At 42.1% G+C, this 144,179-nt stretch overlaps 1 protein-coding gene across 1 annotated transcript; it reads left to right on the top strand.

Moving 5' to 3' along the window:
- The first annotated feature begins 25,271 nt into the window (after positions 1–25,271).
- Positions 25,272–143,643, top strand: chst8 (carbohydrate (N-acetylgalactosamine 4-0) sulfotransferase 8). The gene is made up of 3 exons (XM_071897389.1): positions 25,272–25,431; positions 140,017–140,054; positions 142,486–143,643. The coding sequence occupies exons 1-3, from the start codon at positions 25,272–25,274 to the stop codon at positions 143,641–143,643; spliced, it is 1,356 nt and encodes a 451-aa protein (XP_071753490.1).
- The last annotated feature ends 536 nt before the right edge of the window (positions 143,644–144,179 follow it).

Here is a 144,179-nt window from a genome sequence, read left to right as displayed (position 1 = left end):
ATGCTTTATTATCTTGCCCAGTTTTGGACCTCTGACTTTGGTTGAATGACCACGAAGCACTGACTTCATAATATGTTGGCTTAGATGAGGAGGGGAAGTGCGATAGTGTGATATGTGTCTTCTTCCCACATGTCTGCGGCCTGTCTGAGCCGGTTCACAGAAGCTGCACTGTAGTCTTGCCAGAGGCCTCTCAGGTCAAGTATCTGTAAATATGCAATATAGTACTGCTGACAGTCTCACTGAATGCCATTTTACATTCAACATCACCAACCGAGTTTCTCTTTGAGAGCAGGTTTGAAACAGCGTGCCCAGTGGTGAGTAAGGTACACTTTGTTTGAAGCACAGCAGAACATCATTGCTGCAGGACAGTGGCAGGCACGACTGCTGCAAACCCTTAGTGGGAAGCTGAGGAGCTGAAGTCGAGCTTGGAGGAGGTTATTTAAATTTCCTGTCTTTTGCAGCTTTTGGCTGAGGGAAAATCGTACTTAAAAATCTTCAAGGTGGCGCTTTTTTTTTGTAATTAATTAGGTAGTGTTGTTTTTTTTACACCAGGAGGTGAACTAGGCTCTATTTCATTTTTACAATTACTGTAAGTGCAAAACTGAAAATGCTGTAACCCTGAGTCTATTCAACAAGTATCCTGGCTGATGCTCAGCCAATGAGACTGAAATTATACTGTTTCAGCTCAGGTCAAGTGTGTGTGTGTGTGTGTGTGTGTGTGTGTGTGTGTGTGTGTGTGTGTGTGTGTGTGCACGGGCGGGTGTTTGTGTGTATGACAAAGAGTGTGTGTGTGTTTTACTCATATCTGCGTGTGTGTGTGTGCGTGTGTGACACAGATCTGACCTTTCTCCAACAAATACAAATTGCTAGCTATTCACTTCATATGGGTAAATGATAGTGTTGCAGAACACGCTTGCTTGACCGCTTGCCTCCAGAGCCTTTTACTTACAGGTTTGCAGCCTGATTTTCCGAAATTTCATGAAATGAGAAATGTCTTAAAATGCAAAGACGTGTTCCATGCATGAAAACTGAGAGAGAAATATGTTTTTCCAGTGCGAAAGGATTACATGAAGGACACACGACTAGAAACAGGTAGTTGTCTGACGAAATAGCGCCATGCAATGTAAGGGTGTTGTGTTCAGGCCTGCCTTCAACACTGACGACCCGGGTGCAATACCCAACATATGCCAAGAAGACTTCTACTGTGAGTGAAGTTTTCATTTTTACCCAAAGTTTTTCTTATTTAACCATGACCAAAACCTTACCCAAAACTTAACCGAATTGTTTTAGTTGCCTAACCTTAACCTTTTCATGTGAGGAGTGAAAATGGCGTGTCCAATTTGTCATAGTCATTGTCACATAATCCAATTTGCAGTGGAGGAATGTAATGTTTACATGTTTACTAAGGAAGCACGAACGCTGCTTTGACGTCAGTGTCGTATGGAGAGGTGCTTATTGAAGCTTGGGTGACAGGGTCATGTTTCGGCAGAGAAAATGTGTCCAACACACTCTTCCCATACAAAAAGTTAAATCCTTTATTATTTATTGGCTAATGCATAGCTTACACATGTTAGAAATGTTTAAAAAGCCTTGACTAGCCTGACTAGCCCTGGCACCGTGAGGAAGGCTATGTATGTGCCGCAACACGTCGGTGCTTCTTAAACATTTCTAACATGTGTATGCTATGGATTAGCCAATAAATAATAAGGGCTTTTTAATTTTGTATGGGAAGAGAGCCTTTTTTCTGCCGTAATGTTCACATAATTTGTGTCCACATGTAATCTGTGTTTCAGAGTTCGTGCTTATTTCAAGAAACAAGAGACTTTGTTGAACTTTACTACGTTTTTAGAGCCCTTCAATCGCCATACAACACCCAGTGTAGTTAGGAATTTGTCCCCTCTGAGACAAACATACATGTATGCATTTCATGGGTTCAGTGTCTTGTTTGTGGACACTTGAACCAGGATAGTTACACTGGTTGTTGCTAGGATTGGACATGGGACGGTTATGGGACGGTCCCTCCAAACAACAGGTTTCTCTCTGGCCCACATCCTAGCAAGCATTTGGCTTCCAACGACACGCAGGTGCTGGCTAAGTTCAGTGTCAACACAAGCAATGTTATGGCACAGTAAAAATGCATATTAAAACAGCATTAGAAACGGTTTTGAACTGATATCAGAAAGACATTTAGGTCTTGATTTGACAAAATTTAAATCTGCCCTCATGCCATCTAGTAGGTGGTGTAATGGATAAGATATACAGCAGGCTCTGTTATGCCAAATAATTAAGGGGAGCAGGCAGTGAAGGTCAAGGAAGGAATTCATTAATCTCACCACTATGTATCCTTACCAAACTTTAAGTGGTTTTCCAGTTTATTTTCTCCACAATTATCATATCCTCCCTTTAGTCCCACCTGTTGCCAAGATGCCTTTGTTCTCCAGAGCAAGGAATGGGAAGTAAGTTGTTTTGGAGAGATTAGTTTCTATGTCACACTATTAATCATATGTTGAATACATCCTACTGCAACGCCATAAACTAGGGAGAAGAAATTGCTTTGTGAAAAATGCCCATCACCACTCACCACAAAAAAAAAAAAAAAAAAAAAAAATCAGAACACGCACAGGTTGCTGCAGCAACACCCCACTCCATAATCCCTGATTTGATTCAGAGTGTTTTCATCTATTGTGCTGAAATAGTCTCACGTCTAAGGAACATATCATGCAATTCAGAAAAGGTAGGCCGCTATACCTTGGGATGGTTAGATCTCACCACTATATATTTATAACTACAGTCGCTACAAAAGAGCGTTGGTTTTCTGCGAAATCTATCACTTTGTAATCACATCCCCCGCTCCAATATGTTTTTGCTCTGCTTGCACAGAAAACACTCCCCTCTTGTTTATTAAAAAAAAAACTTGTTCTACCTTTGATGCTTGGCTCTTACTTCTTTATCTACATGTAACACTTCATCATACATGATTACTGTAGTGATGCAGGAATATGTATTACTGTTCTATTGTCAGCGCTCTGTGACTTTGACCCTTGCCCTTCTTAGGGCAGCAGGGTGGGTTAGCGAGTATAGAGACCATCCTTCAACTGGAAAGACCCGGGTTCAAGCTCTGACCTGTCTGTGAGGGGGCAAAGAAGAAAGAGATTTTCCTTACGGGGATCAATAAAATATCATATTACATCAACATAATCAATATAGGAATTTAGAGCTGCACTAGGCAATTTTGAACATTGGCAGAGAGAGTTAACTATTTGAAATTCAAGGACTTCAGTATACCCATAAATCCTGTAAGGTGAGGTCAGTAAACTGCACACAGCTCGCTCATGTTTACCAACCCGGCCGCTCTGTTTATAACAAAGATACCAAAGAGATGAGAGAGGAAAACATCTAATGTTGGTGAGTCCAGATTTGGGCAGAGACGGTGAATCTACAGCATCTCAGTTAGTGGGGTTGGGACGCTCCTCTCTGTTGCAGCTCTACTTTGTGAATTAGGCTGATAAGATGGGTGTATATTTAAATTAAAATCCTTCCTAGTGAAGCCTTAATGTTATTCTACTGTTGCAGTGACTGTGCGTCATTCTGGCGTGAAAGCTAAATGATTGAATTGTAAATAGTTGTAAAATGTCTTTTAAAAGTTTGAAGCCATTTCAATAAGTTAATGGTTTTAGCTGTGCATGTATTTTTTCACAGTTCTTGCTTGACTTTAATTGTGTAGATACTGCCTAACTTCATCCGTCGTCATCACCAGTCCCTATTGTACGGCAGCGGAATGAGATGTAACGTATTTATCCTTTCATTAAACGGTTAATAGCAGGGAATCTACTGTAAGATAAAATCAATCAACAGTAGAAGCAGAAAATCTCAGCTCATTGTAAACATCAGAGGACTTGCAGCAAATCATTTCACACTATGATCTCGTCTGAATCGGTGATTGATGTAGTGCTGGGACACTGAAGGAGACTGTATTTCTGTCAGCATCTCAATTAAAGTGCAAAGAAGGGGGTGGAGGGTTCAATAATGTGCACTAATCTCTGTGATTTACAGTAAAATATGGGCCCTATTCACAGAGGTATAATCAGGCTGATATATCCACTGCTCTTTCCACTGAGAATATTAATGTCCATTAATCAAGCCCAAAGTAATCCCAGCTGGCTTTGAGTTCTTAATGTCAACCGGGTTCCTCATTCACAGCCTGTAGTGGCGCCGGGAAATAATAATCGCCTTTTAAAAGTAGCCGATGTTCTTCAAGTAAGCGGGGACACCTCAAGGATTTTAATTTGGCGGACTGCACTTCTTTTTTGGTTCAAGGCTGACCTTGAGCCGTTTGCTGCGAGTGAAATTGATTGTTAAGTATTCACACTGGACTTAGTCAATTTTGATAAAAGTTTTAAGCATCCCCTTTCCTCTTCTGTTTTCAGATTTTTCGTAATTTACTATCAAAGTCAAAGACTGTGCTTCAACCTACTGTAAGCCTTAACTTTTTTTGCTGAGTCACATTTGGAGTGAATGAAAGAGTGTGTCAGAGCAGTAGCCGAGATGTAACCTGGCCTGTTCTGGTCTGTGATGTTAGAGCTGACATTGGCCTGTCTGTGCTTCTATTCACCAAAGATTTGAACTCTTGTCCACAGTCATAGTCGGTGTTGGTATAGTGAGGAAGCCCAGGCTCCAGGGAGGTTTACCTTGGGTTTCCACAGCGCTCACACCTGAGGCCTCCAGCTCCTTTCTATACTGCCTCGACTTTCTTCAGCTAAAGGCGGTTTTGGGTGTGTTTAATGGAATGGGTCGGCTTTGGTAATGAGAATCTGATGATGACCTTTTAGTTATTGGATAAAGGGCGGAGAGTTCGATTTGACAATTCTTTCCACATTTTTTTTTTCATCAGACGGGGGCAATCTATTCAGAATAAAAAATCACTGTTATACTGCAAGCACAATGGTCGCATCTGCAATTTGACTTGACGTTAATCGGTGCTGACACATTACAAGACAGACAGACAATACAGGATTGACACACTAGGTGTAGGACAAAACGTTTACAGGACTGTATGACAGAAGACTAAACACAAACACATCGCAAGCCAAGGAATTGTTCCAGTGTAGCAGCTTTGGCATAGAGCAGTGGGTCTCAACCTTTTTTGGCTTGTGACCCTTAAAACAAAGCGATGCCTGATCACAAGCCCCATCAGGCTGCATATGCAGAGTGGTGAACAGTTCAATCTAAGAATGATTTTCCCTTTCCAGGTTGTTTCATTTGATTAATTAGCAGAGGAGGCCTAGAAGCTGAAAACTATTCCGGATGCCACAAGAAAAAATCTAAAATTAGACAAGAGGGAGAAAAAATAGACATGATAATACATTTGTACAGTAGAAATATGTTTTTCTCCTGTCCCATAAATCATCTCCCGACCCCCCAAAATGATCTCACGACCCTCTGGGGGGTGCCGACTCCCAGGTTGAGAAGCACTGGCAAAGTACTTGTGTTTTTGCCATGTGCAGGCTTCTATTTCAGGCTTCTATTAGAGGCTCAAATCGCTGCGGTTGACTTGCAATAACCTTGCCGTCGTCAAGCTAGTTTGCGTTAACCTGCAGGCAGAGTCAATGAAAGGCAACTGGGAGCAAAGGGCAGAGACAGCGGGGGGCCGGGGCCTCGCCCGCTGCCCAGTGTGAAGCCTGTCTCTCACTAATTTTAGCTATTACCAACCTGCTCGCTGTTTTAATCACCCGGCTCCAGCACCATCAAAGCAAACAACACCAGTAGCTGCTGCCCACTTTGTAGTGCTCAAGCCCACTTAACGAGGCCTGTCAGGAGAATTCAGTAATAGCCTACAACCCGTCACCCATTAGCCGGTTTTATGTTTTAAGCAGGGTGTGTCGGTATGGGTTCCTTGGAGCGAGGAGGGACGCGCATCCAAAATCCTGACCAGGTGCCTGATAAAAAAAAAAAATAGGCAAGACAATGAAAGAGAAAGTGGATTGATGCTCCCTCAGCGACATTTCAACTCCAACTGGTCTGCATCTGGCAAACAGGGTCTTTACCCTTAAAAACATGTGTCCTCTTGTTGTGTCGTGTTCAGCTGACATCCAGACTCTCTCATCCAAGTCACTGGTGTCTTTGCTTGTCATCTTGATTTTTGTTTTTTTTCTTTCCTTGGTTATTTTTAACAACCCATTGAGGTTTGCAGTCACACCTGCACAAATGAGTATGAGTCTCTCTTCTATCTGTTTGTTTATCGCTGCATTTTATCATTGTGCTTTTCACCTTACCTCACCTCTAAGTTTTATCGCTGTGCATTTAAATGATATAAGTTTAAGTGAAGAAAAATGGTTGGCGAAATACAATACGTGATTGAGTGTGATAGTGTAGCACATACGGTATGATGCTGGATATCTTGTTTACATCTGCAGCCATGTTTGCTTTGCCACAGCACGTTTCTATATACAGTCTAGAGAGCATAATGAATAACATTAATCTTCTAAATTGACTTTTCATTGGCGCCTCAGAGATGTGATTAAAGGGGCTCCAGATTAAGGAGGGATTCCTCTCTGCTCAGAGGTTGCACAAAGACCAAGGTCTTGTTCCAGGGCGTTGCAATGCAGGCTCGACCACAGCTAGCAAACTGTGGGAGAGTGTGTCACTTCTGGCCCAATGTCACCTGAGGGTGGCAGGGAAGCCTCATGGTTAGAGAGAGACCGCCCTACAACCAAAAGGTCACAGGTTTGATTCCTGCACCAGCCAATTTGTGTCCATCAACAGCCGTGTATCCTGTCAAAGTGCCCTTTAGCAAGCTGCTCACACACTGTAAGTCATAAGAGCTTCAGCTAAAATGTAAAGTTACCTTCCGGTGAAAGCAAATGTTGTGGCACCACAAAATTATTATAAGCACTCTCATATTTTAGGATAAAACAAGAGTAGCAGAGTTGATGATTGAACAAAACCGAAGGCAAAATTGCTCAGTCACGGGCATAAGCAATGCATAATATACTGTTTTGCTATCACACTCTGACTGAGACTAAGGACATTTTATAGTTGTTATGCGTTTGAGTGAAGCATTTTACATTAAACCTCTCTCGCTCTCTCTCTGCCTCTATTGCTTGTTCTCTATTTGCATGGATTTGGACCCAGTGTTTCACAGTTGGCAGGAGACAACTGGTTTTTCTTTCTCATAAATATGCTGCGCAGCCTTTCTACATTCACCATCTCAGTCCTTTTAGAGACAATGAGCAAGTTTTTACTACCCACAGCCTTATCTGCCAAACCAATCACAGGGGATACTCAGATCCTATTCAAATTCTGTCAGGAAGGAGGAACAGTGTCGCGCCTCCACTCAGAGTAATGGGAATGTGAATGCATCTGGCGATGAGATTGGCTGCAGTCCAGCGATTTTTTTTAATGCCGAGGTCCCCCTTGCCTAAGTGCCATCCCTGAACCTAGGGCTTACAGTTTCCTATCCATTTGAATCAGATTGGATATCTATTGTGAAATATATATTACCAAATTTACTCAATCTTCATTGAATTGTCCCAGCTGCCAGGATGGTATATGAATATATACAAGTAAATGTGATTCGTGTGGGATCTGTATATCTAACTGATGATAGAGGAAATTGTTTATTTATTTATTTTAAATTGGTTAAGGATACTGACTGGTTAAGGATGTATTTATGCATGCACATAATTCATATTTTCTTTCTCCTATCCTGTCTAATATTGAACATGCCTGTGGGAAAAGGGCCACTTGGTCCTGACTCAGTAAGCCTCTTATTTAAATCTCTGCAGAATATATACAGTGGTGAATAACGCTACTGTCTTTTTCCATCCAAATCTGTAATAATTTGACATTTGTCATTTCTGTCTGGCAGATGCACTGTTGCAATTACGCAGCATTCTATACCACTCAACAATAAAGATGCTGTGTCAGACTTGACTGGGTATGGCCAGGTTTTACATTGAGGGAAATGTACAGTTTGCTTTCCCTGGCTGATGCGAATACAATGACAAGGAGCGTTCTGCCGCTTGGCCACAGGGCCAGGTCTGAATCCAAATTATATAATGCATGTTTGTTTGTTTTTTTCTTTTTTTTTGCAAAGCCATACATTTGTATCTGTGTTAAAGAAGTAAAATGTTAACAGCCACTCAGAAGGCCACTGCTGAATGTGACTGATGTTTCTACATTTTAAATATTTGGCACTTGCTAGGTGTGTTTTCCATTTGCACAAATAAGAAATGACTTTAAGGTTGTTATTCTGCAAGGATTAGGACAATATTTTCATAAGCTTTCTCCGAATTCCACGTTTTATGAGTTTTCCTGATTTCCTTTATCTTGAGTTAACTCTCAGGATTAAGGAAATCCTTTGACAACATCAAATTGCTTTACCAAAGAGAGTCGAAAGAAAATGTCCTCGAATATAATTTAACTGTATTAAAAATCAACAGTACATTTTTCATAATTCTAGACATTTAATATCGGTACAGGAAAGTGATACATGTGACAGCATACCTTGATTACTCAAGTTTTATAGGGACGATCCAGCCTTCATACCTCGAGACTCAACCATGGATAAATTACAGGACAGTAACACAGGAGAAACAGAAATACAAAGACAGCAAAAATGACCGCTGCTTATGACAGGAGGAAAATTACTGACATGGCTTGTAGCCTACAGGGAAGCAGGCACATTCAATCAATAATCACAATGCAGGAATCCACGAGCCAAGGGTTATTAACACAGCACCTTTTTGCTTTTGCATGCCAATGGCTTAATTACATTATTCCTATCATTAAAGTAAGGGCAATAATTACGTTGATGTGTGTGTGTAAATGTAGACATCGGTTGCTCTCTCTCCCTCTTTGGAGCTGAGAGCGATATCGATTTTTTTAGCATGTCTCCTATCGGTCATGCTAATCCGCATTAATGCTGTGCCTCCACGCTCCATATACTGGCTGAGTAAATGTGATGAAAGGTCACCGTCGGCTTATTTGCACAAAGTGATAGAAAGCTGAATGTATATGTATATAGAGCGATTGTGTGTCTCTCTATTGCATGGTTCCCTTACACTGCATGTGAGGTCCTGTTGCTGCTGTACCATCTGTGCCAGGGTGTACAGGTACTTACTATATGTTGCTGTATTAAATGCCAGTATGTCTCTGCACCAATGGCTAAATGATTTATTTTTCTGCATATTTTAATTGATTTTGTTTCCTTCCTTGTCATTTATGCATTTTGTTTTTGTTACACCATTTTTTTTGTGTGTTGTATTGTATTAGCCTATTTAGTTTCTGTTATCCAATTCAATTATGTGCTTGCTTGTCATCTTGATTAATTGTCTTTTTTTCCCCCTTTTGATTGTTTTGAAATGGGAATTTTTAGAAGCTCATTTTTTTTAATCTCACCTGCACAAATTCATATTTTTTTCTCCTCTTTCTATATGTTTTATCAGTGTTTTTTGATGTCCGTGTTTAACCACTGTGCAAATAATTAAAGTAAGCTACTAATCTCTGTAGAGCCATATGGGCCATGGTGATTGTGGGGTATAACTAACCCCGTCGCAATGCTCCGTTTTGATTTTGTTCACAGACAAATGGCTGGTGGTTTGAATGGGAAGCTATGGGCAGAGGAAGAAGGTGTATCCCACCAGTGTGGGGTTTTTTCCACCTGGCCTCTCTCTCTCTCTCTCTCTCTCTCTCTCTCTCTCTCTCTCTCTCTGTGTGGACTGAAACATTTGATGGCAGAACATACTGTATATATATACCAGGTTGAGGACAACACATCGCTGTGTAGCTTCAGTCTTCCAGAGGACTTGGTAAGCTCCGACTCCCTGGGGACTTGTGCTTGCGTAATGCAGCGTTCTCACTGAGTGATATTGACTTACATTGTCAACATGCACCTTTCACATTGTGCGAAGGGCATAGGGCTGTTTCCCAACCTGTGGGTCACAATCAGAAGTGGGTCATGGGCTGCTCTGATAGGGCTGCAGGCATGGGCCAATAAAATATCCCGCCAGGCTTTTGAATTTGGGAATTAGAGTTGGCAACAGGAATTTCCACACTGGCGGAGGAAATCTGGGCAGGGAAAGTGAATGAGTAATGCTCTCTCTTCTCTCAGCAACTACTGTTGAACTGCCCTTGGGAACAATTAAATTATAATAAATTAACCTATGTTGGGTATTGTCAGTGATGAATATCATGCCGTACAACAGAGTGAGGATGCTTTGAATGAAAATGATCTCACTGATTCTAAAAAGAAAACAACAAATCAACAAGTTCTGTTGTTCTGATGTTTGTGGCTATAGATTAACATGTATAGCAACTTTGATGGTCTCTATTTAAACCTAATTTTATATTTTTTAATTGAAAATACAGTTGTAGCCACTGTAGAGGCCCCCCTTCACGTGTTTAGTCTGTATCTATCATGCATTAATATCAGAAAAAACATTTTCCCACACAATTAATCTTGCATGGAGCACAGCAGCAGTAGTTCAGCAAGCATGCAGTAGAAAGTGGGACTTATTCTGCACTTATAATTCATCTGACTGTCCAGCCATCCATCTCTCTGTCTGACTTGTCTGACTATATTACATCAACGACAGTAATATTACTCCTCATTTCCCGCCGTATTAAAATGCTGAAATCCAACCAGAATTGGGTGGTGTGTATAAGGCGGTGTCACACTAGCATTTTGGGCAGCACATTTATTGAAGATGAGGTGAAATGACTAGAGAGCGATTGAAAGCTTTTATAAAAATGACAGGCAGTCATTTACATTATGGCCACAACATATTTTAAAGGAATGTGAGGTTGATAGTCGTTGACGTAATGTGGAGTCATGCTGGTAGGACTCCTAAAACCACTCCTAATGCACCTTTAAACCAGCAGAGCCACACGGGACCTCAACTTCACAGCGGCCCCTGTATATCCGGATGATGCTTACTGACACGGGCTAAACTCCAAATGCCCTGCACTGGGCCCTTTGCAGGTCATGAAAAAAATAATCTGCCATATTCAATTTGATTCTGATCCGTCGGGGCAGACTTTGATCACTGCAAAGGCACCTGCAAAATGGGCGTTCCTGCAGTGTGCGTGGCATAGTAACTTCAGAGCAAGGGGAGAAAAAAATGTCCCTACATTGTGAGATCTATGGAAGCGGATGAAAGCTTTTCCTTGTTCCAAAAATGTTAATTGGGCAGAAAGCAACTTGAGTAACATTTGTTGACATCAATGCCAGTAACATAGACGATTGAGTAAAAATAAAGATTTTCAAAATAACAAAGATGCTTTGATCGTGCTCCTATTTGTAGTTCATCAAACATCAGGCATTTACAGTTTTACACACCAGTCTCACCTTGTAGCCTACATAAAACACCAATGTAACATTTGTAAACATTAAAGGAATATGCCATGTTTTTGGGAGATTGGCTTGTTGGCCCACTTACCCAGCAGGTGATGAGAACATAGACACCAAAATCATCCATGTGTCCCCGGTAGATCATTCGCTCCAGTGCTCCATGCTAACACTTTAGCATTCACTATGTTCAGTGATAGTAGTATGATCAAGGTAAGAAGACTGACCTTTCTCACCTTTCTTTTCTGGGATTGGTCATGAAGGACATGTGTTGGGTCAGTTGTTATCTTGTGAGTCAGTGCTGCAGTGGTTTTGGTGGATGCTCTGTTGAATATGTCCTCAAGTGGCTGCCCAACTATTTTGGAACTTACTCTGAGCAGACGGAAGAGTTTGGATTTCATCTGTACAGACAGGGAGTTGTACCAGACAGGCAGACAATATTTCACGACACTCTGAATAGTGGAGCGATAAAACATAAATAGAATATGGTTGCTGGCCCCAAAGGAACGTAACAGACGGAGGAAGTACATTCTTTGTTGGACTTTATTGCTACTACTTGTTTGAAGGTGTGGTTGTAAGAGCGGGGTCGTGCTTAATGGTCACGAGAGCCACCAGTATGGATCATCTGAGTATTTGATGATATGATGGTGAGGCACAGTGGCGATACAGTCATTAGAGTATAGTGTGAACAGAATGGGAGAGCTAACACGTAGTGATTAATGGGAAATGCAGTGCAAAACACCAAAGCAATGACCACTTACCACTTTAAAGTTAGGGTTATGGTTAGGCAGGCTTCAGTCAACGTTAGGAAACTAAAACAATTGGTTAAGGGTAGGGTAAGGGTTTTGCTCATGGTTAAATAAGAAAAGGTTTGGCTAAAAACTAAAACTTCAGTCACAGTAGAACACTTCTTGGCATGAGTTGGGAATTTAACCCAGGTTTTTGGAGTTGAAGGCAAAGGTTTGCGCCTATCAACCATTCCGACCACAAGACCCTTACTTTGCACCATTCTATTTCAGTGTCTAACTACTTCCTGATGCTAGTCGTGTCTCCTTCACGTAACCCTTACATGCTGGGAAAACATATTTCTCTCACTTCTGCACGGAGCATGTATTTGCATTTCAAGACATCGTGTTCATTTCACCAGATTTCGGGAAACCAGCCTCCCACAAAGGAAGCTGCGAGTAGATTTTATCCCAATTTGGTGTTTTGTTTTTTGAGGGCAATCCACAACTTCCCTTTATGTAGTGTATGATAATGATGGCCGAGTAATTCATCTTACACAACCACTAAACAGACTAAATTTGTTACAACATCAAACAAAAAAACTATATCTCAAAGGACTTAGTGTTTTTGGCCTTGCTTGTTAATTAGGTGTGGATCTCGCCCCTACGTTTGCTAATGAAGGACACACACTGCATGTATTTGTTGTAATGCTACAACTTCCAAGGTCCAACACTTTTGCTCAAACAAGAATTACAGACTTACATTAAAACAACTCCAAAAGGGAAATGTGCATTTGAGTTTCACTATCTGTGATTGTGGTGTCACTCAATAGCATGATGTGTTCAATTGAATTAAATTATAATTAGTATTATGATGTTCAGTGCTGCAATCATTTCATTGAAAACTAAGAGCGTAATTCACTCAAGGACAGAACAAAAGAGCACAGCACAGTGATGCCTCTGTATTAGTACTTCTGGTAAGCAGAGACCAGACTCTCTTTACCAACAGCGACCCTTGAATTTTTGAATTGCTATTCTCACTGAACAGGATTTAGGCACTTTGTATACAATCATCCTTTTACACTTCTCCCTGTATAACAAAAATCCCCTGCAACCAATGAAATCATTTGTTTATTACGGCACGATGGCTACATATTCACATATATTGTAGACTCAAAAATATTTCTAAGGGTAAACATATGAGAGGCTGTTGCTCTTTTTTCACCGCTCATCGATCACTACTTATCCTTGTTTTCATCACTTCTAATATCTCAGCGAGGAAGGAATCATAAAGGAGCAAATGGGCAAATCATTGAGATTAAACGATAGCATCCAACTTGCCCATGTCTCTGAATTGAAATTGCAGAGTGAGAAAATCAAATACAAAATACAATCAAGCTTCCCCGGAATGAACAAAGGAGACGGGCCTTTTAGCAGAACTGAAGGATGTGGACCGACCCGTCTCCTGGCAGTCTGAAAAGCCTTTGACAATTAAAAAAATAGGGGAGGGGAAATGAGTGGGGTCAGCGCAGTATCAGCACTATTGATTTGTATTTGTGTTTAGCAGACTGGAGGACTTGGGTGGGAACGTGGACAGAGCCAGCAGCACTAAATCCTGGGCTGGTTCAAGGTTTAGAGGATGTTTGAATGAGGCAAAGGACCTTTCCAGCCCTTTCTCCAAACAGACCCACATTTAATGAGTTCTTAAGTGCATCCAAGTACAGTGGTGTAAGAAATGAGGCCAAGGTGAAAGTAAAAACAAAGAAGGACTCATGCAATTTAAGCCAGAAGCCGCATCACATTTCTTCGGCGATGTCTTGAAAATGGCTTTCATTTTATTGCTGTGTTACCACCATAAATGTTAATGGCACACGCACACTGTCTTCACTTGCACATTAAAAATCAGTTTCGTCAGCAAAATTTCCTTACATTTACATTGTAGCCATTCAGCTAATGATCTAGAGTGAGGTGCAAGACTGGCATAAACTTAAATTCCTAAGAAGACCTTCTCCAGGCATCCGATCAAGGCCATAACATCGCCTAATAAAAGTGATTTTTAATGTTCCAGTAAAGACAGTGGGCTGCTCTCTTTTACATTTATTATACCCCTTTTACATTTATCGTGCACCTGTCACCAAGACCAGTTTGCAGGTGTGTAGAAGCTTTCTGTAATCATTCACCTATATGCACAGGGGTTGAAAAACATACAGAAGCTGCAACGCCGATCCGTTATCGTCCGCACTTACTGTATAGCCATCACTTGACAACTGTATTCCTTATGGAGGAGCTCATATTGTCTAATCCTTTACTTGGGCTGTTTCGAAGTGACCCACCTGCATATGAAATAGGTCTAGATAATTCTTTGGTGTGAGGACTTTATTTTGTACAGTAATATTCATTCATCAAAAAGCTTTCACACAAACCACTGACTTCTGCTTACACTGGATCCTTCTCTTTCCCAAACTCCTTCCTCAAATGAGAAAATGGAACCGTCGGTATTTTGCCGATCCAAATGACATGTTTATGTACTGTGCACTGTGCATTAGATGGAAAAAAGCCACGGTGCATTTTTCCAGTCACAAACACTGACAGGTACCTATTATGCCGATTATACTTGAGAAATTCATGGAAAACATGTGTCTCGTGTGTGTGTGTGTGTGTGTGTGTGTGTGTGTCACTAAACTTCACACTCCAAACGCCCGCTTCAGACTATGCTTCTTTTGCTCTTTGTCTATACTGTGAATTGAGCAAACAGCTCAACTTTCAATATTCCTTCAACCTTCTCCATTCAGTTAATTATCAGCTCGCCTTTTGACAGGCAGAGTGCACACAGTATTACGACTACCTTCTTGATATGGAGTCTGTTGCACCCACATTGCACCATCTGTCTCAGTTGTGTCAAGGCGTAAAAGTTCTTCAGCCTGTCTCCGCCCTTCCATCTACTTCCTCCTTTCATGATTGAAATGCATTTAAAAGCGGATAGCAAATCAATAGTGCATAGCATAGACTTCACCTGGTTTCACTTGGTCAGTCTGTTTCATGGAGAGAACAGGTGTCCTCGTATTCTGCACCCACAGTGTGTGCTCTTTAACAGTATGCATTGCTGGTGAGTTTTAGTGCACTATCACTAAGATGAGCCCATCAAATGTAATTATGTATATTTAACAATAATGGCTAGCAAAATCAATATCATCTCTTAAGTCACTCCTTAAAACTTACTTTTATGTAAAGGCATTTTCTTAGTGTGGCTGTTATTCCTTCTCTTTTATTACTTTATATCATGATTTTATTATTTTATTTTCTCTTTTATCCTTGTTTTATTCTCTTACTTTTTTTACTACCTCCAAACCTTTTTTTTTTTTTACCATCTTTTTACTACTTCCAACTTTTTACTCTTATGTTTTATGACAATTTTTGAACTCTGTTGGCGATTTTATCTCGTTTTGTAAAGGACTTTGTAACCTTGTTTTGAAAAGTGCTATATAAATAAAGTTTATTATTATTATATTAATGAAAACAATAGACAACCAGTATTTATAATCCAGTCTACTGTAACTGCTTGCCAAATGAGCCATTAGTCTGGTATATCAGGGTCAGGTGTGTTGCTGCTAAAGTCACAATGGGCTTTCTCAGCCTTGAGGCCACAACCCTGTGTGGGGTCCCCTCATATTAAAATGGGGTCCCTTCTGTTAGAAAATTTAAAATAACTGCCAAAAGCTTTTGGACTACAGAAGCCACAAGGAAATCCACACTGCATGTCTGCACAGCTGTTATAGGCCAAACCATGAGCAGCTTGATTTCCTTCCCCCCTGCGAAATGGATGTTTTTAGCTACTGTAGGTATGCAGTAAACATCAATACAATGTGTTCACACAACTGGTGTGTTTTAATGCTGATGTAAGGAGGCAGTGTACTGAACAGGTGCTTAATATAAAACGAGAAACAATGAAATAGGAAATAAACTACCTGCACACCAGGTTAACTCTCCTTTGTTGTTTTTTTGTTTGTTTTTTCAGCAATGTTTCAACCTCAGTAGTTTGCCTGAGTAACTTGCAATGAATACAACAGTAATAAGCTTAGGCTCCTAGATCGCCAACATTGCAAGCAACCGATAGGCTAGTAAGGAGTGCAAGAGTGAGAATCACACTGCCCCGACAACAGATGCAAACAAAATCATAATGCAACTCCATTATGATGATGTAAGATCGAGAAGTGGGAAAAGAAATAAGAGCTAAGGACAGAGTTAGTAACATTTTTTTGCGTATCACTCTGGGCTCTCTGACTTCACCATGGGGCCGGTTGCCATAAAAGGTTGGGAATCCCTGCGTTCTACCATATAGGCTCACATGTAATTTATCTGTTCTGCGCTGATCATGGAGCTGCTGTGACAGGTCCCACTGTATAAATAGAAACCTATCTGTGACCTCATCTGAGAGGTGTGCTGTGCTGTGCTGTGCTGTGCTGTGCTGCACGGTACAGAGTGGCCTGTGGCAGGTATTGGGCTGATATGATATGTCCAGCACCTGTTGTATTTGAGCGTGTCTGATTGTGTCAGAGCTGTCGTCACCTGCTCTGTCTGAGCCGCTGGCTTTCCTGAGGCTCCATGCAGGTCACCGTCACACAGCTGTGACATGTGGGTGGGGGGTGGGGGGTGTTTGGTGTGGAGGTACAGTGGTAGCCATTGTACAAGTTCCCCTTTATGCAGTTATCGTGCATCCATCCTGCATTAGTGATGCAGGCAATGCTTTCTTGAATGTTATACAGTAGAAACCAGTTATTGTATTTTAACACAAAAATCTATCTACTGTTTCTCAACCAGCTAGTTTCTAGACCATTCATTCCAACGGCTGAAAAGAGAGTGAAAAGACTTGATTTATTCCAAACTCTTAGGGATGGAGCCAAAGTGCAGCAGTAGTTCAGTAAGCATTCAGTGAGAGTGGGACTTGTACAATGGCTACAGCTGTCCCACCACTGGGAAACAGAGGGATGAAGCACATGTCAGTATGGGTGAAAATCTTCAAAAATGATACCCAGACAGTGGCTTTATCACCCAATCTGATCTCAAGTGGTCTTTGTCAGGCGTACGCATGCTGAATAAACCACCTCTTGACTGATCTCCCAGTCACACCTAATGTATTGAACGTATTGCTATGCAATGGAAGTGCATTCATTTCAAATGGCAGAATCCGTTAGCACTGCATCATTCTGCTGCAAATGCATTGCACTGTGTTGCAAGTACTGCATGTGTTGGATTCATTCTATGTGTTGATTTTGTATGTCTAAACTAAACCAAATGTTATTATAGACAGTTTTTTTGCAACATGTGATGGTTTCCTGGGGAAAATATTTAATCTGTGAATAAAAGATGCACTGAAAATGTATATTTCAATAATATAATTTATAATTATGCCTGATCAGTTTCATCTCAATACATATGAGGGGGGAGGTCCTTGCACAGGACTCTAATGCATTATAGAGTAAGTCTGATTGCATCAATTCCATGTGCCGGTATCTTTGTATATGTCATTGTCCCGCATTTTACATACGAGCACATATTATTTATGTCTATATTACGTCATTGCTGCAGAATAGGCCGACGTCTCAGTTTTGTTTTTCTTTCACACATCTATAGCCCCTTCCTATCATTAAGACCCAGCGTGGGCTAGTTAGCTGATAACCAGGGTGATAGCTCGTCTCCCACACTGACTGCTAATCTCCATCACAGCAGCGAGGAGAATGCATTAATTCATATCAGAGATCAGCGGCTGTCATAAATAAAGACAATTAGCTGTGCTTTGAACATGATCCTACCAGCTCCCATTCTACCCCTGTCAAATTCCCCCTCGCAGGTAATCATTAATTTATAAAGCTATGTATCTTTGTTTACGAGCCAACATTGTTCACTTTCACTGAGATACAAAAGGGACTAGACATGAATGCTAGTCATAAAATTATCTCGGAACATTTTCTAGGGCACCTGAAAAAACAGTCTTGTCATTGAGGGAAGGGTAGCTGATTGCATATGCAGCGAGACAATCAACATGGATTTTATTTGTTCTGTTTGCTGTACTGCACGGTGAGAAGCATTCAGCCCACATTCAGTTTCTGATTCATGCTTGTTTAGCTGTTAGTACTTTGGAAGACCATAGCGCATACTAAGGACTTGGATATCTGATCAGAGGGATGGGGGAATATTGAAGGGAAAGCATAAACAAAAGAAGTGCAGCAGAAGCCACAAAGGTGAGTTTGATTAAATAATTCAGCAGATGCAAAAAGACAAGCATGTGATCAACATACATATGAACAGTTCAGTTCCAAAATGCTATATATTCATCGTTAAATGTCTCTAAAATATAGAGGATCCGCTCTGTAAAAGTGTTTTCATTTTGTCAACCAAGGCCTCCAGTTATCTAATATCACTTAAAACATACTTTAATTTGTGCTATCAATCATTTTGTAAGAGTAAGGGGATCACTTTTTACAAATACTGGATATTTCATTTTGGAACCAAACTCTTCATTTGATCAGAAATCCTGTTTTCCATACAAAGTGAAGAATAACGAAGTGAAGAATAAATATACCTTTCCAGCAGCTGCATCACAATTAGATTACAGTAAACACTATTTGCTGTAGATGAAGCCATATATAGGAACACCATAGCAGTTTGATATTTGATTGACTGCTACTGGTTTTCATCCAAACATCCTTGGCAATAGAGAAATCAAAAATCACAGCTGGTGGATTTCATCTTAAGTGCGTGTACATTATGCATATTTTGAATTTATGTTCTTTGATGTCCATGCACAATAGACATCAAACAGCCTATCATTTCCATTACCACTCTGGTACAGATGGGTTCTTTTCCCACACAAAATGGGACATTTTTATGTCATTTCATCATATACACATCTGTTCATTTTGGTTTGGTGGTGGAGTACAAAGAGAATGTCTTTAAATTGAAGCCTTTTTTGATCATAATGAGATGCTCTTGTCAAGTTGTGACACTTTGTGGCAATTTGTGATTTTTGTAACTTTAACTTTTTTTTATATATATCAAGGGAAAGTTGACTGAGAATGCATGCTCTTTTTCAGCCGCACACCCTGCTTCACATTCATATAGCAGGACACATTCACACCTGGGAGCTTCCCAGTGCAACCACAGCCTTCTGCTGTCGGCCACCGGGAGCTGCCAAGTGTCTGCCCAGACTTGATGTGGGCTTCTGTGCTTGCATGTTCAGTGCTGTATGTGTCAGTCTGTAATGTGAAGCATTGTGGCTGAGGACTGCCATCTTGTAAGAATGTTATGAGGTGTAGGCACGCAATGACCAAGTCATACTCCTCACGCATTCACTTTACTTGGTGAATAAAAGTGATTCTGATTAAACTTCTGGTGATAATAACATTACCCACAGCAGTTTTTACATGTTTTATCAAAACGGTGTCAAAAGCCGCTCTCTTTGTGATCCTATGCTGAATGATTATAGACCTGGTTCAAATAGTAGTTGCAAATAGGCTAATTGTCAGCATTTGTTTTAATCTGCCTGGAGCACTAGATGAGTGGGGTGTGCCTCATGAGGAAAATTCACATAAAGTCAGGTAAATTATCAGTCGCAGAAAAAGCATAAAATTGGCATTCAAATTCTTTCCTGTTATTATCCAAACTTTCTGGCAGTCATTGCATTATCCAATGTGATAATCCCACCTGGCTGGCACCAAAGTAGACTAAAACCTTAAACAGCAATTGCAATTACTGTTTGATTCAGGCCAGAATGTGGCGGTGGAATTAAACACCCATTTAGCCTCTGAACAATAGCGATGAGCAGACAAACGATTGAAATATCCACAACATTTACTGGATGAAGGGGCCAGTGTGACAGTCTCAGCTTAACAGCCACACAAATGGAGCTGCTGAAATCAACCGCTTGCTTGAGGCCAAGAAGACAAGGAAACCCTTTTCAAACCGCTAAAAACAACACTGACAAGAAATGCTCGCTTTTCACACTTTGCTGACTCTGTACTCGATTGACACTCCTCATGCCGGACTTAAAGGGAAATAAAGGTATTGCTTTGCACTTGAAATTTCAATACGATCTCCCATAGCCAGAAACAACACAGAGGAGTTTACCTGCCCCCAATATCTGCTATCACACTGAGGTGAACGATACTGTGGAGTGAGAACTGGAAAATATGGAAAAAGTGAGTCTGACAGTAGCTGGGATGATTTCCTGTGATAAGGTTACATTCTCTGGTTTTGTAGCGAGCGCGGCTTTCAATATGAACCACATATGGATGTAGAAGTTCGAACACTGTAGAGTTCCACAGGGTCAGTCTTCATTCATTGTCAAAGGAGCAGCTCAGGGCATTACTTCTGTATGAAGCCGCAGATTGGAATATTCTTTCTCCAGTTTCTACATTTGGCAGAAGATGCTTGTTGACAAATACTGACAGGACAGTTCTGGGCCATAGAACAAAAACAAACAAAAAACATCAGTTCTTAAATCAAATGGGAAGATTTTGGAAAACACAATTTCGATAATGTCTTAAAAAATGTCAGCTTTTCCCTTCTTACATTAAATGCTTTGGGAACTATGAAAGGGTGGGAGGAAGAAAGAGCGATTTCAGCTGAATAGCAATCACCTCAGTCTTCACACACTGTGAAAGAGCGGTTCCAATTCAGAAAGCCTGAGCAGGGATCAACTTTACCTGTGATGCAGATAAAATGGGAATCTCTCAGTATCTGTCTTCTCATAGTATGTGAAGAGAGACCATGATTGGTCAAATAATACTATATATAGTAGATCATATATTATTGTTTATTTTAACTTATTTTATTCTATTTCTATGTATTTTATTTCATTTTATTATTTATTGTATTCCATTTCATTGTATTCCTTCTTTTGGTGTTCTTTTCTGTTTTTAAGTCCTTTATCTCGTATTATGTTTTATTGACTAAACTCTATTATTCTTGTTGTAAAGCACTTTGTAACTCGACTTTGAAAAGTGCTATATACTGTAAATAAAGTTTATTATAGTTATTATTATAGCAACAGTACCAGGGATGGCGTTCTTTACTGGGATTATGGGTAAGACGGTGATGCAATAGGTACCGTCTGTGTACCAGCTGAATGACCAAAGTCCCTGTAATCCGAGTAAAGAACACCTCATGAGACTTTAATACAATGGCTACCAACTCGTGTACTGATTAAAAAGTTTTCTTTCTACACACACAGGAATACAAACAGCACAAAGCAAGCGAGGTCTGGAACAAGTTCCCTGGTTACTAGAGTTGGCATAGCAACCAGTATAGCGCAGCTAGCCATGTAAATGCTATATAACATGATTCAAATTTATAGATCCCCTTGGGGCGATTCCTTCTGGGCAACTCAACGATGCACACAACGCATAAAGGACAATTTTGCATATGTTACATAAATCTCACTTGTCCTCCGCCGTCCTTCTCTTCTCTGTGGCTCAGTGTACAGACAAAGGAGGCAGAGAAGACGAGAGAAAGATGAGAGAAAGACGAGAGAAAGACAGGAAAGCGTGTGCCGTAGCTGTTAAGCCAAACTAAAACTCAACACTTGTTACTCACCTTAGTGCGCTCCCCCAGGGCAGCACAGCCTCATTATCCAACAGTATGAACATGACCATGCACACAGGGACCACTTACACCGTCGTATAGAAAACCATTTTTTTTCCCACAACAGTTATGTATATATAATCTGTATTTTTAACCTAATTTAAAAGCTGCTTTTTATGCCGTGCATGAAAATCACACTACAGGGTTTGTCATGTTTATTGAGCTGGACTTAAATGAAATGAAAAACATGGGCCGTGGAATGGACTTCTGAATACACCATACACCAAAGTGTGAAAAGAGATTATTCATTAACAGAAGAGGTATAGAAATTTACATGGATGCGTCTCTCCTCTCTCCTCTGCCTCAAGCGTGGGGTTCTTTTCTTCACCCTAATTTGTGTGTGTGTCTGTGTAAATCTGCCTGTAGAAAAGGAAAATCCATTCATACGCGTTTTACTGACAGCGTTTCTATCCAATGTGAACCTTTGCCAGGTTTCCCTTCAAAATGACCTGATGGAGATCCACATGGAAATGAAATGTTTTCTATAAAAAGCTGTTTAAATGTTTGGCAGCGTGGCCTAACGGTTAGAGAAACGCTCCCATGACTGGAAGCTGTGAGGTCCAATCCAGCAACAGCCAGTGTTGTCCTGATCAAGCACCATGTGTCCTATCAAACTGTACTTTATTGCTCCGTTTAGGCACATAAAGGTGCAAACTGAATGGAGCTCCTAGTGTGCTGACTTTACTCTTTCTACCACTGTGTGACTTCCCCGGCCCAGCGCCTCACTTTTATATGTATGCAACTGCTGTGTCAGTCAAACTAATGTCCGTCCAACTGAGAAGTGTCAGTTTCATTCCACTGCTATTCTACGGTCGTCGCTATGAGCAAAGTCCGGCATCATGCACCTCTCCTGCATTTGTTCTGCAGCACCAGCTTCATACAAGTATAGATTTTATTCCACTACACTGAATGTACAAAATATTAGGCACATATTCCTGATGCTAAGTTGTACAATCCACATCTCAATTGTCTCAAAGCTTAAAAATGCTTCTCTAACTCGCCTGCTTCTCTTTATCTATCCTCCTTTGTGATTGGTGTAGATTTAATAAGGGAAATCAATAAGGGATAATGGCTTTTACCGGCATTCACTTCATCAGTATACTTCATGAAAAGAGCAAGTCTCCCTAAAATATTCTATTTGTTCATCTTTCTCTCTTTAGTAACACACACCCACAGCACATTATCTTGCCCTTTCTGGATACACACACACACACACACGCGACTCACAACCACACTCTCAATTTATTTTCTCTTATTTATGCATTTTATTGTTTTGCACCATCCTCCTCCTCCGAGTTGACTTTTTGATGTCTTTTGTGTCGTTGTTTGTTATGTTGATTTTGTGGTGAGACATTCTCATAAGCCCCTCGGGGTTTTTGTCTCACCTGCACAGTTTATTTCCTTTCTTCTCTATTTCTCGTTTGTTTGTTATTTTTGGTGCTTTTTTCATCATTTGTGAAAATAAACTAAAATTCAAGCTAAAATCTAGTAGAATCGTGCATTCGAACGCCGAACATTCATGGCAAGAAACTTGTCACATTTGATTTGTGACACTTATTTCCAACTTCAATTTTTAGCACAGGGTCCAATGTGAAAGACACATTTTTGACATCATCAAAACGCACCCAAATTTGGCAGTTCCCTCCAAAGACTACATGTGTCAGAAGTAGACTTTCAGTCGCCTAAGTAGTCCCAGAGGCTCATTTGCATATTAATTTGAAGACAGATGCTGCACAGTCTCTCTGCGGTATGAACAGAGTTGGTCTGCACTCATGCCAATCCAACTGGGATTTTGTTTACCATACTGAATCCTCATAAACAAAACAGAATTTTTTTATTTGAAGGAATTAGGTGTTACTTCAACTTGTTTCCGCATTTAGTTTCTGTAAAGACTTTTGTCAGACTTTATGATAAAGTTTTTAAACAAGGGAAATAGACTGAGGTGTCAGGTTTTGATAAATAATACACACTGGCTTATTTTGTCAGTGTGTGAGACGTTGACGTGAGACTGATTTCAATACCGCAGTCAAGTTCAAATTGATAAATACCATACTTTGTGGTAGGATGGCACTGTGTGTTCATTTCAAGATAATACTGGACCTGACATTCCTTTGATAAATCAGGGCCTCTGTGATTATGATAAACCACTATGGTCATTTTCATTACTAGTACTACTACTACTATCAATACTACTACTGTTGGTATTACTACTGCTACTACCAGTATTACTACTACTACTAATAATGATAATGATCATAATAATGGTGATCGTCAAATTAATTATGGTGATGATAAAGATAACGATAAAAGGTGGTGTTGTTACTTCAAGATTGTTATCCAGTGAAGAACAGGATGCCACCTCTGTCCCACAAGGGGCAAACAGTATTAAATGACTTGACTCTCTCAAAGGTCAGTTACTCAAAAACAAGTGGACACAATATCAGTATATCAGAATCAGATCAGAATCGCTATTCACCAACCAAACATAATAAACGTATAGGAATTTGACTTGGTGACACTGGTGCAGCGACACATTTAGTGCAAGTGGACAGTGCAAGACACAATAGACGGTGCACTTTACTATAACTCTACACATATTCATTCAGCTGTCAGGAAGCCCTATAGTGAGTATGGAGCCACTATGTAACTTATGGAGATGTACGGAATGTCCTACAAAGTTAACAGGGTGCGATCACAACTACATTTGTTTTCTTTGGTCCAAACCATAGTGAAAAAGTTTTTTTTTTTTTTTGTTGGATTATTGTTATTAATTTGTTTAGGTTCACACTGTCCAATCACAAGTGAACCAGGGCTTATAAATAAAAGTCTCATGGACTCACAAGCAGGCTTGCTTATTGGACAGAGTTTTGGTAACCTGTCATCCTGCCAGGTTATAGATTTTGGTGACAGTGGGGAGTCAAAACAAATCCGATTCCAGTCCCTGTAACTTACTGTATATATTATATTAAATATGATGGACTTGTCTGCGCTCTTTGCCATAATGTACATTCTCTGGTCTTCCTTCCGGGTAAGAACACATGAATAAATAGCTGAATAGGAGCATCAGTGGAGACTGTAACTTTCACTGTAAACTTCATTAATTGGTATGAATAGTTGCATGAGGAACTGCTGGCTATCAGAAGTCAACATCTGTCTCCTTATACCCATAAACCCTTGTGTTTTGGGGTTGTTTCTTGTAGTTGGTTTGGATTGCATTCTCACTCCTAACAAACCACACCACAGTTCGCTTGGCAGAGGACTGAGACTCACATTTCCAGGCGTGCAGTTATTTGGTGCCACCCGAATTCAAATGGCAAACGAACCAAACTAAAGGAGTGAACGCTCCAGAGTTTGAATGAATCGCTCCAAACATGCTTGGTGTGAACGCGCCCAGAATCTTATCCTGCTGTGACCTTTAACTTCTATTGACCTGGCTTCTCTCTCTCTGTCTCTGTCTTTCTCTCTCCTCTCCTCTCCTCATCTCCCTCTCCCTCCCTTCCTCTTCCTATCTCTTGCTCTCTTTGATTTTCTGCAGAAGTTGCGTCTGACTGTGCTGCGTCATGCTGTGGATAGAGTGGAGGATGGTGGCGGACTCCCTGCGTGGGCGGAGGAGGATGCTGCCTTGTTCCTTCTGGTTCCTCCTGCTGTTCGCTGCCGGAGGTCTGGTCCTCTTCATCCACCTGCAGGACCTGTCTGAGATGGTCCAGCAACAAGGCCCAGGTTAGTGTCCCATTGGTCCTAAAACAACATGGACACTAGGGTTCGACCGATATGGCAGTTTGAAGGCTGATACCGATACTAATATTTTTTTTATTGCAGCTGTAAATAGCCCAGATGGCACAGATATTTTGTGCCGATATTCTGTATCTTTAAATTTGACAATTTTTATGTCCAAAAATTGTGTATACTAAAACTCTTAATTGAAGCCAATACTAATGAACATTTTTAGGGTTAGCATCTCTTTAATTGCCTGGAACCAGCCCTTGCATCACTAGTCTCACCTACTCAGGCAAGCTTTGGGATATATTACTGACTGATTACTGAAAAAACATGAAAACTTTTTTTTTCTAAAATTTAATTGCAGGTTTTATAGACTGTTTTTATGTAGCTGTGAGGGAGGAACCTCCTGGCAGTGAATTACACTCACTGGACAATATCTGATATTTAATAAAAGCACAATATTGGCCTTATATATTGCAAAATAATATATCGGTCTAGCCCTAATGGATACACACACACACACACACACCCACACACACAAACAAGCACCCATGAGCACACACAAACAAGCAAACCAACACACACAGAAGCACAAAAGGACCTGCAAACACACAAGCCCATGCAAGCCCATGAATACACAAACACAGAAGCACAGAAACACGTGCGCACACATACTAAGCGCACTAACGCATGCATACACAGGCAAGCGTAGTATGCATTACTGTGCTTGTCACAAGCACAAGGCCTGCACACACACGTGCCCACGCATATGCAAACACACAAGCAAACAAGCAAGCGCACAAATGAATGCATATGCACAGAGGTATTATTCACTGTGCGATGTATTCAGGTTTAACAAGGGGGTTAGTGGAGACAGTTAGTCCTCATTTATTCCCTAAATATTCCTCCTTCATTCCAGATCGATGGCCTTGTGGGTAGAGTTTCCAGCCTGATACTGGTTGGGAGTTGTAAGTTCGACTGCCAAATGAGTCATACCTTTGACTACATAAAGGGACCTGATGTCCTTCTGCCTGGCACACATTAAAGAGATTGGGGTTTAAGCCCCTGTGATGGACTAGTGTCCTGAGCTTGTAAAACTAAGCTGCTTCACATCACAGAAACAAGAGATCAGCTCCTAGCCGATGAGCCTCCTTGGCTCGTACAAAGCTTACCACCTAAATGGGGGTTGCATTAGTTACATATTGCTGCTGTTGTGGAGACAACCTCCTACTGCAACTTCAATTCAGAGATTTTCATTTCACTTGAACTCAAGTTTTACATGGTTCTTAAAGACTGAAGTATGAAAGTATGAAGGCCTTTGAATTCTGTTTGAAACACATCGTCAATCAATAATAAGGAAAATAAGGCTGTATTTTACATTCTTGTAAGACAATTTTTTGGAGATACAAGGTCCTAACCTGACAGCAGCAATATGTAGAGTTTACATGGCATATGGCTCTACTCCCCTCAAACTAAGAGGCAGAAGTAATTGGTCATGAATGGTGGTGAGACTGAGGCAGAAAGGGTGTGATCACACCTTCAGTTCATTGTCTTTGGCCTGAACCATAGTGGAAAAGTTGACTTTGTTGCATTTTTGTATTTGATTAATTTAGGTTCAAATAAATCTTATTCCAGTCCTTGTGACTTTAGGTAAGCATCATGGACTCGTCTGCACTCTTTGTTGTAATTTATCTTCTCTGGTGTTAATCAGGTGGCATTTCACCTTCTTGACGCCAAGTTTGCCCTTCCATAATTTGATGAGCAGCTGCTGGCTATCAGATGTCAACATCTGTCTCCTCACACCGATAGAACTGCATGTTTTTGGGTCGTTTCCTTTGGTTGCTTCGGATTACGTTCAGTACTCGTAACGAACCAGTTCCGCACCACATTTCTCTTGGAAGAGGACTGCGACCTGCATTTTCCACCGTCTATTTGGTGCGCACCCAAGTTTGAATGGCATTGCTCTCACCCGCCCAAACAAACCAAACTAAAGGAGTAAACGACCCTGAAATGAGCCGATGTGTTTTTGTGCTCACAGAGGACACAGGCGGTGGCCACCAGTCCGGCAGGCTCTCTGAGGCCAAAACCCTCACCAGCAGAGCCAGAGGCCACACGGTGGTCATTGGAACTGTGAGTTACTATCGATATCAGAGCAGCATCAGGCTCTCTAGCAATAAGAGCCACTTACACAGAGTGGAATCTCTTCAGCCCTCTAATATTCTCTGATTGTCAGATGCTCTCAGGGATGTTGTCACGCACAACAACGTGCAATCACAACGAATCCAGGCCACACACACATATGCACGTAGACGCACACTGTACAAATACACACACACATAGTCTATTGCGGGATCCCCTCCATTAACCTAGAGAACCAGCACCTACAATGCCTAGCTAATGTCAAACCAAGACCTGTAAGATCTAAAATCTCTAAAATCACACAAGGAAATGCATTTACATGTTAGAGAATAACGGTGATACAGTGATAGTTCTCTCCTTTGTAATGTCTGCCTTGAAAAATAGCTAAATCCTAGGTTCAATCAGTGGTGAAGGCAGAAACGGCTATTTGATCGGCTTAAATTAAAGTGAATGGGCCAACATTTTCCGGTAAAAATGCAGCAGGTCAGTGGTAATGGTGACAGTGGGAGGCATTGTACATAAAATATGTAGTTTTTTGTTTTTTTTCTGTTATTATGCCACTTATTTAATGTCAGACTGCTAGTCTGCTTGGCGGAGCAATGTTGTATTTGCCCTACAAAGCGGTTTTGTTGCTCTTGACATTTAACAGGCTTGTTTACAGAGAGAATTTGCTTTTGGGCACATTTATGCTATATTTTAAAATTAAATACAACTAAACGCACTCATTTCGCTGCGTTTTTACTGGAAAATGTTGGCTCACCCACTTTACTCTAGGCGGGTCAAGTGGCAGTTTCTGCCTCCACCACTGATAGAGCATGGGGTTTGGCTATTTTTTCAGGCAGGCTTTAACACATGCGGATGTTACTAAGGAGAAAACTATCAATGTGGTGACATCTTCTAACACGTAAACCTGTAAACGCATGAATGCGTGTCAAGTGTAGCACAGACACTCCAGGTAAGCATCCCAGTTACTGGTTCTCTAGGCTTATGGAGTCCCACACCATTCACATGCATACACACTCACATGCGCATACTTACATGCACACAAACACAGACTCGCAAGCAGTTTTGTATATACAGTGCAATGTGTATCCGCTCCACCCTGCCAGTCACAGTTTTCCTCATTGTTAAGAATGTGACAGTTTGTGCTCGGTCAGTTCATGAGAACACTATTCCACGTGGGAGTGAATGGTAACAAGAGATAGTGGCATTTCATTGAAGATTTCTTATTCTTTTGATTACTAGCCATTTTCCAGGGATGTATGTTTATAGGACACAATTTCTGCACCATAGGCACATCCTTTTATCCAGCTTGCTGTATCTCTTTACTTGAATATTGAAAAAAGTAAGAATGCCAGTTTACTAAATCATGCATGAGAGAGAGAGAGAGGGACAGAGAGAGAGTGCTGTATACAGAACACAGTTGCTACACAGTCCTCCCAGCCCCCGCACTGAAGCACAATGAGCAAGCAGTATCTTTGCCTTAAGCTATGGTGCTTCGCCCTAGCAGAAGCTCATATCTAATAGTGATGAGTTTTAATACATTGGGTGTCAGCTTTTATCTGCCTCCCTCTCCTTCTGCTCCTCTTTATTTGGCTAGCGGTGCACTGGAGAGCTTTGTATCCCATGGTTTAGATGACGTGCACAATGGCAGCTCAGAAAACTGCGGTTTAACTGGCAACAGTCTCCCCCTGATCTCTCCCAAGTAATTGTTTAAGGACAATTGGAGAAACCGCAACCCGTCTCTCAGGGAATAGAGCTAGCAGTTCAGATAAATTGCCTGCACAAATTTTCACCCGAGCATTTTCCTCCCCGCGTGCGGCAGGGAGGACCAACTGCTGTAGTGAGAGAAAGGTCTGACTGTGTGTCACCTCACTGAGAGATGTGTTCCTCAACTCAAACCCCACTGCTGAGCAATCCTCTAATGGAGGAGAAGGGGTGAAGTTGTTGCCATGGTGCAAGTGTGACGTGCGTGTGTGTTTGTGCAAGTGTTTGTGCAAGTGTGTGCTTGTGAGGGCGTGGGTCGGTGTGTAAGTGTTAACAATAGCATGCCATTTGTTTGGTGCTTTTAGTACCCTATGAATGCAGCCATTTTTAGCATTGGTGGCCTCAGTAGGAATTGAACCCCCCACCCTGACAGCGCTAATGCCTTTATATCATTTCTGCCACACGACACCACATCTTCTAAAATTCCAGAGAGATGATTGGGACACATAATATTCTCCTATTACAGTTCGGTAATATGAGAGGAGGTTTTCCTTTTCCTGGTGGGTTGACCCAGTTATGAGAGTTCGGTAACCGTATCTAATATATGGTAATAGTCTGAACTCTGCGCAGAACAACAGAGTACAAGTTTATTCCCATTGTGACACGTTAAACAATACAATGACTGAATTATGCAGAATGTACATCTCAAAGAACACGACTACTAAAAATAGCACAATTAAGCTTTCCATTAAATTCAATTCCTCATTGTCAAAATGTCTGATGCCAGTGAGTATGGTGGCATTTTTATTGGAACACATTGGAACACAGTCTCATCTTCTGCTGTTATTCCCTTGCAAAAAAAAAAAAAAAAAATGGTCCTTGACATTTTGCATCTTAACTATTCACGAGTTGGTGTCTCTGATGTGGGGGATGTTAAAGAGATGCCTTCTAGCAGGGAAGATGTCATCGTTGGTTTTGATTTCACAACAAATGTGTTGCAGGCATTCATACCTGACATGCATGACATCTACCTGTGAGTGGATAAAGGCAGAGGGAAAGGCTGGGGTCTGAAAATGTCAGGCGCTATGTGAAAACACAGTTTTGATTTCAGTAAAGTAGTTGCATTGACCTTCTTGCCATGAAGTGAAAACTTTAGTTAACCCTTCTTCCCTTTGCATGCTGTAATACATGTAATCCCAGGATATAGCCCAGTCAAAGAAAAAAAACAAATAATACTAATTATAATTGCAAGAATCAGAATCATTCTATTTCCCATGTACAAGAAGTGCACAGGGATTTGTCTCAGTGACACTGGTGCAGAAACATATCAACGTACAGACTTTTTACCATAGATAATGAAAGGCATGGTACATGAACAAGCGCTCATATAGTACAATGCAAGGGGAAGCAGAAGATATGATAGGCAGTGAACTCCACATATCATCCTGCAGTTCAACATTCAATCACTATGTGCATTCAGGCAGCATGCCATACAGTATGGTGGCAGCTGCAGAGGAATTATAGCGTCCAATAATGCAGTGAACCATTGTGCCGTCAGGTCTTTATATTGGTACATGCAGACAAAACATGGCACATACAGGAGAGATTTACAGTAATGGGATAATGGGGAAAAGCATAGAAGCGGAAGTAAAAAGGCAAACAACATGATTACATGCGTACAGTCTTATTGTTCTGGCTGAGATCACGTTCAAGTTTATGTTGAAACACCATCGCATAAAAATCTAAGATGATGTCTCAAGTCCACTTTGATTACAGTAAATAAAAAGTAAGATTTAAATTCTAAAACAAACAACTAAACAACTAAAATAAAATGAAATACAGCAACGCTTTGATCCTCCTGCCATTTAAATCTATCATCTGGCTGTCCACCACTAGCCCCCTCCGTCTCTCCATCCCTCTACCTCTGTCCACATAGTGACTGCCAGGAACCGGGCATATTGTTTCATGCTGGAAGGTAGAATTTGATCTCCCCATCAGAGGTCCAGTAATCCCCTAAGCCCTGTCTGTTTGCAAAGTCTAATTTAGCTGTCTCTTAATGTAATTAAATTGTGCTGATGACCCCCAGCGCAGTGGAACTGTGCGGTATTTCCATGCAAATCCACCCCTGGATGTTTGTGGAAAAAAAAGGAATGTTATTTTACCCAGCTTTTCCATCCTTCCGTCTGGGCCCACAAAGCTCCTTTAACAAAGCCTGCTTGTGTTGTGCTGGCACTATCCTCTCCATTCCTCCCAGAGCAGGGAGATCATTGGAAAGCAATACTTGGCAAAGCCAACTCCATCACAGTGATTTTACACAACCTTAAGTGCAATATGCTCTCGGAAAACAAGGGAGAGCCTGTCTCCCAGGCATCAGTGTGACAACATACCTTGATTAGAACGTTGAAACAGTGCAAGCCGAGCTTTGCCATCCTGCTTAGTGTTCGGATCACATGACTCCCTGGACGGGTATCCCGGCAACTATTATGGCAACCACTGTTCCACCACTGTTCGACATTCAGCTCCGCCTTCCCCCTGTTCACCTCAGGGGGTGAGGAGCCCTTACTGAGGGCCTCTGGGATATCCTGAAAAGAAAAAATAGAAAAACAGGCCATTTTCTTGCATGGGTATCAGGTGCCTGCATCACCTTCCCTGCAGCCTCTTCCAGACCCGGGCTATGTCAATTGGATTTAGAACGAAGCTGCTCGGTGGCAACTGCAAGGTCATGTGGTTTCCCATTAACATTAATGCCTGTGGTTATACCATGGGCCCTTCCTATATAATCTGTTTTCCCTGCCATCTGATCCTTCCTACCAATGGCTGCTATATGCCAATCTATACAAACAGATTTTATTCCCTTCCACTTTCCTGTTCCAGCAAACGTCAGTGTCAAAAAAATAGCAATATATAAACTGTGTGAAAAAAGTCCATTGAAGAAGTGAAAGCTATTTTAGAAACTAATAGCTTGAAGAAATAATTAGAGCTTGAATAAGTAATTTCACAATAAATACAGTTTTGTATGTAAACTGTAAAAGGGAGGTTGAAAAATTCGAAGCATTATCATTGAAAGCCAACCGAGTGTTTGAAGAAATAATTTCACCAGGAACCGTTTTATGTACTTTTTGTTTTTTTCCTATTTTTTTTATACTTTAAGAGAAAGGCTACTCTGTGTGGGAGAATCCAGTGGGAATGGGGTGCAGCCACAAATCACATTAGTGCAGAGCTGAGGCTCGGGTGAGCATTACTCCCCTGAACCATTCTTCACTCTTGGACATGAAAAACTTCAAAACAGCTGATCTGGTGCAATCCAGAAAGCCATGAAATATAAAATACAGCTCCAAACGCAACCATACAGCATGAGAGGACGGACGAGAGGAAGAGAGGGAGGAAGCCAAATTTACCGGAAACGACTGAAACAAATAAAAAGAAGATGCTCTGATCTTCCCTTTCAACTCAGCGCAGAGTTGAGGATGCATCTTTTGAGCCACCGACAAGCAGACAGGGTTAGGACCCCTACTGAGGCGGAGAGCAGGGCTTGGCCGTCCTGCTGGTGGCGGGGGGGCTGTCAGGTTGCCCTTTTCCATAATGCCACGCTGGGCAGTGTTAAAAACTCCAAAGGAAATTAAAAAGAGCACGGGTAGAGCATCAGGTGGATCCTACAGAGAGGCTACTTTTTGAAAATGTCTTTGAAGGCTATAATCACACACCGTACCTCTGAATACTGCCAATCAGTCACATGCTATGTCTCTGCAAGAACCACAGCCCAGGCTGTGTACACTGTCTGTGGCTGTGAGTAGAGGGCTCACCTTTACGAAGAGAGATTCAGATAAACAGACAGCCAGAGAGTCACGGGTGTAGTCGCAAACAAAGGCTGCGTTCACACCGCCGGCCTTCACGCTCAATTCCGAATCGCTGTTCACAACTGATTTCTCTGGATGACTGTCCATATCTCTGAGATGGAACCCGATCCCAATGCGAACTGACAGCGATATCTAAGAGGCACGCGTGCGCGGGGTAACAATAACAAAAAACGTCACATCTGTTTATGTGCCGACGCTTCTTCTGCTTGTTTCAAACACATTTTGGTTATGGTATTTGCCTTTGGGTTTTGACTAAATGGAGGCACCTGTCCAAATACCAATCAAGTCGACTGTGTTGCTTTCTATCCATTCCTGTGTCTTGTTATCCTCCATGCTGATGCTGGCTGGGCAGCAACGCACACACACACACACACACAAACACACAGCTTCTGAACTCATTTGGATTTATTTTCTCAGTGTATTCCTCTAAACTGGTCTTCAAACTGTTCAAGGCCTTTGACATAAATCAATATCATACACTGCAAGTTAGTGCGAGTCCTCCTTGCTCTTGATCCTACATAATGAGAATAGGCCAGTGATAGTTGGCAGGACGCCTCACCTGAACAATGCATGTATTGTTGCCGTGTTCTTTTGTAATTAATACGAGCAGGCTGCCTCAGCGGCACTGAGCCTTGCCGACGCTGATTAAAGTCAGCGCTTGGCTTCTTGCTCGCTGTGACATTGTCCTGGCTGTCAGTGTCCCAAGTCATTCCTCTATCTGTCCGACACGAAATCTTCAGCCGTCTCGGGGAACAAGACGCCTCACCATGGGAGCACCAATTAATCAGAACTGGATTAGTTATCAAAAGCCGCAGCAACATGACTGACTAATACGGAGCCAAAACTGACATCTCTGCTCTGTATCCAACCAACTGGAGAGAAAAAAAGTTTTATTTCTGTTTGTAGTTTTTTTTCTGTTTGTCTTATTAAACAAAAATCAGCCCATTTCAAAGAGAATATGAAATAATTCCACAGTACATATCCCCATTTGTTTTCAAAGTGTTCTTGTTTTTGATGAAAAAAATAGTTTTATTAAAAAGTAATCAAAGCTGAGAACAGCAGGTAAACCGGGGTCTGGAGAGTGGTATGCAGGTTCCTGGCAGTCAGACAGACAGAAACTTGCCTGCAGAATTAATTTCATAAGACAGCGCTGGTTTGTTGCATAAGCAGCGTGATTTTTCTTATGTCATAGCCTCTGTATGAGTCTGTTCTTATCAAACTTAAAGTTCCTGTCAGAAAGCTTGTCTTCACCATCGCACGCACTTCAGAAAGGCGGGAAGACGTGCCTTAAGTGTTGAGAGTTCTCTCAGTCCAAAAAAGCATGTAAGTGTGAGCTTTGTAGCCATCTTCCAGCAGGCTCGAGAAAGGCTGCGAACGCCGCAGACAGGAAGAGACATACAAAGAGAGAGTGGGAGGAGAGAGGGAGGTTATATAACCACAGTTCTCACCAAGGAGACATCTTATGGCTTGAAAAGCAAAGCAGTGATAATAAATACAACACAATATTCAAGGTTGCCTAAGTTTTCCTCTGCTCAACAAGAGAAGATTATGCAAGATGGGTTGTTATCGTTAGCAAGTAACTCTCGTCCAAACATAACCACCAGAAAACCAAGGCTCAAATCTGTTATCTGTCATTACAGGACATAGCCTGCAGCTATTCCATTGACAGTTAATTGGAAACTGTCTTTGTGTAAATCCCTTAAATCGTTAAGAGACAGAAAAAAAATAATACTTTATTTGTGCCTATCTGTGCCTCTATCTGTGCCACTGTTTATTGAATTATCTGTTGATAGTGAAATAGTTTTCACATTCCTCCAACCAAATGTTTGAGCTGCCAAATGGATTTCTATCCAACATGAATAGATCAGGAGAGCTTTGACAAAAGGCAGCCGCTTGCTGGGCGACCAGACGAGCCACATCAAGGTCAAATGGGTAAGCTAAGAAATTTGATGTTTTCTTTGTGGAACCTTGGCACCAGGGACCTGTTGCCTGCTTGATAAAAACATCTACACGCTATACCTCTCCATAGTTAGTTTCCCAGAAATGTGGCACCTCTCTTATTTCAGCAAAGGCGTAGCTTGCCTGGGAATGACAAGAATGGTATTTTAGGCTTGGATCTATATCACCTACAGTACTGAACGAAGAGCCATCCCGTTCTCCGCCCCTGGTATCATCATGGATATCGTTTGGAGTGGGATTCCAAAATGTGCGCTCATGTGATTGTTCCCCAGACAGACGGGCCCCGCCTCAGGAGCCTCGATCCGTCCCCGCAGACCGCAAGCCGGCGTAGCCATTATCGAATCGGTCTTGAACCCATCCCCTGTCTGCGAGGGAGACATGTAGAATGGATATCATTGTGCACCGCTGAGGCTCCCATCACTGTAATCCCTCTACAAAGTGCCGGCACTCTTAGAGGAAGATGAAAAGAGCAGGGGAGAGAGCGGCCTATTCACCGCGTGTGTCACCGCAAAGGGCACGCGGAGGGAAGTCGGCGGAATCAGTGGCCTGAGCCGGCGACTCCTCGGCCCTCCCCCCGACAGAAAAGAACAAAAGATTAAGCCCTCCTGCTATCCAGAGTGATAACAAGCTGTCAACTTCTAAAATGTAATCTGCTGACTCCGGGAGGAAGTGGCGGTGTCAGTGGAGTGGGCCGCCAACTGATGCTTATCTCCTGAATGGCATGCCGTGATGGAGAGAGCTGTGGCCCCGCTGGCAGATACACAAAAGCCACCGCCGTCCGCCACCAAACAAAAGGAGCCTTCCAGGTGCAGAGGAATCCATCTCGGGCCAATTTTAACCATATTCATATACATATATCCCCTCCAGACCTCATCTCCTCCTCTGATGTGGGTCACAAAGAAAAGGTGATGGGAATGATAAATGACATGAATAGAAGCCAATAGACTGGGGATAATAAGGCATTGCCCCTGACAATACTGACAAGTGATGGGAGGCTCCTCTCTGTCAACTCGTCTCTCAAGCTCTTCCATCCCATCCAGGCGCGGATTGTTAAATGTAAAAGCCATATTGCTGCCAACACCAAGTGCTAATGCACACTTCAGTGGGCAGTGAGGCTGCGATATGGGAGCTGTCACGAGGCTGCAGCCAGTAAATCAATCCAGCCCGGGCATTATCCCGGCTTTTAACAAGGGGATTGCCACGCGGCTAATTGACCCCACCTTTCTCTCACAGCACCAGCCTCACAAATCCCTCCCTCCCCCTTTTGTTTCTCTCAAATAGTAAAACTCTAAAATTGCTTGTAAATTACCCAGCGGAGCCTGCCAGATGGCTAATAAAGTATGCAGAGCCATCTTTGATCATATTAGCTATTAATATTGACAAGCCAGGATTTTTTTGTCGGATCTGTGTGGGGTTATGTATCTAATAGGGTGAAGAATCTAATTTTCTGGTCCAGACAAAAAAGCCACTTACGATCTCAGCAGTTATGGCACAGAGAGGGAATTAGTCACACAGAGGCTATTTCAAGCTGGGCTGTTTACAATTTGATTTCAGACCGGAGCCAGGGGTTTTCCCTTGTGGATGTGGGGCTATTGATCCTGAAACACCAGTCATATGATATGAAATAGATATGTTTGGTTGTTTTCCACACAACCCAGTGAGAGAGAAATGACTTTCACCTAGTGCTATTCTGGACGCCTTGGATTACCCCGTGCAGGGCTGGTTTGAAGGTGTATGGTGCCCAGAAAGTGCTGATTGATAATGGTCAAACAACCAAGAAGACAGACCAAGTTTGTCAGAAAATTTTGACTTACTGCCTGATAATGCTGTGCGGTTTTGAAAGCAAAAAACTGTTTCTTTCAATGGAAATCATTCCAAAGGATACTGTGCTGGTCAGTTATTTATATCATATCTGAGTCATTTACTGGAAAAGTACAATAAATGTACTGGAATTTGTCTTGGTGACAAATGCAGAGACATATTTACAATTTGATTGGTGAATGGTGAAATCCTAACCCACCAGAGTGCTGTTAGTAAGGATAGTTACCTAGTAAATTTGGTTGTGGCTCTTTGTCTCCGCTAGCCATAACCAATCATTGTCTTGAGGTGTATTTATATTCTGAAAATCATTTTGGCTGATCAAACAGTGCTAGTGGTTGGCAAATTCTGAAAACTATGAGCCATCTAGCCTTTGGTCAGAAAAGTCAGTTTCCTGCCTTGTAGCTAGGTAACTGGTCTGGTGCTGTGTGTGTGTGTGTCTGTGCCAATCGACTGATGTAAGTGAAGCCAATGGGACAGAGGAAGGAGATGATGGAGACTGAAGATCCTGTTTGTCTTGTTCTATTTTTTAACCTGTATTTATCCAATTGACAGTGCGTGTATGCTCTTTTTCCACACCTGCCGCACCCTGCTTCACATTCACACAGTTAAGACACACTCATGAGAAGCGGGCTTGTAACTGTAAGGTCACCGGTTCATATCCACGGACCACCTGCGATAATATGGGTGGGGAGTAACGCTCTCCCTTCCATCAACGACTACTGTTGAGGTTCCCTTGAGCAAGACACTGAACCCCCAAGTGTGCCAGTGGATCTGCTCAGTGACCAACAGTAAGAAGTATAAGAACAACAACTCCCAGGTGTGGATGTTTGGTACTATATGAATATGATGCAGGTTGTTGCTGGAAAAGGGCAGGTTAAAATCAATAAAAAGAGAAAAACAAATCACACCTGGGAGCTGCCCAGTACAACTACTGACTAGTCTTCTACTGTTGGCTAATGAGCCAAAACAGCTCCGCTGGTGCAGTTGCAGTTGGAGGTTAAATGCCTTGCTGAAGGGCACCTCGACAGTATGACTGATGGCAGAAAGCCCAAACATGGAGCTCACCATCCCATCAGGCATGACTTCTCAATTAAAGACGGAAATACCATTAAGACCGTTAAGGATCTGGAATCATCCACGTCCCTTTGGATCAGTATCTCATCCAAACACTCTCATCTCCGTTGACTTCACTGTCTCGCTCTCCAGCTCAACACCCCCCCCCCCCCCCCCCCCCCCGACACACACACACACACACACACATACACACAGTCTGAAAAGTATGCACAGGCATTGGCAGGGACGTTTGCCATAAATTCATTCAGGTGCAACTTTGCAATTAGGCAGCATATGTTTTACATCAGTTATTATCCCACACACGTGCAACACACACAGGGGGGCACTTTTCTTCAAACCTCAAAAATTGCACACTTCATCTTCCCACTATATCTCAGCTCCAAGGCTATTTCCTTTTTAGCTAATGGCCTTTAGCAATTTTCTGTGAGAGGCCATTAATGACAGTTCTGAGGGTGCTGCAAAACATTCGAAACCTCATTTCTGACTCTGTGTTGCTGTTGTCAGATGAGGACCACATGTCTGCCAAGAGTATTTTTATGAAAGGTACAGGGACTGCTTATTTTCCCATTGACACTGTGTATTCTTGACAGTATACATTGTATTTTGACACTTGACACATAAATGATCCTGTTAACTTTCATTTCTGGAAAAATAAACACCAAAATTGCTGTTGAGCGTTTTTTTTCTGCAACAGTATTGAGACTCTCTTTAACACTGTCATTGTTAGCAGAACAATGACAGGGGTCGGGGAGTTTTTTCTTTTTTTGGGGGCATACATGTAAGGTTTTTTTTTTTTTACTACTTTCACAGTAAATTGAAAAGCTTTCAGGCAGTTGCAGCCTCTTTCCTTGGATCAGAAGCGTTGTTGCTCATCGTGTTTTACTGCATTCGACCGAGCCCATAACACGTACAGGCCATTAAATTACATCAAGACAAATTGAGCCGTTCACTACCCATTTCCAATTTTCTCTGAGGTTGGCACGCAACAGAATTAGGGATGGATCCTCTTATATTTCTTCCCTGATATCTGGGTAAGTCTGCCTGTGCCGTAAAACGCGGCAGCGCTTGTTTTATGAGGAGAGGCAGAGGCTAAAGGATTTGGCTTCCATGTATGGGACTGTCTTCCATTTCCACTTCCAGCTGTGTCATGGCTGGGGATTCAGTCCACCTCCGCTGTAACTGATACACTCACCCCACCGTGTGTCTCAATGGCCTCTTGGCTTATTGGGATCTTCAAAAAGCCAAGGCACAGAAAATAGCCCCCCCCCCCCCGACCGTCCCTCCCATCCGCCACCCCCGTCTATTGATTATGAGTCAGAGTATATTTCATGACGGAACATTTTTCTTATTTTTTTCCACGAACTTCATTGTGGGTGTTTATGTGCAAAGAGGATTCCGGAGGATCCATAAGAAATGGTAGGAGCGCTGTTAAGAAATAAGCCCACTTCAATGGAGGGATTTGCGGAGCCCACTCGGAGGTGGGAGGGAGCCTTTCAAAGCCGCCCCTTTTCCAAGGCTGTTTCCCTGCACTGTACTGCACACAGTGACTGGTACCACTCAGCGTGTTTCCCTCAGCCTACAGCCGGCACATTCAACACCACATTCAAAACCTGGAGGCTCTGCCAAAGACCTGCCAAACCCTGCAGCGCTCAGCCACTCCTGGCGTTTTTAGTGTATTTTTTTTTGTTTGCCTTTTCCAAAAGCTTTGTGATCAAACTACTTCTTTCTCGCTAATATGCATAGCAATTATTTATTTTGATTTTGATTTTTTTTTTTTTAAACAAAAAGCCACATCTATTCACAGTGTGTTCCTCTACCTTCTGTGCAATAGTCACTTCTTATTCACTTCCCAGTCTTGCTAGTGGCCATCTAAAATTCAAGAGCAAAAGTGGCTTTCCTTTATTGGGGAAACATGAAAATTTAAAATTCTGCTAACAGATCAATGTAGGCTTAAACCTGACAAATATGTGCCCGGCACTGTCTGTCCCATCATGGTACGACTGACCCCTAAATGGCAACTCTATCAATTGTGTGTCAATCCTCCTGCCAACAGAGGCACACAGGGAAGTGAGGCAGCATTAATTATGAGCCTTCGAGCTCCAAGCGACAGTTAATCTTTGTCATTTTGCTCCTGGAGACATTTGGATCTGCCATCAAGATTGGAGCCAGGTCACAGCTCTTGACCCTTAACTGACGATAAGAATTCTGCTCACGCTTATATGGCGGAGACCAATTTGCCTTTTTTCCCGCATGGCCTCCAGGCTATTTTAGTCCATGGAGTAATGTGTTTTACCGACTGGAAAGTTTCCATCATTTGGAAAAAGTTTGAGATCAGTTGAGCACCTGTAGCAAGTTTTCCCTGTAGAAACAGATCTTTTAACTAAGCAGTGTGAACAGTGTGAAGAATTTGGTGAGAGCTCGCCTTATGAGTTACAAAATAAACCTGGTAACTGAACATTTTGTATGAGTTCATTCCAAAACTTGATATATCCGTTCTGGAAATACATTACTATATTTAGTTTAGTTTAGTTCAGCTGCACAGTGCTAAAACATAGAAGTGGAGTGATGAAAAATAGTAATAAGATATGATAATAAAAAAAAAAAACACAGAAAGAAGAAAATTACTAATATGTGCCAGTGAGATAAAATCTAAATCTAGGGGCTTATAAAGACATCTCAACTGAAATTCATGCAGTCAGTAAGATGTGTAACAACAAAATCATTTTGTCAGCCAAAGACAAAGTTACCTCTATCCTTTACAATAATACCATAAGTTTAAGTTAATTAATACCATATGTTTTTTTTAATCAATCATTTTATAAAAGTAGGTGTTACTGTTTTTCAAATGGTGGATATTTCATTGTGGATAAGTCATCATACTGTATGTTCCTGCTGTAACAGGGACCCTTTATGTGGCTCATTATCAACCAGTATCTTTGACATTGCTCTTGAAGAGGCAGAACAAATCGTCAGCTGGCTCGAGAAAAAGAAACGTCCCCCTCTTCCAGCGATGCTCCAGTAACATGCCGAGGCTAGCGGGGGCCATCATAACCCAGGTGTACTGAGCTGATTGATTCTCACAGGCGAGCCAGGCAACAAAGCACCACAGAGGCAACACAGGGAAGACTCAGTGAGGGAACATTTTGACAGAATTGGGGCATCGCCTCGATTATACCTTCTCAGTGCCCTTTTGTGTGTGCTTAATATCTCTGGAACAAGGCAGGCTTCACTGCAGTAAAAAAGATGACGATAATAAATACAGGCTTTTTTTTTTACTGTGCATGTAAAGTCCAGCTATTCACACGAGGCTAGCCCTCATGTGTGCCTGCATACATTGTCTCCGAGCTGACGGCAGACGGCGAGGAAGACTAGCTGGTGCCATGGGCATCAGCTAATGGGGATGCTTTTAAATAAATAAATAAATAATCCTTTAGCAGCCTAAGCTGCACTGCAGCATGCAGGGTCATGGACACAGGTGTTAGCAATAAAAAGAGAAGATTCCTAAGCTGCTTAAGCTGCTAATTCTGTAAATGCCGTCACACAGGTTATATTCAAATACATGCCTTATTTGCCTTTCATCTGTTTCCCACCGCACGCGCTATCTTTGCTGTGACAACGTGCCGCACCTCCAAGATGTTGAGGCATTCTCAAGAGAATATGCCACCCAGCTGAGAGGCAGGGAGAAGAAGACAACTCTTTGACTCTGGATGCTATGAAGATTAATGAGGCTCCTGGTGTCGATGTCAGTTTTAGGCCATCTCTGCGTGAAGACGAGCGTGGGATGTTTGCGGAAAGAGACCCCGCCGCGCTGCGTCTCCTGATGTGAGCTGGGTCCTTCTTATCTAGAAAACAGGAAGAGGAGGAGGGGAGGAGGGCTGATCCTGACATTGGCAGGGTGTGGGGTGCACGTGGGGGTTTGATGGAGTGACACTGTAGGGAGTTGGAACAAGGAGGATGTGTTGACTGTGTAAAGTTCAAAGCCATCATCATCTTCATCAATGGCAGCAGAGCCACTCGACTCAGGAAAACCCCAACAGCTGCTCCATCTGGACGCACAGCTCCCGCCTCTACAATCTCCACGGCAACACCCTGGGAGATGCGTAGCGGGTTTACCACCGTGCTGATAAATGAGGATGACACATGATGAACAACTGTGTGGAGGGATTCGGGCCCAACCGTACAGGGAAGTCTGTTGTGGTTCCACTAATACACGGATCAATTATCTTAAAATATTAATCTGCAACCTTTTCAAATTAATACATGTCTGTTTTGCTACTCTCCATCACCGATTGATACTATACCATAATGATTCAATCTATACCCAGTTCATGAATGCTTTTACATTTGCTGTTCTCAACACCCGGTATTGGGTAGGTCTTTCCCGGGAAAAATTCTCAGCAGTTTGTTTGGAATAAACAGAAGAAGAAGTGGGTAGTTAGCATGAGCAGTGATAGCCACCATGGCTGAACAGACTACAGAAACTCAAACTTCATCAACAGAAAATCCATGGAAAAAGAAACAGATTAGTCGCCCAGTGGAAGGCCAAAAGGGAAGCAACCGTCTTCGACCTGAAACTAGAGTGAACATCGGCGTTGCCTTCCCAAGATGAGAAGGGACAATGAGGAAAGATGCAGATGTGGCTCTTTGAAATTCTGTCGCTGCGTTATTTGTAGTCGCTTCAGAAGAACAGCTCATGCTTGTTTGTTTGGGGGTTTGGGAGCTGCTGTCAGTCCAGTGATGTCAAAGTGATTGCTGGGAAATGCAGTGCAAAACACCAAAGCAGTGACCGCTTACAACCAAAGGTGTCACCAAAATCAAGAACAACAATCTCCCGGGTTATCGCTTTAAATTCCAAGGGCTTTCATTGGATGCATCCCCATGCTATGGATTATCCACCGTTACCAGAAATAGTTTGAGCGTGGGTGGGGAAATTGCGCATTGATTTCTTTGTGTTGTCAGCACAGAGGTGTTAATGTATTTTTTTCTGACTGCCAACTGATGAAATGATGCATTCGGGGGGAAGGGAGGGACGCATTCAGGCCTTGTTATTCATAGATTAGTCCTATGGAATTCTTTTTTTAGCAGAGGCTTAAATTATTCTTATTCCACGGGACTGGGAGTAAGATTCACACACACACACATACACACACACACACACGGAAAGACACACACAATGGCTCAGTGCATTCAACAGGAATGACATTGCAGAAAAGGAGCTGCTGCCAGATGCCATTATAGATTCCCTAATTTGTATTCTCTAATATTTGAAGAGGATCTGTCAATACAGAGAGCAGCTTTTCCTGGACGGCCATAAATTAGCATTGGGTTTCAAACAGAAGGTTTTATCTGGCTCCTTTCCTGTACATCTCCTGTCATGGTTGGAGTGATTCTTAACCAATCGCCACATCAGAGAGGTGATTACCATGTCCAAATTTAAACAGTCGATTAGGTAGGCTTTACTGTTTACACCCTCTTTAATGGGGAGGACAGTGCTGTTCTGTATTGGCACTTCTTAGCTGATGACCATGGGATGTGTGCACACAGTGGGGCGCTCGGCTCATGAAGGCTTCCACACTGGCCTTCTTACTAATCACCCAGAGGAAGTAAATGTCTCTAGCTCCAAAATGATGTTACCTTCATGGTTGGTCCATTACCATGTGTCAGTTTACAGAATATAAAGTGGTCTTTTGCAGATTTTTTTTTGCTTGAAAATGCTTACAGTTAACTGCATAGAAGCAAGGTCTTCATAGTTTAAAAACTCATAAATTAAAAAAATTAAAAAATCATTGTGTTATAATTGCTCTGTTTCAAAATACACTTGATGAATGTGGTGCAAAAAAAAATGTTGTTTTGAATCAATCAGGGCCAATGAGATATATTTCATCACTTCACTTTGGTGCCACCTGAACAATACAACGCTTTATATTATTGAGCCTTACCTCCATCCTATTTATCACTGTCCTCAGAGAGAGAAAGTTATCTAGGAGAGAAGATTAATGTTTCTGTTCTCTGGCTTCTCTGTTTCAGTACGAAGCCAAAACCTGAATACCTGGAGTGAGATCTTTCATTTGCACTTGTCTAAATTTGTGTCCAGAGATGGAGTAGTCGATAAGACGTTGCCTCTGGAACAGAGCTGGGTGGTAATGCGTCACAATAATATTACTGTAACAAGTAGTATGACAAATTACTTTTATTTCTTTTTCAGTAATAATATTACAGTAACCACCAAAAAATATGTCATTACTTTTGTTATCACTTGTTATCACACACAACTTTTACCCCCATCCCCTTGATTCATTTTCCTCATAATTAGTCATCGTCCTCTCAGTGGACATGGGCACACACTAACCTAGCTTAGATGAGAAAGGGCAGAAAAGGTTTGTTTTCTCTGGGTGGAAGTATTCCCACCACTTCGATTCTATCAAGCGACAGGATGACCGGAACATTGGACATCAGTGCTGTTTGGTTACGCTGATCATTCACACAGATGTAGTAGAGGTTATTGAGTATCCCGATTTAGATTTTTGAAGGTGACAGAAAGCGATGAAGAGAGGATGCAGTTGCAAATTTTGGTGATGTAACGTAAAAGTAAAATAATGATACCTTTATTTAGAAAGTGCCATTCAAAAGGCGCTGTACACCGATAAAATGCAAAAGATGCAAAAAATAGGAACAATGCTACACATTGAAATACTTGCTAAAAAGGTGGGACTTTAAAAGCTTTTTAAACTCCAAGACATAAGTACTGTGACAAACTACTGCTCCTATGGAGTAATAAGTAAAGTAATATTACTTTTGAAATGATGAATGAGTAATATATTACTTTTTGTGATTAACACACCGAACACTGATCTAGAACCACGTGCCCCACTCTGGACCAGGATCAACAGCATCTTCTCTCCTGCGTCTCCCTGACTATGTTTCACTTGCAGCCTCTCTTAACAAAGAAAAAACATACTATGGGAAAACAACACACAGTTGTCTCAATCGGAGCGGGCTGGGGAGAGGGGAGGGGAGGGGAGGGGGGGAGGGGGCAGCATGAAGGATGGGCGACGTCTCCCTGCGTAGCCAAGCTCAACTAATGAATCGTCTTAGCGTAATTTGGCCCCGTGGTCCGTCTCTCTCTGGTCCCCTGCTCAACAGGGCCAGAGGGGTCGACGGGCTCAATATCCACCTCTTTAATTACTCACCTCATTAACACACGGCTCCGCAGACTCCGGATCAGCATCTCTGCTCAATGTACACTCGCCAGCAACAGCAGCTGGCCTCTCATAACTCGGCCTGATCGATCGGGCTCGCTCTTGTCACAGTTGTTAACGATATTGACACAATCAAACAAAAATGGCTCGGGTTGGACCTCAGGGTATGTTGAGGCAGAGATCATAGCATTTGTCATTAATATGGCAATTCACAAATTTTAGGTTGGAATTCCGCAAAAGTGCACATTCTTCTCAGATTTCGGCAATATTAATCAGTTTCCAAGGGTCGTGTGATGTCATTGAATTGCATTGCAATAAAATGGTTTGAAGAGGATGTTTTTGGATTGCCATATCAAACCATGGAAAACAAAAGAAAAAAGAATTGGGAATTTTTTGGAGAACGTCATTTTTTGGGTGAAATACAAATCTAGAAGTTTGGTGGAATTCCCCTTTAAAGATAATTCATCACTTCTCCCTCTGGCTTCCAAAACGATTCTAATCACGTAGAATCACATTCTCAAACTAAATGGAAAGGCTAGAAACTGTAGTTTTAGTTTGCCTTTGGAGGAGAAATAGAACTATAAGCGTTTCCCCTCCCAATCCTAAAGTGGCAGATTAAAAAAAGGTTTGAATAATGCATAGACACAAACCCCTTTCAGGGATCAGTAGCCCCTCTGCTGACCAGCGATAAATCACAGCTGCATTATTACTCCTGCAAAAGTTAAGAGGACGATAAGTAAGGTGCCAGAGAGACAATGATAAATACTTATCCTTTCCTTTGGAGATGGAGGGGATTTTCGGATCCGCTGGGCTCTATCTTGACATTTGTATTATTGATTCTCTTTCTTTTGTACCGCTTTGGCTTAAGTTTCTAATTTGATTCATTCCCTGCCTGATTTGTACCTCATGGCTGCTTCAAATGATTCTCTTTGTTCAACGTATCAACAAAACGGTCCAATTTTTAACTCGCAGTGAAGTGTATAACAATGCAGATCTTTATATGAACTGAATAACTCTAACTTTCTTATGGATTGAGTTTCAGTTTAGTTGAATCCAAAGTTTTTTGTTTGTTCATGTAAAGGTTGTTTAACATGTATCCAGGGTTTGCTGAGGAACCAGGCTCTACTTCAGCAACACCCTGCTTCTCATCCATGCATTTATATACATTCACACTTGGAAGCTGCCCAGTGCAACCAGAATCTTCTACCACAGGTCTCAGAGCTACTTCATAAGAGCAAGTGGACTTTAAGTGCCATGATCAAAGGTACGTCGATGGCAGTTGAGAGGTTTTCCCAGCGGTAGGAGATTCAAACTGCCGCCTCTCTTGCCTTTAGGGTACTTTGGATTAAAGTTAAATGTATAACGTACAGCTGTAGCTCTTGTAGAACTCCAACTTTATACTGCATGGTGGCGAACGACTGCCGCACTTTTGCTCCATCCCCAAGAGGAATTGTTTGAAATTGGTCTTTTTTCTTTACTTTTTAATGTTACAAGGAATGTTCTGCAAACTAAGACACCTGCGTTTTTTGTATGTATAACATTCAAGAAAGAATAGTTTGCAGTACTAATGAAGTAAGATTTTTACATTGGCTACCACTGTACCCACTAAAGACCCTGATATCCTTTTGTGCTCATACAGTATGCGCTCCACACAGCAGTATCTCAATATGACATAGAGGCACAGTTAACCCCAACACAGTCTAAATCTGCCCCAGAGGCAGTAGTGGGTATAGTAACATCTAATATAGGCACAGAGGCATCTAATATAGTGACATATCACTTCCAGCCAGTTTGTTCCATTTATTTGATTCTTCTCTCTGGAAAGCATCTATTGTGTTTGAGGCCTGCAGTTATTGCAGCCATTTGTTTGCTGGAGAGCTGCTTTATACAAGTGCAGCTATAGTAGAACATGCTTTCTGAATACGACAGGCTGCTTCAATCCATTTCCCTCCACTCCGTTGGAGGTTTGACATGATTAATATTGTCATGGACAGTATTAATGAAAGTCTATTTTTAAACCCCAGACAAAAGGAGAGCTTTCTCTAGTGCAAAAATAAATGGAGAGCATCTACTTTGAGTGGATCAAATAAGACATGGAGAGTTCTTTCTTTTTTTTTTTTTTTTTACATGATTATTTAATGAGTTTTGCAATAATTCCTCAGCATGTGTTTGCTTGTTTTGGCATGTCTATATTTAAATGCTGTGATTGCAAGATAGTACATTTTGGAATATGCAAGGAAGAAAATCAGAGGTACAACTCTGAACCTAGGATGGTGAAATTTGGTATGTTTGTATTTATGACTCAATATTCTGTGTTGAGTTAGCTTTTCTAAGCAATGTTGGCTATTATTAGCTCAAGTATTAATGTTTTAAGACTTTAAGATTAAGCATAGAGGAATTCCGTATGTATGACACCTTTCCCCCAAACTGTGTCTTTTACTTTAATTTATTGTATTGGCATATTTTCTTAGCTATTGTAACCTATTGTCCATTGGGGGGCCTTGAGTGGGGGATTAGGTATGGATTGGGAGAGAGGGGAGGTGGAAGAGGCAATAAGGTTCTGTTTTGGGTTTGTTTGTACAGCACATATTGATTTAGTATAAGGTATAAAACCATCTAGAAAACTTCAATAAAAGTATGTTAAAAAAAAACTCTAATATTGCACATAGAAGAGTACTTAAGCTGGCAAAACATCAGAACTGATCAAAATATTAGCAGCCTTCAAGCACAGGAAATCAAATGGACTCTTATGTGATGCCAGGGTGATGTAGAGGACCTAGAGAGAGCTTACTCTTCTCTGAATATGTGACTTTATAGTTTGTGTGAATAACAGGCCACCGCTGCTCAAGGGGACAGGAGGTGCAGAGACTTGGCAATGTTGTTGCAATTCCTACTGGTTGCCAATAGAGGTCAATAGAAGCCATAGATTACTTAATGCCCCTTTAATTTTCAGCATCATTATAACCAGAAGGTCACAGGTTCAATCCCTACAACATTCAATGCATCCATGAATGAACCAGCAGCCATGTGTCCTTGAGCAAGACCCTGAACCTACTCACTCATTGTAAGTCGCTCTGGATAAGTACTAAATGCATAAGATGTGAAAAAATAAATAACTAAATAAATTAAAAAAATCCCAATCTTAAACCCTTCTCCTTGATCCATGATTGATTATCAGTGTTAAATATATAGTTTGCAGTGTATGTATTTATATAAGAGAGAGAGAGAGAGAAATATATATGTGTGTGTGTATACGGTCTATTATGTTTTGCACTGCCTTTTCGCTGTGTGAGTCCCTGTTGTCCTTGTTGTACAGATGCACTAACACAGCACGTGTCAGTGTGTGCTGTGATGCTCTGTATGTCGTTAATATATCTCTGAACCACCGCCACCATCGCAAATTCCAGCGCATTTACTGTACTTGGCGAATAAAGTGATTCTGATTTTGATTCATGCTCTCTGTGTCTTCTGAGGGTTTATCCAACAGAGGGGAATTCAGGGAAATTTACTGCTAATTACTATCCTGCTATCTGGGCTTTCTCCAGCAATTGTCCTAAAAGTAGTAATCATTATGTGTGATCCCTAAACGGTGAAACTGTGTGTGTGTGTGTGTGTGTGTTTGTGTGCGCGCCTGTGGTTGTATTAGAGAGGACAGCCAGTTCAACCAGTATCTCCTGCTGCCAAAACAGCCCTGCTGATGGAGTAAACCAGTGCAAATCAACACCCATTAGTGGCGCGACAGTAAAAAGTCAACTGTTTGGTATTCCCCCCTCAGTTCTCAACACAATGTGGATTAAGTAGCATTTGGCTTAATAATGTAGTGATTTTAAAAAATATAGACAGGTATAATAAACCACTCTTGGAGAGTGTGCTGCTATTGTCCCACTAACCGTGAAGCAATAAATTACTGGTACATTGCATTATTGCTCACTCTGTGGACAAACAAAACACTTTGATTTCACTCTGCCAGAGAAAAAGCCCAGTTGCCAATATTATTTCCAAATTCAAAACCAAAACAACAGTGCAGGCCAAGGTGAGATAAAACCATGTATCTTCTATAAGTCTGTGCAAAAATGCATTTTTTCTTATTGATGATCATGTATTTTTGAAAATACGTATACAAGTTCATGATGTAATTTTTATTATCCTTGTTTTTATTGATTTTTATGTGCTTTGTTTTCTGTAAAGCACTTTGTGCCAAACCTGTTTGTTAAAAGTGTTCTATAAATCAACCACAAATCAGCACATACAGTACATGACCATGTATAATTTCAGGAATAAAAAGAAAATCAAAAAATCAAACATGCAGTTACCTGTTTTTTCCACAACAGTAGCAATTCTAGCCAGAACTGGGAAGCAGCAGAGTCCCTCAGTTGAGAGCTGCAGTTTGGGAGTGTAATAGACAAGTATTGCACAGTATGAATACTGTATGCCCGGGGCAATATCTTCAACATATTAAGTCATTTGCACTGACATCACTCTGGAGTGCCAATAACCACAAGAAAGAGAGATGAGGCTACAATACCTCTCGTACAATGCAATACATTTTCCCATGGCACTGAAGCAACATACCGCTGCTGCTGCAACTAGAAGTACAACTAATACTGCTAATACTAATATTACCAATACTACTGCTACCTACTACTCTCACAAGTACTACTACTACTACTACCAGTAATAATAGTGATAATAGTATTGGCAATCTTTATTTGTGAAGCACATTTATAATAGGGTTGGGTAGTAACGGAATACTTGTAACAGCATTACATGTTCTAAATATAAAAATATGTAACTGTTTTCTGTTATGTTAACTCAAAAATTGTGTATTCTGATTACAGGTACTCAGAAGCAGGGGAGATATACAGCATAATATTTATTTTTATTTTTTTTTGGAGAATTTGGAAGTTATCCCCTTCATCATTATTAACTGTATTATTGTGAGCAACAATATAAAGGAGTGGAAAAACTATTGGGACTCAGCAAAATATATTTTTTTGTTGCTGTAATTCACCGATATTAACAACTATGTTGTTTGGTCAAGTTTTTATGTGTATCTTAATATTTTGTGATTGGAGTTTAGCTATATAGGCTACTTAAATCTAAATTGGTTGGATTGAAATGGAATTGAACCCTGCTGTCCAAGGTTGGATTGTAGCAGTTCAGCTCATTTTGCCTTGTCAGTTTATTGTCTCACCAGACTATTACTGTCTGTTGCCATCTTTGCGTCGCTGAAAATATTTACGTATATCCAGGGTTTAAAAATAGACAAGTATTCATGCAAATTCAAATTTTCTCCCATGTATTTTATCAAATGCAAAGTATAAGAGTAAGCTAGACTCTATGGTTAGGTAGACGATCAATTTGAGCATGGCAGAAACACACATTTGTCTTTTTCCATGTGACAACTTACCAGCTACTTACTGCATTTATTGAGCACACTGTATTGTATTAGCTATACTGTTGTGAAGCATTAATTAGGCTTGCTTGACCAAGGGTTAAAAAGTTGGCAAGCTGAGTAATGTTACGCTAGCAAACTAGTCTAGCTAGCCTTCACAAGCCACCAACATTTGGGTAATGTAGCAGATGAGATAATAGCAGTCATTGCATCATGACTTGTCTTTTAATTGTGTTTTTATATATAATATATATATTATAATATAATAAAATATAATATAATATAATATAATATAATATAATATAATATAATATAATATAATGTATATTTGTTCAATGTTCTATGAACTATCTAGCTAGCTACCTTCTCTGTTTGGATGGTATTGTCGGTCGGTCGGTCGGTCAGTCGCTCTGTTCACCACTTCATGTGTCACGTGGCCGCAGGGAGTTAGACTGAGTGAGACTGCAGACTCTCAAGTTCGATTCCCGGCAGAGACACTGCCACAAAATTCAACGTCGCGGGACTGTTAGACTCTTATTCTTGTTCATAGACCACACAACACAACAGGGTAGGCTGATTTACAGCCAATGGCTGCAGGAGGTTATGAGAAGCACCCAGCTGCAGCCTGCAGAACGGGGCGGGGCTACAGATCGGGGCGGGGGTACAGGTCGAGCGCTAAACCAATGAAATTGTCCGCTAAAACAATGAAGTCGACCGCTAAACCAATGAAATCATCAGTGGGCGGGATTACAGGTTCGATCTGCAGCTAATGTTAGCAGCTAGCGATCTGTAGCTAACATTAGCAGCTAGCGAGCCAGTAATGATAGCCTTGATGTTAACTATGCTTGTCGGTTGTGCATTGTGATGATTTGAATAGTGAGTACTGTAGTGAGTGAAAAGTTATGTTTTCTCTCTCTCTCTCTCTCTACACACACACACACACACACTTAGTGTGAATTGTACTGTCTTTGTCAAAAATCGAAAAGGTAATAAATATATTTCACCATAAAAACATTTTATTTTAATTGCTGGTGTTATTGACTTTTCTTACATGCAACAGGGTGTTTGTGAATATATGTACGGTAGGAAACTAAATTGAATAACTACCGCTAAGTAAACAAACCACTACTTCCCTCGTTTCCAACCATAGTGGATTCTCAGTTTAGATTACAGGCGATCTGTAGGCCCGCCCTGTTTCGACCTCTAAACCAATGAAATCATCAATGGGCGGGATTACAGGGTCGATCTGTTGCCCCACCCCGTTCCGCAGGCTGCAGCTGGGTATACTTGGAGGTTATGGCAGAAGCGTCTGCAGGGTCCTAAAGACCACCAGTAGGTAACAATCATCTCCATGCAATTTGTAACATCAAACAACTTGCAAATTGTTATTGGTGGAACTAAAGGTTAAAAAATTTAATTTCTTTCTAATTTAGGGCGGCTACTGCTCAGAAAGCCATTTAAATAGTGCCAGGGTTTCTTTATGTGGCACAGAAGAAAGGTTGTGTTTGTATGCAAACTTTAAATACATTTCCTGAACTTTGTACTTTTTCACAATGTTTTTTTATCTATATGGTAAAATTTCCAATAAAGCCCAGGTCTCAAATAACAATAGCCGGGGAATGTTTGTGTCTGTGTAAATAAGTGATAGTCTCCAATAAAAGCAGGGAAATTGCAGAATTACCAGAAAGGAGACTAAATTCATACAATATTTATAGCCTAAAATATCATTAGAATTATTAAAATATCACAAAATATATTACCAGAAAGAGATGTTGAATGTAGTAAAACATGCTGACATGTTTATCTTGGATACATATAGTGGCATGAAATCCTTGAAATTCATTACCAAACATATAAAGGCTCATTTATGCTCCCTTTACGCACGAAAATAAATATGTCCATTTCAAATAATGTAACCGTCACTGCCCACATACTTCCATGCGTCCTTTACGTTGGCATCATGTTAAGCAATGCATCCACTAGAGGGCAGTAGAGAGTCAAAAGTGTGCGTGTGTGTGTGTGTGTGTGTGTGTGTGTGTGTGTGTGTGGTACTGCTCTGTTTCGTCCGTATCCGTAAGCTTTCAGAAAACGTGCACAAATACGGACGTAATGAACGCAGAGTACGGACAGAAGGCTCCGTCTGTATCCGTATACGTATTTAACGTTGAGCATAATTGAGCCTTAACTCTACTGCTTGTTAGTCAATACATGACAGAGAGCTTTTTTCACTTGTGGCTTTGGCAGTTTTTCTTTCATTCCCTTTTGATCCATTGATTCTTTGTTTACAAGACTGAGGACCAGTATTTTCTGGTAGCCTACCAATATGTTATAAATAATAAATCTCATATTTTGATTAAGTACTTATATATGTACTATATATGTACTTACATATCTCAAATATCGTCAGCTCGACATAATGTTGTGTTTTTGAGCGCAAGGTAAATTGTCTTGCTCTGTGGGTTAAAAATAAATGACACGCGAGTTGGTGTAGTCAACGAGAGAAGTTGTCCGTCTCCGCATTCCTGCCACTTCTACAACCTACCCAAACCTGGTACACAGAGCTAATAAAAAAATAACATGTAAACAGATATTAGATATAGATATTATCCACAGCAATGATTCAGTCCTGACTGTGACTGCCCATGCCCCCTATATGAAATCACACAAGTGGAGACCTTATCGACTGCAGGCAGCAGAGCTGTGGAACTGGATAAGCTCAACAACACAACTCTAGTCAACCCATGTCTTGCCAATACATTTGATGTCTTTATTTTGGCCATAATATATATACAGTATATATTATCTAAGGACAACCTTGGACAAGTGTGTATACGTTCCTTTGTATGCTCTCTGCAGTCATTGGCTCTATCATGCCAATGCCTTATTATACCCTCACCTATAGACAGGCTCACTAACAAATGCTTATGCTTATGTAGCTTAGCTACATTGTTGTTGTTGGTGTTGTCTAATGATGATTTTGCCGGTTGCATTCTGTTCTCTATTGCTTCTTTTTGTGGGCTCTATTTTGGCTTATGATTGTTAATAATTTAACCTATTTGCTTGCTCTCTTTATTTTGCACAATGTCTGTGCAGTGTATTGGTACATTTCTGTTTACAATACAATACATTTTATTTAGATTTAATTTTAAGGGTACAATGTGTAGCATTTTTAAACATCAATATATCATTTTTCTGCCGAATCAATATATCATCGTCAAATTAATTGTGACATTGTATTGTTAGTACTAGTGTTTCTCAAACTGAAGGCCACATCTCCCATAAACCCCTGCTTCCTATCGCAAATAGGGTGTTGCTACTTGTCCTCCTCCCTGTTGTCACTCTGCGTGTGTTTGCTTTCTCTTTCACTTTAATGAAGAGGATTAACATGTTGGAAGTGATTTTTCCATTGGACTTTCACCATCTGCCGTTGTGAGAAACACAGGGCTTTAGCTCCGGTTGCACTGGAAGAACAGCTCCCTCTTCCAGTTTTGTGTCATAAAGCAATATCCCTTTGTGCCGTAAAGTGATCCTGCAGATTTCCTGTGAAATCCGACCCAGTGGCACACAATGTAAAATGCAGTGAAGATGCCAGTAGAGGCTGGTTTAGTTTGTTTATGGTAATTATACTCATGTCTCAGAATTAATGTGGTAATGATTTATTTATGTTCAAATGCTACACATAGCTCCTTTAACTTGATCTGAATTTTGATTTGAGTTTAAAACATATCAGAATGTGAGCCCAGTTCAGAGGTACGCACTGAACTGTGAGAGTTTGTGAACATTTGCAGTCTGTATAGCCATGTCCGTACCAGTCAGGATAGGCCATCGCCTGGCTTGTGATGCCAGCATGCATGGTTAGCTGTGCAGTCGCCCGTTCATGTGTGTTCTTATATGCCTTCCTTACTGGCAGAGCTTAGTCAAAATAACCACACCATTATCACAAGGCATTTTATCACACCCATGAGCTAAGGAAAACAGCTTTTTTTTTTTTTTTTTTTTTTTTACCATTTCAGGCTGACAATTAGCAGGCCATATAGGTCAAACCATGCCTAGTGGGATAAGATGCTTGGCTCAGGCTGTCTATAGGTCAAACTGGCCCAGCAGGGGCGACATATTTTGGGCTGTGGCTTGTACGGCTGCATTTACATCTACATAGGAACAGAAAACGTAATATTTAACTAATAATATTTAACTTACGGTCACAGTGTTTAGAACTGTAAGCCATCATTGTCTCATTTCAAATTCAGTTCCATTGTTTGTTGGACTGAAGCCTGAATCTGAGAGGTCACCAAATGGCAGACTCAGTGAAACACACCAAAATGCTTTGTTTATCCAAGAGCTTTTTTTAGGCTTGGCCGGATCCTGCTGGTCTGCTATTGGACTACTTCCTTTTGAGCTGTCACGTAGCAAATTGACGTCTCTTTTATGTTATCTTTTTTTTCATACTTTTATTGCAATTAATTCATAAATCAGTACAACCACAAAATGTCCAATATATTTTCATGTCCTTGCAATTACTATTATTATTATTTTTTTTTTCATTTTTTGTATTTTATACACCCGGTGATACAAACAGAAGGAAAGAAAGAAAAAAAAACACAAAAAAAACCCAAGAGTAATTACATATTCATCCATATATACACATACATACATATACACACATGTATGCACACAAATATTTATATGTACATACATAGCTTCATACACGCATACGGATATACCTACACTCACTTATATAAATTAACTAAAAAGGTTGTTAATTATACTAACTAAAGATAACCGGGACAAACGAAAAAAAAAGAGTATGTGTGTGTGTCTACTCCTCCTCTAAGATGTGTGCACTAAGTATGTCTATATGATTATTTGTTTTCCCAAGATCTGCCTCTGTCCTTTTGTAAATTCTTTTGTTAATCTGAGTTTAAGTAATTTCATAAATTAATTGATGGCCTTATATCTCATCCACTTAAACCAAAGTCTTTTATACTCTGTCTCTTCATTTCTAACTCTATAAGTTATTTATGTTATGTTTTATGTTATCTTGATTGTACAGTATTTATGCAATGTACATTGCTGTACTGTATGTTATCCACAATTTGTTTATGTTTGTCATGGTGCTGCTTTCTAGAGTCACTCGTTCCATTAGCATATCGACGCTGTCGGTGAAAACCTTCTATTAGCAAAATGTCAAGAAGAAAAACTGCCTTGTTTTTAGCTTGACCACCATGTATTCTGGAGTATATCTGATTTGGAAAGGACTTCATAAGCCCAAGGGTTGTATGATCTTCTCAACTCATAGAGGAGCATGTAATCCTTCAATTGAAGTTAAAATCCCCAAAAGGTTACAAGATAAAAGGTTTTCACATGACAACACCAATATTGTTGCTGAGACCAAAGGTGGGGCTGGTAATTACTGGCTTCAGTGTAGGTTCAAAGTCAGGTGTAGTTATAGTGTTGATGGGTGTAGGTCTGGTCAGGGTTGAGAGCAGCTGTGGAGCACTTTGGTTCTCGGATGCCAGAATTTATTAATGAAACCTCTGGAAGTGTCATGGGGCTAATTCAATGAAACATCTGTTGTGGGATGTTCTGATTTGGTAATCCAAATGACATACCCACTGTCACCCACCCCCCTTTCCTCTAACATTCAAGCTAGATTTCTACATAGGTGCTCACCCCAAAATAGCACAAGGAATAATTACTGTGCATTAAATCCTGCGTCTTAGTAAAACTGTCCAGAGAAAGAGATCTATTGTATAAGTCTACCTGGGTAAGTAAAGGTTAAATCATTAAAATTGGGCAGAGCATCATCACTTATGAATTGCCTCACAGTTAATAGATGTGAGGCTGGAGCTGCCTCTAGCTCCTCCGCTCTCCTCTCTCCAGCACACATCCCAGCATTTTACTGTACTGTGACTGACAGGTGAGTCATCAGCAGTTCATAATCTCACAGGTCACAACTTCTCCCCGAACGCGAGCCACCTACAGTGTACAGTATATAAACTAGGTGAAAGGAGAAAGAAAGAGCTATTTTAAAAATCACATTTGGTTAATGAGCCCCGCGTTTCCACAGCAGTGCCAGGGAGCACATCGGAATAAATGAATATCTACTCCGAGTGTTCCTGTTCGGCGGGAGAGTTCCCTGCTTCGGCCCGTGGCACCTCCTGTTAGGAATGGAGGTCTTGAGGGGCCAGGAGGAAGAGAGAGGGAGAGTCATTACGAGGAGTCTTCCTCACCAACAGGGTGGGTCAGCGGTTTAGATTAGCATTTTAATGAGTGGAGCACGGGGGGCGAGCACAGCAGGATGACCTATCAGGTGACACTCAGAGTATGTAAATGATTAATTACCGAGAATGCATTGAGATCATTTGCTTGTTAAGGAGATGAGGAGCCTGTCAGAATGCAAATCCAGTATTGATACTATCTCTGTGCGTCACGTCCATCCCTCAGTCATCCGCCAAATGGAATGTGATGGTAATTAAGCGGGAATTAATGAGATTTCTCAAGGTAACGTTTAAGAACAATGTCCAGTGAAAATTGCTATTAAAGCGCGGCGCGGAGCCATAGGCACTCGTTAGGCTCAAAGAAGACCGATTTTCATTGTTTTATCGGGATCGCCTTTAATGAAAGCCCCATTATATGGAACTTGGCAACACCCTCTAATTAGAAGCTCATTGTACGAAAAAAAACATAATTCTAGATTAGGTAAGCAAACACTGTAAAGTTATGCACAAATGAATCTGACCTTGATAGAGTGCTTTGTGGAGCAACGGGCTAAAATATGCATCACTCAGTTGTGGGTTTGAGAATGCCACTTGACCTGCACTTCATGTCATCCCATGCCCTTCCTCTCACTCTGAAATGGGCCGTCATTAAAGCAAAAGTGCCATTAAAGCAATCTTAAATGTTTTTTTGGACGATGAGCATGATGAACGTCACCCAGCCTCGGCTCTTAATATACCGTTTAATTACATCAATTTGGAAATTAGTGCCACCTTCAAAGTAACCCTTTCCTGTGGAGACGGAAATCTAGATTTGCATAAAAATTGACTGAGCAATACACTGTACACTTCAGTTGTAGCAGCAGCAGACAGTCACTTGACTGAAGCACTCAATCTCATTGCAATCTCTCAAGAATTATATCAAATGAGTTATTATCAGAGGCAGGAGAACACAGATGATAGTGAAAGGCATACAAAGAAAAAGGTTTCTCTTTTTTGGAAGGAAAGTTGCACATGTTCCCCACTTGTGGTTCAATGGAACAAAAACCTAGTGCAATGTGACTCAGCTGGCAAAGCAATGAAAAGTAATTTGTTAGAAAGAGTAAACAGTATTTTGTGGAATTGGCCGAGCTTCTACCTTACATTTAGCTTTTATTCATTACAGTATTGAGAAACATCAAACTTTCAACTGACTTTTTACCCCTCTTCCCTCGCAGCCTTTTAAAAAGTGTCACTGAGGCAATTTGTAATATTTCATGTCTACCATAACTGGCATTTACTTTGTGAAAGCTGCACTTAAAATTTGATGTGTGTCACGGGTCTGACTCGCAGTGCCAAGGCAAGCCATTTTAATTGACAGAGAAGGGATGAATGCCTCCTTATCTAATGTGTGATTTTAGGTCCCTCCTTGGAGATGATCTATGGGGCAGAGCGAGGCGGGCTGGCTTGGGGAGAATGTAAATGATGTTGTAATAGTGTGTCAGTGCTGAGTCTCCCCTGCTAGACCAACTTCAGAGCTGCGTCACCGGCGCACAGATCTGGAAAATGCATCTTATCAGTGTCCCACCAGGTCTGTCCCTACCCCCGATACACTGTGTCCTCACTGGAGAGGTTCACAGTCAGGTCGGAAGGTGGGAGTTGATCTTGTATACTCATATCAGTTGAGTGTAGAAGAGAGAACAGGACAGGTGCATTCAGGCCAGAGAGGAGTGTCATCGCAACGAGGTCGTTTTCCATGTAGTGAAATGTGAACCTTTGAAATGTCATAAATGTTTATGATATAGTATCAAGTTGTAATCTGTGACATATTCATATCAATATACTGTATGTCCATTTTGCTCCTCTCTATCTCCTCTCACAGAGAAAAGAGCGCCACCTACAGAAACTCAAACTGCATCGACAGAAAATCCAGACAGAAAAAAGACGTCACAGTACTGGACACACTGTTTGATTGACAGGTGATCTCTGGGAAGAGCAGTGCAGAAACACCACAGCAGTGAGCGCTGAGCAACAAAGATGTTGCCAAATTAAAAAACACAGATCTCGCAGATTACCACTAAGTACTGAATAAATATTCCATACATGTCCTAAGAGGAAAATGATTAAATTTTAGATAATTATTGGTTAAATGCTTAATTTTATTAACTAATTAGACCATTAATTGATATTAGTAAATATTCTGAGAAAAAAAATGGATTCCTGGAACAGTTTGACTGCTTCAAGATAGTTATTTCTTTTCTTTTTGGATATTTGATGAGATTTGAAATAGGTGCTAAGCATTTGCAATTGATACATCATTTGTTTCCTTAGTAAAATTACAGTAGTCCAGCAGCTGTAACTAAAACTAAGACTAAAACAAGGCAAAATAAACGTATTTTAAAATACGTGAAACTGAACTATAACTGAACTATAATTAAGATGTATGTCTCCCAACTTAATAAAATAATATTAAAAAAAACTGAAAAATTAACTGAAATTCTTTATACTTATTATCTTTTGGTGGTTGTCATACTGCGAGTTCAGCAGAGAGAGAATCATCTTGTATTACGTGGGCTTCAATCAACTGTCAATCAATACGATCTAAAGACTATTTTCTGTCAAAACACAGTTACTACAAATATTCTCCACAATGGCTTTACTGTTGATGTACTAAATAATGACTAGATAAAACTAAACATTTATGAAAAATAGAAGCCTTAAACTGGCAAACCCTTTCTGAGAAGAGATAAATCCAAAAAAAATGTCAGTCATTTCATTCCATTTTAGGCATTCGCCAACAGAAGGAGCGCATGTTGAACTGTAATATAAACTTGGAGCATAGCAGATTGTTTCACGAGGTGTTGCATTACAAGAATATCTCAGTTTGAGGTCATTGTGTTCATCAGACTGTCATGTTTTCATTTCATCAGCCAATTATGTCCTCATGCATATGCATACCTCTCTTATACAATTCAAGGCCAGTGTAGCAAAAGCTTGAACAAAGCTCAGGCTGGTAGTGTATACATGTAATTACCACCCAGGGACTGTGCTTAGTGTTTCATGGCATCCACAACACTGCCTGGCCTGTGCTTTCTTAATTACTCTAATTACACTGCTGATTCTCTTTGCCGCTTCACTTCTGATTACTTCCTGAGAAAAAGCCAGTGGGAAACAAACTATACACACAAGATTTAAGGAGAGCTTTGAAAACCAAAACCTCAAGAAACTCTTTTATTTGAACCTAGTGGCCAATGAAGATAGCACAGTGCAGATTTGAAACCTGCATCTGCTCGCTGGTGATGCTTTGCATGGCTCGCTTTGTGCTTTTAACTCTTGTATCCATATGGAAAAGATTAAAAAATCATATGGTTCTGCCTTCAAGAAATATTGCACAAATGGTACGTTTTAGCCAATGCCAGTTGTCTATTTGTAGTGTATTCTCTATGGTGTGTCTCTATGGTGTGTGTGTATGGTGTGTGCTTGTATGTTTCATATTACGAAAGTAGCCATTTTCATTTCTTTTTAACTTCATTGCATCATACACTATAGTAGCCTACACCAGAGCTTTGCTTGTCCTTCACTGCTGGTGATGGACCAGGTGAATGAAGTCCTTCTATCTGTAACAATAGATCTACATCAATTGTAAGTCAACATACGTTTTATTTTCATAACATAGAGCAATACATATTTAATTCATACTATATCCCCCCACCCTGTTTAAGAATATGTGTGTGTGTGTGTGTGTGTGTGTGTGTGTGTGTGTGTGTGTGTGTGTGTGTGTATGTGTGTGTGTAGCCTCTGACACCATTCTTAAATGCAATTCAGTGCAACTACTGCTTGTGTAAAGCTACCATTCATATATTGAGCTGCTTTTGAGCTGAATAAAGTGAAGACACTGAATCCCTACCAGCTCCAGGATCCTGCTCTCTGGCCTCCCTGGGCAGGTGACAAGATCAATAGACTATCACAAAAAATAATAACTTTTAAATAGATCACACCGCTAGACATTAACTTTGACATCCGTCCAATATAATTTGGAGTGAATCTGGCTGACAGAGGATGTGCACTGCAGAATCTCTCCTTGGATTTGCACAGGATAATAAACTCATGGCTCCAGATAACAGGACATCTGGCAAAGTGGGGGGGATTATTTTGTGCATCACTGTAACAAGAGAGCACATTGCTCACTGGGGAAACAAGACTGATGGGAGCCAAATCTTCTAATTAACTCAGAGATTTCCATCACGCCATAAAGGTGCTCGGTAGATTATCAAATTGGACCAAAAACAACAAAAATGGTATTTTTTAAAAATGAAAGTGCACACTATGGTCATATTTCACTTAAAGGCGGTGATGTCAACAGATGTTGGTTGTTACGGGGTCGTGCTGGCTCTTTTATTCCTCTGGCTTTGTTTCCTGCTTAGCGCTCTGTGCTACACAAATCCCCTAATAAGTAGCACGGAAGGCTGCTTCGTTCCTCAGCGGAGATTTATTTACTAAGTCATTTGGAAAATTAAGTAAAAGAAAGAAAGCCTGTTTATGTTCACTGTGAAACTGAAGACTTTCTGTGCAGAGAGGATTTCGGCACTGCAGATAATGGTTTCCTCCTTGGAGATGACACACGGCGTTATGCTGAACACAGCTCAGTAAATGAAAGGTTTCATAAAGTGAAGTGCTATCCCTCAGTAATGGCAACACAATCACCCTACCAGCCAATAATGAATGAAATAGATAATAATGCAAAAGAATACATTATTCAAATGATCTCTTTGCAGTCAGAGTTGCGTGTTCTCCATGCGACACCCTATGAGACTGCAGCCGTTCATTCACAGGGCGCAGAAAATTGTGAAGTACATGACATGATTATGCATGCTTCTTGTGTCATTGGGAGAGGACAAGGCCATAGATATTCACACACTGTCTGCATGGCTTATAAAAAGTCATTTTTTTGCTTGGAAGTCCTCATTCACATCCGGAATCACTTTATTCGCCAAATACAATAAATGCACCTGAATTTCTCATGGTAACGCTGGTGGAGAGACATGTCGACAACTTAAGCAGTAAAAATTACATACTGACACACATGGCAGAGGAATAACAGGAAATCACTTGCAGGGTGACAGTGCAAGACATATGACAGACAGCAGACTACACCTCTAAGTGAAAGATTAGGGCCACTTGACACATAACAGAAGCAAGTCACACCAATGCCTGGGTGATGAGAGTATATGGCGTTGTTGTACTGTAGTTTATTCCTTTTTGCATCCTTCTGAGTGCAGAAGCCCTTTACATCGACCTCTGGGTGATGAGAGTGGCCAGGTTGGCAGAACTTTGCCTATTGATTGTCCTTGTTGATGTGTGGCATATTTGGGCCCATGTGACCTGGTGGTGAGAGAGACTGTCCCATAACTGGAGGGTCACAGGTCCACAATAGCCAATGTGGCCATTCCTGTTGCAATGTTGAATTTAAAGTCACAATGAAACAGCATCTTGCTTCCTTAATTTGATGTATTTCCTATTGAAACAGGATATTAGGACGGGACATAAAGCGAGGGGGAACATTCAGAATTGCAAATTAATGGAATATGAGTTAGGGAGAGAAAGGCGTTTTTATTCGTTGGGAGGGAGCGATTGTTCATAAATCTGTGATGGTTTTATTGGTTGAAATGTTTATGTATGCCTGCTGGTACATGATGAGGTCACCACTAAAGGTCCACTAATTTCCAGTAAGTAAAAGTAATGGGATTTTGATATAAAAATACAAGAAAATAAAAATTTTGACATATTATGGCATTTATTTTTAAGTAGGTGTATGGCATTGAAAATTATGTAAGTAGGTGAAAAAGTCATTTTTCATTTCATTGTGACTTTATGCAAGATAAATGACCTCCTACCTGCTCCAGAGGGCACCACTCCTTACTGGCCTGGTTTTCTGACTCCTCTGATGAAATGCGTAAGTGTGTTTCAGAGGGGTTTGCAAAGGAACAAATTCATGATTATGCTGTGTGTAATAAAGCAATTGAAATGCTCCAATAAAAATATTATGCTACCTGTGGCTGTGTGGCCTGCATGTTGATGAGGCCATGGCTTTGGCACAGGTGAGTGGGCTGCTTAGTGGGAAGGCAGATGACACAGCAAGAGCCAGTCTGCATCTCGCAGGCTGATTGCATTATCCAGTCTGCCCACCCACTCACAGAGAAGAGTGAAGGAACCAGCAGGGCAGATGGGACCAGAATCTGACTCATTTAAATAGGCCTTGGAGTTGCCAGTTGGCGTCTAGCCTGTGAACTGAGGCAGAAAATAACACCTTCTAAATAATGAAATAAGCCCTCATTTAATGAAAGATTCAGGCTCCATGTCCTTTTCCCACATTAAAATAAATCGAAGTCCTTGGATGAGGCTGACGTTATTATGGCAGAGGTTTCCCACATGCTAGTGAATGATGTTGTGTACTATGAATATCGCTCTCTCTCTCTTTCTTTCTCCCTCCCTCTCTCTCTCTCTCTCTCTCTCTCTATATATATATATATATATATATATATAAATATATATATATATATATATCTTTCCCCTCAGTCGTAGGTCTTTGACTTCTCTATCTTACTTCCTCAGACTCTGTGGTGATCATAATCGGAATTGCTTTAATTTGCCACGGAAAATGGGTGCATAAGAATTTGACCTGGTTAATTGTTGCTTACATGGCACTTACAGGATTGACATATTAGGTAAAAGATACAACATAACAGGACTTCACATATAGAACAGACAAGATATTCTGTATGATAGTAGACTAAACATAAGCACTTCAAGCATACATTCAAAGCCGAAGATGTGTGTGCATCTGGAAAAGACTGGTAAAGAAGACTTGTGCTGTGATTTCTGTGGAGGCTGAAAAACCCATCAAACCATAACTTAACATGTTCTTCTAATTAGCCTTTCCCCCTGTGTGTTGCAGTGTCCTCACCAGCAGTCAAAAATTACGTCTTATTAATATTCCACCATCACTGGAAGTACTCGCATAATTTTTCATAAGCATAATGTGAATTAACAACAAAAGACATGGCCTGCACAATTCCTTGTTACAGCTCGTAAACAGCCCCCTAAATAATGTTTCATGAGCATAATGTGATTTAACGACCAAAGACACTGCTCTACAGCAGCAGAACCTCTGTGGTTCCATTTTGCCGGTCGTTATTTTGCAGTGCCTCCTCCGGCAAGGGTGGAAAATAACTAGTAAGAACTACTCTATTTACGCAATTTAAGTAGGCTTTTAGAGTAATTCTACTTTTACTTATTCTTCAGTATTTTGTCTTTTTCCTGACAGCTTTAAGGGAATAGGAGAGTTGCTGGCCTTCAGTCCTAGGCCAGCAATAGCACTAATGGCTGTGTTATTGTTTTATAACTTACTCCTAATTTTACTTGAGCAAATTTTCTTTCAGACATACATTTGTAACCATTGTAGAAGTCCCACTTTTTTGTATGCGTGCGTGCAGGTTGAGTGTTTATACCAACAAAGCCACATGTGACCTAGGATGATGTAGGACAGCATTGCTCTCCTCTTTACAGGCCTCAACATCCTGAGGTCTGACTCTTATATCAGCTTGCAGGTAGTTTGCGATTACAGTTTGAGCCTGCAGTAGAGCTATTTCCTCCTTGATTGTCTCCCCTGATGAGGTCTTAAGGCCTGATGCCCACTGACCCTGGCCTCAGTGCCATATTACGGACAGCCCACTTACAATGGGTTATGATATGACTGATTGCATGGGCGTCATCTGCAGTGTCCCTCTGCAATGACTTCTCTTCCTAGAGCCTCAGTGATGCATCACTGCAGGCCTTTACCTTTTTGGCAAGGGAACTTGGCAGGCTTATGTCAACACTGACCCGCCGCCAGGTATGGCTGGCTCATTCTCCCCTGTTGGAGCCATGTAGGAGGGCCTGCTGCATTCTTCCTGTGGTCCCATTTAGATGTTAGATGTAGCAGCAGGCCACAGAGCATAGCATCCAAGCAAATCAAGCTAGACAGTCAGATAGTCTACATCCTTGCTGAGGTCAGAGGGCTCCTCCAGATATGGCATCAGTCGCTCTCATCCACCAGCTCACCCTGGGGCTACCCAAAGGAACCTTAGGTCCTTTGAGCAACCTGACCAACACCACCAGACTTCTATAAGCTAGCACCTCAGACGCAGGAGGAGCCAGGTAGTCACAATGCCTGTGGAAGGTGCTCTAGAATTCAAAAGTGGTAGCCATGCTGTCCCAATGGTGCAAACTTCCATGCCACAGCTGGCCCCCAATTTTCAGTGGGATCGGAATGACTCTCATCCAAGATACCTGTAAATCTATTGTGCTCAGACAAGAGATATCCATCCTCCTAGGGAAGGGTACAATTGAGCACCTAGATCAGTTGACACAGGACAACGGGTTTACTCAATTTACTTTTTAATCCCCACAAAGGATGGCAATTTTTGCCCAATACTCGATTTGACAGGGATAAACTAGTTCCTGAAGATTTTACCCTTCCATATGCTGAGAACATCAGATATTCTCTAGGTGGTAAGACTGATTCATGTTCATTGATTTGAAGGACATATAGTTGCAGTAGTGCCCCATCACAGGCGGCATCTGTGATGCAAGGGTCAGGCATTTCAAGTCAAGGTGCTCCCATTCAAAGCACCTTGACTTGTCCCCAATGCAGGCCAAAGAAACACAAATCCTTCCATACCTGTCTGATTGAACTGTGCACCGACCTGGGAGTATGCAGTCAGTGGCCTAGTTTTGTCAACTTGATGTTTTGTTTTTTTTGTTATGTTTCCTGGCTTTTGCAGCAACCTTTCTGTGTGTATCAAAAATGGTTTACCTAGGTATCCACACCTTACTGTGATGACATCAGCAAAACTAGTCCACCAAGCCAACCATATGCACACACACACAGACACACACTGTGCAAGATTGCTCCACCTCTCAAGCTATATTTAATATTATCAAAGTTTCCTCTACCAAAGAATACCAATACCAAGAAATTCCCCTGCTGTATAACACATTGCTACTGGAAAATCCAATTGGCTTGTATCACAGCGCAGAATTGAAGACCTACAAACAAAGCAGACGAAGCTGTATTATCTGAAATAAAAGGGGCTCTTTTGACGAGATTCCGTCCTCAGTGGAGGTCAGATGTCTTGGGTCTGAGGCGTTCTTCCCTGATTGGATTATTCTGCTATTCAAGCAGAAGCGCTGCTTGGCACACAAATGTAAAGTGAGAAAATTCAATGTGTAAGGCCAGATGAGATGCTAATAGAAAAGAAGAATTGCCCTCGGAAGAAATTCAGAGGGGAGGCGACGTAAATAAGATATTTTGAGACTGAGGGCAAGGCTGATGCCTAATGCCATCTCTGCTCTGCTGCTCTAAGAGGAAGATGAGACTCGGAGTGAGATAATCACACAGCACGCTCAGCTTTTATGTAGGCAATCATAACTCCAATAATCCCCTCCCATCCATACAATGCCAATGTTGGCATGCTTGGAGCTAGCCAGCTGGCCTGCACCAGCCACTGACCAGCCTTTTTGGAAAGCCTCAGTGAAACACACGAAGGCCATGCAGCAGCTCTCAACCTCACCAACCCATCTCTCTCTCTCTCTCTCTCTCTCTCTCTCTCTCTCTCTCTCTGTCTCTCTCACTCACACACACACACACACACACACACACACACACTCACAGACACACACACAAGCATGCACCCACCTGCAACCAGATCCTACCACACAAACCCCTGGCAGAATCTCCTCCATGGCCCCCCGCACAGTGGCCACCTTTAATTAGCCGATGCAAGCAGAGCCATATTCATCCCAAGAAAAGCTGTTCCTCTCACTAAATTAGCCTGTCAATCACAGCACATACCCAAGACTCTCCCACTTCCCTCTGCTGCTGATTAATGGCATGAAGTGAGTTTATCAATGTGCCATATGCGGAACGCAATTCATTACCCTCATCTCCAGGATTCGGCGAAATGCATGTCTCGCCTTGCTGTTTGCAACTGTCCACAAGCAGGAGAGGTATAACATACACACAGTAATGGTCCTTGTTAGTATGCTAATGTCAATATCAGTTTAGCACATACCTACAATTTCAAGCAACATGCTATGAGATGAGCAAGTACCCCCCCCCCAAGGTTGACAGGCATCATGGGAGAGGCACACTGAGAAGGGTGGCCATTAATCAAATTATCCTCGACTAACAAGACAAACTTATTATTTTTCTTTCTCCATTTACAAATATGAGCCTGGGGATTCACAGCTGGTTACATATGCAGTAACCCTAGGGTGAATGCGTACAAAGCTGCTTTGAATACATTGATCGAGCCCAAATCCTCCCTGATTATTTTAAGGGCTTGGAGAGAGTGGCTCACTGATCATCTCTTATGCAGCACATGTAATGTTTGCTGCCTGCATTTCAATGTTTTTCTCAGTAAGGGAGATTCTCAGCAGGTTAGCTGTCAGGTTTGATCTTCCATTTTCAACAAAATTTTTACAAATCAGGAAATATGCGTTCTCAAATTGCTGCAGTTCTGTGATTTATTCAATCAAATGTCCATTCTAATTAAACTAAAATGTGCCCATTAATTTAGTGAAGAAATGATTGTCTGAATCATCTAACAAAGCACTGTACAAATGAGGCTGGGCAGCAGAACTGCAGAGTTATTGATAGCTTTAATATGCAGAGCTATGGAGTGTGCTTTTGCATCTCATATTAACTAAGTCAGCTCTCACAGCATTGTCTGGTTTCCAATAATGCACAGTTCACTTCATTCTATGACATGGCAGTTTTAATAAATCTGGGCAGCTGTGCATTCTGCAAAGATATCCCATGAGTGCCAATGACACTAAAGTGGCCCAATACTATATCATCCAGTGTTTCTGTATGTAACGCCACTTTATCTGGTGAACCAAGACTTCAGCGACTCCTAGAGATAGGCCCTAAATAGCTTGTGCTGCCTTTTATCCTTGTGTCTCTAGCTTTATCTTGGCGGCTGTTTGATGTTGTCTGTGGGAGAGCTCCCTAGTGAGGCCTTAGTGAGACAGAGTGAACAGAGAGGCGCTCCATGATGGTGGTAAAGAAGTAGCTGAGGCAAGCCTAGGAAGAAGCCAGTGTTTTGGAGAGGAGACGTCAAGTGGTTGCCCTAGTGCTGCAAAAATGTTGTTTTTTTATTTAAAGCATACAAACATCACTATACGCTGCGTTCTGCTGCATGATTGCACAGAATTGAATGGTCAAAATCATTACTGATGGTAAAACAGTGGCATTGATGGTAAAACAGTGTGTAAAAAAAAAGAAAATTGAATAAATAAATACATACATACAGATATAAATACATGGCTGAGTTAAGAATTCATACCGTTTGAAAATGTCCAAATTGCTGTACATGCCTTTTGACCCTTTGGATTGTTTAGTAGGCTTGGACTGATTGAATGTGTGGAACCACGTAAAGCAGAATACAACCTACGATGAAGTCTATAGGCTACAATTGAGCAATCTAAATTCTTTCGGAGATAGGGCGACCTTGTCACTTCTCCCCTCCAGTGGAATCACACGCCACCAGGAAGACATGCCGTCCCACACATGACCTGCAGGCCCATATCGGTGAATCCGATTTATTTTCTTCAATGAGGACTACAACTGTGTGAACCATGTGGGAAATCACATCGAATTACGGATCTGTCTACAGACTAATAGCAGTGTATGTTCGGGTATTGGTCCTATTGCCATCACGGAATTGCAGATCATGATCTCTGGTGAATTCCTCGTCGGCAGCTATTACTTCTTATTCAATTTGCATGTCAAATGACTCAGGAGTGGCCCCCTCTCATTCACCAGTCTATTACTGTAACAGCTATTGAGTGCATTGACGCATACATCTACACTCCCCTGCCTGTTTGTACTCTGTGTCTTCTTGCTATATTTCAGCGATGTCTGATGAACAATTCTCACTTTACAATAATTACAACCCTTATGAATTGTCAGGCAGTCTTTGTTCATCCCATGAACAATGGCACACAAAAAATGAATTATTTATATTAAGGTGATGAGCAGCTTGAAATGATTGCCATTATCAATGGGAAAGCTATCTATGGATGGGAAATTTAACACAGCCATTGTTCTTTAGATGTTATTACAACATTGTAGATGATAGATATGTAATATTTCTGTGTGTACGTGTGTGCGTTTGCATGCACAGTATGTCTGTGTGAGTGTGTGTTTATACCGTATGTGTGTTTGTGTCTCTGTACACGAGTGTCTGCATGCATGCAAGTGTGTATGTGTACAGGTATGTGTGGTCATGATTATGGGCTGTGTGTGTGGTGTGTTTTCTGTTAACCTGGTAACTGATTCACTGCAGGGTCTCGGATGATGAAATGAGACCTCTCTGAAAAGATAAATTCATTCTCAAACTGGATTTAGAGCTGGGCGGAATAGACATGCAGCACATTATCTCATGATGAAGATGTAGGTTTTACTTTCCGTGAATACTGAACGCCTTTCCCAAACAGGGGTTTTGAGTAGTGGCTAGTGATTAAGTTGTAAATCGAGAGGAGGAGGCGGCATGGGTGCAAACTGCCTGGAGGATAATAGCCTGTTGTTTTGGGGGTCAGGGAAAACTCATTATACTAACTCCACTTCTATATTACTACTCACTCTTATTCAATTCCACTCAAGAGTAAAACATTATGTGTCAGGCTTTTTTTTTATATTTGTTCACTTGCAAAATGTTGGGCAGGGTGCCATCTGGAGAGAAATTATGCAGAGAGAAGTGTCAAGTATAATTCATAGCAGCATGTTGTGGGTGTGAGAGGAGCAGTGGGAATGGGAAGTTGATTCATCAAACTCCAAACGATGTGCCTTTTTCTTCACTGAAAACAGCAGAACAGTTTTGTCACGCGCCTTGTTCCCGGTGCCCTTTGGGACACTTGAAGTTGATGTTTTCTGAAAATTGTCATATTCGCTGTCAGAATTTACTTCAGAAACTTTATATAGAAATATAGAATGTATAGGGCAGAGTTTAGACCATTATCTTAGGCCATTATTTCAATGCATCAATAGCAAATGATCTGTCAAGAGAGCGCATTTGTCTTATTGCTGCGAGTAGCAGGCCTTCAAGCCATTATTCAGCTTCAGCATTAAAAAGCTGTGTGTCCCTGAGTTGCGACACTACCTTATAGAAATGGCTTCAATGCCACACAGCTCATATAAGGCTTGTATCAACTAAAAGATGCACACACTCACACATGAACGGCGCCTGCAGAGGCAAAAACGCCGCCAAAGGTTTTTACAGCCGCTGCATGAAGCCCCATTAAAATAACACTCTGAACCCAGCTGTAACTCACACTCCTGGAACATCTCCACACTGACCCATCGCTGCTTTGATTGGGCATTTCTGTCAAAAGGCCCGTCGTCACCGTAGGGGAGGTTTATGAGGCACAGCCAAAGGCCATGTTTATTTTATGACAGACTCTTCAAATAAAAAAGACGGGAAAAAAATAACACAAGCAATACCATTAATTTCACCGCATGGCCGTGAAATGTTGGTTTGTTTGTGTGCTGTGGACATTTCTTTGTGGTCTGCAGTCGGATGTCTCCCATATATTTCAGCATCGCACGGTTGATGCATCTGATTTTATTCAGTCGAACTTCCTCATGGTCCGCTGGGCCGCTGGACCAATGCACCACTGGCCACTCACTATACTTCAGCAACCATACTGTATGCATGCTGCCAAACACACACACTGCTGTAGAACATTGAGTATATAATTAGAATCTTGCACTGACTGTGGACTGTACATGAGGTCCTGTTGTCCTTGTACCATGTGCGTCACTGTGAATCCCTGCAAGCTGCCAATATGCCTCTGCACCAATGTCACAGAGACAAACTCCTATACATTCACTATACAGTGTTTGGCAATTAAAGTGATTCTGATTCTGATTGAGGGTTGGTGTATGGTATACTTTATGTTGTGTTTTGGTCTGCAAACTATAATCTTCAGCTTTTGTTGTCATACCAGTATTTGCTGTTTTCTGAGTTACAGGTTAAAAAGTGTACATCATTGCCAGCTCTGTAGCCTCTGTGAGCTGGTTTCTATTGGCATATTTTATTATTTCCCCCGCCCTCTTTTGATGTGCAATCCAGTCTGTTGGAAATGCTTTCTTAGATTTTGCTGGGAATCAAGCCAGAAAGCTCCCATATTGGACCAAATGAAAGCACAAGGAAGATTATTGAGACTACTGTTTGCAACAGTTTTTTTTTTTCTGTCTTTTTTGTAGTTTGTCTTGTTGTTCTTGCTTCATTTTGCCTGCTGTAAAAAGTCAAATCAAAGCTCCTTTCAGAACTTTATATTAATGAAAAAATCTTCCATGTAGCATCTCCTAAGAGAAAACTGCATGCTGTTCTCCATGAATAATGTTGAAAATTAACTCCTGTAGCTAATCTATATTATTCCACATTGCCTGTATGATACATAATTAAGAATGAAAAAATGGTCAGCATGGAAGAAATACTGACATTCCGGATGGGCTGTCTTCAAGGCGGCAAACTCCAGACACAGGCAGAATTTCTATCAGGGCTCTAGGTAAAGTGGTGGCTTAATTAAGACACATCTAAATGCACTGACGCGCAGGAAGAAGTGGGAGCCCGACCAATCTGTTAAACAGCATAGTGGTGAAAGCATCTTATTTCCTGATATCAACAACGATAACAGCGCCTCGGTAGACAAACAACCTCAAGGTTTCTCTGGTACTGCAGCAGATGTGGGCTTTCTTTTCAATGGTGTACTGACCTTGAAAGAGCAAGGGCCGACCCCCATCTTCATCAGCGGAGTGCTTCGGATCATTGCTCCAACATAAGCTTCCATATGATTTATCGTTATTCTTTTTTTTTGCCTTATTTATCAAGGGAAGGCCTACAGAGCATACATGCTCTTTTTCAATACCGCTTTGATTTACATTCATAGTTAAATCGTTCCCACTTGGTAGCTGCCCATTACCACCACAGTCTTCTACTGTTGACCGCTGGGAGCTACCCAGTACAATCAGTTAGCAATTCACATTCATTCCAAAAAGGACGGTAGTTGCAAAGGCCTATTTTCATTTTTATATACTCTGTGATAAAGACATTGTATTACCAGGGCTCGACAAGTTACTTTCAAAATGTTACAGATTATTGATGGCATAATCTACTCCAATAATAAAATATGTAGGAATGCAATCTTATTAGTTACTTCTGAGTTACTTTGCATCCAAGATGCAGTGAATATAACATCAAAATATCAATTTACAGGTTGTAGTTATTTGAATCGTTCTACTATCATCATCTACAGCCATAATTAAATATTATTTTGAGATCAGTCAAATGTTTGTGTATGTCATTTGGTGGATGCTTTAACCAAAGCACCTTACAGTTCCTTGAGTGCATACACTTTTAACATGGGATGTGAACCCCTAACCTTGCAGTGTTAGTGCCTTGCTCTATACACAATGTATCCATTATCTCAAAAAAGCAAAATATTTCCTCCCTTAAACCAGTTTCTGAGTAATCCAGTAAGTAATCAGCTATTTTTTGAGAGTATCTGTAGTCTGATTACCGTGATTTGTCCCAGTAATTGTAATGGATTATGGTTAGCATTTTTTGCAGCTAGATTACTGTAATCCAATTACATGCGATCAGTTATTGCCCAGCCCTGCATATTACAGCACCTAAATGGCACCTAATCTATTATCAGACGAGTTTCCTATGTAGCACAGTGGCACAAATAAGACATTAGAACCCTGGCAGTTGTATTAAAGTCCATTAGGCAGATTTATTGTTCTCTATGAGAATGCTTATTTGAACCAAACATCCATTTCACATTTCCAATGAGTCATGCTCGATTAAATTCAATGTGTTTAAGATGGGAGAGAATATTATTAAGCTGAGCGGGTATGTGAATTAATTAAAGTCCTACTTTTTAATTCAATATGAATGTCAAGCTCTCTGTGTGGCAGGATATTGAAATCAATCAGGCTTTAATATTACGGGATCCCCCGCCCGTGACGGGGATGAACACGTCTGCATCACATGTTGGCTGCTCATGCATCGGAGTGGGAGGAGGTCTGAAGGCTCAGACTGTCTGTCCTCTGATCTAGAGCAGTGTTTGTGTGTGTTTGACACCAGAGCATGAGCGTGGCATTGCAAAATAGCACCAAAGTATTCTTAAGAGCACTGAAGCACCACTGGAAAACTGGATTTGCTGCGGCTACTTAATGGACTTGTCACTGTTGATAAGAATATATTTCCTTGAGCATTCTGTCACATCCGATAGCATTTGATCGGTATCAAAGGGATAGATAATCCCTGGCCTTATATTTTCCTTTATTGCAACTTTATGGGGTTTTACTAGCAGGGTACACACTTCTGAATTCCCAAGTGGAAGCTCTCTGTCCTGCCACACATCCAGGCTGGTAGAATTCATTTCAGTACAGACGAGGAATTGCTTTGAAATTTACAAATGTAAATGCAAATGCAAATGTAACTTCACAAAATCACATACATATGTAAGCATTCAATTCAAGCATTTATTTGGTATTTTTGTGTCATCATGATGTTAGCCATGTCAACATTTACATATGTGGCAGCCTGTACTGACAGCAGACTGTGAAATGGTAAGAAGTTACTCCTTTCTAAGTTTTTACCCAAACGGCTTCCTTCAAGAGCAAGAGACATTTGAGCCAGAGAAAGAGAAAAAAGAGAGAGCTGGATAGAGTTTGGTTTGTTTATTCCTTTTCATTACTACACATGGTAGAGCAACAAGGATGATATGAGTCTAAAAGGTTTTGAGGTATTACCATTGAGTTGTATTAATTTTCTAATTTTCTCTGCCTCTGGCCAAAGCGCTATATCAGTTGGTCCAGTTGCAGAGTTGCAGGTAATAATCATAATAAACCAATTTATATTTTAATGAGCATGACATCTGATGGAAGTGTTGAATAGGCAATGCTCAATGATGCTAAGCAACAGCATGGAGGGGAATTTCTGACTCCTATGAAAAGAGGTAGAAAACCAACTGACTATGATTTGTGGTAATTGGCAAGGGGTTCTGCTTGAGCGCGCATACACAGCCCATTCAGTCACGCTGTGTGGCTTCGATTCAAAAAGCACCAAAAAGCATAATTGTGTTTATTACTTTTCTCCACACAAAGTGAGTGCAATCGATCCCAACTGGATGGCTTCAGTCTCTCACGAGATATGACACTCTGTAATTTAACACCTAATTATTTTTGCTGACTGATCTGCAGCCTGGCAGCATTCACATAATGAGCTGCACTGTTGGCCTTCCCAGTTGAATTGTTAGGCCTCCCTAACTTAAACGCAGTTACAGTAGAGTGGCAAAATGTGAGTCTGCATAAAAGCTGTGATGCACTGGAAAGAATTTGCAGGAATGTAAATAGGCAATATTACCAACAGCTATGGCCAACATCATATTTTGTTCCTCAAGGTCTGTTAACTTTCATTTGAGTCACAGTGCTCCTGTGTAGCTTAATAGGTAGAGCACCGCACTAACTCTGCCAGGGTTAGGGGCTCAATTCCCACTGGGGCCACCTATGCTAAAAATGTATAGGCTAGTGGTACTGCAAGGTTGTTAGAATTAAAATGTTCACTACTGCTGATCTCTCCAGTTGAAATGACAGACCTCACTAGCATGCACTTAAATCAACGAGGAACCAGATTTGGGCATGCATGAAAGCAATGATCCACAGGAAGGGCATGTTGCCATAGCGCCGACACTCAAAGATGAGGCGACAGTGTTACAGACAGGCAGGCAGCTCATTAGCTCTGTGACTCACTGACAAAAGCAGCTAGCTAACATAAACAATGCCAGCAGCAGCACTGAGAACAAACCTTATCCAATAAAGACATGTATTGATTTTTTGCAAATGTACCACTTCCGGAAAAGAAACCATCCTCCACAAATTACAAAGAAAAAGTCTTGTTAAGCCTTGTTAAACTTGAACATTACACCACTTATACTGAAGTACTAATAATATGCAAAAGAACACAATTTTGTTTTATTTTTATGCATATAAATAGGCCTAATTTTAGAGCATGATCTGCCTCATGAACATTACATTAATCTATACAAGGGTGGTAGTAATTGGTCCAGGCTAGTATAAATTTCACTTTACTAGCCCAGTGGACTTGTGCCCCAAATTCTTAAGTTCCACCCCACTCCACAGATAAGATTTTGCTGTGTAACATAACATTTGCCATTTGATGGACACTTTTATTCAAAGTGCCTCCCAGTATCATCACTGCATGCATTTTAGCATGTACATATACATTTGCATTTGAATTTAGTCTACTTTTCTGTGATCGACAACTTTGGCAGCACCTGAAACGCCATGGCGATGAAACCCCACCCATGTGGTGCTCCAAGCAGTTCAAAACAAACGCTAATAATTATTTGTGCAAATGCTATTTGAGCCAGCCCTGATCTGTTTATATAAGGCAGAAAATCCATTACTGCAGTCTACGTTGCTAATATCTATGAAATTAAATATTCAAGAGAAAACTCCATTATTTGAGGGTAATTATAGTAGATAGATGATCTGCTTTCTTTCATCAGCAATTAAGAAGATAATTATATTTGCCAGCAATTGCAGCCAGACCATGATTCACAGTGTGAATGGTTGGTCAGCCAAGGTCAGTCGTTTTTCTCCTACATGCTCTGTGGTATTTTATCATGCAGGACTCCCACTGCTCATGCAATTCCTGAATTTCCTAAAATATCATCGAGTTGAGAGTATTCCAGCAAGGAAAGCCAGGGAATTTGACATGTTATTATTTTACAAATGGGTCACTTTACAGGAATATACCAGAATGTATTTTACAACTTGTTTTAATAATTCATTGTATAACATGATGGGTTTCAGCTGTTTTTATACATTGCATGGCCACTTCTCCAAGGCAAACCCCACTGTAGTGGAAGCCAGGTTTTTTAACCCTATGGACATTTTCTGAGCTGAAAAACAGCATTAACAAACCAGGAAGGAATGCTATTTTTGGACCATTGAAGTGCTCTGACTTCAACTCTGAAATTTTACATCAAGGTCACAGTGGGAAGTGATCATGGCTATGAATACAACAGCACATTAAAGGCAACGACCTGCAACCTTATGGGCAACTCTGATGAACAACGCCACCCAATGTTGCCTCAATATTGTTGCTTTAATCACATAGGAATCGTATAATTTCTTGCCGGGAAACTTTGCAATTTTGACCTTGTGCCTCACTTTGTTTCCCGTTGCTAGCAGCCTTGCCTGTATACATTCCCCCACATTTGATCCATCACCAGCTTTTAAGAGTTAGCAACCATTTCAAAGATAAACTAATAGAAGCATCCCTTTTCTCTTCTGAATGTTTAAGGGAAGGCTATGTATGTACAAAAGCTTTATGATGCAGCCCATGGCCACCACTTCTCACCATTAAAACAGGCCAAGCCATATTAAATGTAGATTAATTGCCAAGGTGAACACCTAATTTAATAAAATATCATTTCCCTAATGTTTTATTTAATACCAATGTATAATTAATTAAATCACCAGCAACCTATTACAAAGCAGTAACAGAAGTTGTCGAGACTAAATAGGATTATGACATGATAGCAGGTTTTAAACAATGACCTAGATTCATCTCTCCTGTTGAACCGATCGTATTAAATCTGTGTTTTCACCGTTTTTGCATGCACTAGACTGAGCAATTGGACAAATCAAATTGACTTCTCAAGCATTTGTATTTCCTCTCACCTCAGCTGATAATCCCAACGCCCCCTCACTGTTCCTGCTGAAGTCCCACATTGATTGCGGGCTATGTTGCCTTGGGCAAGGCCTCGGTAGTGAGCCTTACTGGAGAAGACTGTGGGCCAAGGGCCGAGGGCAGTTCACGCCGAGGCCCCGGAGCCCATGGCTGTGGGCAACAGCAGAAAGACGTAGGCTGACAGAAGACCACAGGGCGCTGCTCTTGCATTAATTAGCATGTAGGGGGGTGGGAAATAGCTTTTAGGAAAAAAAAACTCCTCTGTAGGGATTGTGTTTTTTTCTCTCTCTCTCTCTCTCTCTCTCTCTCTCTCTCTCTCTCCTGAACGGGCTCTGGAGATTTCTCTGTTTCATGGTGAGCGAGGTTAAGTTGCTGCTCTCGTTCTGCAGTGTCCGACTGGCTGATACTGAGAGTGCTGTGCGTTCTGTATGTACTGTGCGCACTGCTTTTAATGCGTTTTTCTTGTTCTCTGAAACTTGTCTTTTTCCACTCAGGCATGCATGCATTTACACACACACACATATGATCACACGTACACACACACACACACACAGCTGCATAGCTAGTGCTTTTTTACTGTACTTTCACTGTGTATCACTGCAGTATCTTACTGTGTATATTATGGTCTATAAACTTGTAGATTAGTCTGAGAAAGCTGTAAATGGTTTCTGTAAATTTATGGTTCTGTCTACTTCCACACGTCTAGGGACTACAGATAAAAATTAGCAGTTTGCTAACTCTGGGCAAGTTATTGTGTCCCTTCCCACTGTTAAATAGACAAATAAATAAATAAATAATATACACTATACTCAACCAAATATGTAAAATTCATGGCCAACATCACAACAGGCTAAGAAAATACTTGATGAATGTTAGATCTGGTTAACAGACAATTTAAATATGTATCCATAATGAACATACAGTACTGTACATGTATTGTACATTCACTACATACACATACATTGTACTATACATATTTTGTGGATTTTAAAGCCACATTTACTCCAACTGCCTTTGCACTGCACAGCTCCAGTTGGATTCAACTGGCTAAGCATTAAAGCTGCTGACATACACTGAGTGTACACAATATTCAGGGCACCTTCTTCATTTTGAGTTGCACCTGTGTGTCTTTAATGCTCTCAACTTTATTCTCCTGTTTCAGCTACATCTCCCCCTCGTCAAAGCAGTGGATTTAATAGCTGACATTATTAAGAGATCATAGCTTTCACCTGGACTCACCTGGTCAGTCTGTTTTATGAAAAAAGCAGGTATGTGGAAATAAGCAACTAACCTTTTTTCCTCTTTCTCCTCCACCCCCCCTTCCCTCTTTTTATGCCCCGTCATCCACGCATCTGCTTATGTGACATCTAACAGGTAAGCACAATCTTTCTCCACACCGTTAACTTCACCAAACTACACCAACGAGGAAACCAAAGATACTGTAGTTTCACTGCATTCAGAGTTTTATGTTACATAAATATATAACATCTAGTTGAATTAACAATTTAACTCGTCTTTGGGATTTCCCACACAGTCACGGAAGCATCGCATGAAAGTGATGCATAACTTAGTTTTCATTTTATGCAACTAAGTTAGGCAAGAGTACATAGTCCTAACAAATCCCTCATTGCTTTCTTTAAGTAATGCAAGTATTAGTGATGCTCTTCCTCACACAAGAGCCCTATGATTTAGGTGCCTGTAGGCAGTTGTCGTTGGCAGGCTTGAAAACGGCACAGAGCTGAATATTGATTTCGAAAGAAATATAAAGCAGATTTCGGATGAGTTCCACAAGGTTGCTTGTTCACAGAGAAAGTGCATAATAGATATGCAAAGTACATCCCTATGCACAGTGCAGCATAGCAGAAAACATTTCAGCAGAGCTTGCATACTTGCATTCGTTTGAAGACATCAAGGCTATTGTTTTTCCCCTAGAGGAATTTGGCTTGTTGGAGGAGGACATTTTTTGTGAATTGTATTCTATTTTGAGGTGGTTGCACAAGACGTGTAATGCATCAATTTATGAGCTGCTAGATAAAAGTAACCTTAGCAAATGAATATAGTTGATATGAATTCAAAGACTGAGAAACTGTCAACTGATGGCCTTTTATATGAAGTAAATCATTCTCTGCCATAGAATCAAACTGCAGCAGCAGTGCAGTAACCATGTGATAAAGTGCTTTGCAGGATTTAATTTTTGGCAGTGAAGACAGTGACAAAGTTGTCCCTTGACTCTGATACTTAGGGTCAGTCGTTCTTTTTTTTTCTATTCACTGTATTGATCTGGATTTGCTTAGGGTAATCCAATCTACCTTACAAAATCTACAGCATACACAACCTACTGCAATCACTTACATGTTGTCAATGCTCTGTACCCTTAAAACCACACACAACTGACTGAAGGCTTTAACAGGCATATGGGGGGAAGTCCAAATATTGACTGTTAACCGGCTCCTTAGAGGCCAGTTTGAGCACTGCTTCAGGTCCCTGAACTCAAGTGTAAAAAAAAAATTTTTTTTGCACTGTATTGACTTTTGACTCCCTCTCTGGTGTCATTAACTGGCACTTACTTGATGCCTCTATGCATGGCACATTATGTAGTAATAATTCCTAAATGTTTTTATTTTAAACCCTATGCAAACCAAATTTATTTTATGGAACAATACAAATTTGCATTGGACTGAATTCAATTACTTTTCAACACATCCAAGTTTCTAGGTTGGGACAACTCATCATGTATTATTCGATACAACTGGCGTAAAATGTGTTATTAGCAACACATGTCAACACCTCTAATCCTATTTGAGGTAACCATCCTTTGTGCCAATTTGGTTGAGCACTTACAGTATGCAGAAACCTAGAGGAAAGGGGGGTTGGGTGAGACTGGGAATGTCACTGGAGTTATCAAGTGGTCTCCTCCCATGACAGATATTTTGCAGAATTAGACCCACAACACCTCCACAAGGCTCAGCAGTTAATTCTGGCTTCCTACTCCACACCTGCTCTCAACACTGAGCAGAACTATACTCACCTACACATATGGCTTACACTTATAGTTCACATCATTACACCCAATTATTTCCAGCCTCACCAGTAGTCTCACCAACAACAGAGTAATGAGACAGCTGACTCTACTGGGTTGAAAAGGCCAGCTCAGTGTTTCAGAAACTGAACTATCTTAACAATCGTAGGCTAAAGGGACGGCCGACCCAGCTGGTGTCATGTACCGCTATCATGCCATGCTGTCTTGAAAAGTAACACAAGATAGAAACACATTTTGTCAACAAGCATGTCGGAAAAAGAACCCATCATTCTCAAGAGTGTAGAAATTGTAGAAAAATGATTTGGCATACACACAGCGGAATGAGAACTAATTCCGTGGCTGGCGGCCTGGTTTGTACACACCGTCATGCTGTGGAGAATGAAAGGGAACTGGAGCGGCTGCAGTCCAATGTTTTTGCAGCGTGATTCTCGTCAGATCAGAAGACAATCAGAAACTCAGCAGGGGCAAGCCTTCCTCCTGCCTCCGTCCAATCGCAGCATCACTCTTTTGAATCCCCCACCCCCACTCCCACACACCCCCACACACAACCCACTTCTCCATGCCCCAACCCATGCCTTGTTTACTGCATTCGCTGTCTTTGATTTTCTCAGGGCGGCTACATGACACATCAGCTGCCAGTGTATTGTTGAAATGACTGTCACGGCAGAGGAGGCCGGCTTGTTTGTTGCTGATGCTCTGTTGAGACAGCCGGGCTGCACGGTCCGCCTGCTCGCCTCCCAACTAGAGCAGTCTTCCCACATAAATTGAGCCCCATACCATGAGCTTGTCGCTACAAAATGCGGCCATGCTGCCTCACAGTCAGTGGAGATTTATCCGGGTCAACCTCCCACGGCTCCGAGCCAAACAGCCAGACCTGAATATAATCCTGCTCTTACCTACCCCACACTGACCGCCTCATTAATGGGCCCGGCTCGTGTGATGATTCAGTCATGCTGGTATCGGTGTGTGTGTGTGTGTTTTCCTGTGCACATGTGGGTTTGTGCGGGGCAGAGTCCAGACCGCTGCAATGGAACTGAATGGGAGTACTGTGGCACTTTGTGTCGAAGGATCGATGGCTAGTGACACAGTAGGTTTTAAATGAAAGGGAATCTTTTGAATTGATTTGTATGCAGTGAGCAGGACCCCTGATGGAAGGATTTGATGAGGACAGACAATAAGATATAGCATTAAACATTAATGTGCTGTCTGCGGTATCTTTTTTTGTATTAACAAGCTTAATTTCGGGTCTGATTGGGAAGGATGGATTTACAAGTCATATCAGAACTTTGATAGGGCATCAAAGGATAACAAGTTGCAATTCATTCAGCCTCCACCATTAGGTGTAATGGTTGTTGTGAATCATCATTTTCATGTGAAAAATAATTCTACATCTTGATTTTGAGGGAAAAAAACTCCACGGTCTCCTGTAGCATTATGTTTTCTGTACATCATTCTTTTGACAGCCATATATATATGTGTCATTTCTAGCTATCTGGCTGATATGTCTATCTGTCTGCTTGCTGATGTGATGCCTCAACAACCCCATCGGCATGGAGCCAAATCCAAGGCCTGACTGTGACCTCATAAAACAATACAAGTCTGGGAAAAATTGCTTCAATCTGCCAGGCTTCTCAAACTGTATTAAAGGTTTCAGGAACTCAAGCCTCCAGTCATTCTTCACAAAGGAGTAACGGCATTGGCTGAGGCAGAGGCTCTATAAGGCCATGTTCCATTGGCAGCTCAATGGATTAGAAGCTACCGCATCTCAAATGTGTCACTCACAGTGGCTCGGCCTCGGATCCTTTCATCATTTTGTCAATTACATAGAGATGCTGGCCTCCCTCTCTCTCTCTCTCTCTCTCTCTCTCTCTCTCTCTCTCTCTCTCTCTCTCTCTCTCTCTCTCTCTCTCTTTCTCTCTCGAAGCCGCCAAATGCATTGATCGACGCATCAGCCGGTGCACACATGAAACCATGCGATCACGGTTGACTCTGTGTAGCGTCACACACCAAACTGTTGTGCTTATGTCTTTATGCTCCGTGACAAATAAAATTTTGCGGTACCCTCAGCAAGCATCCCACTGTTTTTCCTTCTATTATTTATCAGGGCGCACCCGATGTACCCTTCCATAAATCTCGGAAATTCAGAAGTTTCTTCATCCTTGTAATTATTTGTTTCTGGCCTTGTGGCATCGATTATTCCTCCCGCTCTGCCTCAGCGCTGTCCTCCTACAGCGAGCAAATTGCTGGAGGATAGAGAACCACACAGGCCTTACTCACCAGCCCACTGGCCCATCGTGATTATCCACAAGCCGGGGTACAGGCAGCTCTCTGCAGCCTGATTACCACCTGACCGTAGGCTGCTTCTGCGCAATATGGATAGCTCTGATGGAACCGTTGGCTTTGAAGTCATCTTCGTTGAAAAAGCCCACGCTGTAACATCCTACTCACTACTTATTTTGCCTTTTTTCACTGCGTCCTCCTTCCATCAAATATTTGTGTTCTTGGATATAACTCGTTAAATGAGGTTTCCAGACCTTTAGTCTCATTAAAGAGGGAAGTCAAGCTCCTTTCTATTACGGAATGTTATCTTGTTTCAGCCAGACGCTCAAAAGTGACTTAACGTGTGAGCTCATTAAAAAAGCAAAAAAAAAAAAATTCAATTAATTAGCTGTTTTTCCCCTCAGCTTCAGTAACACTGATAATGGTATTAGTTTTCTGGAATGAGGGTTGTGGGCTTTGATTTATGCCTTGAGCAGGCTAAGCCATGTTAGAAGTACAAAAAGACTCCTATTGAGGACAGCTGAGACCTTTAGATTTTCAGCATCAGAAGGTGTCTGTTCATTCTTACACCTGATGACTGGCTCTTACTGTCACACTGTGTCACATCAAAAGGCTGGTAGCAGAGAGGAGAGAAATCCAATTCTTTCAGGACTACTGTACCTGAAGAGCAGCAGAAGACGGACTGTCATTTTTTTTTTTTGTTTTTGAAATGCATACCTAAATCTGCCGGTTGCAATTTGAGAAACACGATACCCTGCCGCATTTGTCGGTGGCAACGCTAAAACGTTGATACTCTATATGCGTTACCTTTTAAGAACACATCAACCCTCTTAAGGTTTTATGTTCGGCAATATATCGTACATAATGTGCAGAAATCCTGGACTGCAGTCTCTGTCCACATGCTTATAGAGGTTATAAAACTTTTAGTGTAATAATTCAAGCAAGCAAGGACTTTGAATGACAATCGGAGCCTCTGAAATTCAGCAGAACGGCGTCTATTGGCTGGTATTACTTTATCAGACCCTATTGTCAGGAAGGCAGCCAGTTAGTAAGCTGTCAGATGAAACAGAATGGAATGGGTCCCTAGAGAGCAGCAGTTTTGATGTTAAGACAGCGTGATCCGTGTAGGATTCAGAACACGCTGTCCTTGTTTTCATCCATTTAAATGGTCATTGTCTTATTCATGACTACATGCGGTGCAGTGCTATCAGGCAGTTGTAAATAGCACACAGTAGTTTACAAAAACACTGTGCTGCGAATGTTGATCTCTGATATGCATTTTGACAACTTCTACTTCAGTCTAATCGGTCGGTGGGTTACTGAGATTGTTGAACGGTTTCCTTCCAAAACGCTACATATCCTTTTGGGAAAAATGTCACTGCCTGAAATTTATCAGTCAATATTTCAAAAACAACAATGATTCTGTCCTCGAACCATGACTATTTTGTAAGCCAAGGCTAGATGACTCAGAACTTCAATAGTAACCCATAATGTGCTTTATTTTAATGGCAGCAATCATTCTGTCAGAGTAGTTGTCAATATTTTCAAATGGTGGATATGTTGTTTTTTGTATGAACCTCTCCAGTTAGATTTGTGGTGCTATGAGAAACATCAGTTGAAGTGATGAAAAGGATTTTACTGTCTTTTGACAGCTGTGTGAATCCAATTAGAATAGATTCTAAAACCATAACATTAACTTCACAGGAGAGGAAATTTACCTTTAAAGGGGAATTTGACCAAATTCAAGACTTTTCAACACAAAATATGTTGCAGATTTCTTAGCAACACCTGCACATTGAGTGTAGGATGCTACAACCACATGTTCCTTTGATAAACAACGCAAGTTGTGTTGGTTGCAGCTGACTAGACATATGGACGCACTGAAAACGGCACATCTTTTGTGTATCATTTGTTTATTGTTAAAGAAACAAAATAAAAGTGACGTCACGGTAGGAAAACCGGCAGCTGATAGTTCTAGGCTGTTTGATGTTTCGTGAACTCCAAACAGGAATACGCATGCCAAAAGCTCCCCACTTCATACCAAAGTAAAGTATCACTTTATAGTTCTATCTCACAAAGGCACAGTGAAAGTAAACAAACCCTTTTTAACCACAGCTGTAGCTAACATCATTTCATAAAGCTTGTCTAAAGCTTCAGCAGTAGGGAGTAGATCTAAGACTGGAGTCAGCCCTTCAGAGTGCCTGGCAGGACAAGGTCACCTCCTTTCTGCTCTGTATCGAATGCCAGTTGACAAGAGAAAAACATGCCTTCCCTTCTCAGACACTTAAAAGAGCAACCAGTCAAGGATTTAGTAGGCTACTTTTCCTTTTTTGATGACGCAACGCTGGGTAAACACTTTTGCACCCTGGAAAACTTATTCCCTTTATTGAAACATTTCTTTACCCTGCTTGTGTAAGCCTGGACGCACTCTTTCTTTATGCATATTTATAAAGTTGAGAGTCAAGTAATACTAATAAAAAATATGAATGATTAATGAATTAAGAACACTCTGATGCATGACAATATGAATAGCATATTAAACTTTTGACTATTACATTAAACTACAGCATATTACAACAGCATATTTAATCATTGAAACATTACGCTTCTTGCTGGCATGGTGCAATAAAAAGTCCCAACTGAACTTTATAGATTTGTTATGGTGAGTCAAAATTAATTTTGAAAGGAACTGTGAAACCTACATTATCCCTTTATTGGCATATGTTGCAGTGGCCATCTGAAATGCTCTGCTGTCTTGTCCTCATACGCTCCACAGCGGATTGGTTGAGGGATTCTATTTGTATGGGAGACAGCAACAGTGACATTTCCAGGTAGCTCCACTGACAGAGGAAAGACAGCGAGGCAAAAGGATTTAAAAACTGATTAGAATGGGACCACTTTATATGCAAAGGAAGGCTTTAAATGGCCTTAAAGGAACTCAATGTCAGCCTTATAAATTCTTCAGCTTTATGATTTATTGAAGTTTTCTCAGATGCGAACTAATGAGAGTGATGGTTTTACCTTTTGAGTTTCGCTTTTTCCATTGTTTCCTACCATATCTGACTTTACCCTGCCCAAGCCAGGTGCTGTAAACTACCTTCAAATCCACACCAAAGAGCCAGTGCAGCTGTAACAGGTGACTTTTCACAACATTAACTATTTATTGGCATTCTGCGCTGCACCTTCACACCCCCATGCCATCCATTATCCTGGAGGAAGAACAATGTATGGATGTGAACACGAATTCCAGGAGAGGATGAACTTGAGTCCATTTTTCTAACCTGGCAATTCATTTGTCATCCTCACAGTCTGAGGAGCGCCTGCTACCTCCCAGGTCTCTGATTAAACAGGAGAGAATTAATAACAGGTGTCTGAGGAGGGGGAGGCTCTGCCTATTGAGAAAAAAAAAGGTACCTTGGGAAGAAAGGCCAAGCAATAAGCCGCAATCTGCAATTAGATGAAAAGACCAGCAGGTACTTTGAGCCAGAGTGTATTTGCTGTGTCACATCAGTCCAGCCCAATAGCTTGCAGGTCTTGTGGTTGTTAAGCATCACAGTACATATAGCTAGACTGAGCATCGCCTAATGGTCGCCTATGTCTTGGGAGGTTGCTAACAGTAAAAATGGTCCTAGTCTTTCTGTCACCGATGATTGATCTCTCAGTGTAAATTGTCACAAAGGGAGGACACTGTTCCACTTCTGTGTGTTTCAGAATAATTTTGCATTGAAGCCTAATCCACGATTTATGCCAGCAGATTGTTATAATGTGCCCTTTAAATGCGTCGGAGATGGAAAAAAATGGAACACTCAAGGTGCTCGCTCTGAGCCGAGGTAACGAATTCAGGAGAATCTTTGATTACCTCTAATGTGGTTATGGGTAATGGTGACCTGTCTCTAAGGAGCCAAGCCAGAGCCAAATTATATTTCAAATCCATTAAACCTTACCTCAGATCCATGATTTGCTTCCAGCAAGCAGCAACCCAGGGCAGTGGGTAATTGAATTTCAAACCTGCAGCCAGGAAGCAGATAGGCCCCTGAGCCGAGTCCTCTGCACGAGGTGGAATACTGTTATGCATAAAGTCATGATTTATTTGTGCCTTTCAAGTCATGTAATGGGGGCTCTCTGCCATGGGAAGACATAACCCCATTTGTTGAAACAACACTGCCGTATTGGGGGGAAAAAAAATCTAGATTGGTATGACCGATAGAAATAATAACAATTATTGAATTAAGGCCTGCATTTAACTCGACTACAGCTGCAGAGGAAAGTTTAAGGGGACAGAGGGACATGCTTAATTACACAGACATGAAAATCTGAACAAGGCGCTGTTATGCTACGCTTTGATAGATCTGATTCATTTGCACCTCCCGCTACACAGGTGCGGATCATCAGGCCCCGAGGCTATTCATAACCTTCTACATTTTTGGCTATTGGGGTGTAGGCTGAAGCTGTTACATCCTGTCATTGCGCGCTGCATTCTAAAATAGCCTCAGATTTGGACTTTTCTGCTATTGAACGTGATAATGGATCAAACAGAGGCAGCGAAAAACATCAAGTAAAAAGCTTTCAAGATTGTACTCAATAGGTTGTAGAAAAAGGAACCCGTCTTCATAAGCTGGCTTTAATTCAGCCTGGTGACAGCTAGACTGTGCCGTAACCTTGATGTGTCTAATTGCCTACAGTGGGCTGAGCTCTCAGGGAGAGAGGCCGAGAGACTCTGGACTGTTAATAGGAGGATCTTGCACTCTGGGACCAGTATTGGCTCCTCTTTCTCCTTGCTGTCATCCCTGCTATTTAAAGACATCCCTCACTGTGGAGCCCAGACAGACGACACCAAACTCAATAGTGAATCAATCATCAGACCAATTTACCAATTAGGCTCATTATTCTCTATAAATAAACACATCACAGCCCTCCCATGCCCCCCTCCTCCCCCTCGAGATACTGTCTCAACATCCAGTCAGGCAATCAGGGCACACAGGCAAACAACGTCACATCGATCAGGGGCTTCTGTTGTAGTGTACTCCACACAAGAGGTTGATTTGGAAAGGAATTAATCTCCCTATGAGTTGCAAACAGCCTAAAAATTCTTCGGCATAACCCCTGCTTCAGCATTACTTAAGGATTAGATTGTGTTGGATGTGAATACTGAATGATTATTCAACAAAGACAAAAAAAAACAGCTATTCAAAACATGTTGAGATAATCATCAAACCTAGCCATTTGGTTTGGATACTTATTACAGCATTACATAATCTGTGTCTAATGAATGCTTAACGCCCGCCTGTATGGGAGAATTGTCCCATCATTACTACTGCAAGGATTCCCCAAGGTTTCTTATCATTTCATCTTAGCAAATTACAACACGGGAAGGGAAAAGGGAAGCGCGTCCGCTAAAATGAGCGTGTCCGTCCGCTCAGGTGACGTCTAAATCAGTCGGAAACACCGGAGTTAACATTTCAAGACCCGGTTTATAATTTACAGTGGAAGGAGAGGCATTGTAATGATACAACAGCCCTTGGCACCGTCTGCTCCCCTGGCAGGCCGTCTCCTGCTCTCAGCCTCGATGCTGGAGCTGCCACCGCTGCTGCTGGTGCACAGCCTGCCAGAGCTCCAACATCCTCTACCCACCTGTCACCATGCGGAGAAAAACATTTCATTCACACCGAAGATACATGTCACTAGCTCTCACAGACAACCCCGAGCATTTACAATAACTGTCAAATCACCGGGTTTGGGGGGGAAAAAATATCTACAGCTATTTTTGATACGCGTATCTGTCTATCAAGGCAGGAGCATGCACAGATGGCGCATGTCAGAATCGGGATCACTTCATTCGCCGAGTGCAACAACATGTACGGGAATTTGTCTTGGTGGCATAGGTGTGGAGACATCTCGGAAACCAAGAACAAAATGCAGTACATTCTGACATCCACTGGGACAGGGACAACAGGGCCGCATACGCAGTGCAGAGAGGACAGACGAGACATACGATAGACAATAGACTATATTTGCGACTCTACACATTCAGCATTCAAGCGCTATGTTCTGAATGGATAGTAGATGTCTCATTGGTGTCTGTTGTGTTTTGCAGTCATGCTAGGCTAGGCTATCAAGAGAAATATTTACAATATAGCACACAGCACACCACAGAGTATAGAAGTGCTCTGAGAGGTACTGCAAGTCTTCCAACGCCGCTGTTGCTTCAGCGGACGACCTCCCTGGAACCGCCGAGTGCGTTCCCAGAATAGAAAAAGAACTGGTTATTGACTCCAGAGTACGCCCAAGTGGGCTTTATGATTTAGTGCAGTGAGCCGTCAACTCTCCGAGCAATGTGCAGCAAACAAAAACCATTTTATCAATATTCCATCAGCCAGAAGTCCTCTCCATGTTAATATAGTGCCCAGACACATCTTAGCACCCCATAAGATCTCACAGCTCGGCTCAGAGGCTGCTGCCTGGCTCGTGGGACCGTGCTGAATTAAATGGACCGCCATTGGCCATGTCACTGTGTTGACAGGCATGTGATAGGCTTTCTTGTCAAATGTTGATGCCCTGTGCATTTTTTATCTCAGAAGATTTTGTCGCTCTCATTTGTGGCTGCTTCATACCGGCATGGAAGACCCAGATAGATATGTAGGAGGAAATAGTTCTCTTCCATACTTCTATATATCCATCTTGGGGAAAGAAATCATTAATTGAAGTACATCTTTCAATGTCTCTGAAATATAGGAGGATCTAGTCAGGCAATCAGATTCTAGTCTGTAAAGGTGTTATCATTTTGTCAACGAAGGACTCAGGTTACCTTGTGTCCTTTAAAAAGTGCCACAATTAGTTTGAATTGTGTGCTATTGTTAACTTTTTAACTATTGTTAAGAACACATTTCCCAAACGGTGAATATCTCATTTTGAAACAATCCTCTTCAAGTCCTGTGCTAAGATGTCACTTACTGTGTGACAGTCATTGCCAGAAATAACCATTTCTAGCGACCAAGGAAGAAATGTTCTAAACCTCAAAGCCTTGAAATATCCATGCCTTTCAAACCCTCAGAAATCCCATCAACTAGACTGGAGTCGCTTCCATGTTGCTGCAGAGCTGCAACATTTGTGTTTCGGTGTTTTTTCACTGCAACCAGCGGCTAGTATTGGTTGGTCTGTTGGTGCATCTGTCTGTTGGTCCTATCGATCCTATCAGTTTCCTATTGATTGGTTATGTCATGTAAGCCCGTCCCCCTTTCCTGATTGGCTGTAATTATCCTAAAGTCCCACTGGGATGTGTGATCATCTACACCTGTTGATCCCAAAGGCACATTTACATGAGTGACAGTTCGTCAAACTCAGGAGAGCAATCCTGAATTTGCACTGACATGAGTGATAGCTCATCAAACTCAGGAGAGTTTCCGACGGATTAGTGATGTCATTTAAGCCACTCCCACTTTCCCAATTGGCTGTTTTTCCATCTGTTGTCTGTCAGTTCGTCCCAGAAATGTGATACATATTTGTGTTGCTTTTCACCATCTATATCTTTAGATCCCAAAGTCACATTGACATGAGAGATGGTTTGTCAGACTCGGGAGAGAGATTCCTATCGATTGGCGGTCATTTAAGCCCCTCCCCATCTCCTGATTGGCTTTATTTGGATCATCTATAAAGAGAGAGAAGCTATGCTTGGATTTCTTATAGTATTATCTGATGAGTGCTTATCCCTTATATGCACTTTTCAAGGTCTTGTTGAATTCCATATTTAAAACAGCTTCAAATCTGGAGGTCAGTGGAGGATTTGGGATGGTTTTCAACATTATGTCGCGATATGGAAATGAAAGCACCGTCTCTGGTATGAGAGATCCAATTGTATTATACTCTGTAATCTGACACATTATAAGAATCTAGCTGATGGGGTTGAAGAAGCAAGTTAATCCGTTGCTAGAATGACTGAGATTATAATTCAGGAATGCTACCATGCCTCTTCCTGCATCTTATACTGATGAGGATTTGCCAGAATGTCGTGCTCAAAAGCACATTTTCAGTTTCCCCCAGATAATATTTCCTTTGACACTTGCTATTTGTGACTGTTTTCACTGCAACTACATCAGAGAATTCCATCTACATTATTCATTTTAAGTATTTAGTTGACACTCCAGAGCAACATAAAATCAGTACAGCAGTATGAGTTTATATTTATAAATTGCCAACATTAAAAGCAATTAATAGTCAGGAGTGCAAAGGTGAAAATGACAGTACTCAGACAATAGATGAAATAAAGTTTTCTGTTTCCCTGGAAAGATCATTTTTGATACAGAAAAAATATGAGCTGAGGAGAAAAAAGCTAGAAAAGTTTTAAATATGCTGTATAGACAGGAGCATGATCAGGTGCTTGTAGAGAAAGGGGGATTTAGGTGGGAGAGAAAGTTAGGGGAAAAGGAGGATGTAAAGTGTTGACTTTTCAGGTTAGGACAGAAGACAGGGAGGGACTCTGATGTCCTGACTGCGCTGGGAATCAAGCGGTGACTTAACTTAGCAGAAGCCATTAATATTTTGGTCACAGTCCAAGAGTTGTTTATTCTCAATGACATGGTAGAGGGGAATATTCCACCTAATGCACAGAGGAAACTGATTTGAGAAGACGCACAGAGCTCTGCCTTGTCCTTCTGCAGACTTACGCTACAGCCAATGTTGGGTTTAAAGGTCAAGCGCTAGGAAAAGCATGCAAGGGCGATTGAGGACAGAGTAATAGATGATATTGAATCTGGAAACATTCATCCTTTTCTGTGACAGCGTGGTGAATTTGTATTTATCGCTCAGAAAGGCCTAAATAAAGCAAAAATAAACCCTCTGCGATTGTTATTGATTTCCCTCTGTAGTCGCTGATTAATTTGAATTGACGGGGGCACTGTAACTCACCGGGATATAATGCAAATCAGCAGTGCTCTTTGCTGTACTGTACTGTTTACAGCCACTAACAGACTTTCCATCAGCCTCTACGCTACAGCACAATGTGCATCCTTTTTTTCTTTTTTTTTTGCTTTCCTCTATTTTCCTCCAGGAAATGTTGTACGCTCAGATGGAGGAGCTAGGGGGAGGAAGGAGTCTAGGCTGGAAGCAGGGAGGCAAGGCTGTGTGAAGGGATACAGAGCGTGTATCGCCGCTTGTGTTGTGGATTATGATATTCATCATATGGCAGCTTGCCATTAACCGTGGTGTGGTAATCCAAACAGCCCTCGGTGATAAGTAGATGGTGCCGCAGATGATTGCGACCCTGAGGAGAGGGGAGTTGAGCTGTTGAACCGGAGCCCAGCCCAGCCGGCTCTATCAACAGTGGGAAGGGCCGCAGCCTGCGCCAAGCTGAGCACTCTTCACAGCCATCAGACAAACAGATGACTCTTTTCTTTGACCTCCGAGTGGAAATCACTAGATTCACGCCTTGCGATCACACCGATTCATAGCTGAAGTGTATCCTTAATGACCCTGTATCGTTAAGTGTGGAAGCAGGAAAGCAGAATCATTTTTCAGGGCTGTGTCATTTCAATCTGTGGCCGTATGGGCTGCATCCCTCCGGTGAGGAAGGTTTACTGAAAGCCAGCTGTGAGGTGTGTTTGTATGCAGACATTTTGGACAGCACCCACAGTCATCATTCTTTCCTGGCAAACAAAAACACCCAAAGTGCGGGTGGGTGACCCTAGCAGAATGGATAGAAAGCGGTTGGATGTGCAAAACTTGCCGACACAACACATTGTGTGGTCCTTCGGTCCTGGCACGGTGGCAAATGAGGGATTTGATGGGGAGCACTGGAGCAGTGGCTTGAGTGGCAGAATGCTCCTAATGCCCCAGCTAGTTCTAATGAGGCGGCTTGATGTAGCAACCAGGTCCACCGGGCCCAGGAAGGACCAGATGTCGCTCGTACACTCACTCACTCCCTCCAGCACAGCCTGTATTCACCGTTCAGGCCATCTGCTGCTACCAAGCACAGTCAATATTTAGCCATTGGGGAAAGGACAGGCACGCTCTGCACCTAGATCATTATAGTGCCTCTGGTAAATTGGAAATGATAGTTTTTCTCTTAGTCTAACTAAGAAAAAGTAAACGGCTTTCAGCCCACACGCCCTAACCCCTTGGACCTGACCTCCTGATCTCTCCTATAGGCTACTTAACAGTGTATACTAATGAGGAGAAAATGCAACACTTTTCAGTGCTAGATCACATCCAGCAGCAGTTGAATTAGCCTCGCAGCTCATGCTGCATGACTCAGCAGTGAATCACGGGTCGCCAAGGCACCACTGAGCAAACTGACATGCAATATGTCAATTCTCGCCTGCAGATGAGATAGTTGTTGAACATTAACAAATTACTGAAGAGGAGGAAAAGAATAATCCATTTCCTACAGAGAGAACAGTTGGATAACTTTCTCAGAGTATGACTTGAGCTAAATGTCTCTTGCACACTCAATGTAGAGCTTTGGACAAGTGTCTGTTATTTAACTCAAGGCAACATGAGCCGCAATGCGCTACTAAGGATGAAGGTGAAAAGTCATATACAGCTGATATGGAGTAACTGGTACTAACTTTGAACCAGTAAGAAGCTGACAATAATTCACTCTTGGGTTAAGAGCAGTGGTGAGCAGATCACTTTGCAATTGTAATTCGGATTGATAACAGATTATCTGTCAATGATAGGGATATAAGTAACGAGTAATTTAGTAACCGAGTTAGAACCGACTCATTTTCTCTGTTCTTTTTTTTTTTTTTTTTTTTGGCACTTTACTGTCTGTCAAAACAGGCGTTCGTTTGCATTATCCAAGTTTTAAATTTCCCAGATAAGTACCCAGATAATTGTTTACATCCCTAGTCAATCTAATTAATGAAATTTGAAATGAAGAGAAAAGGAGAGAAAAGGAGAGAAAGACAAGTAAGAAAATCATAAAGAGAAAATAGCCTTAGCCAATGCTACGAATCATGAAATTTAAGTGGTTGGATTTTTAACTAGCGAATACAAGTGAAACCAAAAATGAGTGATTTATGGGAGTGGATCCAGGCTCGTGTTGCAGCTGATTGAGTGGTTGATTTCACACCCATTCACAGCTCGCTGTAGCTCGGTCCGTGTCAGAGCATGACTAATTCTGTGAAAGACAGGCTGTGATTTTGTTAAATCACGGCACATATGAAGTAGTACCGTAACTTTCACTGCACAACTTTTTTTAATCTTAGAGTTGAGATCGCTTCGTTGGCTTATTTTCAAACAATCGGAATTTGTCTTATAGCTACAAAATGCAACTTTTTTATATTGAAACAAAAATAAATATATAAGGATATTAGTCTGTGCCTGTCTGTGACCATGTGTGCACATGCAAATCCCCTGTTTGCCTGAAATTGTTTTTTCAGTGATGCTTGGGACATTTTTGGATGTATACCTTTTGTTATGGGCGTGGCCAGTGGTGAGCTGGGTTGTGGCTATCAAGCACAGGGAAGTCAACAGCAATAAAAAAAGCAGTAAGAAACATCAAAACTAAACATGCGTCAGCCCATTCAAAAACACGGGTGTACATCAGCAATGCTTTTTCTTCAGCCCCTGTTATGTGTTTTTATGGACGCCGGTGTCCTCAGCCTCGGCCTCAGGCTAGACGCAGACAGCTCCTCCAGATGAGTGACAAGTGTTGGGGTGTGAATTTGATCAACAGAGCGGGAGGAGGGCGGGACTAACAATACACTTCTGTCTCATGGTGAAAACTTCCTTCCCCATCACCCTCCTCACAGCTGGAACACACCCAGTCTGCCCCGGGTATCAAGCCAACTATTATCGCTCAACTTCTGTGCCTCTAGACTTGTTAAAATATTCATTTATTTTTTTGACAAACACTGACCCAAATCATTCACAAACCCAAACCACCATGAACATTGACCCATATACAGCAACTCTGCCCTCTTGCCTCGACAAATCCGCAGCTTACTTTTACAGTAAAGCAACAGCATGAACCTCACATCAGAGAGCCCAGCTGTTGCAGTTCATAATTGATCTCTGCTGAATACAACACATGTAATGCATGTATTGTATCTCCTGGCAAATCCAGGGCAACTGTCTGATCATACTCTGAGGAGAGAGCGTGGCATTGAACACAATGAAACGGCAATAAAACTGCTGCTTTCAGTATCACCTCAGTCAAGCAGTCTTTGGGTTAAATAGTTGAAAAACCTACTCTGAATAGCCAAGGATACCTGTGCATCCAAGGTAGGAGTATGCGTAGGATTCAGCTCTTTCTTAGGTTTGTGCATGTGTGTCTTGCACATCTCCGCCTGTGTTTGCAATCAAATATCTGTAAGGCAAGACGGCCTGTGAAAAGCGTGGAGAACATATCTTGTATTTTCTCTTTTCCCGGCGTGGCGCGCGTCGCGTCGAGCCTCTCCTGTGGGGTGGATTTGTATTCAAATTCATAGAATGGCATGGCTTTGTCTCAGCAGCCCCAGTCTGCTTACATGACTAACTAAAAAGGACGCATTCATGTCAGCTCTCTGCTTCAGCTTCCAGGCTAAAAGAAGGGAATGTTGTTTCCTAACTAATTCTGCAGCTATGAATTGGATCTTGGAATTACTCGGTGTGGCTCTGATGAACTGAGGAGCTCTGATTTGAGTTAATTTGCATTCCATGGAACTGGTACAGTACGTTACATGCTTGGCTTCTGCTTATTATGAAAATGAGGGTTAATCAGCAGTCATTGCTCCAAACTTTCCTTTAAACTCTAAGAGATATGCGCTAAAATATTTAACATCCCTCAGTGGTTTCTCAAGTCATCCGTTAAAAAAAAAAAAAAAATCTCTGTCTTCCCACTGCTGGAGTGGTAAGTGAAACAAAGAGTTATCTCATAATACTTCACAGACTTTAAGTAAGTCAAAACCTTTTAGATAACTTTTGAGAATCAGACTGCTGCACTAAGCGCCAGTTAACAGATATAGCCAGCCAGAATTATGAACTTCTGAGACAACTGCCCCAAAGTCATGGCTCACATGGCTCACACACTATGTAAAACTAATCGGATATTTTTTTTACTTTGGTTAAATGAATAGCTCAACTTATGTACAGGTTAAAGATGTAAGTGCAGCTGCAGCTTGTCTATCATACTAACCACAAACACACAGAAACAAAGCCCTACTACAATACTATACTACAATAACTACAATGACAATAATACTACAGTAACACACCCTACACATGCACACTCCATTCACATGCTCATACACTTGCATGCCCACCCTCAAAACCAACAGTCTCAGCAAGAATACCAATCTCCTTTCACAACTGCTTATGAGTATATGCTCATAAACTCTTAAATGGTTATGAACTCTTATATAAGGTGTATATTATGTGTTTTTTGGATTTCAACAGTCATTTGAAATGGAAATTGCTTTGTTTTCCACTTTGTGATTACCGCTTTCTAATTGGACATACTTATTACATATAGTCTTTAGCGTATTTCATAAAGTGATGCAGAATCAGAAGTGCACTATAGCAGCTTTCATTGTGTTGAATTGTGTCCTTAAACTAGGTTATAATAAAACCTGCTCAGCTGTGATTTAGTCTTCAACACCCGTTGTACTGCACTCAATTCCACTCCACTGTTATACAGCACCACTCCATCATACACCACTCCATCACTTTCAACACCACCACCACCTCTCCCATCACCCACATCCCTGCTTATGGCATGCACTTTCAAACTCAATGCACTGTGAGCACAGGACTGCATGTACTTGTGAGCTATCACATCAGGCCATGGTATCCATGAGCTCACTGCCACATTTTCATGTCATTAGAGCCACATCTAATGAGGCTGTTATCAGGCCAATGCATCTTGAGGGCAAAACCGCCCTTTTCAGTTCGCGCCTTTGTAATGATGTTAACATCCTGGTGATACAGACATAAAGTCGCAGCGATGGCCCATTGGCAGTCAGTGCCCATTGAAGAAAGAGGGCACAGCTCCTCCGTCTTGCTGAATCGATATGTCAGAAAAGTAGATCAGATGCGAGAAATCACCATGAGCTGATGTTGAGTGCACATGAGACATTTTAATTTTTTTTTTTTTTTTCATTTTTCTTTACTGAGACAGAGTAGAGGAGAAAAGGCTTTGGCAGGATTCGATCCAAGGTCAGCAGGGGTACATGTGGATGCAGAAGCACAGGTTTTAACAAATTCATCATTTCTGGACATTAGAAATGCGTTGAGATTTTGTGAGCTGGTAGAAAGGAATTGCACTGCATCAGAAAACAGTCCCTTTTTTCCAAATAGCTTCACTAGCCGCTGAGTTGTATTTTGGCATGTCTACAGCTATTATTATTCTTTACCAGTGACTCCTGGTCAGCGGTTCAGGGTAAATCAAGGCCGCTGAGTGGTGTGCTGGGCTGTCTATCTGCTCTGTCAGTTCTGGTGCCCTTCAATCGACAGCATACAAAACGACTCCCTCTCTCCTTGTAAACACAGGATGATAAGGCAAGCAGCCCTCATAATCTCCTCTGATTCCCACGCCCCACTGCTCCGCACATCATACACACCTTGTAAGAGTACATTTCCATTTGGATCGGAGGCCCAGTTCTGGGATTTCTTCTGTAGTTTATAGCCAAACTCCTCCAGTGACTGGAGCTGCACCGTGTTTTTTCATGTGCGAAAAACACCTTTTGCATGATGCACAGTGTTTACTGTCGGAAAAAAAAGTTTGGGGTGTATTGGTCCAATAGAATATTTATGAATACACATTAAATCAAATAGGAAAATGGAGATGGCAATCCAAATAGACGGGTACATCTTTTCCTCAATTGTCGCCATCAAGTGAGAGTGTTTTTGGCATAAGGGAGTTGTGAGTGAAGGGATGCATTCAAATTGTTCTGACAGTCACGCATGTCATGGGTTGTGTTGGAGTGCTGGCTTGACTTTTCAGTTTTAAGAAGAGTCCCATGTGCTTCAAAACTTCTCCATGCTCCACCACTGTCTGCCTGTGACTCCTTCTAAATAAACTTCGATTCATTCCTGTCATGTTTGTATTTGCATTCAAAATCAAAGCCTTTTCAAGTACAACAATAAATCTTGTGCGTTTTTGATATTTTGTGAAGTCAGTTATTATTACTGTACGCATTGATAGCTTGTTCTGTTTTGTGAATTCAAGCAAAAGTGCAGAATAGAGAGAGCCCTGATGTGTTTTCTCGTGTCTACGTGTTGAAGCATGACTATTGTCAGAGAGCATTCCCATTCTGTCATTCTTTCATCAGCAGTTGCCAAGAAGCGTGCCCTCCATCTCCGTCTCCAGCCAGCCTCTTAGCCTAAACAGCCTCTGAACAATCCTTGCTTGAATTGGCTTGTGACCTTTGGGCGAGACTGATGTTGAGTAGCCATCATAGCAAATAATATCTCATTTGAATACAACAGCCAAGTACGAACATGCTTCTCTAGCTGTGCCAGGGGGATTTGCTCAGTGCCCATAGTGCCTGCCAAAAGCAGAGTTCTGTCTTCCTGTTTTAAAAAAAGATCCCCCCCGGCATCATACACTTAACTGTGGCATCATTTGCCAGTTTATCGTCTAAAAGTAAATGTGCTTTTATTGTGGCCGACTTCAATCAGAGCTTAGAGAAGCAGATAAGCTTACATAACATATGGTGTTTGTTGGCACTTTTCAGGTAAACGCTTTGAAGATTCATATCTTTTCAGCACCAAAGTTTAAATCAAAGTTTGCTCAATTTATGACTGTTAGCTGTTGGCGGGTGGCTCCTGCCTGTATCCACTTGTTCTTGAACCCATTGCCCAAGCAGCCTTCAACCGACAGATGCCGCCGCTTCAATCTGCACTGTGTGGAAGAGGAGCTGCATTAATTCAGCAAAGGGGATAAAAGATATCTGCAAAGAGAGGAGGGAGAGAAACAGGAGAGGTTTTTGAAGCAGATGGTCTCATACAGTGTACACGCATCTGCAGTGTGTGGTGCGGTGAAAAACAACACGGGAGAGGAGAGGGGCAAGAAGAGCTCCTCGGCAGCAACGTAAGACAAAAACACAGTAATCACTGTTATTCCGCCACGCTGATGGTGTGTCTACTCACAAGGCTATTACACCCACTCATTATATCACACAAACCTTCAAACACTGGGCTTATTTCATGAGACATTTCATGGTCTCTGATAAACACTTTGAACTGATAAAAGCAAGTGGCTCGGTCTTGTCTTGTATCAACTGCTGCAGCATAAACTGCTGGCTGGTACTTTCAAAAAAAAATACAGATGGAAATGTTTACAATACATCCAAATACCTATTTTTATATTTTCTTTAAGTGCTGAAAACTTGCACACATCACATATAAAAATTTCCCACAAACACCCACCATCAGCAGGCTCCAGAGCAGCGGCTGCTGCAGTAGTCAGAAAAGTGATAGCAATGAAAGGAACAAAATGCTTACTCTCCCCCACGTTACCGGAGGGCTGAAGGGAAACAACTCGGGTTCTGGGACGTGTAATTCTCCACGGGAGTTTGGCTGTCTTTCGTGACAAGGAGAAATGAATGAAAGAAGCATGAGGGAAAGCTCATCTCGGTACTTGATGGCAAAGAGAGGCTCTCTCTCAACCTGAAGAGGGACCCTAAGAAGATTGCATCAATCACATTTCTTTCTGTTCTCAGATTACCATGATATATTCAGTGCAGCCTATCCTATTACTCCCAGACACAAAGGACCACTGCGTGTTTGGTGCGTTTCGCCAGCTCAGCACTCCACACCTATGTGGAGAATTATGATTCACCATGATATTGTGGAGGTCAGGTGCTTGGTGCCTTACCCCCTCGCCCTTTCATTGGACATGTTAAATTTTCTCCCTCCTGGCCTTCAGCCCCCTATCAGCGCACCCTTGGGAGCGCCACTCCATGGAGCCGTCCCCAAGCAGTTAGAGGGGCCTGCTAGTGGGCAGCCCAGGGAGAATATGCTTTTACTGCAGAATAAATCAATCTAAAGGAGAGGCTCTATATCAGAAAGGATGACACTATTGTCCCATTCCGCACGGCTTCATCCACGTGGCATTAGTTTAAGGTCAACCTCATCGCTGAGCACAGAAACACACATCGCCTTGGCAAAGGTGTTTTTATTCCCTGTAATTTCTAAAGATCGATATGAAGCAGTCAGTGACCCACAAAGCTTAGAGGTTGGCTCGGAGACTATTTATAGCGGCCAGCGCGTTTGCTCTGTACCGACTGCAGCCCTGTTGAACCCTCCGTCGTGCTGTGAGCTCGGGCTAGTTAGAGAAACAGGTCCAGGAGGTAAGTGACGCGCTGATAAGATGGCGGTGATCGGGGGTGGCACCGGTGGTGTTGGTGGCGGCGGCAGAAGTGTAAAACTTTGCATTTGACTACCGGAGTGAGGAAATGAGGTCAGCGGCATTTCCGTTAGCGACGCTTCCGAGAGTTTGTCGATGAGTCACAGCTGTGAGCTAATGCGGAGTGAATAGGGGTTTCACACACCGCGCCGCAAAATCCCAAAATGTAATATTAAACTCACATGGTGCGGAAGAGCGAATAATCAATTAGAAGCAAAATAAATTGGATGGCAGGCAAGCAAGGGATGGACAGCTGATGACATATTTATCAAGGCGCAATCACCACCAAGGAATTCTCCAACTCTGCTCGCGCTGGGTGACAGATGGAGAGTGCTGTCTCTTTAACAGCTTCCCTGGGAGACAGGTTTTAAGGAAATGGGACCATGCAGTACATTTCAACTGTTTGGGGAGGAGACTTGCGTTTCAAAGCTGGAAGGCATGTAATAAAGAATTCATCTTTTACCTGGAATAATAAAAGGGACGGGGTTGAATTATGCATATAATCCCAACGCATGCATTTCTAACGACGTCAGGATTAAAGGCTGTAAAATAAAGCTGATGAACCAAAGATGATGAGCTCCTTCTGCGAGAGCGCACACCTTACGCCATATTAATTAGTTAGGGCTATAAAGGAGCCATAATGTACAGAGACAAATTTAGCTGATAAAAAGTAAGGAGGCCCATTTTTTTACACTTTTGCTCGCAGCTCAGTCCGCTGTCTTGCGATGGGATGTTTGCTTCCTCATTGAGCAAACAATGCAGCACCTCAGGCTACATTCATTCTGGGATGCGATCGCCATGGCGAGACAAAGGACCACCACCCTCAGACGTGTTTATTTTTCTGCCCCACAGTGCATGCTCCAAATGAATCACACCAACATTTATTTAAAGAGATTAATTCCTCTTACGGTGTATTATTCATCAGGTTTGCGTAAAGTCGAGGGGCAGCCTGGCTTATAATATTGCTTGTCATTTTCTCCAACTGACTGAAGCACGGCTAAATTGTCCTGAATAATTCAAGGAGGCCGGTAAATAAAACAGCAGACAGGGCTGGCGCACACGCCTGGATGGAGCAGACTGAAAGGACTCTTCAGTCTCCAGGTGAGGAGTCTGCTCCTCTTTCTGAGGTAGGGATGCAAGAGAGAAATGCACATTATTTAAGCTTGGGAACACTGGGCCTCCATCCAGCACAGGAAGGTACTGTAGGAGACGGCGGGGGGAGAGGAGCAGAGGAGGAGGAGCAGTTGGCAGCCAGTCGTTGCGCCTGGAGCGCCAGGCAAACACACAGTACTGGTGAACAGAAGGCGAGACCTGGGAGGAGGGGAAGGCCTGCGGGGCTGGACGGTACGGCATCAGAGCAAATTAGACCTGTAGTCAGTGTATTGAAAACCCAGGGCCTCTTTTAGAAAAATGCCCTTTGACTTTATCTTAAATTCCTTTGCGTGATTACTTCGAGAATACATTGATTCATTGGTTTTCTTTACCCGATTATTCCTTTTCAGGGTCATGGGGGCATGCATTGGGCAGAAGATAGAGAAACACCCTAGTCCATCCCAGAGTTAACATGCATAGACAGACAATGATTCACGCTCTCATTCACCCTTATGGGCAGTTTAGAGTCTCCAGTCCACCTGACTTGCATGCCTTTGGACTGTGGGAGGAAACCCATTCGAACACTGAGAGAACATGCAAACTCCACACAGAAAGGGCCGGGAATCAAACCTGTGTCCTTCTTGCTGTGAGGTGACAGGAGCAACATCTGAGCCTCCGTGGCACACCTCGAACTATACACTATGATGCAATGTACATCCTCCTGTCAACCAATTGTCATCTCACATATCACCGATATGTTTGTCCTTTTAGTAGCACAGGACATGCAAATGGAGGAGCACACACAGGGAAAAAAACAGCCCACCCTGAGGAAGGCTCTGTGAAATGCCTGGTGTGTTTAGGCTACCTTCTGTGCTGGCTCTAAATACATTTTTAATCAACTTGAGCATAATTTTTGTCCCTGTGTGTGCTTCCCCATTTGAGAGCCTTGCACTAGACTACATTTTAAATTACCAAAGATAAAGGTAATTTAAATTGGCAAAACATTGGCAAGGACATTTCTAGCCTGATGTATTCATCCAATTGCCCAGCCCTAGATACAATAAATAACTACATTTTAATTACATTCCTACCATGCATAGTTTAGATAAGGATATGGATTAGATTGAGTTGATTTTGATTCATGCATTAAGATCAATCTTTCATAAAACAAAACTTTGGCTTGCATTTGGTCATGTGTGCATAGACTATTTATAAATGAGGCCCCTGGTCTGTTTGTACAGGGAGGACAAGCTCTCTCACTTTGCTCATAGCTGGACTCTAGATACAGTATACTGGAAAAACATGAATGGATTACCTAATGGAAACTGGGTGGACATAGGATAACTCAACATTAATGGTTATATAAGATAATTAAGTTGTGAATTACTTCAGAACATGATGTACCCTCCTATAATCATCTCCCTCTCTTGTGGTAAAGGACCTTGATAATTTGTTGACATTATACTGAGGTGATAATGTTGACTCTCTCTTTAGTCATCACCGTGTCGCCAACCAGATAGGTAGAAAGTGAGAAGACGCCGGTGGTCCTACATGACATATCACATTGATGTGTAATACACCCTCCTTTACAAGTCTATTATAGATGGAGATGGTAATCGAAACTAATGGAGGCTCACTGAACCATCAGAGTGTGTTTCCTATGCCCGGCATGATGTGACGTGATCGCTAGCTCACAGTCTGCCGTGTCATTAATGGAGAAGACGGGTCTGTTGTGAGGAAGTCCCCGAGAGAGTGAATGGAGAGTTATTCCCTGCAGGGAATAATGGCCAATGGACAAAAGTCCCACTCATTGTGACAAATGAGAGATGCTTCTTTGAAATCTGTATTCAACATGTTACACAATGAGTGCATTTACATTAATGTTCCAGTATTGTTTGGGATACAGCAGTATTGCAATTATGAGTTGCCACATCTAAACACCACATTTCGTTTAGAGTAGCCTGGATAAGCTCATATCCCGATTATGAGAAACCTGAATATGAAAACGGGGATATGCTGATATTAGCCAGGATACTGCAACATCTAAACACCTTATCCCCTTCAGTGCTGTTCAGTTTCCATGGTAATATTTAGGAAATTCTCTATTGATAATAACGTGGTACTTTATTGATCCACGTAGGGAAGCAATGAATGCATTAATGGAATGGAATGGTACATTTCATGCTACAAAAATGTATGTCCCACCTGCGATTACACGACACATTATATTATAAACATCAAAATAAACATTGCTTGGCAGGAGCCCTAATTGACTCACGCAATGATGGGAAAAGTCTTGACTGACACAGTATGTCTGCCCAGCAGCTACACAGGGTTTAACTTCTGTGATACTCAATTACAGACAAATAACATTAGTCACAATTATACAAAGAAAAGTAAATGCAAATTAGAAATAATCATTTTACTTGTACAGCAAATATTCCCTCATTTGCTATGCCTCACTACATAATCTGCAAATACAAATGTTTTATTCTCAGATGGCCACTCTTCCATGTGAATCTTTCATGAGACAGAAAATCAATTTCTTTATCAGTCTTGCTAAACAGAGCCTTTCACGGGATATAATAAAAAGGACAACATAAAAAAATGAGTTTAGTTTTCAATTTCTTTTACATCAAACAAATGTCAGTGTCTATCTTCCTGTCTGTTTCAACATGAAGGGGTAGTGTTCCCGATTAAAATTGGGCACACAGTGATCTTGTTTCCTTGGGCAGAATATCTCACATTATTTTAAGTACAAAGTTCATTTTTAATAATACAATTCAGTCAATATATGTAACATTAGTGGTGTTTTACTCTTGTTTGTATGTCTCTTACCAGAGAACCAAATCCTCCATTCCAGTTTCACCTGGTTCTTAAGCTGTACTCTCAGGCCAAAGAACCACGTAATTACCACATAAAAAACGAACCAGAATTACTTTTTAAGCACAGCCTCCAAGCCCTAAGGTCAAACTTATATGGGGGAAGGTATCCTAGTCGTGATTTCTGCCTGCTAACTCTCTCCCCTGGCACCAGCAGTGAACATAAGCTCAGAGGAGCTCTTATTTCATTAGCAGCTGGGTTCTGTGAGCATCCCCAGTATAATACAGGCTTTGCAGTCCCCCCGGAGCATCCACAGTGGCTGTGCCAAAAGTCAGGAAATGAATCGCCATCTCTCACTCTAATCCCTACCACCACCTTCACATGCGAGAAGTGGGAGATTAAGGACTGAGACTCCGGTCCTGATGAGGGAGCGTACACGCGCCCGTGTCCGGATCACTCCTCATTGCGGAGCTTGTCAACTTCCTCAGACGCCGCCCCACCAACCAACCGCAGCCTCCAGAGGTAGTCACTCACCATTAACCAGCCTAATCACTGAACATGCTACTGTCTCCCGTTAATGGACTGACAGTTGGGCCGCATCTGGGATGTGAGCTGAGTGGCACGCGGCCTGCTTGACTGAGCACCTTATTGGCCCGTCAGTGTGGAGAGCGCTGTTTAGTGTTCTGTTGTGTGATCTAATGAGATATCCTGCCATGTAGTCACTGCGTGAGGGAGAGGGCCTTCCTGATGCTGAGCTGAGCACCTAATGATCCGCTGGGGAGAGATGCACAGTGGCCAGCCTCCGATTGGCGGGGGATAGGGAGCTCGCCGGCGATGCTATCCATCTCTCTTCATGCCTGTTATCGTTACAGAGTTATTAACTCTTAGCATTTTACAGTAAAATGTGTAAAAAATTGGCACAAGCCCGATTCACTTGGGACAAATATTACCTGGGGATGCCAAATAAGTCCAAGTTAACTGCAGTATTTTGTTGAAGACAGATGTCCTCTGTTATTGTAATTTGTTATTGGCACACAATTTCTTCTTCTAGACGCGTGATTTCTATCTTCCTACTGTCATGAAAAATGGAGGCAGTAGTGGAATGTATAGAGGAAAGTTTCAAATGCTTTTTCAGTGCAAACTTTAAGTTTTGCTTTGCTAAATCAGAAAGTGACGAATTGTAAAATCTTGACCTCATACAATTGTATCCGCAGCAGCAGTGATTTCAGCAAATTTCATCATCCTGTGCGAAATCATTTCATGACACGCAGTGGTTTGGGGGTAATTCATTAATTGCATGAGGTCCCCACATATAGTCCTATGTGAATAGGGCTAAAGTCAACATGGCTAACATCATGACTGGCAAAAAAAATGTCATCAAAAAAAACTGTGATAGGGGACTAATGTGTACATGAATAGTATGTTTTTCCCACTTAGCATCGCCACTGGGCAGTCTTAGTCTGCTTTGACTCGCTTGCACTGTTTGAATTGCATGCAGTACCTGTATGCCTCAGCATGCTATTGCAGTACACTGAATTGAAAATGGTGTAGCAGGCAATTTCTTTCCTCCAGCACCAGTGTACTAAAATGGTGGTTTCCCGGTTTGATAGAGTGGACATCAGCAAAATACTATCCGGAATTTAATAGAGTAAATTAACTACCCTACTACTACTACATGACGTGTTGGTAAAATTAGTCAGTCAGCAACAATATGCTGATATAGTTCACATCGTGCCTGCTGCAGCGTGCAGTGTGGTTGGTTATTAAGATTGTGCATGTATTGAACGCAGCTTGGACTATCCACAGTCAGCCCTACTTTCATTTCTGGGATTGATTCGGCTTAGCTGAGTCCCTGCCTGTCAATAATTGAAATGTACTCTCCAAAACATCTTTCCAAAACATCTCTTAATAAGGCGCCCTGCGGCAATATGCACTCTGTCAGAGGAAAAGGAGAGTGTCAAGATATTTTGTGTCTCCCTCCATGTTCACAAATCCATAGTGGAAGTGGGGAGATTCATGTAATGCCTGTTTTGCTGCTCCCTTAGAAATAAGACTAACTACAACCATATTTGGTTCCTCGACTTGCCCTCATACAGAACCCTTCATGGTTTTAGGTGGAACGTGTTTTTTTACAATATCTATGCAGCAATTACCAATAAGTATATAGTCAAACTCAGTTTTGTGTGAGAAAACAGTTTTATTATGAATTCTGTGCGCAGTAAGACAGAAGGTGAAGAGAATCTCTGAAGACGAGCCAACTGGGTCGGAGCGGCTGCGTAGATCTTTTGGAAACTTCTGAAACTCCTCATTCTGTCATAAATAAGCATAGCAGCAGCTGAAGCAGCAACATAACTGAGTCTACGTAAGCTTGGCACGTCAGGTTGTGGAGACTTCATGTACTCTGCAGCGATGGGAGAGAAAAAGATGGTTAGTGGCTGCACATCAAGGCCTATTTAATACGCCAGATAAACCTGTCTACCCTCTTACTGTATATATAAATCATAACGAGAAAAAGTCTAAACATTAGTAAAGGATGTGCACATTATACTGTATAGTGAGAGTAGAATAGCCTTGCAAGAAATGAATAATAGCTTAAATAAATAAGTAGTTCCCTTTCAATACATAACTCTTTTACCAGTCTCAAGCTTAAAGAGTGATGTTAGATTGAGCATGCATTGTTTCTTTGATTTCCTCCTTTGCCAAGCTCTAGTTTCAGTCTGTAATGGTGTATAATGGTGCTCAAACATACCGGTGATCAAAAATGACTTCTGATTGGTAACATGGAACACCTACTTGGTGGAGGAAGAAATATGCTGACCAAAGTGCCGCTCTTCCGTGCTGTAATTCATCCGGCAGGTTGTTACTGTAATATGTCTTCTAATCTGTTTCGACCCGTGTGTTGTGAGTCACGGCTGAATTCCACGGCTTTGAATTCCACATGAGCTGCAGGGCTTCTGATCCCTCTGGCGTGATGCGATATAAAAGTGTTTTTCTTATGGGTATCTAGAGCGGAATCCTACACAAAGTATATTTTGTACAAATATGTGGATATATCTTGGATATTTTAATACTCAGGCGAGATGATGAGATAGAATATTATGTCCAGCAGCACATGGTAGTAGCTCTGCGATCTAAAACCAGGATCAAATCCAAAAATGTGTTTTCTTTATTTATTATGGATAAAACTTCTTGTTTAACACAAGGGTGAGGAATAAATTGAATAATTGTCTATTTAAGGAAGCTTTTGTGGCTTATATGCTGCCCCTTGTCCTTGTTAAAGTTAAGTTATGTAAGCATAGTGCGTCATAGCACAGCATTATCACCATTACGGTTCAGGTTAAATAACCGCTAGATTAAATGTCCCATATAAATGAACTATGTTGCTCTGTATGAGAGCAATTTATATACACTATAATATACAAATGTCCCTCAGTAATTGCCATTGTTCTCAGATTACGGAATAATGTCTGATGTTGACATTTATATGTTGTTTTAAAACAGCACTCTTTCAAATTAAAGTTAACAAAGCAATGAGACTGAACTTGCTGTCCAGCTAGCTTTCCCTCAGCCTCAGAAGGATCCGTGAAGAACTATTTCTTCCAAAAAGGGTTCTTCAGACACAATTGGTTCTAGCTAGATCCTTGCCCCTCTGAGAAGAACCCTTTTGGAATCCTGATTTCTAAGAGTGTACAGTATGGTATCATACAAATCCAGTCATGTTATGATAAATGCAATGTGTGTTCCTCTCAAAAATCACCTTGTTTTTTTTCAAACAGGCCCAGGCTTTGTATCGCCAAAGGGGAGTAATATGTTTCATGTTTTTGTCACAGATTGTTCTTCATTGTAAAGGTATTTTAGGATGTGTCATTTTAAATGAGCTATGTCTAGCATTTTCACATCAATAAATCATTACCACATTAATTTAGTATCATTACCACTTTAGTATAATTACAGTAAACAAACGATACCATCACTGAGAAGACTGGCAGCCTCTCCCAGCCTCTACACTGCATTTACATTGTGTCCCACTGAGTCCGATTTTGCAGGAAATCTCCTGGATTGTTTTACAGCACACAACAGTAATTCTTTTTACTTTGCAATACACAACTTTATTCCAGTTCCACTATTCCAACTGCATAGTTTCCACTTTTCCACTGATAATAGCTGATAACAGGCTGATAATGGCTCTTATCCTTGTCCGGAGTGACATCATGTAAGGGGATGGGGGTCAGGTAGCAACATCCTTTTTGCAACAGGAAGCAACGGGGTTTATGGAAATGTGGTTTTAATTTTGAGAAACACAAAATGCTATGTAGCACCTTTAGCAAAGCAACAGCAAACATAAAAGTACCTCTCGTTTGCACAATCCCTGTCCTGACTTTGCTGCTGTCCTATTTGGGGTCCTGTTTGGCAGTCTGTGTCGATGCTCTTTGTGTGTGTGTGTGTGTGTGTGTGTGTGTGTGTGTGTGCGTGCATGCATGCATGTGTGTGTGTGCGTGTGTGTGTGTGCGCGTGTGCTTGCAGGTGGCACCTGAAGGTGTGCCTTCACAGCCTGCCTGCTAGGCTTAAATATTGATGTGGCGGGTGGCGGAGGGCTTGTCACAGCACATCCAGATGAACAGCACCACACACTCACACACTCTCACACCCTGGGGGACTATCTACCATCTTAGACCATGGAGGTGAGCACAGCCAGGCGGACGAGACACAACAAGACCAGACAAGACCAGGGTTGGCTGTCCTGGGCATAGCCTCAGCAATGGTCCCTGGTCAGTCCCCCTCTCCACACACACCCTCACACACACACACACATTTCATGGGTTTGTCTCAACTCCACAATCCTGAGACGCATTCACGCTTCAGGCTCCATGTTCAGGCAGCGCTCGGTTGAAACTGTTTTCACTACAAACTAGGCGTGTACGGGTTGGTGTAAATAGTGTTGAGTAGGAATTAAAATCCCATTAAATCAAATGGGTTGTTGACCTTCCCTCTGTTAGGGAAAATTATGCAGGCGGTGAACTCTTAAAACTATTATGCAAAACCCCCTCTCTCCCATGTAATTTTCAACAGAGATTCAACTGCAACAGCAAATATGAATCATTACCCACCCTTGTGGATAGAAAATGTAAATATCCTCATATCATTGCCCTGAAATTATTATTCAGGAGTGTCACACAGATGCACTACATCTACACTTGCCGTCACTATGTGAGTTGCAGAGAGCATTTTCAGACAGAGAGATAAAAATGAAACCTGCTGAGGATATTAAATTATAAGGATATTAAAACAGCTCTTCAGGGGAATATGAGGCACTGTCTATGGACCACAGGGTTTTAATAACAATAAAATATTGCTTTGGATATTCCTAATAAAAACGGCATGATCTTTTCAGGCTGCTTTCTTTCATTTTGAGAATTATTTATTGGTTTCTGGTGCACCCCGGCTCAATGAAGTGACATTTTGAAACTGAGCTTGTCTTCGTTATCCAGCTATGAGGGGAGTGCAACCAATTTACATGCGAAGAATAGCTGTCTTTGCTACTTGAGGAAGCTAGGCGATATTAAACCCTGTGTGGCTTTTCATACATGGGATCTTAATTGTTTGGATCTTCAGAACATTTTCAATTTCACACAAGAGGGCCAGTATAAACAAATTTGCATGTCAAGTCGACGGCCCTACAAACAATCAGGAAATTTCCAGAATCATGCATGTCTTCTGGATCAATTTACTCATTCTGTGCACAACTCTCAGCAAAATGTGGTTTAGCTTAAACCTTTAAAGGTACAACAATTTATGACTTTTCAAATTTGCAGAATGCCATGCTTATTTATTCCATTATAATCTACATACCATCAGCACTTTTTGAGTTGTGGAACAACCAGCCCAAAGGTTAATAAGATTTTATGGGCCATAAATGAAAAAAAACTGAGCAAAAACTGTTGAGCTAAAACTATGAAGTTAGATATTGATGATTTGCTTTTTGCATTGCAGTTTTTCCCTCAATCAAAATGTAAGCCAATTTAAAACCTTTAGAAAACCCAACTTTTACGGAGATTTATCTGGAAAATTGTTATGATTGTTGAGTAGTCAGGTTTTGAGGTCATGATTTTGAAGAAATATGTCTACAAAGACTAGACTGCCTTTAAATAAACTAGTGATATAAAGCAAGTGCAGGTTTTCCATTCAATTAACCTAGCTAGTTCATGTGTCTATAAAATGCAACCTTCATGTTATTAACTCTGCTGAACAGATTTTGCCAAGCTGCAGAGTCATGAACACATGAACACTGCTGACCCTCCTCTGTATTGAACCTAGCTGCTACTGTTTTGGCAGGGTTTACCCTATCAGGCCCATGTGAATGGTACATTTCTTGCCCCATTCAGACACACAACTAAAACAGATATTCTTAGAGTTTATCAAAAATAAAATATTAAAGCAGACGTTTTCGACCTGGACCCTATTGGGGTTTGCTTGCCAGTACAGTCCTAACAGACCAATGGACTCTCCCAAAGTCAAAATATTGTAATAAGTAATAAGATCCGTCTTGAAAAAGATATGTTTTGGGTACTTTCAGGGTTGCCTTTTGTGTCTGTTGGGTAATACAGCCCTATAGGACTGTATTGGAGAGCTGTGCAGGTAAGCAAGACATAAGTAGCTCCATAGTGAAACAGTTGGTGAAATAGTTTGGTTAGAGTCAATCAGTATGATCGAAAAAGATGGGTAAATGGACGAAAATGGACAGTTATGCTTTACAATACTTATAGATATGTAGAAAATAGTCCTGATTACCTCCCTCTACCTACCTCTCCTTAGCCTTTATTTTATGTTTCCTTTCCTAGCACCTCTCTAGCATGTGTCAGCTATATGCATATAATGTAAATGTAGCTGTAGATTTATGGTGGACCTAAAACATCAACCAACAGTAACCAAACATCTGTCATGTTTGCTGTCACCTTTCTGAGCGGACTGTAAAACATGAATGTTTGATTACTTTAAAATGCTAAGAGCATTGAAGACTGCAGTAGAGTGACAGAGAGAGAGATGGACTTTATAATATGGGTATAACATAGTTATTATTATTCATGAACTTCTTTTGATGAAAATATCTAAGAGACTGAATTCATTGATGGACTATAATATTTGCCAATGAGCGCTAAAAGAAACCTTTGTCTCATCCAATCATATTGTTGCATTTAGCAAGAATACTGGGCAGCCACAGGAAAAATGGAGTGAAAATTTGGTAAATATCATTGACATTTCGATGGCAATTTAGTTGCAAAAGTATTGACGATCGTCATAGAGAAGAGGAGCATTTCAGACTTTTTGTGAAAGTTTTAAGCTAGAACTGCAACTATTCTCAAGATCAGATGGTTGAGAACAGCATTGAGTTGCGTCTTATTGTCAGAGACTGTTCTCATAAAACGCTTCTCAGAACCGCACACGGACCCGCACGCCCCCTCCGCTACACTCACCGCTCCCCGTGTAAATAGACGGAACGTGAAGCGCTATGCATGTGGTTACCATAGAAACAGCCAGCAGTGTGCAGTTGGCGCTTGCCCCGCCCAGAGTGCTTCTTTTTCTGACTGTGAAATGCACAGTAGATTTAAATTTGTAATTATTAATCCCATACATTTGTGTTGTATTTTTACTGTTCATTTGTTTCAATAAAGAAATTAAGTGTCATGCCATGCCATTTAAAAAATAAGGTCTGCTAGATATCACATTTAAAAAAATAAGATCTAAACTTTAAACATAGCTGCTACAGTAGTTTCCAGTCCTCTAAATGCTACCTCTTTGATATGTGGGCAACTCATAGGGACAATTATAGTGTGACCTTACAAGTGATGACAGTGCTCCTACAGCGTTGCTGAGGGGAAGTAGTACAATTTTGCAGGAAAATTAAGTGCAGGACTCCTGTTGATGTCCCAGTAACTAATAACTAATTTGAATAGCAGTTGTGCAGCTCTGGGAAATCACACACTCAATTGCTGAGAAATTGCCAAAATCTCATTTCATTGGTCAAGCAAGATATTGTGCACTGATTGGTCGTGTGCACGAGACGAGCACGAACATGGTGATTTCACGCGAGCCCACTTCTGCCTTCTAGACCGCTCACAGCTCTCTACCTCTCCCTCTCACTGAAAATGAATGATTTCCAGGCGGCCATTGCTTACTGTGTGAAAAGCCCCAATGTCCAGTTGTTGCATTTCCCTGCCAACCAGCAACACTTCTTCAACGGAGCAATGGTACCAATTTTCTGTTGTATATTTTGAATTGACTGAGCACTTCTTGAGCGAAAGAAAAAAATAACTTCTGTGTAAAATGTATGGTTTAGAGGACAATTTGCTTTGCTATTGAAAATCAAAGTTGAGATAAAACCTAAGGGGTTATGGTTGGACTGGACTCAAATGGCACAACTGTTGGTGATAAAGAGACATTTCACTATTTTAAAATAAGTGTTAAAGTGGGAGTGTTACATTTCACTATTTTGAAAAAATAAGAGTGGAGAAGACTGGAAACAGAAATTTTAATGGTTGGTTATTTCTGAAGAAATAAGAAATCAATGTACTGTTTAAGTAAAGTTTCATTTATTTTGGAAGAATAAGAAGGATAGAGATAAAGGATAAAGATAAAGGTTAACAGAAATATGGAGTGAGCTACTTTCTTGAACATTTATAAAAGAGGTTTAAAGACAGATACTGAATATTGAAACAGAAAGGATTTTTTTTTACTTTAGGAGGTCATTTCATTTAATCACTGCTTTAAATTTTATTTGATTCCGGTGTATTTTGCCTACTAGAGGTTTATGCTAAGCTATCTTAGAGTTGCACCCCTGCCACACAGGGCATCATGATCGCTACAGTAGCATCACTAGTTAGCTGTAGTCCACAGGTACCTGAATGTACTATGCATCTATTTTGGGCAACACTCCCTTCTCAGCTCTGCAGCGACGGTGTAAATAATGAAATAAATGTTTGCCAAGACACTCGACAGGTCTCGGCTTTAAAAAACAAAAAAAGTGTATGCTCCTGCAGTACGAACCATGCCAAACTCATCTGTAACCTGCTTGAAGAGATCGGATCTTTTTTTTTTTTTGCCTTATGTTGTTTGTAATTGCCTCCTTTTCCCTCTTGAGTGCATGTGCATGTGTGTGTGTACCTGGTGGGGGGATGGTGGGGGTACGCTGACCTTTGTCTGATGGATTGTTTTCTCCCAAATGGAGACGTGAAGGAGACGGGGGGGGGGGGGTTGTGGGCAGAGGGAGGGGGGAGGGGGGGTCTTGGAGCGCCCAGAGATGAGCTTCTGCTCTGCCGTGTAATTATGTACTCCTCTTTCACCTCCCCCTGCCCGCCTCCTCTCCACTCCTCCCCCTTTCCCCCGTCTCCTCTCCTCTTATTTCTCGGCTCTCGTTCTCCAGGCAGCTCCCAGCTGAGCCGCAGGTGGTGGCAATCTCTGTCTGTCCCGCTGCTCTGACTGTACACAGGGAGCTGGAGGGCTGCTGGCCAATAACACAGGCTTTACCTCTCAGACTGCACAGCGCGGCCACGATCACGCACACACGCCTACCGGCACCGCACAGCGCAGGGACATGTGTGGAAATGCACATGCACGTGTACACACACATGCACTTGCACGGACTGTACAAACAAGCACACATGTATGCACACAAACACGCACATGCACTAACAGGCACACACACACACACACACATATATCTATTTTTATGTTGTAATAAATACATGGGGTCCTGTGTAGCTTCTTTCACTGACTTGCGTTTGTTCCCTAATCCTTACTCGCAACCTCCACCATCACCACAGGCCAAACCTTAAAGATGCACAAGATTTTATGACTTATCAGCCTAAATCAAGTGAGGCTGCAACAGACAAGAGCATCCCATCCCCACTGTAGATTTACCCTGTTTGCCCAAATTAAATTGTGGTTTCACTGTATGGCCACTGGCAGGAAATCCTCTCCACACAGGAACCGACAAATCGAAACATAAGAGCAAAATACAAAATTGTCTCCTAAACAGCAGCGAGCGAGCGCTCCATCCAGAGAAAGACAAAAATGACTCATGTTCGACCAGAAACCGGGCGAAGTGGCAAAAATTACTTGAGCCAAACAATAAACAACCTTGAGGCTGCACGCATTAAACAATGCATGGCAATGTTGTAGTGCAAGGGATTAATGATGAATTTGATATCACCAGTTATTTAATCAAATTGGCTTTGAATTTATCAAGTACCTTGATAATTTATCATTCGCTTTTATCAGTCAATTTTTGTTACTTCCACCCTTCTAGTTCTCACCTTAAATGACAAATGGCAATTTTGTTGTTTACATGATAAATGATGAATCATAGAAAGTGGTGATGAATGATAAAATGTTTTTATCAAGTTACCTCTATTTTTATCACACTGTCTCTAGATTTATCAAATCACATCACAATTGATCACATTTTTAAATTCACATGCATTTTCATCACTCTTGTTTTCAATGAACAAGCATTTTAATCAGATCATTTTATCATGTCATTTTTGTTACTTCTGCCTTTCATAACTTGGGGCCACCAGCGTGCAAAGTTGCCTAGTGCAGCTTTAATAATCCTTATCCTAACTATAGTTCAAACACCAGTTCTCGCCCTAACCCTCTAAACATTAAACTCGGCCTTTTTGCAAGTGAGCTTTTGTTTTCTATTCTTGTGCGGACATAATAAACTCTGCCTCTCTCTTTCTTTTTCTTTCTCATGCTCTCTCTCTCACACACACACTTTCCCTCTGAAATCCTTCTGGAATTAGCTCTCCTTCCTTTTTTTCATGGGGGTTGGGCTCATTTTATATGATGGTGGCCTTTCCTTTTGCTAATGTAGGTGATTTTCTCCCTGTGAAAGCACTGTAATCCATCTCCTGCTCGCAGGGTGGCGATTTATTGTGCGTGCAGGGCGTTAACACACCGCCACGGCTAAGAACAGATGCATCGCTTTAACAGATAACACGCTGGAATAAGATAGAGTATTCAGATTAGCTGCGGTGTCAAATAAATTGCATGCTATGGGAGTAACCCTGGAGTTCTTAAACAATATCCTGCATATCAGATCTGCCTCAGGTTTTGGCACGACAGAGACTAAATGAAGCGTTGCTTTGCATGGGCTGCCTCTGCACGGGACCTCAGCATGCCTCCTGCTTGACAGTGGAGCCTTCAGATGCATGCACACATACACAAACACACATACATACACAAGCACACATACATACACAAGCACACACACGCACACGTCTGTCTCAGTTTCTATCTTTTTCTTTCCCTCTTTCTCTCTCTTTCTCATCGCACACTCACTTCTGTCAGTCTAACGCTAATATTTGCTCTCAGTGGTTTCATTGAAAACCTACATGTGCAAAGAGGATCAGCAGAATTCATTTCCGAAAAAGCCAGATTCTCTTTGGTGGATCTTTTAACTTTATGGCCTTTCATCAGGGTCTGACAGGCGTAACCCAGAGAGAGAGAGAGCATATAACTTTATACTTTTTCTGTGAAATTCAATTCCGCTCTAATATCCGGTATTAATGTCTAATTTTCTGCACCATGGCCATGTTCACCAGAAAATTCCATTTTTGCTTCAGAATGAAAACATTTTAGGGCTTCAATTATCTAAGGGGTAATTACAAATGTATGCCTGTAGCCGCATTAATGTTGCAATAATATGCTTAATGTGAAAAAAAAATTGGTTTAACAAAAAAAAAAAGAGATATCACCAACAGCTCAGTTTTTTTATTGCTGTAGTTCAAGATTCCTTCTTTTCCAGAAACTTCCGTGCGAGGGATGAAAGTGTGTCTGAGGACTGATGAAAAATATTGAGTCGTCTCTCAAAGACATTACACTAGCTACTCCATCCCCATTCACACTCTGACAGGTCGGCGGCTTAAATCAAATGGCCAAGAGAGCCTTTTATTCTGTTGACCCATGAGAACTATTGATTGAGAGGTATTGGTCCGAGTCCCGGCTTTCTCCTTTAATCACTTAATCACATTTCCTCAATCAGCTGGTTTACACTGGGGCCAACAGACTGGAGAGCGAAGCCCGGCGCCCCCCAGGGGACCCGCCGCTACACAGGAATGCATTTGCAAAAGCCAATATACACCGTGCATCTGAGAATAGATCACACGGAGACCTTGACAATCGATGCCCACTTAATTGAAGGACCCATTTCCTCCTGAATATTGTGGGAGAGGTGGCACAATCCCACCCACCCTCTCCCCACCGCCAACCTTTTTGCCTTTCAACCTCATGGCCATTACAGCTCTCTGCGTGGCGGTGGAGCAACGATTGTAGCTTTTTTTATTGATGGGAATGTTTATGAATATTTGAAGGCCCTTTCAACTTGGCATGAAAGGAAATAGGGAAACAGCAGCCTTTGTGAGTGAGTGGCATTTATCCTGCTCCCACACAATATGCTCCCCTTCTTAAAAGCCCTTTAGGACAGGAGTGTGAGGGAGCTGCGGTGCGAATCCTCTTCTGTGGTGAAATGTCAGCGTCACCCAAAGGCCCGTCGACCACGCCCGCTACAAACAGCCACTGAAACCATATCCTGGGTGTCAGTGTCTCCTGACCTGATTCACATCACCCCAATTCTTTCTATCTATCTATCTATCTATCTATCTATCTATCTATCTATCTAATAGGAATGTGGGAAGGCGGAAATAAAAAAGTATGTGATTACAATGATTCATCCTACAACAGATGGCTTCCTTTGTGTGTGTGTGTGTGTGTGTGTGCATATCAACCAGCATACGTGAGGGAGCCATGGAAAGAAACAGAACAATAGATGGCCAGCGATAGTGAGAGGCACCCACACAGCGGGGGTTGCTGCCAGGTCAGGCTGGTTCGCCCTTCCACTGGCACTTTCCACACCGGTTGCTTTGGAGCCAATCCAGCTCCAGCCGCCTCCGATGAAAACAGAGCTGACCTTTTCCCGCAGTCGGAACTGCAGGATATGGACTCTGAAAGGGTTGCGATCCTGGCCTTGGCATCCCTCTGATTGATTTTTATTACTGTCTCTTGTTGGTCTTGTAAAGCAATTCAGTTGGCGTCGTACACACACGATGTTGTTCAGAATTTGTCTCTTCGCATATCTTTCTGAGGCAGACATACATGTTAGTGTTCCACCGGAGGGGTCAGAGCGCAGGGGGAAGGAGTATCCTCGCTGGAACAGGTGTGGGTTCTCGAACACTGACACTTCGACACAGATGGAAACATCCAGAAAGCTGCAACCTGCCCCTGTGTTCATCCTCCACAAATTCTTCCATGTCACTCCCCTCCTACGCTTCTTCCTCTGGCTGCCCATGGCTGCTGATATCGAATTCAAAACCCTGGCTCTGGCACACAACGCTGCGATGTTGGTGATGTCGGAATTGAAGCTTTTTCTACTGCTGCACTCATTGCAAGCTGCTCAGCATCAGAGCGTCGACTAAATGGCTATAGCGGAAATGTTAACGCCAGAGACATCAGGATGGTCTCTCTAACCAGTAGGCCACACTGCTGCCTCCTAAAAAGATAAGATGATTCATTTTGTTCAAAACCACCAATATCAAAAGCTGTCCGTCAACTTAGAGACAGCTTGCTGATGTTAATATTCTGCCCTTATCAGTCTCAAATTTCATCAGACGAAGCAAAGAGAAAGGAAAAAGAAGCCAATAGTGTTTTCAGTGTCTTTTGATCGTGACACGATCTGCTCAACTCTGCTCCCCTGGGGATATAACTCAATTCCCTTTTTGTTTTTTTTTTTACTTGATATCAGGCCAAACTTTAGATGGATCCCAACTTTTTCTCAGGGATTTGCTGGGAAATTGGGATGACACCGTATACCCATCCTCCTGATGAAATATCCAAACGCAGGTTAAACAGCAAACAGGGACAAATACTGGTATGAAACAAGTCATTAGCCCTGAGGTGAAGTCATCTTGGTGATAATGCCAAGTTGGAGATTTGCAATTATGAAAATGATCCTATTTTTTCCCCCTGCTTATCTTAACATTGAAAGCCCCCCCCCCCCCCCACTTCAGTGGCACAGCGAATTCTGGCTGGGGTTTTTCACATTATGACCTAATCCCCAGGTACTGGAAACAGACTGTATTTCTCAGGAGCCAATCTCCTCTCTAACGCTAAATTTTGGGAGCGAGGGAAATTGGAACTAAAATGTGAAAAGCTGACAAATAAGGGGAGCAGCTCCCCACTGCGCTGTTTGTCACAGGCTGAAGCGTCTGAATTGAGCTCCAGTGTATACGCCGCTGTAATGAATGATGCCTCCCAGGTTTCATTTGCAATTAAGGTTAATTAGCAGATGTACAGTCGCCTTTAATCTTTGCTGGCTGCGGAGTTATTAGGCCTCCGTATGACAGAAGGACACCCTATGGACCGGCACTCAACACACATCGGAGGTGAGCTAATGGGAGATAGCAGTAATTAGCTTATGTTCTGTCTCCACATTGTTTAGTGAGGCCAAATGTTTCACATCAGTCAGCGCTCTAGACAGGTTTCATATTTGGACCAAAGGGAAGCGTTTCTGCCTTAAGGCGGCATCGTGCCATCCCCTGCTGTGTGGGTGTGGTTGAGTGTTTTGTTTTGTTTTTTTGTTTGTTTCTTTGTTTATTTGTTCAGGGTGGGAGGGGGGTAATGTGCTTGTACTATCAACACGCTGTCATATAAGAGTATGGAGATGAGGACAGGAGGGTGTTAAGGGCTTATTGCAGAATAGCCGCTACAGCATCCTCTCATATTCACTCCTGTCAACCCTCCATCCCTAACACCTCCTCTCCTCTGTGTGTGTGTGTGTATGTGTGTGTGTGTGTGTGTGTGTGCGCATGTGTTAACCTCTGGTCTAATTTGCAAAAGCTGTTCTCTGTACGCATCAGACTCACAACAAAGAGGCAGCATCTCAAGCAGTCAACTTTCTTTGATCCACCAAACTAACTTCTAAACTAAACTTCTGAGCCGTCCACCAGAGTTACTGTGGTAGCGGCACCTTCTGGAAATTAGATTTGCCAGACTGAACAGGGTCAAATATTGTAGTAGTAGCAACTCTTCAACTCAGAATTTCTTCGCATTTGTTTTAACATGCTTGGGTTTACATTTTGAAAAAGTATACTAAATTGAATTCATATGACACTAATTGTATTTTCCTGTGTTGAAAAGCCCACCCATCTGGCACGTAAGTTAGAAAAAACATGAAAAATATTTTCAAATATTACTCGGTTTTATTCTGGTACCCACGGTGCAATGTGTTACTAATGCATTGCATTACTCTCTGAAATGTTCATCTATATTTGGTGTCAGACCTGGCTCCGATACTGTTTGACCCAGTTCTGATGGGTACATCAGACTCACCGCATAAAGCACTGAGGTGCACTTGACTATATTTAACTTTTTCCTAATTTTATAAAATAGAGTGGGCTCGTGTTATCGCTCTGTGTTTGATCATTACAGCGTTACACACATTGCCGATAAATGTTATCATCCCAAAATGTCAAGTTCCAGTCCATATGTCACCTGAGAGCCACCTTAAGGGAGGACATGACATTAGATATTCAAATGAAGCAGCCAGTGTTACATCAAAGTGCCATAACCTTCAAAATGATGGAAACACTCAATAGGAGGCACTCGTTCCATGCTGGCAGGCGGCACAATTACTGCACCGCGCTGTGGGGGATGGAGGGTGCAACCTAGCACCAATAACACTTTCAGCTTCCTCTCTATTTTCTGATTCCTGGCACAGTTTTATTTCTGCTAAGTGAAGACACTCTCCCTGTTATTGGGCAGCAGTAGAGGATAGAGAAGGCTTGTGGCTGGAAGGTCGCTGGTATGGATTCCCAAACTGGCAAATTTTGGATGGGGAAATCGAAGATGTGATTGAATTAAACTGTATGAATCTGATGCGGTGTCTCTAAAAGACAGAACACATGCTCAAAAAAGAGAAGGTAAAGAGATGGTAGTGGCTAAAATAAATGATGACCTAAGTTCACCTGACAGGGGTAGAAACCTGTGGCTCTGGGCCCACATGCTGACCCAGCTGAGAGAATTCCTTGTCCACTTTCTGTGGAAGTGCAGTGAAGATTAATGACAGGTATTAAGTCTATGAATATAGCCGTGTCATACTTCAGCTATTTTAGTTCAATTGGATATAAAAATTGGCCATGGGGAATAACATTAGCATATCAGCTCATAATCTCACCTGTTCATTCCTGCTGCTGCCTGACAGCCATTACTGCACCTTTGCTGCCGCTGTTCCTCGTGTGGAAACTGTGATTGTAGACTGTGTCGCTCTTCCACTATTATAAACTCCCTCATTTTCTGACCTCGTATCGGTGTAGCGCAACATTATTTTGGCGGAATAGTTAAGCATGTCATTTATTCATTACCTGGCCGGGCCCCGCCGGGCTGTACCTCCGAGCCGTCAAGCGCACCCGCGAGCCGAGGCCGTAATAAGGCTTTAAGTGGCTGTCATTAATAACGCCGCGCTGACACGGTGGAAGGCTTATCTATCCCGGTATATGGGTTTGTGGGCCGCCGTCATTAAGCTGGCTGGCCGGCCGGCTCCCCCCCCACCCCCCACCCCCCGCTCCTCTCGGTGAGCAATAGGCCGTTTCCTTCCTGTTTTCGGCTGCTGTGAGTCGTCGGCAAGTCTGTCAATCACCCGACTGACAGCTCATCTACCTGGAAGCTGATGTCACGCCTCCTCTGTTGTTCACTTCGGGGCACGATGGACGGCTCGCTATTAGGCAGATGCACAGGAGAGATAAATGGCTTGCGCGGCGTGACAAGATGCTTCCTCATGCACGGCCATGAAACACCGATTTTCAAGCCCCGCTGGGAGGCAGCGGCGCCGGTGCATGGTTTGTTTAGTTCAGTTTGTTGAGTTTGGTTTAAAAGAGAGTGCAGTTTAAGGGTATGGACATATTGTATAGATACAGGAATAAAACAATCCAAGCCTAAAACTAAAACCTCACCTTGATAATATATTTGCAGTGCTTAATTTTGGTTGTGAGGTGGCATGTTGGCTCGGTGGTTAGCGCTGTCGCCTCACAGCAAGACGGTCCGGGTTTTGAATCTTGACTCTGGTCCTTTCTGTGTGGAGTTTGCATGTTCTCTTGGTGATTGCGTGGGTTTTCTCCCACGGTCCAAAGACATGTGAGTCAGGTGGATTAGAGACTCTGAACAATTGCCCACAGACGTGAATGTCAGTGTAATTTTGGATGTCTATGTCAGGGTTAGGGTTCTTCAATTCTGTTCCTCGTGGGCAGTGTCTGCAGACTTTTGGTTCTACATGGTGGTTAATGAGTCACACCTGGTCTGTATCTACCTGAGACCAGGTGTTCCTTTGGATAATGCTGATCGCCTTCGATCACTCAACATAGTGTATGCTAAAGCATTAGTATGGAGCAATGGAGCAAACGATCATGGATGATTTTGGTGTCTGTGTTCTCACAGGCAATGGGTAAGTTGACCAATGGGCCAATGTCCCCAAAAATTGGCGTATTCCTTTGATGTATATTAGATGTAAGTTTAAAGTCAATGTAAATGTCATAATATACACCTATTTAACAATAAATGCCAATTTTTTTCTTGTATTTATATATCAAAATCCCATTACTTTTACTTCCTGGAAAATTGTATCTGGTTACCTCATTGTGTACCAGTAAGAGTAAATAAACATTCCAACCAAATAAAACTGCCTTTCTCCCTAACTGGTATCCCAGTGGATTTAGAGCAAGATGCTCTAAAAATGCTGTTTCATTGTAACTTTAAGTCAAAATAAGAAAAAATAAGAAAAGAAAAAAATGCTGTTTCATTGTGAGTTTAAGTAAAAAAAAAAATGGAAAAAAGCCAAAAACAAAATGCTGAACAAAAAAATGAAAACAGAGATTAAAATAAAAAAAAACAACAAAACAAAAACAGAGAGGGAAACAATAGGTGCACAGGTGTAACCAATACCAGGAAACAGTGTGGTTACAATGTTAACAGGTACTCAAAGATATGAGAGTAACTGACCCCAATTCGTGAATAATTACACTGAGGGAGGCTGGGGAGAGCATGCCATCTCCACCCACTTCTCTTTCTGTTTTATTTCATTGTCATATTTGGGTCACATACTGTTCTCTTGTACTCTGCTGGTACTCCCATAGTTTTTTCTTTTGATCCCTCGCTTTTATTTCTCTCTCTCTCTGTCTCTCTTAATTTCTCTCCCCCTTTCTCTGTCTCTCTATCTCTATGTTCTCACTTTCTCTCCCTCTCCTCTTTTGTCTCATCCTCATTGTCCCTTTCTCTCTCTCTCTTTCTGTCTCTCGCTTTCTCTTTCTCTCTCCTCTCAGTTTCTGTCTTTGCTTTATCTCCTCTGTAGCTCTGGTTTCTGTGACCACTGGTCTGGCAGCTCGCCTCAGGGTGCAGCTTGCCTGCTACAGACTGGTGAGCAACATGCACTTGTTTATGCTCACAATGGGCATTGGAGGTGTACTGAGTGCAGTTTTGGATGATGGCACCTTGGCATTTGACTTTTTGAATGTCTTTTTTTGTTTTGAATTTTTGTTTTTCTTATGTTTTTTTTTTGTTTGTGTTTCTGAATAGATTTGGAAGCTCAAGAGGTCAATAAAGTAGTTTTTAAATTCTAAATCTCTCTCTCTCTCTCTCTCTCTCTCTCTCTCTCTCTCTCTCTCTCTCTCTCTCTCTCTCTCTCTCTCTCTCTCTCTCTCTCTCTCTCTCTCTCTCTCCCCCTCTCTTCAGTTCAATAATTCAGTGGGTGCTTCTTGGCATGACATTGAGATTCTATACATTGCCAAAGCAGAAAGTTACAAGATAATCAACATTCATTATAGTAAAATCAATAGAACAAATTGCTATATATTGTACAATGATGTTTATTCCTCAGTGGTGGTGCTTATTTCCCTGCGTGTGTCCTTTCTCTCTCTCTCTCCCTCTCTCTCTCTCTCTCGTTCTCTCCTTTCTCTGTCCTTTGTATCTGTCTCAACCCTTCTTTCTCCCCCTATCTCTCTTATTTTCTCGTTCTGTATCTGTTAATTCCACCCACCTCCCTCTCTCTTGCCTCTGATGTGTTAGTGTGTAGTCGTTCAGCCCACCGGGGTTCTTGTCCCGCCTGTCGCCACAGCACAAACACCAGAACGGGTTCGTTTGTTAGAAGTCCATTGTCGACCACTGGGTAAGACGCGGACTTCAAAGTGAACCCCATTCAATAACACAGGTCTCCCACTGAGACAGTGGCCCCGCAACGCACCGCCGGACAAACTCCCGCTCGGCCAGAGCCCTCATCAGTCGAACTTGCTTTTCATGCAACATCAGAGCTGTCAGTCCATCGACCCAGTGTGGGTATACACTGGCCAAGATCTGCAGCACAGTCTCCAAGCACAACGCACTAGAAAACAAGACAGAAAGACACAGTTCTGGAGGCATGCAGGCACAGCAGGGGGCTTGAATAGCTACAGTTTTGTTTTTTACATTGTAGGCATTTTGCTGATGCTGTTATCCAGAGGGCAATGACAAAATAAATTTAAATTTCTAAGATCGGCAGCATTACACGCAACCAGTAGTACAACAGCATTGTTGGTTAAGCTACTCAGTCAGAACTGCAGAATCACCCCTCATTTTCCATCACAGACTGAAAACCTGAGCCACACACACACACACACACACACACACACACACAAGTTAGGCACTTAGTTGTTGTTATATTATTAGATTTACACATTCTTACTGACTTATATCTGCTGGTAAGGTGATGTTTTTACTTTACTTTTCTTGATTACTGTAATAGCACTTTTTGTTTTCATGGCACTCTGAACTATCTGGCTTCTTACCCTATTGGTGCTTGATGAATGTTCACTTATGTTACTGTTGCACTAACTGTAGGTTGCTATGGATAAGAGTGTCGCAAAATGTCTAGATTGTACTTTTTGTGTTTGTTTGTTTTATTCCCTAAGATTACTGAGCATGTATACTGCTTCACATACACACTCTTACACACATTGGAGCCGATTACAACCGCAGTCTTCTGCTTTTGGCCACAGCTCTCCAGCTTCCTTGGAACAGTTAGGAGTGAAGTGAGTTGGTCAAGGGCACTTTGACAGTAGTTGTGGAAGGTAAAAGTGTCATTTATTCACCTTCCCAGCCAGTCCCACAAGTCAAACCAGCAATCTTCCAGTCACCAGCCTGCTTCTCAAATCTCTAGGCTACTGCTGCCCCAGTGAAGTTAATCTAGTTTACTTGGTAACTCTGCTCTGTACATATACATATAGAGAGAAAAGAATACAGATGATAACATAAACCTACAGCAAATCTAAGTCCTCATAATTTCTCAGAAAATCAGTCACCTAAACTCAGCCACGGTTACCATAACAGATGAACAACTAAGAACATCAGTCGTATCCTGCCACTACAGCAGCGCAGCATAGAAACAAACATAACGTTAGCCTAGTTAGCTCTGTACATAATGGAAACACATAACGAACCAGCTGGGATTTCCCTTTATCAGGCTCAGCCCTGCACAGCTCGAAATGAGGTATTAGATGTAGTTAGTAGGGCAAGACTAGTTTCCCCAATAGCAATAATCCAGATAACAAATGTTAGATAACGCAAATTGCACTTACCTGTCCAGGAGAAAAATGGCTAACTTTCATTCCTTTGGTCTGCCCTACTTTCAATAGTAACGTTTATTCTTGTTTTTGACCTCGCTCTATCAAAGGCAATTTGGGAGGTGTACTGGAGTTTTTTGGTCGACTGGCTGCTCCACCACGTTTAACACCACGCACCCATGGTCGAGGGAGGCGGAGCTGATTGAGCCTGGACGGCTATAAGGGGTGGGAGGGGCTTCAGCTATAGTGGAGGAGCTTTTTTACAGCCCGTAAAAAATACATTAAGCTGAATACAAAGGACAACAACAAATCAAATGGGGAATGAATAGATTAGAAGTTCATCCCTTCACCATATCTTTTGACCTACTGAGAAGACTGTATGCTAGATTGAAGTGAAAATCTTCCATAGACTTTGTTTAAAGCTAATTAAGGAATCAGGCTTAGAGGACAACATTCATGGTCATAAGACTCTCTGCTGTAATGTTGCATCTTAACTTATGCAAACACAGAAAAATATGTACGCTTCAGGGTTGGACTCAATTCTCTTCCATTTAAATTGATTCAGAAAGTGGAAGTCCAATCTATGAAGTGCCATGTTCTGTTGTCATTTAGATCCTTATTTGTTTGTTTGTCTTTTTTTGTTTGTTTGTTTATTTATTTTGAGATGAGATGTTTATTTTATTGTGTTTTTATCAATTCCCTTCATGTTCTCTTTTGATGAGCACTGTGAAAACAAAAAACAAGATAAGAACAGGGTAGCTGTTACAAGTGGATGCCATGTAAACGCAGTGTTGCCACAGAAGCCTGATTCAATGTGTAGGTGATTGTTAATTGGTGCATTAATGAGGGGTAGAGGTGTGAGAGGGGAAGGGGAAGTGTCCAATGTTGCGATGCGCCTTCTTTTCATATGTTAACTGTGCTGTGTCAATGTGGTTAGGTGACCTTCAAAGGAATAGTTCACCCAAAAATGACTCACCCCCATGCCAGTAGAAAATCAGGTAAAGTTTGTTAGTCCATACAACAGGCCCTGAGCTTCCCAGCTGAAGTACGTTGCAGCTTCTCCAAAACAAGTGAAGTTGCTGGGGTCCTGTCTTCACAGTTCAAAAAATAACAGAAAATAACATATAATAAAATGGCTCCATGCAGCTCTTCCAACATAATCCAAGTCTCTTGAAGCCAAAAGATGACTTGAAAAGAACGACATTTACACCATTATTTAGCTGAAATCGTCACTGTAGCTGTTGATTTCAAAAGATGTCACGCTGCAACGTACTTCAGCTGGGAAGCTCAGGGACTGTTGTATGGACTAACAAACTTTACCCGATTTTACTTTTACTGGGGGTGAGTAGATAATGACTGAATTTTCATTTTTGGGTGAACGATTCCTTTAAGGTGAATATTATGCATATAGTTGAAAATAGAGACATAGAGTGAATCATAAATCACTGACGATCAGCTGTGACACCCAGCTGACTCAATTAACATGTAGCTAGCATGTATGAATCCCTTACCTATATCAGTAGTTAAAAATGCCCTTCGGTTATATCCACAAGAATTATCGGCAAGCTGTGATTTCGCTGCTGTAGCCTACCGGTGAGTGAAAGACCAGCGGGGAGAGCGTTCCCAGACACCTGGAGCGGGAAGAAATACAGGGGCGGTCTCCACTTGCATTAGTTTGGCTCCACTGTATCATTTCACTACAATTTGTTGTTTAAATAGTTATTTTTACTAACAATCATCAGTTACTGTAGGCTATATTAATACGTGGATACAGCACTTTTGTGAATATTTATCAAACAACAAATTCTGTTATCTATAGCATACCTGGAGTCGCCTGTCAGCCCTGGGAAACATATGTTTTATGGTGTATGCTGGGGACCTTGGAAGTTTCCTACGGTGTCACTCCCTTAAGGTGCGCTTGAAACATTTACCTTGATGCACCGGTGGGTGGGTTGGCTTCGTCACCTGTTATCCACCCACACACGCTTTGTCCACAGACAAAATCAAAGGCACCCAGTCAACTTTTCCAGTTTGCTTTAACCTCTGTGACAGCTTGCAATTTGCATTAACCTCAATGACAACTTGTGCAGACCCTGAAACCCATTTCACAAGGGTGTATGCCTTACGGCATCCACTCTAAAAAACAGACTAAATTAACAAAACTGAGAAGCAAGGCTCTATCATTATTTTGTTATTATGTGAATTGCATTTTCTGTTTTCAGTTGGCTTAAATACAACTGAACTGACTCCAACCCTGGTGTGCTTCCACCTTGTGTAACTCCATAAACTTTGAAACAGGAGATTTGCCTCAGGTATGTGGAAATGCGGCACACAATGACGTGAGGTGTTGATGCGCAATGTAATAGAGGAAGGCTTTTATATAAGAGTCACAGAGGAGCAGACCCCCTCAGCTGCTAGTGTGTGTGTGTGTGTGTGTGTGTGTGTGTGTGAGTGTGTGTGTGTGTGTGTGTGTGTGTTGGCTGGAGGCTGTGTGTTACAGATGGCCAGAGAGGGCTTTCCCCTCAGGTAGACATATACAGCTGACAGAAGGCCTGAAAGCATTCACTGTTGGCATGAATCCTCTGGATAACACTCTCTCTCTCTCTCTCTCTCTCTCTCTCTCTCTCTCTCTCTCTCTCCGTGTGTTTCTGTCTCTATCTCTGCCTCTCTCTCTCCCTCTTCCTCTCTCTTTCTGTCAATACCTCTGTCTTTCTCCGTCACTCTCTCCATCTATCTCTCTGTCTCCTCTCTCTCCCTCCCTCTGTGTCTGTCTGTGTCTCTATCTCTGTCAATATCTCTCTCTCTTTCCATCACTCTCTCTCTCTCTGTCTCTTTCACTATCACCTCTCTGCCTCTCTCTAACTATACCTCTTTCTCCTTCTTGTCTTACCTCTCTTTCTCCTTCTATCTCTACCTCTCTTTCTCTCTCTTCTGTCTCTCAGTATCTTGGTCTCCATTTCACTCCCCCTCTCTTTCTCGCTGCCTCTCATCTGTTTTCCCTCTTCTCTGTCTCTCTCTCCCTCTTTCTCTCTGTCAAGATCTATCTTTGCCCCCCCCTCCTCCCCACCCCCCCTTCACACACACACACACACCTCCTTCTCTCTTTCTGTCCATCTTATCTGGATCTGAACCAGGCCGGCAGTTCTGGCCCGTTGCCTGTCCTCCTTGGGGACCAGAGCAGAGCTGAGAAAAGAGAGGAGCAACGCCTCAGGCCTCAGCCTCCTTAGCCTTATCTTTGTTCACACACACACACACACACACACACACATACGCACACAATTTCGTATACTCACACACCACACAGAGACATATGTGTGGAGTCATACATGCGCAGTAGGGGTCAGAGTCCTTACAGTTCAACTACATTTTTATTCTCAGGAGAGCGATTCCTGACGCATCATGATTTTCAGCTCACTGCATGGTGATTTTTTTTTTTCCACTACTTGACTGCATAATAACCATTAGACAGACAACAGGCTAACAGACATTTAAAGAGGTGTGTTGCTGTGGTGGAAGAAGGCAGTGATGCGCCTCAGCCTTCCCAGTAGTGGTGACAGAGTGGACAGCTGCCTCCTGAAAGGTGACATTTTTACTGAAACAGGTGCTGCTTGGTGGATCGCTTGTATGCCGAATTTACCAGTGGCTCATACTGATTGAAAAAAGGTCTTGTTCATATTTTATGAAGTATGTATGCTTGCTGATAAGCAAGGCAACATTAAATTACCAGATTTTTTAATGGACTTAGGCGTGAGATTCTCTCCCATGCAAATGAAGAGAGACTTCATAGTATTACCATCATAGAATATGCACATCACTTGATCGGTATGAAATAACCTAAATAACTCTGTCTACAACTTAGCTCATATGTGGAATTACTCAGTCGGACATGTTCTGTAATTCCCCTGCCAAACACAGAGCAAGTGACTTAGCCAGTCTATCTGTGTGAACATTCTTAATGGAGGCTTTGATACTGCGCTAATTGAATCCACAGCGCTTAACCAGGCTTGGATGCATTACCACAGTGGCAACAGTCATGTCAGAAAACCCGCCCACAACCACGTGCCTGCAGGACAAACCATAGACTAAAATGTGTGCATAAAGGTTAATGTGAACACATGCATTAACACATGCATTTGTCCACATACACTCACACAGATGCACTCACGCAGATGCACACATATGAACGTGCACACACATACACACGCCTACTCATAATCACAGGCACACGCATACACACACTTACTCATAATCACAGGCACAAGCATACATGTGCGCCGAGACACTCACACATACACACACACGTAAAATACATACACACACACACCAACACCAGCAGTGGGCGGACCCAGGCGAGGCAGAAACACACTAATGGATAATGACTGGGTTTGACAGCAGGAGAGTGAGCTGAGTCACTCTGGGCGCACAGGCAATGAATAAAAGAACGGGAGCCGCTGTCTGAATACCCCTCGCTCACTGGATTTCCTTTGATACCATACTATTCCTGCCAGTCTCCCTTGGTAATCCTGCTCATTACACCAGGCTGTCCCTCCACTCTGAGACTGGCAGCAGTGGTGAGTTTGAGAGGAGAATAGGAGGAGGGGGGGGGGGGGGGGGGGGGGAGCCATCCTCACTGGCTCGCCAGCACAGCAAGACAGGCTGTAACCAGTAGTTGCATTGTCTTGTCTGTTTCTTGATGATTAGTCTAGCATTCAGCTTTCACTGTAGGCCGCTCTTGCCGTCATCGTCTGACACGCAAACACAAGCGCTGATAAATTAATACGTCTCGGCTTCTCTCCAACATGGCAGCCTGTATTGTCCAAGAGATACGGAAATACCAGTGCTGCTGCATTTGTCTGTGATTTGTTGGTTGAAAAGTGTTTTTTTTTTTCTAGCAGAAGTATAGACTCTCGCTGTTTGGCTTCGTGTGTCATCCGCTAATGGGAAAATTCGCTGTTTTCATTCATTGGAAGCGGCGAATCTTTCTGCTCTGTGAAAGGAGCCAGTGAAAAAGTTCTGTGAAAGCTGCCAATCACATCATCCTATTACTCTATTGGTTAGTGCTGTTTGACAGGTGCAAAATTACAGACTCTTGCTGTTTCACGAGCTGCATCATCTGAAGACAGGAAGATTGCTTCTGAAAGCAGCCAGGCCTACCGCTCTGTGAAAGCAGCCAGTCATCATAGCAGCATATCATCCCATTGTCTTTGGATGCCTCTGTCCCACTGAGCCAGGTCCAATTAAAACCATCATCATCCCCCAACTATAGCCAACGTTGGCTTGTTCTTCACAAGACCCCGATCCAGCCAAAATCATAATTTGCAGTGTTCCAGCGGTCTATTCTCCCATGGCCTCAGATACAAACAGTTCTGACAAAAGGCCAGATGTCTAGTTTATCTGATTAAACCACTACTGCTTTGGCTAGACAGCTTCTGAAATCTATTCCAAGAATCTCCAGCTTGCATTTTTTTTTTCACCTTCCAGTCGGACACGCTCCTCTCTAAATGTTGAGCTCTCTCCGTCAGTGTCACATTGACACGTAAATGCTATTCCAATTATTCTGCGTCCTCTCTGCTCGCTGTCAAATTACCAGCGCTGGGAGCGGAGCATGGCTCTCCCTGCACCTCTCTGGCATTTTCCCTGACAGGGAGAAGAAAGGAGCCTGAGATGGAGAGAGCAGAAGGAGGGAGGGCTTGGGCTGGGTAAGAGACAAGGTGAATGAGCATTTTAAATGCTGAAGCTGGTAATCAGACAGACTCGGTCTGAGACCGGGAGAGAAGTGTGGGAAGTTTTGCTGTGGATGGGTTTCAGCTGATTGTGCAAACAAGATTGTAGTTCGTGAATGCCTGACCAGGTGCTTCATACACAAGGTATGGAATAAAATGAAATAAAAAAATCCCTGCAAACTGAATTGATGCTCCCTTTAGTGGTTTATTCAGCAACATATTTTTCTCAACTACTCTTAGCCAGCCATATGCTCATGTGAAGGAAAGGGAGGATGTATATATAGACAGGAGGCAGCAATAGGCTGAGGGTTAGAGAAATGGATGGGATGTGAATGCAATGTTGCCAGTTTGGATCCCTGAACCAGTTGGGCAAATCTGGGCAGGGGAAGCGAATGAGGAACGCTCTTCCCTCCTGAAACAACTAGCATGGAGGAGCTCTTGTGCAAGACATGTAACCCCCAGTTTCTCCAATGGAGCTACTCAGTGAGCAACAGTAAAATACTGTGATTATAGTGGGAAGAAGCAGTGCTGACAAACAGCTTGTATCCTCAGCAAACCCTTTGCTGGGTTAATAAAGGTAAAAAAAAAAAAAAAAGACATTTTCCTTTTTGGTTTCAGGCTATTTTATTGGTCATATTTAAGGTCAATATCTGCCCCGGCATTGTTGCTTTTTTTCAGGAGGGGGTTGAGTTATTTTTGTTTTCTCCTCAATAAGCTCAGCAGTGGTCTGGCAGTCAGCAGCATGTAAGCTCCGGCAAAAACAAGGCACTGCAACAAGCTGTGTTTCTTAAATGACACCTCAGCTCTGGGGACCTTGGGGCAACAGCCACCTGACGTGTATAAGAGTTATTTCAGGCATAAGGGAGTGTCAGTCAGAGCGACAGCACTGTGCAGCATTCACACATGCATACACACACACACACACGCACAGTTACACACACATCCTGCTCTCATTAGCACAGAGCTCTAGAGGGGTTGAGTAAGTGCTGCTCCACTCAGATGTTCACACACACTTCACTGCCTGTCAAAGCCCAACCACACAGCGCACTGTGGAAAGCGAAGCTTCTGTAAAAAGTCTCTAAGAAGCAAACTTTTACCGTTATTATTTCCATCATCATCAACCGTGCAGAGCTGAAGGCAGCGGGAAGAAATCTGCAGCGGTCGTGCGTGCGGCAGCGTGTTGTAGAGTTTGTAGGCGCGTTGTTGTGTTTATTGTCTATGTCTGCTGTTTTTATTGTTTCTGTGGTTATCATCGGTGGAGGAGGGGAGCGACGCAGGGGGCACAGGGGGGAGCGAGAGGAAATTAGAGGTAGGAGACTGCAGGCCAGAGGTGAAGCGCTCAAGAGGAGTGGAGTGTAGAAGAGAAGAGAGAAGTGCAGAGGAGAGGAGAGATAAGACACTTGGGGGAAGACAGAGTAAAAGACCAGCATCTGGGGGGGGGGGGAGAACAGTAATAGAGGGAATGTAGAGGAAAACAGTCTGAGACCAGAGGCGAGTAAGAAGAAAACAGGAAAGTGCTTGAGGCTAACGAAGGCCTGGAATGGTCTTGTTTGTGGGGCAGTTGGAGCCCAGAGGTGAGCTACCAGGCATGTTAAGAATGCATTGCTTAGCGTCCGCAGACAAAGAAAGGAGGCTGTTTGGAGGAGTCAGTCCAGGCCCCGGACCTGTTATCCTCTCTTCCATGCAACTCATAAAGGCCGTTTGCTTATGACAGATAATCAATCTGAGCCAGGGCCCATTCGCACTTCAGTGTCAAGGAGCAATGCAATCTCAGGCTAGGATTTCACAACCGCAATAATCCATTTCTCCTACAAAGCACTATTTGAACAGGATTAGTTTTACTGGGGGAGGTCATATAATGTCATTTTTATTAGCACTATGTGTGTTATTCCAGAGGACTTTTCATACGGGATTAAGGGTCTCTGCGATTTCCCTCATTTACCGCTCTAGACCAGATGTAAAACATTATGATCTACACTTCTGCTTATGTGCGCAGTCACACATGCACAGCTACCAGAATGAAATCTCAAAAAACCTGACTCCTGACTAGAGAGGAGGCGCTGCACCTTGTAGCCGTATGGGGTGACGCTCGTTTCCAATAGCAGTTTAGACAGACATGTTTTGACAATCTGCCAAAACCAGAACACATTTTTACATTATGGAGATGTCAATTTGAACTCCATTGCTCGTAGTTCGCTGAAAAACAGAAGGTAGTTTGCTCCTAATATTTTACTTTCTGGACTAATTTCTTTCTGGACTATAGAACCTCCCCATAGTAAACTCAATCCAGTAAAGTATTTTGGTGAAGACAGTTTATCAGGGGACAGACAGGTCCCCTGATAATACTAATGCTGTGTGAATCAACTCTTGGTAATTTTAGCCATAATTTATTTTTGGCGCACGATTCATTTTTCTTCTTCGTCTTCTAAACACACTATCTTTCTCCTGTCAAAAAAATGGAGCCAGTAGTGGAATCTACAGAGCAAGGTTTTGAATGCATTTTTGACTTAAACTTAAATTTTTGCTTTGCTAAATCAGTAAGTGACAAATTGTAATGCATTGACCTCAGTTGTGATTTTAATTAAATGAATTTTATGAAACACAGGGATTGGGATAATTCATTAATTACATGGGGTCCCACATCATACTAGTCCTTTGTGAACAGGACTGAAGTCTGGGACGGTGTATAGGGCTGGAACCTCTGTGGTAACCCCTGGCTCTCTGCATGCCCATTGGGATCACTGACCTGAACTCCAGTCGATGGGCGGGTATCGAAGCTGCTGATCTACTGATGTGTGAGAGGGCGGTCCCTTTACAATTCACTTAGCATTCAGCCGTGGCTGCTATGCTTTACTCACATGTCTGGGCTCATCAGGCCCCGCTGTAATCAGTCGTGCTGTGACAGGAAAACAAGGAGTGTGCGAGAGAACGTGATGCTTACTCAAATGAGAGGCCAGGGTAAACAGTGACAGGGCCAATTTCAGCTCCCAATCTCACAGCAAATAGGGGTGAACAGGGGAGCACAGAGGCTTAACGAAGACGTAGCAGTGCAGAGCATCTGAGCGATCACAGCGCCCCAATGGACCACCAGTACACCACCAGGTCATGATAAAAGGATTTGACATCGCCTTTTATCTTGAAGAAATGAAAAACTGAAAAAAAGAAAAAAAAAAAGAAAGGGGTCATTAAACAACCTGTTTAATCCCTCCAAAAAAAACAGTGGAAAAAGCCTTTTTATAAATGGCCATATACAAATTCTGACTCTTTTTCATATCAAAATCTTATGCCTTGGGATTTCTTGGGTAATGGCCCCTGTTTTGAATTATTTTGGTTTTTTCCCCAAGATGAATGCCATTGCCAAATCTTTGTCCAGATCTATATCTTTGTATTCCACAGGGCACTTTGTTCATACGATCATCCATAAAGTTTGTTAGCACTGCAGCACACCTTGCAGTATGTCTTTCTTCTCTTTTCTCTTTGAATAGTTGGCTCAGTACTCAGGCTACAGATACATGAGAGCATAACACTTCTTATGAGCTTCTCTCATATATGGTTTCGTGTCATCATCAGTTCTGTTGAATCCCCTGTTTTTCTTTATCTAGCCATGCCCCTGCAGGTTCCAGGATACCAGCTGCTCTGCCTGCAGATGTGGTTGTGTGAACCCCGTCTCACAAATTCCCGGCTTCTAACCAGCCAACTTTCAAAAAGTCCAGTGCTTTTTTTACGGACTTGCATCCTAACCTCTCAGCTCCTTGTCAAGAGCTGCCATCAACAAGGGAGTGTCTGGTAGAGAGAATGCTGCAGCGTGCGCTCCGCTCTGCGCCTAGGTCAAGAGCTCTGCAGCATCTAAATAAGATACGTGCCAATTAAAGCCTCCTGCGCCACATCTCGGCCGCTATAATTCACTTAACCCCCGATCGTAGCTGACAGGTAGCATTTGTTTACACATCCCTCCTCATGCAAGCTGCCAGGCTTCCTTCCTCTACATTGTATTAAAACAACCCACCTCCTACCACACCCCTACATACAGCTCTCCGACTCTCTGTTTCAGGATCCACTCAGAGAATATATCATTGTCAAATTGAATTGTCTTAACGACAATCTGTGCCACATTCTACGTATAACCCCTTTGAGCTGATTCCTATCTGTGTAGTTCATTATTTCCCCTCCTGCTGCGTTCGGTGCCTTAACTTACCAGCGTGAGAAAAGACTTCTAAGATTTCACAGAAAAGGAAGCCCAAGATATCCCAATTTGGAGCAAATGAAAACATGAAGCAGATTATTATAGCTACCTTTTGTAATGCCTCAGCGACAGTTTCGCTTTCTCTATTATTAAAATGCATTTTTGCAATTTCATGGCCATATATGAAGGGTTTCATTCCAAAGCACTATACAGTATATCCATTGGTAATCATTTAATATCTCTAAGATATAGAGGATCCAGTCTATAAAAGTTACCTTTGCTTTAAATGATAACACACTTGGTTTTAATTTTGTGCTATCAGTCATTTTGTAAGATGTGTCATTTTTGGAATAAAACTCATATATCATGTATATCTTGAGAGATAAGCATGATATATTCCATATATCAAGATATATATAACATATTCCGTGTAGCAATCAATATGTACATGATGTATTCCATATATTAGAAGTGTGATTACATGATAAATTATATTTTTCACACATCAAGTATTTAATATATATATATATGTCTATAACACTTTATCATGTAGCGTCCTCAATACCTGTATAAGATAATAAGCAGGAGTGATGTCATGAGTGATGATGAGCTGAATAGCTGCATGGTCTCGGAAGCAGGAAAGCAAAGCGCTTTGAAAATAGTGCAAAGGTGTTAATGCAGCACCACGGCCTCACATCATAAATAGCCTTCCGCCGAGCTCAGTTTTTATCTCACCGAATATTGATGTAGGTTTTGTATGCTTAGCATGTGCTCCGCCGCAGAGAATTATGAGCCAAACCATGAGTTATTTATGTTGCATGGGAGGCACATTGATTTAATGTGGCGGGGGATTGAACGTATTGTCCTCCTTTTCCCTTGAATTTCAACTAATGAGAGCGCGCAACCCTGACGATTTATGAGGCCTCCAACCCTTGACCTTCATGCGGGGTCAGAGGTGGAAGGCGAGCCCATACGCCGCAGCGTGAACATCATGTAATTTATGGCTTTCACTAATAACTGTATCCTCACATGCACCCTCTGAGGTGCAGTAAAATGGAATTGTGTTCAGAGTCAAATTAGTGAGCGTTTCCTCAGGAGGTCAGAGGAATGTCATGATGGGGTTTCAGGAGGGGATCTCAGAAGGCAGGTGAATGTGCACCACTGGTTAGCAGCCCTTTGTTTACAACATGATACTGTGGCTGCGTCATGACAAGTACCATCCATAATCTTAAACATTACCTCATTCATACATAAAATGTGAACAGTGCTGATCTACAGTAAATGGAATCTTCTCATGTGGATAATGTCAGCAGCTCCTCATCCGTCCCACACCATGTAATCATTTGGTTCGTCTCATTCTCACACTCCGCTTAAGTTAGCTCTCATGAAATGTACTATAACTATATAGTCATAGTACCTTATCACCAGTGGGTGTGGCTGCATGTGCTAGGAGCCAGCCAGGAGCTTTAAAGGGGCATTAAGTAATCTTTGAAGTCTATCGACCTCTATCGACAACCAGCAGGACAACATCGACAGAAGTTGCCTCCTCCTACACAAGCCACTCCACCCCCAACGCCTACCATCCCCTTGAGCTACAGTAGCCTGTCATTGACACAAACAGTATTGTCAAATGTTCACAATAGAGTAAGCTAGCTAATTAGGTGATATATCACGATGCAAACTAATACTAATACTGCTTTGTCATTTGCTTTTTTGGCTTGAGAACAAGACATTTCAGCTGTGAGGCTTTTTAGCCTTCGCAGTTGAAATGTCTTGCTTCGCCGGTCGCTCGCTCATAGCACCGTCCTCTACCGTTGAGCAGTTGAAAATGTCAGTAGGTGGGGGAGGAGAGTGGGAGTGTTTTGCATTTCCAGAGAATGGGGAGTTTTTGTTCCAAAACAGAGTACAGGCTGGAAAGTGAGTTTTGAAAGGCAGAAATCTCAGCATCTAGCAAAGTAGTCGTTGAGTCACTGGTCAACAACCCTATCAGCCCCCTGCAAGTATATTATGGTCATTTTGTGCTATGTATGGAAAGAGAGTAGTGCCAGCAGATTGTCAAAGTTGAACCATTGAATGAAAAAAAATAATTTGTTGAATGAAAGCTTGAAATTGAATGCAATGGTTTGAATTTAACGTTTAGCTGTAATTTCAAATTCGGTTTTGTTGATTCAGATTCAGCTTCCTGAGACACACATCGGGGCTCAAGGGACTTTTGTTGTCTGAGTGTCGACTGGAAGGCAGTCGCTCCTCCAAGGCTGCCAGCACTGGGCTAACAGTCTTCACTTAGCCAACAACCAATCTGCCAACACTAATCTCTTTCCATACTATGGGGCAGTATTGGCATTGGCACTAGATACAGATTGGAATGGCATCATGGTGGCCACTGTTGAAACATGTCACCATGCTGCTGGCTTCATCTACATACATTGGACTGAAGATTTAGTATTTATTTTTGCCAAACCTGTAGTTTGAGTCGTGAAGACCTAAGAAGGTTCTAAAGCGTTTTCTCCTCCTACAAATCAGACTCTCACACAAATGATAATATACCTGAAATTTAGATGGTCAAATAAACTCCGGGTTGTGTTTTTAAAGAGCCTCTGCCAGCAGGCCTTCAATCCAGAACCGCTGATTGCTTGTCTACAGCTCTGTTCCTCCTGTCAGATCTCAGCCGTCACCTCCTCCTCCCCAGCAGCCGCTCTCCCTGGCCCAGACTGGAAGGATTTCACCACCAACCGCTCAACGCCGGAACATCGTTTTATCTCTTACCACAACAAGCTAAAACATCAATGGACCAGGGCTTAAAGTCTAATACCTCTGTTCTCAAGCGTTTTTCCTCTGATAAACCACACCAGCATGCCAGAGCGCTGTATTCCCACACAGAGTCAAGTGGAGGAGCATCTGTGCAGAGTGCAGGTGTGGGTGGCAGGGGGGTAGAAAGGGGAGTGCAGCTGGTTGGGGTCACAGTGGCTCAGTGTGCTGAATGACTAATGAAAGGTTATGGCGGTGCAGCATGGCTGCCTACTCTGAACAGTGGGCTGGAGGAGGGCACGCCTTGTCTGGCTTCTAGCACCCTCCTGGTCTGCCTCTGGATAAAAATGGGCATTTAACAAGTCCTCCCAGAACACAGGGGCCACAATCCTTCACTTAACAAGCTCATTATTTCACATTGTTTTTGTCCTTTGCTCCTCCTCGGCGGCGGTGGCAGGGAAAAGGGTGTTTGATGTATGTCTCTGTTAGAGAGTTGTACGAGGGTCTTTGAGAGGGAAGGATGATAATGGATCTGCTAATGATGTAGTCCCCACTTTCATGGCTCCTTGCAATAATGTCGGGTCCTCTGCATGAATATTCAGAGGCTTTGTTTCCAAAGGAGAGGTGGACGCTCAAGGTTAGGGTTGAGGGCAACTGAGGACAATGCCAAGGAGTCAAATCCACTTTTAAATCAGGTTCCAGCATCAACAAAATGACCATGGAATACCAGTGAATTGAAGCAAAACATACAGTAACAGAGGCCCTCGTTTGATCAAAACTATGTAGTGACCAGTGGATTGTATATTTATATGAGTTTGTTTGAACCCCTCAGAGTTTCTCAAGGAGGATACTGAGGCAGAATTTGCAGAATTTTACATTTACTATCTGGAGATTAAAAAAACAAAAAACAAAAGACCGCAGTTTAGTTTTGTTGTCACCTGTTTTCTTTCCATTGCAGTGGCAGTCATTGTAGAAGTCTCCCTGCGTGCATTTATCCTGCATCTATACTGCATTAGTGCTGCAGAGAATCCTTTCTTGAATGTTATACAGCAAAATCAGTAAATCGGTATATTCTAAAGCAAAACTCTGTCTCTCAACCAACTAGTTACCAGACCATACATTGTAATTTCCAATTGCTAAAAAGAGAGAAAAAGTACACTTTGCCAAAACAGTTCCTCTTGAGGACGGAGTATAAGTTTCATATTAGAGTATTTCAGCAAGCACGCAGTAAAAACTTGGGCTACGGCAGCTACATCTGTATGTGGAATTACCAAGATGAATTTGTTGCATCTCACAGGATGAAACCTCAGTCTTAACAATTTATCACTGTTTTACCACACAGCAGTAAAAATCAATAACATAGTTATACTGAGTGGAATTGACTGAGTGTGAAATTGCAATCAAATAACAAATATTAGCCTCAACCAAATAGATGCTACAGAGATAAATGATGTTTACAAATCTGCCTGAAATTACACACAGTTTACATTGTTATATTACTTGTTTCAGTTATAGTCTATTGTGGAAAAAATGTACTTCTCATCAGAAGTAATTTTGACTCCCTACTTGAGAGAATATTGTATTTTCAGACCAGAATGCAGACACTATTTGTAACCAATTTTTAACACTAGATTTGTGAAGTCAAATCGAGTCAAGTGAGATTCTTTTCGAAAGCACTTTTAACAAGATAGGTTTGTCACAAAGTGCTTTGCAGGATAACAGGGTGTCCTGGTGGCTCAGTTGGCTAAGGCACATACCATGTAAGTGTGATGTCCTGAGTTCAAATCTGGCCTAGCCTTGTTGCATGCCGTCCCTCCGTCTCTCCCAATCTTTGCTGTTTCTCTCTACTATGTGAACTAATTAGTGCAACGAACAGTGCTTTACAGGGAAAACGAAGGATACAAATACAGATAAAAGAGAGATACAAGATACAAGAGAGAGCAACCTCATCACAGATTTTGTCCAGAAATGTCTAGGTAGTTCAGCATACTGACAGGATAGGCACGATAAGGGGTGATTGCTCTGCTTGAAGGTGTGAAGTGCTACAGTATTGACAGTCACCAACATCTGTGACAACCTCCTAACAAAAACACCTCTTAGCAGGAACCAATTAGACCTTTGGAGATTTCAATTACCACCTTGATGGGGTTTTCAGGATCAATAACCATGAGTGTATCTTGACGAGATGGTCGGGGCTGCGAGGGGCTCACGTTGCTCCGCCGGTTCACAAAGGCAGACATAGAGAAAGCATTGCTATTGTTGCGCTCGGATGTGTTTGCCTGCCAATGGCCCCGGTGTGTCGCGATAAATATTCATGCGTTTTATATTCACCAATGTAAACTGACATCAAAGATGCACATGCTACACGAGCTATCATTAGGGTTAGGAGATCAAATAGCGCAGCAGCACCCGAACAAGATTAGAAAATGTCACACGCCGCCTCCACCACCTCCTCCCCCTCCTCCTCTTCCTGCGCCTCCTCCAGAAGAATGAAGACAGGTAAAGAATCAACGCAGAGAGCCAGCCAGACACCAACACAGAGCTCTCCAGCGCATACTAATCTAAAACAACATTGTACCTCGGCAGCACGTTTTTTCCCCCTCCGCTGAGACGTGTTTAAGTGTGAGATGGGGCCCTGCAGATCTCATCACTTAGGGAAGGTTGTGGCCTGCATCTATCCCACCACTCCCCCCCCCCCCCCCCCTTGCAGGTTCCTATCACTTCCATCCTCAAATTGGAAGTGACAGGCCACTCAGGCAGAGGTGTCTACGCTCCCCCCCCACCCCACCCCCCACCCCCCCCATCAGCGGCCGTGCAGCCCCACTCAGAGCTGTCAGCCTGATTACATATCAGCGGGACAGGGGGACCTAAGGAAAGGAGATGTCCAGCTGGAGACAGACCACTAAACACATCGCCTGTCCTGCTGCCTCACATCTGCCAATACACACACCACCTGTCCCCGAGGCTGCCACAAAACCAATCTATCTGTCTCTATTGCTCTCCTGCACTCCTCCAGAAATAAAACAAACTGCAGCTCTCTTTCTCTCACTTTCTTTCTCTCTCTCTCTTCCTCTCACTGTCCGCAAACTGCATCCATATCTCAAACTGCATCTCTCTTGCTCTCATTTGTTCTTTCTTGCTCTGTCCCTCTCTTTGTCTTTGTCTCTTTGTTTCTTTTTCTTTCTTTCTCACTACTAATCTCATGCTTTCACCCTCCCACCAAAACCCCCCAAAAAAACAACCTGCATCTCTCTTTCTCTCTCTTTCTCTTTCTGTCCGTGTCTCATCTTCAGTGCTTACTACTGGGAGCGCAACTCATTTACCAACTTTTCATGCTTGTGGCAGCTCATTACGCAGATAGACCTACCTGTCTTCCCCCTGTGGACTGGCAGAGCAGCGGTGGTGCCTGGGCTCAGAGGCAGACGTGCTAAGTGATAGCAAGCGCTAAATTATTGGGGGCCTCTGATGCATCAAAGTTCCTAGCTCTCTTCCACGAGGACAAAAATACATGTTGTTTACCTAAGTGCTGATTTTCCTGTCTCTCTTCTTTTCTCTTTCCCCAGGCGTGAAGCTCGGAGGCACTCCACGGCAGTCCAGAGAGGTACGTGTTTACTCCACTTCTCCCAAAACACAGAGATACGCAGCCTGCTGCCGCCTGTTATCTATTGCAAAGTGATTGTCAGCCTTGTACCTCTCAGCGTGTCTGATAGCATCTGTGTAGACAGGCTGACCTCCCGCCGCGCATTCAGGCAGTCAGACATACAGAGTTAACGGCCCCAGTCGAACCTGGCCTAGCCCTAAGGATGCGATCACACCTACAGGTAGTTTTCTTTGGTCTGAACCAGAGTGGAAGTTTACTACTACATTTTTGCATTTGAATCAGAATCAGAATCAGAATCAGAATTCTTTTATTATGCCGAGTATGTTTGCACATACAAGGAAAGTGACTTGGTGTGGTTGGTGCATAGGTACATAAATATAGCAAATACAAGAAATATCAAAATATTAACAAAATATTAACAAAATATTAACAAAATATTAACAACATATATACAAGCATTGTATATATATGAGAGGTAGAGAGTCAGTGAGAGGCAGGGGGCTTGTTTGTGAGCCCCACTGCCATGGGGAAGAAACTGTTCAGGTGGCGTGAGGTTTTGGTCTTGATAGACCGGAACCTTTTGCCGGATGGAAGTCTTTGGAAGAGGTGGTGACCGGGATGGGAAGGATCAGCGATGATCTTTCCCGCTCTCTTCCTGGTCCTGGAGTGGTACAGGTCCAGTAGAGATGGCAGGTTGCAGCCGATGATCTTCTCGGCTGACCGGATGAACCGCTGCAGTCTGCCTCTGTCCTTGGCGGTGGAGGCAGCGTACCAGACGGTGATCGATGATGTGAGGATGGACTCAATGATGGCCGTGTAGAACTGGACCATCGTTTTCAGCGGCATTTTGAGTTTCTTCACCTGCCGCAGGAAGAACATCCTCTGTTGGGCCTTCTTGGTGGTGGCAGTGATGTTCTCCTCCCACCTGAGGTCCTGGTTCGTTTAGGTTCAATTACAAGTGAACCAGGACTTGTAAACAAAAGCCACTTGGACTCATAAGTAGCTCAGTTATTGGACAGAGGTTTGGTAACCTGTCATCCCGCCAGGTTGTTAGGGGGTTGTTAGGGGTTTGTCCTTGGTTCATTTTGTTATGCTAGGCTTTTCATGCATGAGTAACTGCTGGCTATCACTAACGGCTACCAACATCAATCTCTTTATACCCATAAACCCTTGTGTTTTGGGGTCATTTCCTGTAGTTGGTTCGGATTACGTTCTCATTCCTAACAGTTCGCTTGGAAGAGGACCCAGACCCGCATTTTCAGGCATCTTGGTGTGGTTGATTGGAGTGCTACCAAGTTTGAATGGCATACCCGCTCAAATGAAGCGAACTTATGGAGTGTATGCTCCAGTGTTCGAATAAACCGCTCCAAACATGCGTGGTGCGAACATGCCCTAAGTCTCCACGTGTCCTTACGAGGGCAGAGGCATGGCAGTAAAGCCTGCGTGGAGGATTAGAGCCAGGGTTCTGCTAGACTATCGGCTACAAGGTTCAGGTAGTTAGGAGAGAGAGCCACGGCGTGGTCGACTCCAAGAGAGGACACAAACTCGGTTGCTATGTCAGACACGCTCCGCTCCACTTTCTTCTCAGCCGACCTCAGATTGCTCTCGTCTTCGCTGTGATCGTCAGTGCAGATGAGAGACTTACATTAGTGCAAACCCAGAAGTACGTGACGTCTGGTGTGTAGGTTGCTGCCCTATGCTTGCCTCCGCACATTAAACAGACTGGGAGGAACTACTCCCTGCTTTTTTTTTCCTCCAGATGTCCCAGAGGATGAAGGAATATGGCCATTTAAGTCAGGAGGGGGGATGAACCAAGATTCATGATGGTCTCATCACCTTGTCTGTTGTAAAATTAAAATTATACATCCAGTCCATTGGCTTTATGATGCCATTACAGCATTTAATTGAAATAAAATGTCAGAATGCATGATGGCCTTGGGCGTCATCTGATGGCAATCAGGCAGTAGATGATTCTAATTTAGATTTCCCATTAAGTGTTTATAAGACATTTATATGATATTACAGCTCAGTTTATTGATAGGTCATGGATGTCATTGGGTAGTGCGTGTCATTTGAGTTAGGCAAAGTTAGACTGTTGTTTAAGGTGTAGTGAAACAGCACCACCAAGTGGCCTGTTTGAGTATTGAAGGCAACATTTAGGGGTAAATATAATGAATGAATAGTCATTTTGTGTATGAGAATAAAAGCTCAGATTTACCACTTCACTGAGTAAAGAGTCAAAATTATATTTTTGCACAAATATCTGTATTATCATATGAAAATGATCTTTTTGTCTGTTTGAGCTCAACATATGGTGTTTTTTATGTCCCCAATTTCTCCCCATGGATTAATAAAGTATCTATGTGTTAACTTTGTGTCTGTCTGTCTGCTTCTGTCTATAAGCTTTCTATGTCTTGTGTTTTTCCTACAGACTCTTTGTACTCAGGACAGAGAGGGGGCCAGGTCTGACTCATATCAGGACCAGCGACTGGCAGCAGGCGTCTTGTCCAGCCCCATCCCTCCCATGCAGTTCCCAGACTTTGAGAGGAGCAGACAGTCAGCCACTCCTGGGTCTCGGGAGCAGGACATAGGCTCCCTTCATGTCACCAAAAGACACCGGAAACTGTTGAAAACCAGTCCGATGATCCACCACTCCAACAACGCTTCCTCCCCCTCTTCTTCCTCTTCCTCCTCTTCCTCATCATCCTCAGTTTCTTCCTCCTCCGCCTCAGGCTCACTCCCCGCGGAGAGCTGGAAAAGGCTCTCCCGTATCCTGGAAGCACGTCGGCGACTGATGAAGGAGATGTGTGCCAAGTACAAAAGCAGCATCTCCAGGACCATCACACGTCACCACGTGGCCCACATCTACGTGGAGGACAAGTACAAATTGTTGTATTGCCAGGTGCCCAAGGCGGGCTGTTCAAACTGGAAGAGGACCCTGATGGTTCTGGCAGGCCAGGCTTCCAACGCCCAGAGCATCAAACACGATACGGTCCACTACGGCAACCACCTCAAGAGGCTGGACAGCTTTGACCGGCAGGGCATCATGCATCGACTGGAAACCTACACCAAAGTAGTCTTCGTCCGAGAGCCTTTGGAGAGGCTGGTGTCAGCCTACAGGGACAAGTTTGAGAATCCCAACAACTACTACCACTCCCTGTTTGGGAAACCCATTATCTCCAAGTATAGGGTGAACGCCTCCAAGGCGGCCCTGAGTACAGGCAACGGGGTCACGTTCCAGGAGTTTGTCCAGTACCTGCTGGATGTCCACCGACCCGTGGGAATGGACATCCACTGGGAGCCGGCAAACCAGCTCTGCAACCCTTGTCTGTTGGACTATGACTTCATTGGCAAGTTTGAGAACATGGAGGAGGAGTCCAACTTCCTCCTGCGACGGACTGGGGCGCCGCGCAACCTCACGCTGCCCAATTTCAAAGATAGGAACCCTGGCGCTGAGAGGACCTCTATGCAGATCACACAAAAATACTTTGCACAGGTCAGCATGTGGGAGAGGCAGCGAATCTATGACTTTTACTACATGGACTATCTGATGTTTAACTACTCCAAGCCTTTTAAAGATTTATATTGACTGACTCCGATGAGGACTATTCTCCAATGACAACAACATTCCACTACATCTACATCTTTATCATGATAGTATCCTAACCAACACATGAACATAAACAAGCTCACAGAAAGATATTCCTTGGGAAAACAGGTCATAGAATATTTGATGAGTGTATCAGGTCGCAATTATGAATCTTGACATCTTAGCAGAGAGACTTGTTATTCATCTTCAAGAGAATATCTTTGGTAAACTTCCTTTGGTTTTAGGAAGAGCTGCCAATTATAAACAAACGCCCCCTTTCAATTGTAACTGTAGAGTATGTCCACTTTTTAGACAAAACTATAAGATGAAAAGGTTCATGTGGTTTCATACTAAAGGTATAGTACTGTCCTGAAATGCAAGTTATTTGTTCACTACTAGTTTGATTACATGATGAGGTAGAATTTTGAAATTAAAATTTTATGCTTCTAAATAGGCTTTAAATAATGCCTGATTATGAGTCAAATGGTATTTGCAAATGCATTTTATCCTACTTAGGCGCCAGATGGGTGGGATTT

Source organism: Centroberyx gerrardi, chromosome 1, assembly GCF_048128805.1.
Source record: "Centroberyx gerrardi isolate f3 chromosome 1, fCenGer3.hap1.cur.20231027, whole genome shotgun sequence".
NCBI classification, from domain to species: domain Eukaryota; kingdom Metazoa; phylum Chordata; class Actinopteri; order Beryciformes; family Berycidae; genus Centroberyx; species Centroberyx gerrardi.
Note: the sequence above shows the minus strand (reverse complement) of the source record. Positions and strands in the feature narration are given on the sequence as shown.

What these genes read in the sequence shown, in the direction of transcription:
- chst8 (XM_071897389.1), top strand. Translation starts at nt 25,272, where the DNA reads ATGCTGTGGATAGAGTGGAGGATGGTGGCGGACTCCCTGCGTGGGCGG. An exon ending in GGTCCAGCAACAAGGCCCAG is followed by an intron (nt 25,432 to 140,016) that starts GTTAGTGTCCCA and finishes CTCTTTCCCCAG; the next exon opens with GCGTGAAGCTCGGAGGCACT. An exon ending in CTCCACGGCAGTCCAGAGAG is followed by an intron (nt 140,055 to 142,485) that starts GTACGTGTTTAC and finishes TTTTTCCTACAG; the next exon opens with ACTCTTTGTACTCAGGACAG.